The 126492-nt window shown below is 38.4% G+C and overlaps 1 protein-coding gene across 3 annotated transcripts; it reads right to left on the reverse strand.

Annotated features, from left to right (window-relative positions):
* Positions 1-58276: 58276 nt before the first annotated feature.
* Positions 58277-121389, reverse strand: DICER1 (dicer 1, ribonuclease III). 3 transcript variants are annotated; one of them, XM_048947836.1, is made up of 29 exons: positions 121168-121389; positions 103659-103724; positions 102713-102813; positions 98263-98455; positions 97268-97430; positions 96694-96824; positions 95993-96127; positions 95037-95197; positions 94239-94407; positions 91799-92271; positions 88396-88528; positions 86548-86790; positions 86296-86450; positions 84154-84286; positions 83654-83729; positions 82423-82562; positions 79686-79865; positions 77889-78102; positions 77337-77490; positions 76530-76712; positions 76105-76210; positions 75838-76013; positions 74773-75556; positions 72787-72942; positions 68420-69302; positions 66282-66550; positions 63495-63657; positions 63326-63401; positions 58277-63041 (listed from the first exon to the last, which is right to left on the reverse strand). In XM_048947836.1, the coding sequence occupies exons 4-29, from the start codon at positions 98404-98406 to the stop codon at positions 62876-62878; spliced, it is 5766 nt and encodes a 1921-aa protein (XP_048803793.1). In that variant the 5' UTR covers positions 98407-98455; positions 102713-102813; positions 103659-103724; positions 121168-121389; the 3' UTR covers positions 58277-62875. The 3 variants fall into 3 exon arrangements, with proteins under 3 accessions (XP_048803793.1, XP_048803794.1, XP_048803792.1); XM_048947837.1 differs by lacking the exon at positions 121168-121389 and adding an exon at positions 120947-121151 and having other exon boundaries at positions 98263-98452; XM_048947835.1 differs by lacking the exon at positions 121168-121389 and adding an exon at positions 120947-121151.
* Positions 121390-126492: the final 5103 nt, after the last annotated feature.

The following is a 126492-nucleotide window of genomic DNA, read 5'->3' on the forward strand; positions in this document are numbered from 1 at the left end:
GAGGACGTCACTATTCATCAGGGAAGGAGGCCTTGCGAATGTATTTGAAGAGAAAGGGCTGCTGCTGTATAATAATATATCCAGTGATGAACCCCAGCAGATTTAGCTTGTCAAACTTTTTTGAAAAACTTCCTCCAAGCAACACAGTCTGAAGGAACAGCTCCTAAATTCTGGATGCAGAGAGCTACAGAGATTATGTTGTCATGCATCGCCTTGGCACCTCCCATTCCTGTCCTGTGCCAGTCCCAGGAGGTTAATAGCTGTCACTCAACACCTCTCTGTGCCCCACAACACTCTTTGGCAAGGTCCTGATCTCTACCCAGGACCTAAGACTACTACCACTGCCGCAACGTTGCTCCAGGACCGTACAGATTTTGGCTCTGGAGTCAGTCCCTCCTGGCAGATGCTATCAGAAACACCAAGTGGAACTTCCCAACAGTGCTCAAAGCTGTTTCCTTATTTTCCATGATAAACAAAAGTCACATAATATGTTTATGTGTCTAGGGCACACTCATTTCTGCTGGGGAGATGTGAGACCAAGAAATACAAACATAACTGGGCACCTCTTTGGTTAGGATATGCCCCAACAAGGCTTGTTTTTGGTAGTTCCCTATTCCCTCTATTTCTTTTGATGGCATTACTATTTCTCCTCCTAACCAACATTTAAGGCCATAACAGCAGGGGAAAAAAATGAGAACTGCAGCCCTCAGATCTCAAGTAGTGATGAGGAAGTGAAGTGCAGGGTGAATGCTGTTTGCTATAATCCTTAGTTGCTCTAAACCCACAGAAGTTCAAAGATTCAGGTTGTGACCTGTTCTGCTCAGATTTTGACTTGGGATGTCATGCTGAAGAAGTGTGAAGGGCTTCAGTTTGACAGCAATGAAATTTCAGGAGCATTTCTTATGAAGCTTGTGATCAAGATGGAAAAAACCTCAATATTTTGGCCCTGTTCCCAAGAGGAACTGGATAAATTAAGGCCTGCTTCAGTTGTGGATATAACCCTTCACCAAAACCACAGGATTTGACTCAAAATCTGCCTGCTTGAAATTCAGGCAGCTAGAACTCAAAGCCTTTCAAAAGGAAGGTCCACGCACAACAAAGGAAATCCTAAATTAGTTGAACCCAGGCAAAAACACCTCAGCCACAAGCTCAGAGCCCATTCTGTGCTGTTAAAGGGCTCTATGCTGCTGACCTCCCTCCGAAAATGTGGAATTGTCCCATTATTGCACAGAACCTGGGTGGGGTGAAAGAAGTGATCATGGCAGGCTGCTTACTTTCCAGAGCCCAGGCTGTGGGCAGGTGGAAGGAGCAGTGCAGGGATAAGCCTACACATGTCCGGGCACAAGCAGTAAGCAGCCCTGTGGAGCTCAGAAGCTGACCCACTTCCCAAAGTGGGGTCCGTAGTACAGACAGGATATATCCTCATTACCCTGAACTCCATAAATCAGCTGTGAGTTTGACCTGGGTTGCTCAGTCTTGCTCATCAGGCGTGGCTGGGCTTTAAAAAAAAAAAAAAAAAAAAAAAAAAAAGCTTGCTGCAGCTTTGTTAAAATGTACTTTGGAAGCAGTTTAGGAGAGGGCATGCGGCTGCCCTTATGGCCCCCTCGGGATGCCACGCTTGTGGGAAGTGCAGCAATGCTGGAAGACGTCTGCAGAGCTCTAAATCTGCTGCAAACACCCTGCTGGGTCACGGCCAGGTGAGAGCTAGGACCAAGGTATGGAGTGGGAGGCCTCTCTGGCAGCTGGGCAAGGCATCCCCACATTTTACCTCAAACAGATAGCCCTTCCACCAAGCACATCCCACCCTCTAATGATAATGCCTAAACCAAGCAACTCTCCCCTGCAAGGCTGAAAGCGGGGATCTGTTGTGAGTTGTCATTTTGCCCTGTGGGGCCGTTGCTGGCTGCAATGACCAGACCTGGTGCCTGCACTTCAAGCACACCCCAGGCTCTCTTTTCAGAGCTGCAGATGCAAGAGGGATGAAAATGAAAGCTCAGCCTGCATGATTTCATTTGGATTCATTCTGCCTGTTTCCACTTGGAACCATGTCTAATTTTAACTGTATCCATAATAATGTTTAGGGTTTATTTTCTTTTTTAAAATAGCAGGGCTCCTAGCTCCAGCGTTGGCTGTGTTGGAGTTGATGTACAAGTACACCAATGTATTTATGTCTTTGCAGACACGGGTGAAAAGGCCAAATACAGCTGGCTGAAACTCTCACCTAAAGTGAATGCGATGTTTCAGTGACACAATGACTTTGGCAAAGGGAAATCTAACAGCCTGATGCATTTTTTAAAAACCTTTTTTAAAGGCTGTCATCCTACCAAAGTTTGATCAGAGAGGAATATGCAGAGCAACAGCAATTCTTTAAGGATACACAAAATTTGAGTATGCTGAGATCTCTGCGGCCAGCAGACAGCATCACTAAACAAACAAGCATGAGGGAACATCCCTTCTGGGGAAAGGATTATGATAGTCCACCCCCACAAAACCCATAAGGCTGCAGACTTGGACCTGCAGCGACTGGCTGGTTATAAAGCCCATCTCCTTGGATTGTGCTAAACACAAATCTGGAGGAGAAACTATTCTAATCCATGTGCACAAGAAAGTACAAAGAGCTCTGCATTCCTCTTAGTGACCTATGCAAAGACTTACAGAAACTTTGTTAGTACAACTTCCAGAAATTATATAAAGTGAGTCACAATCCCCAGTGAGAAACACTATCTGTTTCTTCACAAACCACAATTAGCTAAAGATGATTTACTAATATACTAAACCATCCACCACGCAAATATGGCCTATCTGATTTCCTAAATTTTGTCACATCTGTCACCTCTTGTCTTATAGGCTCGTGTCTCTAGGACAGGGGACGTGTGTCATCATTCTGTATTTTTGCAGCACTGCATAGTTTGTGTCTACACCTGGGATGCCTAAGCACTGCAGTATTGTTATTGCATAGTATTAAAAATATTGTTATTGAACAACATAAGCACAGAGATACTGTGCCATCTCCTCCCTGCAGCCACTGCTAAGACAATTTGAAGTCCTCATGCCTTAAACTTGTGTGTTATGATCCAGTGAATGGCTTATAATATTCTACACAAACCAAGAATGGTCTTGGGCTGATTTCTCATGCCCTTCCACACTTGGAAAATTCAGTCTTGAGATGTGATTCTTCCATATGTACGTGTTGTATAGTGTTTTCTCTTAAGTTTAAGACTTCAGCAACTTTTCTACATGCCATGGGTGCTCCTGCTAGTGTTCAACACACACTCCGTACTGATCCAGGTCTGAGCCAACAGGCATTATCTATCGTATGAATTGGCCTGTGCTTATCTATAGCTTATATTATCTGGACAAAAACCAAATGATATACATCATGTATATATAACAGTTTTTTTAAAGGAAATAGTAGGAAATCAGTATTTTTAATAGGACCTTCTTCTCTGTCATGCCTGCTGGAGAGCTAGTTATGAACATTGTTTTTCTTGTTTCATTAGAGGACAGCGTGAGGCCATGGTAAGTTATCCACGGCTGGACTGCATTAAGCAGTGGATTTAATCATGTTTCAGATTAAAGTTTTACTGGAAATATGGGCTGTGAGAAGTGCTGAGGATTGACAGTGATCTGCTGATCCAAATGTTTTGGAAATGAAATGGGGCAAAACCAATCTAATGTAAAGAATAGCTGTCCCTTAAGCTAGAACTGTATGCTCTGGTAGGACTGGGGCCACCTTTCCATTTTGTATCTCCATTGTGCCCAATCCACAAAGCTGATCTATGGCTGCTTCTTCAGTGCAATTAACAGGAGTAGCATCAAGCTGATCCAAGTGAATGCACTCAGCACAAAATATTCACAGAAGCATTTATCATGACATGATGTCCTCTTCATTCATATGCGGAATATATGACTGCATGAAACATGAAATTCCAAGCCACCCAATGCATTCAAGTCCTTTTCTGATCCAGACAAAATAAATGGCTTGGGCACAAAATTTGTAGCCAAGGAAAAAGACAAACATCCCTTTAAAAGGGAATTTCATTTCAACAAACCTGGACAAAGGAACTGCACCCTTCCTGCAGGGGAATTACAGAGCTTCTACAGTTCCTATGACACCACCGGCTGCATTTGTACCTACTGCTAATACAGGAGCCTGGAGGACCAGAGACCAGCCAGAACTGAATTTAAATTAGCTCTGCAAAATTTTTCCAAACTGATTTTGGAGGATAGGCTCTAACCTTGTTTACACAAGTATTAATTGAGAAACTCTGTATGCTACCTACTTTAGGAGATTGCTGAAAAGAAGAAATCAGCACAGGAAGGACACTACTCCTACATTGGAGTAGGTATGCACTGCTGATATGGACATGGTCTTGGAGGTATTCCAGGGTGGATGGATATTGCCTGTAGGCAGGAGCAGTGAGCAATGGTACTGAAGACCAAGCTGCAGAGCATGGAGCTGTGTCCCTATGAGCGGTATCAAATGGCCAAGCACACACCAGAGAGCCCCTCCTCATCTGGTAAGAGCCTCCCTTCAGAAGATGGATTATTGCAAATTATGGAAAGTTTTCCTAATATGGGCAAGTGGTCAGAAAGAGGATAAATCAGCCTCTCTTCTGCCAATGGCAGAGGCCCTGGTTCAGCACGGTCCCACGGTACTTGTTAAAGTTCATGGCTGAACAGGGACTGTAGGTAGGTTTTGGGCTAATCTTTGCTGCCCTGAGGCAGATGGCTAAAAACCTTTCTAAATTTCAAAAAATGAAAGATTAATACACGAAACCCTTCACCCTGCAGTTCTGCTCTACAGAAAACAAGAAAGTACCAGTACTTGCCCAAAGCAAGTTTTGCTGTCTGTAGCTGATTTTCTTAGGCACACAGAAGTACTCCTTGCCATTCTCCCCATTCGTTTCCTAGCTCCCCTTTGAAATCTGAAGAGAATTCACTCACTCCACTGTGCCAAGTTTTTACAGGAAACAGTACAACTAATAAAAAACAAATAATTTGCACTGTTCCTAACATTCCATTAGAGTAGGCTTCTCCCCTCTGCCTTCCTGGTCCAGTAGAGACATCAGAGCACATACCATGGTTAAAAAACAGACAAACAAACAAACAAAAAGAAAACCACAAAACAAAAAACTTAGCAGACTCACTTGGGTTGTTCCCATTTTCCAGAGGCAATACAGAATAAGTTATGATTTTTTTTCAGGTCGTGCTGTTTATCAGTGTGACAGTGGGGAGAAAAGCCAAAACTGTCACTTCACTGTTTTCTGTCCCACCACGGCAAACACCAAATCACCCAATAGTTTTTCTATTTTCACCAGTAACAGAGTCCTTTTTGAAGTATATTGAAAATACTTGCTAGATAAGCTGTTTCCATTAGAGGGTCATGGAATTTTGTAATATTCCATGCATCAGTTGGTATCCCTAACCCAAGGATTTTCTGGCTTTGGCATCACCAGCACTAACTTATTATTTCAGACCTTATTTCTTGATATTTGGAAAAGCTTATTTATGAGACTTGCCTTGAATGTATTGTCTTTATTCTCTACTTGGTTACAGTCCCAGTGAATAGCATTTTCCAGTGCCTACCAAAGCATGAAGGGGCCAAAATGACAGTTAATTCAATAAGCTCAAAAATCCCACATATATTCCACTGAAGAGTAAACTCACATAAATTGTATTTGAATTTTTGCTGTATTTTGAAATACATATATGTAGATATATTTATTTTATATTAAAAAGTTCTGAGTTGATCAAATTGTTACATATTTCTTTCTGGGTAAGTGGTAGTGAGTAGAGATTTCTGACAGTTGTATATTAGATGCAGGTGGCTCTGTGAATGCTATTCCTGTCTGATACACTACATTAACCATAACCTGCAATTTCTTCCAAAAGAACTGGAATGAATTAAATTGTTTAATAAAACGTTACTTACCTGGATAAACTCATTTCTAGTTTGCATTTAAGTTCCCTTAATGCATCTTTCCAGATTGTTACTCGTAACATAAAAACTACAAGTGCTTACTTAAAAAACCAAACATCAAGTGTAATCCTGGTAATTGTCCAAGATTTTTTTTTAACACTGGATGTTCATATATTTCTTGCCTTGTTGTATTCTGAATTCACATAGCATGAACTGATAACTTCATTCCCACTTTAATGCTCAAATCAAGGCTCAGACAAACAATCTTCTGCATAATTTACTGTTCAATGCCCCTCTTTTAAGCCTGCCTGTATATATGGGTTAAATTACTAAAGACATCAAGAGGCTTGAGGGTGGATGTATTCGGGTTTGAGTTTTTTTCTTGTTGGTGTTGCTCAGTTCAAAGCAAGTCCACAGGGCAAAGTAAAATGCAGCATCAAGAACCTATACCTTAACAAGACCAGCTCTCATTGAAAGAAAGGTTTTATCACAAAAGCAGTGCAAAGCAGTAAAATTTTATCAATACAAATAAAAAAAAAACGTTCTTTCACTTTGTATGTTTTTGAATACAATGAACTCAAAAAGCTTTTCTATTTCAAAACTCATTTTAAATGCCAGAATAAAGCACGCTGGGGAGAAGATAACAGCTTTATCTTGTTTTCACAGTTAAAGCAAACCATAAAGTTCTTTATAACTGAGAGGGGCTGCGATGCAAAATGCAGCCCCATGACTCTGAACATCATTTATATCCATAAGCAGATTAAACATTAAAATCTCTCACAGTACCACTGACCAGAGGAGCACTGTCATTGTTAGAAAACACACGCACTGGTTACCTTATAATCAAATTTTCACTGCCCTTTCTGACAGGTTTTTAAGTTACTTAAGGGATCTATTTATATGTGGAAGCATCAACATCATGCAGTAAATCCAACCACAACTCAGTCACATATTTTATTAAGTTTAAGTTCAGTGAAAGTGCAGAGTAAACTAGGGCCCTATGTCTCTCAGTTACATCTGATTTGCGGTTGCTATAAAAAGGCCCACATGCCGCTCTTTCAGATGTGTTTTGGATTGAAAATAGGATTAATGTGCTAAAGTGTGATTAGAATGGTTAAACACGATTAATTGGAACAGACTTGTATTGCCAAGGGAGCTCCGCTGTTACTGGCCAGCCTCCAGTTTACCAAGTGAACAAAGCAGGCCAACTGTCCAAGTTTTTCCATGTCTTTGCTTATGTGCCTTTTCCTTTGCATTTTCTCATAGCCAGCTTGTCTCAGAGCAGATTAAATACAGCTGAGAATGTTGGTCTAGGTCTGCAGCGAGCATCCTCGGGGAATAAGCAGGAACCTCAGGCCCAGACTTGGCTTCTCCAGTGCTGGTTGAAAACTGCCATGCACCTAGGGCAAGGGTCCAGGTGGATCGACTGGGGAGTGGGAGTAATTTGGGGTTTTTAAAATGATCTATTAAACCCCTGAACTTTAATCAAGCTGCTACTACACTGACAGCTGTGATTTACTCACACATGGCTGCAAGGGGTAAAGGGGGCAAGGACTAAGGAGCGTAGGCACTTGTCCTGAGCTTTCACATGTGTGTGTCCGCCACATTTGTGCGCCAATGTGTTTTTGCAGGAGGCAACTTTGTACGCATCTGTGCTGCAGAAAATCTATTCTTTTTGTTATTAGATATTTGACATTCTGCACTAGCTACCCTCCCCTGCTTCTTCCAAGTGCAGATTAAGGATTTAAAGCTTAGGTAATCAAAGCTTTAAACTGATCCTGCCTGGAGAAGTCAGAATGGTTTAGTATATTGTTCTAAAAACAGAAATACCTCAGTGGTTTGTTGCACGCAGATATTAAAGTATGCACAAATTAAACTCAGGAGTGCAGACATTTCGAGATAAATTCCTGGCTACAAGCAACTCAAACCTTCGTAGCAATTAAAACCATGTTTGATTTTTTTTTTTTTTTTTTTTTTTTTTAATAACACCAGGCGCAACTCAAATCACAATGGAATTGCCTTTCACAATAACTAAGTCACTGTTGGGCTTGGAGAGTAATGCTGTTCTCTCTGGAAACAGGCTTGGAAAATGCACAAGCAAACATAAGATCTCCAAGGCTGCATGCACATGCACACACAGCAATCTCAGTGTTTAGTAGCCTTCTTTAAAAGCTGCCTAACCACTGGGAACAAAAGGGAACCATAGATTTAGCTGCTGAAGCTTTATGTCCTGAGGCAGTTATTACTGCTAGAGAATAAATGGAAGATAAATTCGGGAATGTTTCTTGCTATACCGTAGCTCATTTATGTGACTGTACATAAATTATCCTTTCTCTGAACAATGGGAAGACAAACTGCACGCGCTACCCTTGCTTATAAGTCAAAGATTTGTCGTGGAACCAACAAAGCACCACCTCCCCTTCGGGATGCAGTGACAACCCTTTTACTTGCTTTCTACTAGCTTTGCCTTACCACCTTCTCTGTTCCACACACAACTTCTCAAAATAGTCTTATGAATCCTGTGTTTACGGACAAGGAACATCTCAGCTCAGACATACTAGCTTCCAGTCAGGCTTTGCTATGAAGCCCATTGTATTGGGTAGATTATAGTGCTTTGGGTGCCTAATGGGCATCCTGCTTTCCCTCATGAAAGGTGCTTGACACACCACAGTACACCAGAACAAAGGAGAAAGTACACAAGCCAGTCCACAAGCTCTCCAGCTACCCTTCAGGTAGATGCAGCAACCCTCCTGAGAGCTGTGAAGGAAGCATTGCTAACAGCAGCTTCTTGTACACATCTGATTTTAAGCATTTTCTGAACAAGTGAAAAATCTTAAGACTTTTGAATAGAAAGAAGCTCATTGCCATTACAAATTAACTCCTGTTCCAGAAGAAAACGATGGCAACTGCTTACATCTGACACCTTATAAACTCTGTAGTCATCTGGGTGCTCTTGAAAACAGTACCTTACCATCTCACCACTTACAAGGAATGACTCACCCATATGAGGATATTCTCAGTGTTTCCAGTAGTTAGTAGTGCTGAAACATTAAAGCCTTCTTGGCAAGCTAGGATACTACTCTTTACTTCTACCACAACATATCTCCATATCCCATCACAACTGCTACATATCTTGTGACCCATCTTTTAACATCCATTTTGCCAAATCAGAGCACAGGTGTAGTTGTTTTAGCTAATGAAGACACCATTCATCTAGCTCCTTTAGTCAACACAGGTTAGCCCAACATTTTTTGTAAAGAGAGCTCTGGAAGAAGACTTTTTCTAACTTGTTATCTGCATGCTTCCATTGAAGGGATGACTTAGCACACATAATGTCGTCAGAGTTGTCACACAGAGGGTCCCCCAATGATTGGAGTGGTATGAATGTGTGGATGCTCTACCTCAGTCAGAGTAAATATTTCATAGCAATACCTAGAGAGCTACTGTATTTTCACTCAACAGAAGACAGAATGGAATGCCAGTGGTTACATCTTTGATGTGGTGCAAAGCAGAAATATTAATTACTTTTTAAACTACTGTTGTACCTTGCTAAAATAAGTTTTAAGAGAGGAAATCCCATTGTCAGGTAGGTTGTATACAGTCCTTCATTGTGCTCAAATGTTGAATGTGGCATTTGCAAAGCCATTACACTATAGGAGTATCTATATTGGGTCCAAAGGTCCAGGTAGACCAGTGTTTGTCTTTAACAGCAGTTACATTTTTCATAGCTAAAAATATTAGAAAGTCCCCTTTTTAACTGAAAACTGATGTTTCAGTTTGTCGTGGAATACACAGTGAAAGCATGAGGTACAGCCCTACACCACCACCCCCTATTGGAAGTTGCCAGTGTTGAGAAGGAGAAAGCAGCAGCTGCATGTTCTGTAGTGCCAGGAGAGCACAGCACGACTGCCTGCACATTGTGTGCCTTAATTATGCACTGGGGATCTTGCCTTAGGGGAGGTTTTGATTTTGCTTTTTTGTCAGATATGATCAGTACTTAGTGGATATTCAGGTACACATGAGACCACTTCCAGGTCTGTGTAGAACACAACTGTAAATCTATGCGACAGGGCTGTTTACTTTGGTGCTTGTGTATGCCTTACTCAGCCCTCGCCATCCAATCTATCATCTCCTTATCAAATGTGAGGGATGGCAGCTGAGAACTTGAAGCTGAAGAGTCAGCTTTTCCTCAGGAGGCACAGAGCAGTGACAAGTAAATGGAATGGAGCTACAGGAGCATGGATGAGAGAAGAATGGGGCCCAGGCTATCTATAGCTCAGCAGCATGGTCATTGCATGAGTAGGGCACCTGAGTCTTTGCATGGCCATGGAGTTTTGTGTGAACAATGTTGTTGCTTAGATTCACTTAGCTGCATATCTGTAAAGCTGGGGGGTATCAGTGTGACTTTGTGTGGTGTGGTGAGAATAAATGCACTGAAAATGTTGAATTATTATTACTGTAGTGCAAGTAGACTGACTGTATCACATTTTTCCTACTAGCAGTTCCCCAAAATAATACTCTGACATTTATAATCCACTTTCCTGAGCTCTTCTTTTACATAAGTGCAGCCCCACAAAATCCTTGCAGCTGAGCTCCATTCCCTGCACTTTTACAAACAGCAAGGGAAAGTGAGAGTTGGAACAGACACATCAAGGCCTGGATCTGACAAGGCACTGAGTGTTCCAGCCCTCTCCCAGAAAAGCACAAGCACTGGCTGTGTTGAAGCCAGTGAGCCCTTCCTTTGATTTCCATACCATGTCTACGTGTTCCCTTGCGCACGGGCCAGAGCGCTCAGCACCTCATGGGGCAGTGCACTGCCTGTGCTGCCCAAACTGTGTGACTGGGCAGAGTTGTGGTACCATGGGAATATGTTCTCCTGATTACTAAACAGGATGGCTGAGAATTTAAAGGGTGAGAGTCTGCTCCAGGTTTTGCACAAAGCCCTGTGCATGCTGGCGGAAAAATTTGGAGAGCTCAGTGACTGCTGCCTAAATACATATTCAGAGCAAAATTTTTTTCTGCATGCACCTGGTTTGCATGAATGCCATGCTTGTGTGTGCAAGGGAGGCATGTGCATGGCTGAAAACAGGCATTTGAATAAAAGTGACCGTTAATTATATATGGCACGGCAGGGGAAAATGTCCAGCTTCACACGTACAGGTGTAGATAACCTTCTGCAGCTCCAAAGTCGGCCAGATGTAAGACAGTCATGTCTGAATTGGATATCTCCAGTTAACTGCAGCAAACATTTATGAGGCCTTTCAACTCGAGAGCAATGATCATACCCTTAAGCAACGCAGAAGAAATATATTATGCTGATCCTTTAATGTTCCTGCGTGGTCCTTCTCAATAGTCCCATTAAATCCTCCTTGTTTTAGCTGAACTGCACTCAGTGGGTCCTTGACATGTGCAGAGCGCAGAGCAGAGCTGAGGAGGAGAGCCAACCCCATACCGACATCGAGCAGGATTGGGCCCTTGAGCAGGGGCCGAGCACAACAAACAGCACTCAGCAGCTTTTTATACATCTTTATCTCCTCTGCCATGAGCTGCAGCACTGTGCACAGATTTATGGGAATTCTTTCCATGTTCACAACTTATAAGTATTAATAGCCAGTCCAAGTTGGAAAATAATACACCATTCCTAACTCTATTAACTGCAGAAAATCTGGCTTTGGTTAAAATAAGATCCCCTTTAGCAATGCCCAATATACAATAAAATATATAAAATAAGCCAGGCTGCATCTTATCTGAGATACAGTAACAGTAATGTTTTTGCCTGAGGCACTGCAAAATTCAGGCTTAAGAACTCAGAATGATAGTACATAGATATCATTGTAAAGTTATCATTTTCACCCTGAGTGTTTACTTTGAAGTCTTCTCTATCTAATACCGATTACAGACAGGCAAATTCGGCGTGCCCACAAATCTACATTGAGATATTAAAGTTACAGAGAACTTATTAAAAAAAAAAGGTTTTTTAGACTTCTGTTTTTGTCACTGGTCTGTAAGAAAAGAAACACCATTAAGATTTCTTCGACTGCTACAAAAGCTGCTCTGAATTTCCCAATCATGCAGCCTCATCCTGTTACCAGAGTTTTTAAAACTGCTTGCCTCTAAGGGAAGACTAAACCCTCCTCTCTTTCCTGTGACAGAACTTCTGTTATGTCCAGAGGAAGGTTTTTTGTTGAATTTAGGCTTCTGTGTTCAGACTAAAATCTTCTAATACATGTAAATTCCAGATGTACCACTTTTCAGCAGAAGTGTGGTACCTGAATACCTAGGTCTGGGCCATACAGATACACCAAAATATACACCAGGGTGTTAGGATATCCAGTATCTTTTAGGGTTAAATGAAGAAGGAAGTGTTCAGGGGTTAGTCAATGAATCTTTGGGTTGAAAATTCTTTGGATAAGCCCAGCCTCATTGGAGCTTTAACAGTGTGACTGTCATCCTGCCCTGTTCTGGCAGAAGAGGTTGTTGCATATCTGCCATAACATTGGTCATCTACAGTCAGCTGCCATATCTGTGCTGCTGCAGTCTGCTGGAGAATGCAAATCCCTCGCATTCGCCACTGAGAGCAGCCTCTGGCCCTAGTGTTCTGGTTAGCCTGATCTCCTGTTAACTGAGGGTTAGAACAGGCTGTCATCTCAAGTGTCACGTTGATCCCCTTCACCAATTCCTCTTCCTGTTAGCACACTTTAGTCCTTTTTCTTCCCTGAGATCCCTCAGCATGGCTCTTGAGAACAGTGCTGGGGCACTTGTCAGCCAGGAGGTGGATCACAGACCATGTGTAAAATCTTGCTCTTTAGAACAGCATTAGAGAAGATGCCCATAGAAGCAATGGTTACCCCATCCCTGGAGGCATTCAAGGCCAGGTTGGATGGGGTCCTGAGCCATGTTCTGGTGGGTTGCAGCCAGTTTGTGGGAGGGGGGTGGGAATTCAGTGGTCTTCGAGGTCCCTTCCAACCTAAGCTATTCTATGATTCTTTGATTAGCCCACTTAACTAAGCATCAAATCAGGGCTGAGAGGGGACATCCATTCCTTGACCCAACACAGGGTCCCAGAGCCAACTGTGGGAAGAGCTGAATGCAGTCAGTGCCCTGGGGTAACCGGGCAAGGGATACATCATGGACCCTGGGTGTTTTTTTTTGGTATTTTTTTTCAACTGATCATCATCCTGAGCATGAGACCTAGGTGTTTCCATCTCATCATCCGTAAAATGGAGACCACAAAAAGTAACTGTTTTTCTATGTTTTGTGAGATCTACAGATGAAAAAAGCTCTCTGGTTAGATTGTTTGCAGTGGTACCCAGTAGGAAAATCTGTGAATTAATTTTATTCCATCATTAACTATAATTACTGTTTTCTCAATTTTTACATCCTTGAAATTCATTCAGTCATTCAAATCTTCACTTTCTTGCATAACTTTTTGGCTTGGTTTACTCTGTAGACTACATGCCAGTTTAAGGAACTCAGAACTAAGGTTGTCCATAATTTTCTTTTATCTTAGGGTGTGGATGAAACCCTTCACAGAAGAAAACAAGGTAGTAATGATGGACAGCATCTTGTGGGTCCTTCTGCACCTACTAATGTTAGATTCGGTAATGTTAGTTTGGTTACATTTTTGTTAAAGACATTGCAATACTAGCTGGCTCAGTATTGCTATTTTTTTTCTTCAGTAGATTTGTTTGAGCAGAGAGTCTGAAAATTATCTATTTGGCAAGAAAACTCTTTTATTCGTTTATTTACTTATTTGTTTAACATCTCTGTCTGAGTTGCCAATCCTGCAAGCTTACACCAACTGAAAATTAAAGTCAGTGGAAATGTTTCACATGCATACCAGAAAGCAAACTCATGTTCAGAATGAGATTTGGACACAGTTATCTCACCCTGATCATGACCTCATGAATTTGGCAGCTCCTTTGGCTTCCACCCTTCAGAGTAGCTTGAACTCTTTGGTGGATCAGTGTCTTAATCGCTGATGTGCTCTTTATTGTAATAGAGGGGAAAATCTCAATAATTCTGTAGGATTTTGCAAGCAAGTGTCAAATCATATGCTCATTAAACTGATGAAGTATGCAACTGCTGTTGATTTTTTTTTTTTTTCAGCTAGGGTCTGCTCTTTATCTGGTGAGTTTCTGATTTTTGACACTGTAAGTGCAGTGAGTGAGGAATTGCTTAAGATCCCCATGGATTCTGTGAGAAGGACTTTTACCCCAAAAACAATTTCTTTGCCAGATTTAAGAGATCTGAAATGCACAGGATCCGCTCTTTTGGTTAAACTAAGTCCATATGAAACACCAGTCATGTCTCTGGCTCTGGAAGGAAGATGTCAGATTTGCACAAGTTTGCACAGGGAAGCAGGAGCTTGGAGTCCCTGCATTGTTCTTCCAGTGATGCTGGGCTTTTCTGCTGGCCCAAAACTTCCAGATGTAATCAGAAGCATGAGACATCCTGGAGTGTGCTCAGACACAGCTCACTTTTCTGATGTGAAGCCTGGAAGAGTGAAAGCCCTTGGGATGCTTGCTTCCTTTCCTATTTTTGTACTTAGTGTATGAGGGCAGATAAATAAACTTAAACTGAAGCTCAAGTTCTGATGGGGAAAATTCCCTTTACATGTTATATTGCTCCAGTTTCTTTGTCTGTCCTTCTTTCCAGGGCTCTTTTCTTTTCTATCCATTCCTTTCAGCCATGGGTGCCTCATACAAGAAGTGGCTTGGAAAACCGAGTGTTTTTCTGCAAGGCAAATGCTAACTTTCTGGTGAATGCAGTAAGATTTTGGTTGACATTGCCTCACAGACACTCATCAGTCAAAAAAGTCAGGAGAGCCTCTGCCAGTGCTTGCATTGCAAAGGGAGGTAAAATCCCTCTCACTGCCATGCCAGCCCCCAAGCCCTAACAGGGCTGCAGGTGTCACAGTTGCACAGCTCTACACCCAGGGATATAATTTAACCAAGCCAGTGAGAGAACCAGCAGAAAGATGGTTCCATTACAAATAATGATGTGTGGGGAAACAGGCTGATGCAGAGCTGCTGGCAGTGCTGGGTTTGGATCAGCCCCTTCTGCTCTTGAAGCATTTTGAGACAGAAACAAAAGGCTAAAAAAATGAGAATCCATTTGGGTGGGGGATGTTCTCAGTTTTATTTTCCATTATAGTTTTTGTCTATTAAAGAGGTTTGGCCAAGCTCACTGCTTTCTGAGCAGGAGCAGTCATGTTGAGGGGAAAGATATTGTGAGAAGTCTGAAAAAAAATGAAAAATACATTCTTTCATAACAAATTAAACTAAACTAAAGCCCTGAACTAAAGGGCTTGCCCAGGTTTCAAGCACAACTGACATAAATTTGTAAAATACATGAAAACCAGAAAAAGAAGGAACTTGATTTTATCATCTGCATGGGAGAAAAGAGCTCCTCAGAAGTTTGGATTTCTGAGTTATCTTAGGTTTTGAAAAGCTTAAAAGAATCTTTTCACAAAAAGTGCTTGGGTTGGCATTTCCTCCAAACAGCAACAGCCTTCCTTTCTCAACCAAATTAAGTTTTAAAGAGTGTCTTTAATTATGACTGTTTTGTCGTTATAGAGGCCTAACACATTTCCTATTAAAAATAGCTTTGGTCAATTTAGTTTGAGCCCGGTGACTGTATCTGCAGAGTGCCTGAGGGGCAGATCAGATTTGGGAATGCTCCAGCATAGATTATCCTGAGCTCTGTGCTGCAGGAACGCTGCATGTTCACAGGAAGATGTATTTTGTAGACAACATGTTTTAAAGTTGGTTCTTTCACCCTTGTTCAATCTGTTCTTATCTTTACAAGCGCAGATGTTTGCTGCCTTAATTTTAGGGTCCAAATAAACAGTACATAACCTGCATGCTAACATTGCTGAGGTGAACCAGAATTACTCACTTGCATAGGAATTAAATCTCTAGAGAAACTGTAAAAAAAAGTAGTACTAGAAATACCCAATCTCCTTAAGCATGGCTGGTTTTAGTTATTAATTTGCTCTAAATGTAGTTAGCTGATTTAGAGTAAGATTTATTCTGATTAAAGCATTTATTCCAGTATTGGCAGAAAGAAAATGTACTGCGTCAGGAAAATATAAATGTCAAACATGTACTTAGGTATACAAAATGCAGTGGATATAAAAAAGATGATGTTTTCACAGATCATGTGCTTAAAAATCAGGAAGGTTAAAGAGGACTTCGTTGTTATTTTAGAGCTGCCATACCTGGGGAAGAAGTGTGGCTGAGGTGGAAATGTGCTCCTGCGCCTGCAGGAAGAACACCAACCACTGAAAAGGAGCACAGGTATGTAAAAAATAGATGAATTTGGCCCAAGAACCATAAAGAAGAATTTTATATAATATTGCTCTAGTGCCAGAGTTACTGCTTATCTTTTTGGATGCACATTTGCAGTTTACTTAGACAAAGACTGTAACTATGGGCACTCTTCTCTTTGTAGCTTTGCATTAGACTCATTAGACTCACTTTAAAAGTTGCTATGTGTTGCAGGCCCCAATTCTTATCTGGGCTGAATTCCATCCTCCTTGAAGGTAAGGCAGAAGAAGCACTTTACCTGCACAAATGCAGTGGGGGCATTGAAGTGAAATTATAATAACATATAACCTACATCTTCCATCCACATATGCCGGAACTAAGAGAGTAATGCCAGTGTTTAGCCACAGGTATTTAGTTTCACTGGGACAACTGAGGGCACCTGGGACTTGAGCTCAAGGGCATCAGAAGGGACAGAGGTCCCCGTGTGCCATTACAGAGTGGCAGCTGGAAGCCACCTGCATTCAGGCACCTGAGTGTATCCTGTGAAAACAGGAGATTTAAGCAGAAATTCATTTACAAGCCCATGAAGCTCAGGCTTCAGAACAGAAACATGAGGGGCCCTATGACCCCTGGAGTTATATATTCTGAAGACCAGATCCCATACTGTGTGCGCCCAGCAATTTCAGGCCTCGTCCTCAAACAGCCTTAGCCTCTTTGGCTGCGGTCAGCATTGGGGCTGGTCACTCAGCACCTGAAGAAGTGTTGCAGGATGAGGCCATTAGCCTGTATTTACATTACCTGGTAATGCCATCAAATGTTCTACTTGTAGCCATTAGCAATCCATCTGTCCTGCTTTTCCTCTCCCTGAGGAAGCGCTCTACGAAACCCGTCTTAAGAATTTCTGTTTTTTCATTACTGTCATAGTCTCCCCAGTTTATCTTGGTCTTTCATTAAAACGGCAAACCACAGATACAATTTCAGTCCAGCAGTCTGTTTGCAAGAAACTGACCATTCAGGAACAGGAACACATCCCCTTCATGCTCTTTAAAAATTCATTTAACATGAGTCATTGCGTTATTCTTTGCTTAAAGCGTGTTTCACCTACACTAATAATTTAACTTTCAGTTATAAATTCAAACACAAAAGTGGTTCAGCTCTCCAAATGCTAATATTCATAAAATATTACATTATCGCTTTCCAAAGGTCAGATTTTCTTCTCCCCCTTAATTAGGATTCAAGACTTCCAACAATAACTTGTTGCAACAGATGCATAGCTCTTTTATGTTTACTAATTCACATACCTGGTTTTTCACTTTGCAAAGAGGAAAAAGGAAATGGTTTTAAGTGGGATAAGTACATTTCTTTCTAAACAAAATAAAAAAAGGAAGTTCTAACTATGAAGGAAGGAGAAGTAATTGGTGACCTGATTCAGTAAAAATTTATACACAACTGTAAGTCCATTACTTTAAGAAAGCTTATGAGTCAGTTCCTAGACGAGCCCCATTGGAGCGAAAGGATATCAGCACCCATCTTACATGCCTGGACATGCAGGTAAGAGTTGCTCATTAATAGAGCTCCACTCTCACAGGGGATTTACTCACACCTAAAATGACACTACAGTGTCAATATCATGACCTTCAAGTTATTTTTCATGTTCTAGCAACAGTCACTGTCATTGTGCAACTGAATAAAATAAAGAGCAAGACATTATTATGAAAACGCACCCTACCTGAAAGGAAATAACCATGTCTGGAATAAGAGAAGTGTGTTAAATCAGCCAACCTATCTGAAGGAGCAAAGATAAATACAGTGGGTGGCATTGCCTCCTGTATTTTGCTGCATCCATATACAAAATTCTCGTGTCAGAGAAGCACTATCCTTTGGGTTCCTCAACAAGAACCATTCAAAGAAGGACATGAGCAAAGTTTATAATTATGTTGTTGTGAAAAAATGGTTGTTGAAAAAAAGAATGCTGTAGTATGCAAACAAGGATAAGAGCAAGCAATCCAAAAACAAGGTGATGTCTTACCACGAGGAATTTTCCTTGATGCTATTCCCATTTTTCTGATTTGATGTGTGGGTGTTTCTGGAATTCCCTCTCACCTGCCTGTACAGCATTTTGGTGTGATTACATCCCTGTGGAGCTTGGGGGGGTCTGGGTTGGTCCCCCAGCTCTGTCAGAAGCTGCCAGTGTAACCATGAGCACATGGCATCATTCCTCTTGCATCTCACTGAACCATTCAGAGGACAGATGTATTCTCTTGGTGCTGCCTCACTGGAGTCAGGGGTGAAACACTGCCTGTGAAGCTGTATCAAAACCAGGGCACTTTACAGCCCTGTGTAAACCAACCCTGGCCTCAATTTACTTTCATACATCAGCCAAAAATGGGGCCAGTGCTGATGCAAGTCGGAGCTGAGTCACCTCTTCATAAATTCTTAGATATGTGGTTTAGGTGCTTTAATCCTTCCTCATAACTCAGTTCTCCTGGATTACCCATCACTTTGACATCTCCTCCTTGAAGCCATTCCAGTTTATCTAGATACTTTTTGGTAATTGAGAGCCCAGCAATGAATGTAATTTTGTTTCTCAATATATTTTCTAAATCCTAATTCAAAGCATTATGGTTTTATGCGTGCATATATAGTCTATTATGTATTACAATATATCATACTATATATAATGCGAAGAATTTGCCTTCATGTCAGTGATACCAATTTTATTGGGAGAGAAATATTAGCAGGATTTGATTTTGAGTCACCAGCTGTTTTTTCTTTAAGGATATTTCATTCTTATTAGTGTCCCAGTGAACTTAGTTTACATTTTAGCCGTTAAGACTTAACAAAACACTAGGATGATTCATACAAGCATAAAAATATATTAGTCTCTATTTTTCTGAAGTCTTTCCAGAATGGTTTGAATTTACTGGACAGATTTCAAGCTGCTATCACAAAAATCCAAAACTGAACAAAACGTTCTCATAGCTCAGATTTCTCAAAGCTGTCAATGCCCATTTCTCCTATCAAAACCCACTTGCTGCTGAATTTGGGCAGAGGATGAACACCAATAACAGGCACAGAGCAACCTGAAATATCTAATGCCCATGCAAATACTTCCACTTCAGATCCCAGGCAAAGGCAGCCAGTGATATTAACAAGAGATTTTCAATTGATTTCAGTGGGCATTGGCTCTTCTACATACAAGAGTAGTCACACTCAGTCTACTAGTCTGTCCCAAAGTTATTCACCATGCTGAATATCTTCCTCACTTCTTCCAAAAGAGAGAGCCACAGGATCTCATCTTTACCTGTTGCAGTGATCCTGATTATGGTTAATGGCATAAATCGACTTCAGTGACTTAGTTTCTGGGATTATTTTTTAGCATTTTATTTGTGATCATTCAAATGGTACAGGGACTGTACTGTCTTTTACCAGGTGAGATGTCAGCAAGTTCCATTCTCTCATAGTCCATCCTCAGCTGTAGAGCAGGGGCTCTGCACCTCTTAAGATGGGCAAAAAACAGGGGCAAAACCCTGGAGGGCGTTTTGGTCACTGAAGCTGAAAGGCAGATACAGTCTCTGGGCTCTGGAGAAAGGGTCAAGAGCCAGAATAGGTCTGGGACCATCTCACCAGAGGGAGCATGCAGCTGGTGACCTGGAGTTGGTACCTGCTGTGCTTTGAGGGTACAGTGTTAGCAAGGAACGAATTGAAACTGTTCACTGCTAAGCAGACCCACAGTTTGGCTGTGTTGTCCAACACAACAAAAACAAGAACAACTGGTTATACAAACCTGGAAAATGACTTCGGAAAGTTAACGATGTGTTTTATTTTATTTTCCAATTAGCTGGGAAAAAAAATATCTCTGTTGTCCTGTGCTTTGTGAAACAGCCCACCTAGAGGCTGGAAGGTAACGCTAGACACTGATTTTGCACTGGTGTAAATGGCTACAGAGAGTAGTAGAAAATCACTGTGTACCAGAAAAACATAATAGACTTCACTATGCCATTAAATAACCATGGTTGTGGGAGGGGAGTCATAGCACTTCAGAACCCCATGCAGCACTGGATCGGATTAAGTACAATTATCAAGGATGAAAACCTTTATCTCTACCAGAGATAACAGATGCTGCTGATAACCTCCAGGAGATGAATCACTGCTGGACATATATTTTGAATGGAGGTTCTAAAAATTCAAGTGATCACATTAAAAAAATGTATTTTTCCTTTGTAAACTACACAGCTAAATACTGTTGCAGCCCACTCTGAGATTATTATGCTAAAGGCATGAAATAGGAAAACATGAGGGCTTTTGAACAGTGAGAATTTGCACAGGGAATCAAAGAGGTTTCAAGTTCACTTAGTGCAGATGTTTCTATAATTGAGACACACTAGAAAAATGCAGTAATGCACAAATCAGTCTTGCCTACAGTTATCTGAACCATAAAAAAATGTCCATAGTCAGGATATAATTCCCTACTAAATCCTACAGGATAGTTTTTTTAAAAGGAAAAAAGAAAAATAACAGGCTCTTTTTTCCTACTAAACTCCCTAGGACTTTTTCAGTAGGGAAATCCACAGGGAGCACAAACAAACGTCAAATCTGCTGACCAATTCACCCCATCACCCCCTTTCATACACTCACCCACAGATATTAAGGACCTGATTTTTAATGAGGCCAGCTAAGTGCAGCTGGTGACCTGAAAGATTTATTTGGGTCCTGATCTTACTCCCATTTAAACCAGTAAGACTTCCTTTGGAATGGCTCAATCTCCCTTTATTGCATGTGCCCACTCAACCACTCACCCCAAGCACAAATTCCTGCATGCAAGGGTAGGAATTGCACCTACGCATACGGTGCTGATCCAAAACGTGCAGCCATTTCACAGGTGGAAGTAAAACAAGAGGTGTATCTGGCTTTTCACTTCTCAAAACTGTAACACTTGAAGCTCGGATACCATTCAAAGGAAAGAAAACGTCTAGGGTAAGTCTGAAGCAATATGAAAATAATAATTAAATCCTCACCTTTATAAACATAATTCGCCACTTTTACATACCCACAATATATATAAAGAGAACTGATGTTAACTCCCTATCCAAAATGGACAGGGACCAGCTGTGCCCTGCTGTAACATCCTCCAGGACAGATGCCTTTCCCTGAAGCACCCAGCCAGCCAGCCTTCCACTGCAGGCTGCTGCAGCCTGTTTGCTCCCCAGGAACCCTACAGGCATACAGCATCTTACTGCTGCATGGAATTTTAACAAGGATCTCCCGACCCCAAATCTAGAGTTTAATTAAGATTATCAGATGTCGGCTCCCAGATGTATCCATTTACTGTGCGTTGCTCATCTAAAAAAACAACAAATACTTTTTTTTTTTTTTTAAAGCCTTAAATCTATGATTGCCTTGATGGGTCAAAATAATTATACAAACAAACAAGAAGGAAATTGTGTCGCTCTGTACCTTTATCTCAGCCCAGCGGGAGGAGGATGGATAAGCATGAATAACAAATTATCTAGCACTGGATTCCACTAACCAACCCCAGGTCTGGGCTGGGTTAGCATGAAGCAATTCTAAGCTTTTCACAGTGCTGGTTTAGGGCCCGGACAGAGGACCCTACCCCCTAATTAAGAACCTGAAACAAATTGAAAACAGCTGTGAATAATTAGACAATTTAAGTGCTGTTAAGAAGGAATAATTTTTGTAGCTATTGTAATAAATCTTACGCTGTCTGAACCCATACATTTTATGTGAACTTTTTTCTGCTAGTAGGTTAGTGCATTACTCATAAAAGAAACAGTATCCCTTTTGTTTTGATTGGGTCTGTTTAATAACAAAAGAGCATATCACTATAAGTGGAAGTGTGATGACAAAGAGAATAGCCTTTACTTTCCTTAATTTTCAGTCGTTGTGGTTCAGATCCCATGTCAAATTCCTGGCTCGTGGGCTTGGTGAAAAAAAAAGAATTCTTGATTTTCACTGTAAATAATACCTGCGTCCAAGCTACTTAACATTTTTCAGATTTCTCTGGAAAAATACATGTCAGGAAAATACTTAAAAATTTAACAAGTGACCCTTTAGCCTTATGGTAACAGATAAGTTCTTGATGTATTAACTAAAACTTCAGGAAATCTATTTTTCCCTGAAATTTTTCACTTTTTTTTTTTAATCTTTCAACTTGTCTGGAGCTCAGTTAGAGTGTTTCACAGAGAATAATTTACAAAAGAAAAACTTTCATTAAGCACTGCTAGACTATTCATGGCTTTTTTCAGTAACCCATATCCGGTTCTATTAGAAATTAGCTCCAAAAAACACCTAAATACGTATTTAATTTTCACATTACATATTGGTTTTTTTTTGTTTGTTTTTCTGAAGACAGTGTATCTGCTCACACACTTACTGATAACACCATTCTCAAGTCCTTGTAGGATAAGCCCTTTTCTTGGGTAATGGCATTACCTGCAAACAGGATATGGAAAGAAGTCAATTGTTTATAAGCATGCTTTGGCTTCTCTATGCTCTTTTAAATAAAACTACACTCCCTTGTCATTTTGCTGAGGTTAAACCACAGATTCTGACCACCCAACTTTTAGAGAATTTATAAGATGATATTCTGCAATGTTTGCAGCTCAGCTGCAGAAATGCAGCTGCAAGGAAATACCTGCAGATGCACAGTACCTGGTTCTGTGCTAGAGTGGTCTAGATTTAAGTTCAAAAAAAGAAAAAACAAACATTGCACAAAATGGGCCTTATGAAAAGGTCTCAGAGGGGTGAGTTTTTCAGTCTTTCTTTCCTCTAGCTCATAAAGCTGCAACTCAGCCTCAGCTGTAGGCCCTATGACACCTCTTGCTGTTCTGCATCCATGCCAGTTGCTCCTGTATCTGCAGCTCTCCTGTCCTTGACAATATTTAGCCAAGACCTCATGGTCCATTTCAAGTCTGAATACCCTTTATAAACCTTATCTCCCAGGTACCTAATGTATATGACCACATCAAGACACTGCTATGTTTCAAGAAAGGAAAAGGAAAAAAAAGAAGAGGAAAAAAAATGTTTAGTTCCTAATTATGCTTTAAAGATTGGTGGCATAAATGCACGATCCATGTTTTCCACCCTTCATTCATTCATCTTCATATGCATGCCTAAAGTTCTTTTTCTGAGAACATAGGCTCAGTGTCCTCCTTAGGAAAGAAATGCACAGCAATTATATAGAATTTATGAGCAATTCTACCAGAGCACACTGGTGGACATGTTCAGCAGAGAAACTAATTACAGTTCCCAAAAGTTTTAGTATCAATACAAGGGCAAGGTGACAGGAGAGAGATTGTGGATAGTATAGAAATGTTTCTACGGCTTCCTTTAAAAGAAATAGAAATGAAAGCGATCCAATACTTACTGAGGCTTGGTGAGAATATCTCCATTACACAGAAGCCTAGTAGACAAGTGTAGGGACAAGCCGCAGCAGTGATTTGGGACACTGACAGCCAGGAGGCAATTAATATATTGTTCCTCACCAGAAAGAAGCACAAGCGACGTCAGTGGAGGCCCATCTATCTACTCACACGTAGTTCTCACTTATCCATCAGACTGTTGTCCTCTCTGGAGGACTTGTGCCTAATGAAAAGTCCCATTTTGGCCTAGAATACAGCTGGAAGATACATTGACCAGAATTGTTCAATACTTCAACCTCTCATCCTTTAGCAATCAATTTAGACAGAAGCTGTGCCTTTTGGTTGCAACCATGCCCACAAGTTGCTGTTATCCTCAGGGACAAGTTCTGAGCAGGTCAATGCAAATCCTTAGGGGCCTATGGATAGGTAGGGTTGGAGGCAGATCCAAACCAGCCACTTTGGTTCTCGTTGGTCTTGATGGAGTTGTGTCAGGGGAAAGAGCAGGTTTGTCCACCAAAGGAAATGCCTGTGTGACTGTTCACCAGCAGCCATCACTGCTTCTCAGCTTCTCTTGCCATAACACAAGTGAACGATTCCGCTTTCTCTATTTGGCTGCAAGTCTCAGTTGGTGAAGTCTTGTAAGACTTCTAAGACACCTTACCAGCTTTGATTGCAAGCTGCTACAGACTTTGCTAACTACTTTGTTTCAAAATAAAATAAACACATTTTATACAATTGAAAGCCCCCCTCAAAAGAAATAAACAAAAACAAACAAAAAAAAACAACCCGAAAACAAACAAACAAAAACAAAAAAAAAGCCTCACTCTCTCCTCCTCCCCTTGAAGTCAATTTCTCAGTGCTTCTCCTGCATGCATTACGCTGTGCTCCGCGCACAAGGGTTTTTTTTTTTTTTTTTTTTTTAAACTCTGGTGTTTATAATTCCAATTGGTGTAAAATTTCCTGATGGTTAACACATCCCGCTACAGACACTCTTGAATGAATGACTCATTCCCAAATAATTGACTAGCTTTGTAATTTGGGAAGTAAAAATCACATTTATGAGTCCCTGTGGGAAGGGCCTATAATATTGTGCATAAAAAGTAGATAAATCATAAAACCTGTGTTGTTGGTTGTTTTTTTTTTTCTTTTGTAAAAGCTTCCATTAGCCTTTGTGAGCACATTAAAGCAATGCCCTCTAAACGTGTGCAGCTGCTTTAAATCACTGGCGCACTTTAAAATCAAGTCTTTTTATATCTTGATGTTAAAATTACATGTTGGTTACTGTAACTCTGTCTTGTTTTTTGTGGGACATCCTTGGATCAGATCTGCTTCTGGAGAGACCTCTCCCTATACGCAAAGCTTTCTAATCCATGGAAGAACCAGCAGCGGAGATGTTTTTGATACCAGGCTCAGTGCTGTTTATTATGCCAACAAGGCAGGCAAACAAAAAGGACCAGTCACTGCCAGCACAATTAGGACCCCATCCTCACTTAGCAAATGGGTGCATTTTAGACTGAGGTTTCAAACAAGTGTGCAATGTGATTCTAATGGGATTTGACAAGGGTATTTGATGGCTGCAAGGCAAATCTATTATTATCCACAAAACATCTAGTTACAAATCTAACAATCCCCCCCCCCGCAAAGGTGGCACTGAAACTGTGCAATATTGAAACTCCCGAATGAAACTCTCTTGTCACCTGCCTTGTCTTTGCCATATGAAAGTCCCATGTACCTTCATGCCAGCAAGGCCTTTTCCCACAATTTCAGAGTGCTGTAAATTAGTTTAGTATGCTTGAAAGAACCTGTAATTGTAACTGCTCTTGTTGACACATCATCTTGATGCCACACAGAGCACGACTGGGACCATATCCTTTCGTTTTGCAGCTATAGTGCATTTCAAGTGCTTGACAGGTCCAGTGCTAAGATGTTCTGAATTAGATTTGAATTACAACCGCTAAATGCCCTTGTCAAAGCTTGTTATGCCTGAAACTAGCCATATACATTTAACTGACTATTCCTATGGAAGGTATACTGCTTAAACAAAGACATACTCCAAAGTTTCATACAGAATTGTCAAAATATAATTGAGTTAAAAAAACAACTAAAAGCATAAGAAGAGCAATCTTTACTGCCTTTTTCTCCCTTCTCCTTCTTTGAAATAAATCCAAAGAACAATTTAGTGGAATCTTAGCATAAAATAAAAAGAGTACATGCAGTTCCCACAGAGACATTGAAATGTATACGAATGCCAGATTCAGCTACGTGAGTTGATCCTAGTGTCAGGAAAGGGCATAGCAAATCTTCATGGATCTTGCCCTCTGAAAAAGGTTTAGTATCACATTGCTTGCATTGGAGAGTATCCGATGCTGCAAGGAATACAGTGAACTAAAGCTAAAGTATCTAAGAGTCATGATCAGGCCCAGAGCCCAAATTTGTGCTTCATCAACAAAGGGAATCATAACACTGATACACACGTGTGTATGCAGATACCTCTATTCCCACTTGCAATATATAGTGCATATATGCAATGATTATACAGTTTAGGCACACAAAACAGAAACTTCTTCCTATCTTGCTAACTTCTTTGAAGAAGCAAGGGATATTTCCGTAATGTGAACCTACAAAAGACTGCACAGTACAGGAGGAGGAGCAAGATAACACATCCCTTGAAGAAAAGACAAATATGGGTATATTTTCATATGTGACACTGCACCATGGACTTCTCTTCCCCCAAATGCTTTTGCATGAGTGAAACAAAACATCTTAGGCAAATACCTGCTGCTTAACTACAAATTTCCCAATCAAATTTGAATAGTAACATAATGTTGGAAGTTGTCCAGACTGGAGGGCCAGTATACGCTATAGTAAGCCCCTGGGTTTGCATTCCTCATCCAAACATAGAAAACATGGCCCTTGGTGCCTTTCTTCCCTTATGATGGGAATGGTGAGCGCAGGAGATTATAAGAGAGTGTTATGGACCTTCTCTGGTGGGGACGCAAACTTGGCAGAGGCATATATTCAGAAGGATGCCGTATCTACCCATGTAGCCTCAACATCGGTCCTCAGTTTCCAAAATAAGAATAATGGTGCTTCCTCTGTTTGCCTTGGCTTGTATGCATAGGTGGTAATTTCTCTGGGGGAAGAGACAGTTCCTCCCCGGGAAGGGCACGCAGCACCCAGCATGACAGCTGTTTCATCTGGAGCCTCTAAAATGTACTGTAAGACAAACAGAGAATAATCCTGCCCTACAGATGGACAAACACTAGACAAAGACCAGGGCAGCTGCAGTAGGGCAGTGTTCCCATCTTCAGTGGTGTAGCCATATAAACAGATTGGGAGTGTGCAAGAAAGAGTTCTCCCATCTGAAGCTGCCCTAGGCATTACCTCAAAAGATGAATTCTCCAACAACAACAACAAAAAAACATTTCTAACCTCATTCCAAGAGCAAAATGTGGCCTGAACCGGTCAAAACCTGCTGACAGCCTTAAACAGCATGAGAAACCTGTTTCATGATGGCAGTTGGTTATTTTAAAACTGAGCTGAAAGATTAATGGTGAGATTTTCAAAAAATGTAGGCTCCCAATGACAGGAACCGACAATTTGCTCATGCAATTTCCCATCGCTATGCGTGCAATAGGGAGAAATGGGTGGGCAAAATGACACATGGCTATTCTGTACCGATGCTTTTTCTGGAAACCTTAGCCCCTAAAAGTCAATAAGCAAATAAGCAGAACATTTAAATGAAAGGCAGAAAGGCTTAGGCTGAAAGATACATTGATATTCTTTGTTAATTTTTTATTCAATTAAGAGGCACACGATGATTATTTTTAGCAGTGTCCCCCTGATACAATTCAGATGTAAATCACATTTCTGTAGTCAGCTGCTGCTGTTTAAGCAGAAATATTTTGACACAATAATTACAGGCTTGAAACTATGCTTTACATTAGTGTATAAAACACTCATTAAATTAAAATTCTTCCATGAAATCATGAAAATAAACAGTCTGTCTGAACTAGCATCAACAAATTCACAGGATGCTTCTGCGTTTTCTCAGGGCTGGCCTTCAAGTGAATGCATTACAAGGCCCTTATTTAACTGTGAAGTGTTAAAGGTTCACATTCTTTTGAAGGTCCTATTCTGCTTATTTTTAAAATTATTGCTTTAATTGTTTTTACAACTTGTAAGATTTTAAAGCTATTAAGCCTCAAAGTTGTGGGAAAAATTTAAATGCTGATTATTACAACTTGCATAAGTTCATGAGATGGTGGTGGCAATGCATTTTTTTTTTCCAGAAGTGGGTTAAATAAAAGAGTTCCATTGCACCATATGTGGCACGTCACATTGTTCTGTTATGGCTGAGAAGGGTACACAAAGCATACATGTCGCCTTTTGGGACAGAAAAGGAACTCAGGATGGCAATGGTGTTGGAGACCGTTCTTGCCTTTCCCTTGTTCCCCACCCTTTTGCTGCTTTTCCAGCCTGCTCCCATTCATCACAGCACTGACAGTCATGCAGACGACTGTCTATGCCTGGTGCTGGCAGAAGTTTTCAGCAGGAGAAAAAGACCATCCCGATGAGGTCCACCCATGCCACAAAAGAGGGAGAAAGAACTCTTGCCCTAGTCTTGTCCTGCTAACACAAAGATTCATTTCTCAGGTCTCTTACTGCATCCACCAGGGATAAGAAATTCCTCCTGGCTAATATTTCAGGTGCCCCACGCCAATATCTCCACCATCCACAGCCCTACTGGGGGCTTCAACCCTTCCCATTCATACAAGATGCTGTTGCCTCCAGCCATACATTCTCATTAGAGGGACGCAGTGATGTGCAGCAGCAACAACCTTCGTCTCCCACCATCCACCTGAACAAATCCTGCTGCCTGGGACCGTGGCTAAGACTCCTGAGTCTTGCCCTGCATACCCCAGGCTCACAAGTAAATCCATTGGCATACTAATTCCTATAAGCTCTCATTGGGTTTTGTTTGTTTTCTTTTCATCTGTACAGTATCACTGATCTTTACAGGATATCAAGAGAGCATGGCTGTGCCAGACTTGGGAGTGAACGGCATGGGATTGTCAATATGCAGATGATGTAATCACAGTGGTCTGAAACATTTTTGCTACATCTCTATTCCACTGAAATCCACAATTATGGTTGACTTTTCTTAGACTGAAGACATTCCAGAAAGATAGACTGCAATGGTAATTGCACCGTTTTATCTCAGTACGAATCTTCGGTCTTATGAAATTACAGTCAACATGTTATTTTCTCCATTTGTGCACGAAGCATATATACAACGGCGGTCGCAGCAATGTATACTTAGTCTTAACTTGTCAGAACCATCAGCTAAAAAAAAATATTCAAATCTTCCAACCGTTTTATTAACCAGGATTATGCACAAGAAAGCCTGCTTCAGAGTGTAAGCTTTCATACACATTGTAATTTAATAGTAAAGATTTAATGCTACAGTTGTCTTTCTTCAGCAGCCACATGGATGTTTTTTTGTCCAGTATTACTGGTATTATGGTTCTCTCTCCCACAGGATGAGATTTTCCACATTAGATAGCAATACCCTTCTTTTCAGAGCCTAGGTACTATAGTCCAGAGAATTCAATTACAGTTCCCCTTGAGGTCAAAGGGAAGAAAAACTTCAATTTTTTATTAATTCACATTAGCATGAAAGCTGTGGGGAATGCTGAATGCAGTTTGTGAAATCCCACTAATAACTGAGTAGATGCTATTCTTTTATTTTTGTTCCAGATCATTCCACAAAGTATTTTTAGTTCTGAAATCAGATAATTGGTAGATAAAGTTCTTACTTAACATGCTTATTCAGACAATTTATTTTGATTCTTTATCAATAGCTTTCATGAGAATTCACTCAGATTTTGAGAAATTTAAGTACTGAAAAATTTATTGCTGAAACAGGGAAGAAAAGCCAGAAAAAAGAACCATCTATTTTAGTTAATGTAGGCTTCTATGGGAGGAGAAAGAATTAAAAACAAACAAAAAGAACAAAAAGCCCACAAAATGCCTTTTCTCTAGGAAAAACATTTTTTTTTCCCGCACAAAAATATTTCTAATGAGCAATTACAAATACCCAATACTAATTTTATGGAACATATTATATATCAAAGCCTCTGTTTAGATTAACATCAGGTAGGTGCACACTCCTAAGAAGTTATAGTTTACTTTCCACTCATATTCTTTAGTATCTGCTTGGCAGTCACTTTTCCTGGAAATATCACTGTTAGCAAAGCTGCTCTCTGCAGCATTCACAGAAGACAAACACAGCTGAAGTGAACTCAGGACTTGGCTCAGTAAAAATATTTTGCTAGAAGTTATTTTCTGGGTCCATCACTTATTAAAGAGGTTACACATATAATATGTAATTTTGGGACAGGCAAACTGTGACACTTCAGCATAAGGGCAAATGTGAATTCCAAGGGCAGAATGACATAAAACCTTACAGCTAAACCCCATGATGGCAACATACGCAGACTTAGAAAACACTTTCTGTGACCAAAGCCCAAATAAATCAGACGGCTCTGAAGTATGTGTGTTTATACAAATGGATGTTTTGGTGAATTTTAGGCACTTCAGATATGAACCTTACATTTCAGAGCTGCGTGACCTCCCATCTTTGGGAGAGGATTTAAATAGCTGATCCTACCTCTTCAGGCAGAGGTTCTAAAATAGTTTTGAGTAACAGAAGGCCACAAGGAGACTCTGTACTCTTCATTTTCCACTAGCTGCTCTGCCTTCCATTTTTCTCCCCCATGCCTGCAGCAGGTCTTGGGATACTCAGGAAACAAAGAGCTACTTGTGGTTGAAAACAAGTCACTGATCACCAGAAGCTAACATACAGCCCCATCTCTTTCAAGAAAGGCAGCTTAACACTCATTCTGCATTCAGATTCAGCTACCCTGAGTACCTTCTTCTCACCTAGAAACAACACCATTTCTTGTATCCTACAGTAGGCTGATCTTTTTTGTCCTCTTACCTGATTAACAGTAATGGAAACAACTGAATTCCTCAATGTCCAGAGCCAACAGGTGACCACCACCACCATAGACTTCATGTCCTTGCCCATAAATACCTCACTTGTAGAAGTGTAAGCACTTGTGGCTTCCCTATGGACAAATAGCCCTTCAGGCAGTGTGAAAGCCTCCCCTACCTCCTGCACATCCTTCCACCACCAGAGCATTTACAGGAAGATTTATCTCTGTTATCTTCTCACACAGTAGTTAAAAGAAAGAACAGGACTATTTCTTCCTCATTATAAACATCCTAAATTACTACAGCTGCTACAGAGAGGCAGGTGGGTCATCACTGATAGCTGGTTCTGCTTTGCACCCATCCAGGCAGCCAGTTCAAGAGGCCTATAGCCAAGGTAGACAAAATAGGGAAGTATTACCATTCTTTCAGCAAAACGGTTTTCTGTAGTGAATGGATTATATGTTTTTGAACTTGAGGAAGTTGCACTTCCTGAACTTCTTGAGGAACTTACTCTGAACTTCAGCACTATGGTCTCCAGCCCTGGAGCTGGTAGAAGCCACAAACAGAAGCAATCAAGCAGACCACCAGTCTCACCACCAAGGCAAAGACTGAAAATACACGACCTGCTCACTGGTTATTACTTACACAACTTGTATCAGACTTAAGTGTCTTAAATTCCAATATTTTTCCTGAAAACAAGAGGTGCATCTCTGGGAAGCCCCCAGGTCCCCCTCCCACAGAAATGGGATCTGCTGCATGGGTCTCTCAGCAGCTACCTAAAGTTCTTCTCTTCACCATCTCCCACTCGCACATCCCTCGGCATACTTGAAGCCTCTGATCATGTTATTGTTTCCAGGAGAAAAATGTTACTTAGTCTTTGCACAGCTCTCTGTGCTTTCCCTTACATCTCTTCACATTCTCAACTTCTCAATATGTTAGGAGAACTATATAAGCAGCACTTCAAATGGTTTTGAAGCTTCCTCTAGCAAAACCATAAAATCTGTACAGGCAAAATATGTGTCTATGTCTGCCCCAGATTCCCAATCTGTTTCCTTTAAATCCAATAAAATTTGTATCATAGAGCTTAAGGGCAGAGGGCTTCATACAATTGAAACTGATTCAGTAAATGCAAAACATAAAAATAAAGTATTGGTATTTGATATTCCTATATTTCAATATTGCTTTGATATTCCACTATGAAACTTAAACTGTTGGGGTTTTATGCATTCTTTTTCCCTCACCTCTTTGATTTCTCCCACTTTTTCCTTTGAATTTGGTCTCTTTAATCACTGGACCGTGGATCAGAAATACTTGCAACTTGTTTGTGGAAGGCCAGAGCCTAAAGCAGCAGCTTATTTAGAGAGTTATTTCACCATCTGTTCTCTCTTTTTCTATTACATGACCAGTTTTACAAGAAGATTCATTTTATGAAGCACTCATTCTATCTGCAATGCATCATCTTGTTTTATTCCCGTGCTCATACAAATACTCATCTATTTTTCCCTTTGTGCACCATACCTATTTGTGCTACAATACAAGGAGAGAACACGTTCCCCAACAGGCAACATTCTCCATTGAATTTTACTCATACCATATGTAATTCACTGCAGCCAGATCAGGATTTTCCAAAATTGTATGGTAGATCCAAAGATCTGATGAATGAAAGGAGCTGGTATGATCATCTAGCCTGACTTCTGACAAAATAAAGGCCATAATTTAACAAAGAACATGAAATTATTCCCGAACCAAACCAGTATCTTCTGAGTGGAGAAATTAACATAGATCTCCAGGTTGGACAGTCCTCTACAGCCTCGGAGAAGGTGTTCCAACAGTCAGATGACTGACTTCTTTTTGTGAAAGAAGATTCCATTTTCACCACTGATTTTTATACCCTTTGCAGTGAGAAAACTGAGAACTATCTGATATTAAAAAGCTCCTCACTGTGATTGATACTGAATACGAAATGGGCCATCCCTTTTTGCAGCATTAAGCTGTTGGAGTGGTTCCTCTGTCACCTGGAACCATGGCCACAGTTTCCATGTGATAAAATACATGGGTTTTATTTCTTTTACTTTTTTACTATAAAACAGGTTTTGAACCTCTTAAACACCCGCACAATGTTTCAGAACACAATCTAGCCATGCTCTTCTATTAGAGTGATAAGAAGTGATGCTGCACTCTCCACACTGTGTTGAGGAGGCTCGTTTAGCTTCAAGGTGAGTCACTTAATTTCAGCCTGTATCACAGTAACATGAGTTCTGTTGTCTGAATATGAGCATAGATGGCAACCTGAATAGATCTCTCACTTCTGATCACAATAAACACCTCCCCTGGCAAAGAGGATGTAGTGTAGATTACATACAAAAAATAAAATAGATCCCACATAATTGGAGACAGTTGGAATAGTTTATGAGTCTCTTTCCAGCCCTATTTTCCAGAGTTTAAATACATAAAATTCACATGGTTAGATAATTAATGCTGATTTACCTGCCATCACCTACATTCAGTGAGTGAGGCACTCTCCTACTGCTTCCTCAGTCTCTTACTAAAACAGGCATTTTGAGAAAGATCCTTTCTTTTCTGTTCTTCAAAATCTGAGGTTGTATTTATTACCATCTTATTTCAAGTCAAACCCCTCACATCCCTCATTTATTTAATGTTACCAATTATTGTCAGTGCTGCTAAGAGTACCACCTTGACTATCACTTCCTCTTCTTCGAAGGTGAGAGGATGTATCTCCTTCTTTATCCTGTTTGGTGGCTGTCAGAATTTTTCAGAGTTTCACCTGATACACAGTTAATCTCAGAAATTTACTTTTCATGTAAATACAGACATTGTACAACGGAGGTTTGAAAGGGAAAGAATCTGTCCAGAGCATCATCAATGCTGTAGCGTCCTTCTAACAGCCCAATAGCTGACATTTGATTATTTGGAAGATGCTCTGGATAATTCAGCCCATTCTGTGGCCCTACTGTCATTTTTAAGTCATATCATGCCTGTTTCTTAGCACAAATTGCTTAATACATCCACCCATTTTAAGACAGCAAAAAAAAAAAAAACACATCAGTCTGACAAGCATTCATTATTCTGAAATCACATATTAAACAGAGCAACATTTGTAAAAGTACCGCAACTATTAAGGGAGAAGAAGAACTTACAGGAGGTATAACCTTACTGTGCAGTGGGTAACAGAAGCATTAATAGGCAAAACCTAAGTGGAAACAGTTGACAAAATAAATTAAAGCACAGCTCTCCCCTGAAAAGTGACTAAAAATGGCATCCTGGGGTCCCATGTTTATTATGTGTTACCGACTCCAGATCAGATTTGTTCAGTATACAAATAAGGGGTGAAACTCTAGCTGGGCTGAATTCAACTGGAGTTTTACAGAGAACTTCAGTGGGGCCAGGATTTCATTTTAACAGACTCTTTCTTCCTTTCTGAGCAGCACTGGGGATTTTACTTGGAGGATCACAAGACTGGTTGAAATGTAAAACAGAAAAATCCTAAAAAATTTCAAAATTGCTTCCATTTTGTGGAGTTGAAAATACGCCAGTATTTTACTTCTGCTTTGTATCACTAAGGATTTTGCATACAACGTTTTCAATCAATGTTCTTATCAGGGATATCACTGACATGTTTATTAGTGTTCTTTTCTGCCATTGGAAACATGCAAAATAGAAATGGTCTTGTTGGCATTGAATTTGATAATTCTCATCATTAAAAATGTCGACAGAAAATAAGAAGACAAATCAGGGAGTGTGAAGAAGTCCAGTTTTCTCCAACAATCTTCAACCTAAGAAGAAGCAAATGATCCACAGAGAGGAAGGGAGAAACTTTCCGTAACAGGGAAGCTGGGCTCTTCTATGGGTGCTCAGGTGACTCCTTGCCCATAGCGTGTGGCTGCAGCTCGGAGTATCCCTAAGGGAAGGACAATGCGCTGTGCTTCCCCCCTCCTTGTGCAGATGGGTTGCAGAGCGAGGCTGGGGAAGGAAGTTTGTTTTGCCATTTCCCATGCTGTACTCTTGCAGTTAAAAAGAGACCCCAGACTCCAGAGCTGTCAATCTGGCACTTTTCACTAGCACTTTAAAACAATTTCAAAATCTATTAAAAAAATTAGATCCCAATCCTGCTATATGGGAGCAGGCAACAGCAAGAGCTGTATCAGGGGCTTTGATGGAGGCAAGGCTGGCTGCAGAGAGCCAGCACGCTGCGGATATTGCATTTTATTTTTGATAGCACAGGACCTCTGTGCTTCTGTCATGTCTAAGCTGTCTGTTTCCATCAGGGAAAGGCCTTATGAGTACAAAACACATGGGCAGCCTTTCGGCCCTGTTTCAAATTTCTGCAGCACAATAAATCCGTTTGTTTTTATTTCTTCTTTCTGTAAACATTTCTCCGTCTAACATAGTAACTGCTGTTTATACAGCGCAGTAAAAACACAGGTCAGAGCACAATAAGATTATGGTCTTACTTCAATATGTCCAATCCATAATAAAATAAAACCTTACAAAATATCTAGAGGAACGGTTTGGGGTCCTCTTCATATTAATGTACGACGTATGGGAGGGTTGTATTGGGGTATAATATTTTCCACAGCTGTCAGGACTTATTTAAAAGGCAATATCCTTTTTCTGGGATTTTATTTAGGTTCTGTTTATACCATGTGTAGGATTGTTAATCCCATGATGTATGACTCAGTGGTGTATGATTACTTGAAGGCAATATGCACAAAATGAGCTAAATATTTTGGGACAGATCCTGGAGATCTGACATACTGGGCTCACTGTAGCAGAGAGGGTCTGACAAGGAGGAAACAGAAAGTTAGCTGCAAACTACTTTGCTTTCCCAAGGGAGCACATCCTCTCCAGCACATTTCCCACTCCTTGGCTTCAATAGTCTCTCCTGTAGGGACAGAATGGACAGAGGGTTGGATGCTTTGGTCTTGAATTCTCTTTCACGCTTCACCTTGTTACATCTTCCCTTATGGGGCAAGAAAGAACATTTAGCCTTCCACATGGGCTCTGCTCCACTGGGGCATGCCTGGAGAGGCATTTAAAAGATATGAAACATGGGTTCATTTCATGAATCTCATGAATGTGCTGAGATCTGCTTCCATCAGCTGTGAGTCCTCTCATATGGAAAACAGAGGCATACCTAAACTGCAAGAGATGAACTTGTCTCACATGCAACTTCGTCAGGGATGTATTTGGCCCAATATATGTATTCATTTTTGCCAAATATAGGGTTCTTTCCAAGTGAATGGAAATGGAAGAAAACCATGAAAATGTTGTTAAAAAAAAGACATCATTCTGTTGTTAAGTCACTATGTTTGGCAACTAGATTCTTCAGTTAGAGAATCTGCAGGGACACTATCAACTTCTGTGCCTACAAACTCTGGGTACTTCTGGAAACAAATCAGGTATGGAAAGATGCAACTTGTTTGGGAAACAACAGGCCAGAGTTCCATATGTATTTAAATACCTGGAGAAGCAGAGAGGCTCCTACAGGTATTTTGAAATGTGCTCCCACATCATGGCAGTGTAAGTGGGAGGGGATGGAAGAGGTCAGTCATAGAAGTAAGCTGCCAATATATAACAGCTGAGATCTGTTTAATGAGATGTCATTTTAAGGAACAGTATACCAAGTTCTTGAAGGATATGAAGGAGAGCAAGTTCTTCTTGAAGCACAAGACCTTGAATGCTGAGTGCATCACCAGGAAGCACCAACGTGAAACCATGAAACCTCTGAAACCTCGGCTTATCCAGTCCCACAGTTAACTTGAACCACATTTTTCAGCCAAGACAAAGAAACAACAGCAAAGGAGGGAGAGAATGAGAAAGAGAGCAGATGCGAAGGACTCATGAACCTTGAGAAATATCAGAGAAGTGTCTTTTTGGGATGGTGTGGGACCAGGATGCTCAGCTGTGTTACCTCAGAGTGGAAAAGTTGGGATGAATGTGTCCTGTTTCAGAGAAGATAGATGGCATGGAGACACCTTTAAATCACATAGATTCAGAGATATTTATGCATTTCTAGATAGAGATAGGAAACCTGACTAGGAGGGAAGATTTGGAAGACATCTGATTCTGCGTGGTGGGGGTAGTTTGTAATTTGCACACAGAATGAAAATCAGTGTTCAAATTTTGCTCTTATCTACACCAGCCAACTCTGCTCAAGGCTGTAGCAGCCAATGTGCAGCTTTGGCAACATATAACATAGCTGAGGACAGGAACTGTACAAAGCCAGGGGGTGATGATAACTCACCAGACTGCAGGGCACTAGTCAGTGGCAACTTGGAGGGCATGTGCTGCCTGCAGACATAGGATATCTTCCTCCTTTATTCCTAGGCATTATGCTGTATTAAAATAAATGTTTTTTAAATGAAACATTACTTTTCCCAGGTCAAAGAATTTGCTGGAAAATCACAGAAAGGCAACGTGCTTCCAAAGTGGGGGCAAAAGGTAATTGGATTCATCTTCCCTGTGAAACAGCAGCACTGTGGCCTCTTTAAATCAAGAGAATGACTTAAAAATTTCCTGCAAGATTGATTTACTTAAAAATGCAGGGCAACTACTGCCTTCTCTCCTGTTCTTCAGTTCTCAATGATTAGCTTACTTCCACTTCTTTCAAGATTTCTTTGTCACTGTGACAGCTAAAACTGTACATTTCTTAATTCAGAGAGGAAGGAACATTTTTTGTTTAGTTTAGGTTTTTTTTGTTGTTGTTGTTTTTTTTCCTGCCCACAAAGTGGGGTATTATGCAATGTACTGAACATCATGATACTTGGTAGTTTCTGGCATAGTGTCTCCATTAATGTACAGCCACAGTTAGGAAAAAATTGAGAAATCTTAGGTTCACCTCATAATCTGACAGACCTATCCCATTTATCATTTCTATGGGCCAAATCTTGGATATTTATTAGCTATGGATACAATCCTTGTTTATTTTTCAGTGCAGATAAAAGACCTTGTCACGGAGCAAGACCTTCTGCTGCGTGCTGTACAAACCTTCCTTTAAATTCAGGGAAAAGAACATTTACTTAGTGTTCTCTAAGAAAACCCCAGCTCACTCTGCTCATGCTTAGAGTAAGCTAAAACCAATAGCTTGTAGTAGCACAGTATTTTCTCTATGCTAATCTACTTTTGTAATAACTTTTAGAGCTGCACTAATTTCTGGTCAGTACAAGCCAAAGTAAAGAAACGTTGCATTTGTTCAGAGCAAAGTTAAAGTTATTCAGAGAAGCAGCAGCCCAGGAGCATATGAAGGCAAGCTCCACAACAGGCTGCAGAAACTGCTAATGTAGGTGCAGGGTGCAGGACATTGTGCTGCAGCTTAATCCTTTATGCTTAAAAGAGGCTGAAGCCAGAGAGGTCTCTGGTGAAATTCACAGAAATCAATAGGTGTTTTGTTTAATCTTTCTGTAAGCACTATTTGATGGAGGGAAAGTCACAGTACTGTGTAGTGTTTTTTACCGTGAGCACCCACAACACTTGGGAGTTCATCCTGCCTCCTGCAAATCCCATGGCTTCTGCAAAGAAACACTTCTGCTCCACAACGCCCTTCCCACTCTTCTCTGGAACTGATTTACCTCTGAAGAAGAACTTTCCTGGAGAGCTGGTGGTTGGACACAGCACACAACCACATTTTAGGCCTAAACAGAAGAGATAGTTTTTGATTTTCTTCAATGTGCCTCAAAGAAAAATAATTAAATTCTCATGTTTGCATTTTTTGAGGAAAAGAGGATCTATGGCAAGTGTGGCATGCAAGGCTATGAGCTTTCCTCTAATTCTCATTGTTTGTGACAAGCTCTGGTTGCATGTAAATAACTCCTGTATACCATAACCCTATTATCCAGTAGTGTCTTTTTCTTGCCTTTCTATATCACTGTCAAGTTTAGTTACATGCTCTCTTGCTCTTCAGTTAACACCCTTCCAGACATACTATCTTCCTTCTCTGTAATTATCAAGCCATTGTAAAGCTAAATTGGCAGACACTGTATTGTAATTCTGGCACTTTTAGTCTAATTGGGGATAACCACATCGAGGAAGATGGTCAGTGACAAATGTACATTTTTTTTCCTCTGAAAGATAATAGGTAGCTACTTCAATCACTTTTTTGACAGTTCAACATTTGTCTATATTTTTGAATATACATTTCTATAAGAAAATGCTATCACCAATACACCACACAAGCATCTCCTGTCCATAAATTTATTTCTTTACTATGAGTAAGCTTTACTGTTCAAGACAGTGCAGATAACTTTCTGCATTAATATCAGTAGCGCACCCAGCAGGAAATGTGAAGGAGGAATAAGCCCTGCTATATGGCCTGTGGCTGCCTAGGGACTCACCAAAGAGTGTAAGGGACAAACCAGAAAAACCACGGACAATTCCTGGGATCCGGAGGAACATGCGATATGAACTGTATAAAAAAATCCAGGGCTGCTGCCCTGAGTTTAAAGGGCTTTTTCGAAATATTCGAAAAATATTTCTTCTCACTCATAACATGCTAGTCCTGGAAGCCATATCTTTACATGTGTGTCCATGCCCCCCGGTAGAACCTGGGCAGTACCACCAGGGCAGGCTGCTCCACACAGCCTGCCCACACCACCAGCAGTGAGGCTGCCTTCTCGCTACTTCCTAATTAATTCCCTTAACCAACAATAAAAGCTTTGGGAAGCTTTCATTGGAATCATGGATTCTTTTCTACTGTTTTGGAGTTTCCATGCAAGCCCAGTACTGGGGGTTGCCAGTGCGGAAATCCAAACTGACCTACTCAGAGACAAGCCACCAGAGATCTCAGTGGGTCTGTCAGAAGAGATTTCATATCTTCCAGACACTGGCTCTGACAATGAAGGCTAACAGCAAGCAAAGGATCTTCTGCACCTCCCAAGGCTCTCTTTTCTTCAGGACAGCTTAGAAACTCTTCTGTACTGTGGGAAGTTTCTACAGGAACCCAAAGTGCTCTTGATGAGCTACTCTTTCATTTCATTGTTGTGTTCATATCTAGGCATGAATAAAAAGACACAAATCTTCTAAGCCAAGGGTTTCATCCACACATTTGTACCTATCTTAAAAACGCTGCTTACTCCACCTCCAAATTTCTGTATAATCCATCCATCCATTACACCCAATAGCAAATATTTTGCCTTGTCAACTCCTTGTAAATAGAGGGTGTCAAATACGAGGCTAGCTCATTGGACACAGCTAGGGAAATAGTTTAATCTTCCCAGTGGACTAATTAAAGAAATCATCCCAACTAGCTGGTTGACTCCAGCCAGACACCTAATCAGCATGCCTGGAAGCGGGACGTTTGCGATGCACATGCACAGGGAAGGGAAGGGAATGGAAAGGAAGGGAAGGAGAAGGACAAGCAGGACGTGTAGTCATATGTAGAGAATTCATGTCTCTGGCAACTGTGTTCCCAAGGACCCAACTGTGGGACTTGGTCTGCAAAAAGTGGTCCTAAATGCCGGAACGATTTTTAGAAGTTTATAATGGACTCTCCTGGTAAGTGCCTCAGGAAAGGCAAATCCTTCAGTTCAAGTGGGATTAGTGGGACTGCATTCATTTTGTGCTCGACTGACAGAATAGCAAATATGTTTGGGGTAGTAAGCTTACAGCTACTGTGTAAAGCTGGGAACCTTGCCTACTCAAATGAGAAAAAAAATGTTATCCATGAAGGCAAGGACTACATTTTGGAAGTATTTTTCTGGTATTGTTCAAGAAGTATTTTACTGCATTGTATCCCATGTGCCTGTTACAAACTGAGCAAAAGGGGTCTAACAACCCAGAGACTGGAGATTCTTCTTTTACCGATTTTACTGAATTTTTTTTCCCTAGTAAGTTTTTCTCACTTTAATCCTCCCTAAAGTAAAATATCTCCAAAGCCAAACCATGTGTTGTGACAATATTTTAATGAGATAACAAGCATGGAATTTAATTAAAAAGTTTGGTTTAGTCCTTCAATGCACAAGCTTGCAGTCCTTGAACATTTCATGAACTAAAAGGCTCTTTAGAAAACCCTGGTAGAGGAAAGAATGAAGATCAGTAAAGCTGAGAAGTACAATGGTACTGCAATTCTTTTTGCTTTCCGCAGTCCTTTAAATGGAGACAGAAGGACTTTAAACAACAGTGAGAGATAATATAATTATTTATAATATAATTATTTCTTGTGTCTCTGATAACAAAGCAGATATTGTTTCTTTTCATTTTATTTTTAATCATAGGATTTTATTGGCCTTCTCTAATTTTCTTCTTCCAACAGGGAGTTTTCCTTCCCCTTACCTTTTCATTTCTGCTTGCCTCACAAAAGCAATCCTCCTTAGAAGAGGAAACTACAAAAAAAAAAACAAACTGTTATTTCTAATGTGCTCTCTTGTAGAGGTTAAGACTTTACAGTGTTTCTGTTATGTGCTTTAATTAAGCCAAAGTAAAAGTCCCAGCATATCCAATATAAACTTTTGGTCTGGAAAAATTATGGCAGCCATCGAAGGAAACAAGAAATTCAGTGCAATGAAGCACTTGTGCACTAATTAGTGTCCAGCAGCTCAAGAAACTGCATCAGAGATCCAACAAGGGTATTGAGCCTACAACTAAAAGGACACAAGAAGTTCTTTTCCTTATGTTCAGCTTCTTGGACATGTGTTCATGGTGAGACTTGAGAGGCTGAGGTCAATTGGATCAGGGAGTTGGTCTAGCTGAGAACTAATCCTAAGAGAAGGGACAGGAAAGTCCAACACAAGGAGCATGTCTCTGGGATAAGGAGGAGAGGCTGGCTGGTTGTGAAACGACACCTAGGTATATGGAAAATAACATTTTAAACATCTGATCTATGATTATTTAATGCTGTGCACCAGCAGAATATCCTGTTAGCGGAGAATAAATTCACTCCAAAGTTCTCCAGTCTCAGTCCACCAGAAAATTTGTGTTTTTAAGTTCCCAAAGACCTAAACATAAGCATGTTTCTTCACAGGGTGAAGTCTGCTTGGAATTTATAATATGTGTTCTTGTATTCTGGGTTCTGATATTTATTTTAACTTTCTGGAGAACCAGAAGAAAAAGGTTCATTTATCAAATGATTTGGTGCATTTCAGCAGGAGAAAGCTGCTTCCATAGGGGTGTCTGTCTGCTGCTGTTAGAAGGAGAAGGGCAGCAGGTCTCAAAACCCAGGGAGTTTTGTGTTTATACTAGAGGTCTCAATTAGGTCAGTGTACCTCGTTTACTGAAACAGGCTGCAATGAGATTTCCAAGCCGACATTACAAAAACGTTGTAGCAGAAAGAAAAATTATCTGACTTGCGAATTGAAATGAGGCTTTTGATGGCTGCAGAACTAGAATACATCCTATTCATCAGTGACATTCAGATGGGCCACTGTGTAAAACACATGTCAACATCACTGCTTAGACATCTGCCAGAGGAAGGCCAGCAAGCCTCACAGGAGAGGACATTCTTCAATCAGCAGGGCTCATAGCGTTCCCCATGGAAGCTGCTCCATTACAAACAGCTCTGTTTCCTCTACAAAAAGTGTGGTGGAAACATCTCATTTCTATTTAGCTAATCGGATGACCATTTGTATGCAAACTGGAGTGTGGGATAAAATGCTCAGAACAAGGTCTCTAAGAAGTTGTAAGTTTTCTTGGACAGATTTTAATTTTAGACCTTTGAGACTTGTTACTGTCCAGCCAGAGCTTACTAGCACTTTGGGAGTGCCAGTTTCCTTAGTGTTTGAAGTGACAGCTACATGAACTGTGACATTTTAAAAGCATGATGTCTGCTAGCCGTGTCTCAAAAGTTGTGTGTGTTTGTTAAGTCCATAAATCCTACATGCTCACTTGTTGTGTTACCATTTTAAATTCAGATTCCAACTTTCGCTTCTTCTTGCCAAAAAAGTAAGTATATGTCAGTGTTTAATATTTCACTGTAAATTTATTATAACTGGAAGAACTCGTGTAGTGTAACACTCTGAGACAGAGGGGGTGTCTATACTACACCCAAATGTGTGACTGAAACTTAAGCAGACAGCTGAGCTAGCTTTCATCTGGCTCGCTCGGTGCTGATAACAGAGCAGTCATGGCAACAGAAGGCTGAACAAGCTCAGCAAGAGCTGTGCACCTTGCCATGGTCTCCAGGTGCTGAGGTAGCTGATTTGGAGTTAGGTTGAAGGGCTTTCATGAACTGCAGATGTAAGTTTCTGTCCAAAATATTTCCAAGCCACAGGTTGGCATAATGTGGGAAGTACATACAGAAAATAAAACAGTGTACAACCTCAGTAGCCAAGACAAGCCAGTCAGAGAGACAGAAAAGTAAGCAAGATGCACTTCTGGTCTGATTCAATGTGGCCATAGTTTCATTCTTGTGAAAAATGTGGAAACATTTTTTATTTTTCCAGTGGAAAGAAAGAACCCATGAGGAGTTCTCCTTGGAGCTGTTCTCCTTAAGCAGTCTCAAAATTATTAAGGAAAGAGATCCCAGGTTCATTGCAGTTTGTCCTCTGAAAGTACCAGTTTTGTGTTTCACAGTGGTACAACAGACAGATGTGATCTTCAAGTTACAACACACTACAGTGCTTGCTGATCCGCTGTGTAAATGTGCGGTGCATCCCTGTTTGCAAATACCCAGTGCTGTTCTGGTTGTCCAGTCTCTACTAGGATATGGTAGATCTGCAAAAGGGAAAGGTAATAAGCATAGTGGAGCACAGTCAAAGCCAAGGATGCATTGAACTTTCGTAGGTGGGGGCACTTAGTGGGAAAGTTGCCTTGATTGGAAAGAAAAGAAAATGGATGAAAAGTGTGCTAGAGGTAGAGACAGCAAGGAAATATGGTAGAAGTGTTTAAATTTACAGGCGCTACAGATAAAAAGCTCAGATCTGTAGCAAAGACAAGGAGAAAAGGAAGCCAAACTTACTGCTTTGAGGACAGTGCAAAACAGAGATAATATTCCCCAGCATCAGTGTTTCTTGCTGAGCCCATAGAGGAAGAGGTGTTTTAAGGTCTTCTTTGGAAGAGGGAAGTAAGGGAGCACCCAGAGGCTTGGAGATGACTTGGGATCTTCTAAGAAGCTGGGAGGAGATCAAAGATTTGAGATGCCCCTTGAGCCATACAACTGGTGGGGAATGGCTGCTCACTCTTGCCCACTTCATTGGAGCTGAGGGAGCAGGTAAATGAAGCTCAGAATAACCAAAAGGAGACATCTTCCCACCCAAGGTGTAATTACGATACTGGAAATCACTGTTACAGCATATAATGAAGGCTACAATCTAAAGAGGGTTCCAAAACAAACACTTTAGTAGCTATTAAGCCCTGTGGTTGGATGCAGGACTAGGAGTCTACAAGGCAGCAAGTACCAGAATCAGATGGTCTGCAAGGAAAGATGACTATGCTTACTCTATTGCTTATATTCCTCCCTCAGGCACCTACAGACCATGGCAAATCTTGGCCTTTCAGCCAGACCTGTTCTAACAGCTTAATGTCACAACCCTTTATGGTTCACTCCCTGAGCAGTCTGGATTCCCTCATATGTATTTTTTCATTTCTAGCAAAAAACTTGCCAGTGAGATGAAGTGACAGTGAACTACTCAAACGATGACAATCTATGAGACTCACAGACCTGGGATGAAACAAGATGTTTTTAAACCAGTTGACCCTGGAACACAGTAGTAACCAAATTAAGTGCGGCTCCATTGGCTCTAGAATACATCTGCAATACTGACTATTTAATAGGAAACATCTTTGCCAGGGTGGATCAGACCAGTGCTCTATCCCTGCCTAGAATCCTCAGTATCCTAGTATCATCAGCAGCTATTCTTAAAGGCTTCAGTGGAAGGCACAATATATCCTGTGACAGACCACTAGGAAATAATTTATCCAGAAGAAAACTGTCTCCTTAACTCATTTTGGTTAATGATGTCCACCCTACTTTGAAGGCTGATACCTTTTCCACTTTGGACCACTAATTCATATAAATTCCAAACCCTGCAGAGTGGTTGGCCTCAGTAATTCTTCCTGGCAGAAAGTTCCACAGGTTAATTATGTGTTAATTATTTCCCAAGTTCCTTTAAAAAAAAAAACAACTGCATTCAACTGAAAGAAAATCCTCACCTCCCATTGGTTTCAGTAGACTCAGGGGCTCTCAAACCTTGGCAGTTGGGGGTGGCATTGACAAGGTGGTAAAGAATCCAGCTACGCATGTAGTTTGTGTTAAATGGAGCATACGCCAGCTGCCCCCATGTTTGATAGTGATCTGAGAGCTGCAGAGGTTTAAGGCTCCCCACAGTGATCCATCACAACTCGAGACACAAACAGAGCTGGGATGTGCAGCTCCCCATGGAGCATTCTTCCACAGCAACAAAGAAGCCATTGTTTGGGTGGGTGGGTGAGTATAATGGATGGGGAGAGGGAGAATGGGAGCAAGCCGCAGCACAGAGCCATATCCGTCAGGAGTATTAAGTAAGCTTCTGTCTCACTACCAAAGTAAATTTCTAAATGCTTGCTGTATCTGATGTGAATGTGCTGAGGCCATGTTTTGCTCTGTGCCCATGCATTGGCTGGGTTTCACTCCATTTCTTTTAACCCAACTATCCTCTCGAGAGCAGCAGCTCTCCATCCACCATCATCCCTTTCTGCTGCATCCTTCGTGCTAGGGCCATATGGCTGCAAAGAGACATCGGCTCAGAGTAATCTGATGCTGGGAGAGGAGCTGCCCTCTGCCATGCTCCCACATGATGGGAGGAACAGGGTGGAAGCACATGGCTGGTTGTCCCACAGCAGCTTACAGTCAGGGGAAGCATAGGCTGGGGTCAGCTGTTACCCCACCTTCAAAGGTCTTGTCTTCACCCACACGCTGATGCTGGTACTCCTTATGCAGTAGGTCAGATGAGGGAACTGATCCAGTGGAAAGCTAATGTGAATGAAAATCAGAAAAATACTCAAATAAATGTTGTGGTGGGAATAGTTCTCCCATCTGTTTCAACAGTCTGTAAACACTGCTGCTGGTACCAGGGAAAATGCAGGAACATGGTAATAGGGAGCAAAGGGAATAGCAGAAAAACAAGGTTTGGTGTCAATCTACACGGAAGTTATCTTGTAGGAACTGAAAAGTCAAAACTTCTTCTACCTTTTGGTCCATATATTTGGAAAACAAAACATTCTTCCAGCGCTGCCTGGGTTTGCACAGGATGTTGAGCACAGATGCCAGTCATTTGATGAGGCTGAGTGCTCCCCCAGCACACTCTGCCTTGCTCCCACACATAATTTCTGGCTGAAGGACAGGATGCAAGGGGGAACATAAGCCCCAATACTGATAAAGGGAGACTTGCAAAGAAAAGGAAAACAAACAGCACGAGAGTGTTCAGGTACATGAAAGGGTGAGATGAACTAGAAGCAGACCTGTCTTCCAGTGCACACAAGCTTTATCTCCAAAGCTCTGAAACATCATCCATTCACTATGTTTCTTCCTCAGAGTCAGTAGCCAAAACACATGGTGGGAGGCAGCACTTTATGGACAAGAGTCACTCACTCTGGTCAGAGCAGCCAGACAGACGCATTGTCCCTGCCAGACAGGATGGACGTTTTTTTGCAGTCTGGAACACCAAAGCTATTAGCAGTGCTTAATGTCACTAGCATTTCAGTCTTATCTTAATGGATAGGAGGGCCCTACTTTTAGAATGAATCAAGAATCTCAGAAGATCAGCTCACACGACAGTTTCCTTGAGCATTCAGATTACACTGCTTTGTTTTTAAATTCAGAGAGCACAATTTCAAAATGAAACCAACGAACAGGTCATTTAGGACGTAATTTTCACAGGTCACAGAATGCTTGATGGATGTGACTGAACTGGTGCTAGCATCCAAACTCTTGGCTTCTGACCCAGTAGCCATTTCCTTCCATATTTCCAGATGTAGAGTATTTTTTCCATAGTCTTAGTGCTATGTTAAGAAGGGCAGTTCAAGGGCAAGGATATCTGCCTGTACACTTAACAGTTCTACTTTCCTATGGAAAGAAGCAAGGACAAATTGACTCATTCCAACTTCAAAGACAAGGAGACAAAATCTGAAAATCTCTGTACATATGTAAATGTTTTTGGTTGGTTTGGGTTTTTTTTAGAAAACTGAAAAATGGCATCTAAATACTTGGGAGAAACCAGTCATTAAGGACATTATAAGTAAGCACTCCTGTTGCACCTTGGCATTAGTAGTGATATTTTTTCTTTGTATGCTTTTTCTTTAGAATCTTCTGAGTGGTAGAAAAATGGATATAAATAAAGAAATAGAAATTGTACAACATTCAAGCAGACTGTAATAATGTTAAATACCATTTTAAAGTCCCTAAACTACTTTAAAAACAACACAAAATAGGCTGATTTATAACCTATTCTGCAGTTGAAGGGTGGAGTCCAGTAGGAGTATTTGCCTTTGGATATGCTAGTAAAATAACAAACCTGTATTAATTCAACCTTTAACATAACTTCCAACATTTTGAGTGTATCTGTCTGTTAACAGCATAGCAAAACAGTCAAAAGAGACTTTGTTTTAAAAAGGAATCAAAAGATGAAGGCACTGCTAGGACAGAAGTCAGTTATTCATTATAACGCTTTTTGCAGCAGGTGTTTCATGTCAGTAGCTGTGGAGCTGGTTGTTTGCTTTGCTTTGTCATCAGATGCCATGATATGCAACCCACAGAAGAGGATCCATGCTCAAGATTAAATCAGTAAATCTTTTTACTCCGGGGAAGCGGAATGAAGTATAAATACCCCAGTGATGCAAAAAAAGTATGCTTTGGTCTAGATTTGTTGGCACACTGGCAGATCAGCATCATCAACTACATACCTACTCTGACTTGCTTACCCCATTGTCATCAACTAATGAGGATTAAGCAGGAAAGAAACTATCTTCAAAGCCATTAAAATTAATAAGCATGTTTGCATTGAAAAAAACGCATTGCAAGGAAAAAAATGCATTGCAAGGAACAGTCACCACTGGGACAAGGGTGAGGACTTACCTCATGTCAGCAGCTCATGGGTTTTGCTGCCCCTCAGGAAGATGTGGCTTTGGGCTATAGAATGGCCTAGTGAAGTCCCTGCCAAACTCAGCTGATGGAATCATGGTGTAACAGGCTGGCTCAAAATTGCTAACAGCTTGGTGGACTGTTCACAGCCAGCAGACCATTACAAGGGCTGAGCTGAGATGTCTCTTATGGAAAGCATTATAGAGTAAATCACTGGGCCCCATCTTCTCTGTGAACAGAGAATGTTAAATGAACAGAGGTTCCCTTTTTTACAAGAGTGAAGAATGTAGCCCCCCTGCTTTGAACACACAAAATGTGCCAAAACTGTCACCTCTGAGGGCTGAATGATCAAGGCTTGGTCTTTGCATCCAAAACGATTCTTTCTGCAAGTTCTTGAACACAGGTAAAGTAAAATAAAGTAGTTGAAGCATTCCAATCCATACTTAAAGGAAAATTAAATGATAATAACATAAAAAGACACACTTACATCAAGGAAAAGGATTGTGCTTCATTCTTGGTGCCAAAATCTTCCTCACTGAGAAGTTTGGCTTTTGCCTGTTTGGTATGAAGTTGCAAAGGTATGATGGGACTTCAATCCATGGGGTGGGGGCAGCACCAACACATGCCAGCTTGCACAAGACGTGGAATAGGAGGGAAACACTGCCCTGTGGTGTTCCAGAATCGTGCAGAGCCATAATGCTTGTGGACCCACTGTTTCTACTCACTCGTGGGTAGATAACAGCATCCACAGATGTCAATGGGGGCTTTTTATTCTGCATCTTGTTTTACAAACGTAAGCGATGGAACCCTCCACTACGTAACTTCAAACACAACAGTCCAAGGGCATACATACATATAAATAAAAAATGAAATTTCATGTCATAGCAAAAGGGCTGACTTACATGCCTGTTAACTTGTTAAACATTCTTCATTGTCCATGGGCAGAATATTTACATTTAGGGTTGAAAAAGGCTGCTACCATCATGCTTTTGCTTTGCATCATAGTACATAGAAGCAGCTCTCCATGTCACCACCATTCTTTCAGTCAGCTTTCTGCTATTACATCCACATTAAAATCAGGCACCCTAGCTAACTAGCTTGGACATTAGTGACAAAAGTTTCAGACTGAGGACTTCAAGGAAGTCCATGAACTGTATGCTGTTTTTCCATCCATGGTTCCATAGTTTTTGGAGATTCAGCATTACTCCTGTCCTGGCCCTTCCTTGGGAAGGAGGTGTTTTTTTTCAGTGTGCCCCATGTACACAAAGCTCAGATATAAACCCTAGAAGTGTTATTTTTTCCCATTTGTCATGCTTTTTAATACTATCTTTGGTTTCTTGAAGTGTGACAAGATTTCATACTGCAAAGTCTCTCCTCCCTCCTTCTGAATGGTTAGAAAGGGACTCACGCAGTTGAGCAACGACATCACACTCCAGCCCAGCTGTAGAATCAGATGAGATAGGTAGGCATTCACAATGCCTACCAAAGCTCTGAACTTTCCTGAGAAAAAGTGTACTTTAATAAATGCTTATATCATTTTCTGAATGAAGTGTTGGACAAACTCCAAAATTCTCTCCTTTTAATGAGGAAAGCTGCTAATTATGTGGTAACTCATCTTTGATTTAGGATAACAGTCAGAGCTTTATAAAACTTAACTAGGAAGTTTCAAAGGTACTTTGAGATCTTGAGATAATAGCACACAGAATGTGCATGGATTAATTATTTTAAATTCTTCAGGCCAGTGATTCCTCACCTGGGCACTTCAAAACAGTAGTTTAGGGAGATGGATTGCAAGTCAAGAGGAAGTGAAACTGCCAAATTAGTGCTCTCAAGAAGAAACCATGATACAAACCCAGAAGTTACATTGGAAGTTAGGTCAAGAACGTGGTAGGGAAACTAGAACACGGGTCCATCATTTTTTCTAGTTCCAGAATGGCTTGAAAAGCACACTTAGTACTGATAAATATGTTTCCACTCATGGCTAAAAATGCACTCCCCCAGACCTGCTTTTCTTTTGAGCTCTCCCTCAAGAACAACAACAGAAAGTTCTGTCTGGGCCAGCAATCTACTCACTTAGATTTTACCTCAAGGTGTGTGAAAAGATTGGAACAAGGTTTTAAACAAACGTTTAGCCCCCAAAAGCCTTAACAGACTCAAACCTACATTCACCATGGGTATACATAATCAGAATAATAATAATAAACCTTTGGGACATACTGTGAACATCAGATTGGTTACAAACTTTACTGAGGGGAAAACTTCTCAGCAGGTGGTTGCAATCCTTCTAGAAGGGACTGGGGCTGGATCAGCATCACCTTGTGGGTTTGTGCCCATCTCTTATTGTATTTGCACTGTGATAACCTAAGCACAAAACCTTTGTTTCTTGGTTACTCCATTAAAAAGCCAGAATTCATGTTTAAGATGCCATGCCTAATCAAAGGGCTTTTCCTGTAGTTCATGTTTTCTACTTTTATCAATGGCAAAAGACTGTTGAATTCAAATTTCAATGAAATACTTCCTAGTTCTTCCTGGATGCGGGACTTTTTTCTTTGCCCTAAGAAGTGCGTTCGATTTCTCAGTTATATGTTCTGGAAAAAGTTTTTCATGGGGCAGATTAAAAAATAAAATATCAACTGCCCCCCTTCCCCAAAGGGTTTTAATTTGTCAAATATAATTTATGCCCACATAAGATTCATTCCTAAAAATAAATACTGAAACCTCAGAGAAAGCCCTTGTGCAGGATTCATAAAGGAAAAAAGTGCTGTGTGAATGGGAGCAGCGGCTTGCTCCAGGTCTGGCCCCGCCAGTATCCTCAGCAAGCAGAGGAACAGAGCAGGGTTTTTATGGGCCTCTATTGTGTCTGTTGAACTGTTGCTCTGTCTTTAGCAAAATCTCAAGCAACAGAAATCTTCTATTAAAACCACCTGCGTGGCTTTGTCAGCTGAGTGCCGTGCTGTCAAGCAACTGAGCTTCTTAAGCCAATACAAGTCATTAAGGAGAAGGTGAATTAGAGATTTAGACGTTGCCGATAGTAACTATCCATGATCAATTGATATCTTCCTCTGATAAGGCGGTGCTCGGCGGCCGCCCCCTCCTCGGCCTCGTCCTCAGCCCGCGACCACTGGATCTAATTATGGGTGAGGAACACCAGGCCCTCGTCAGCGCTGAAAGGCCATCAGTAGGCCTATCCATTAATAACTCTCCTGTGCGCTGTACATTGTAATTGTCAGACTGCAATTTACAGTAATCCTCCAATGCAAAAACTTAAATAGCTGCAGCTGATTTGAAATTCATACAACCAGTTGAAAGAGAGAAAAACAAGATGCACGGGTTAAAAGGCCAAATTGTGCAAGTGTGTGCGCTGAGTGACAGACATTTTAGTACTAGCCTGGGACCATATTTTAAAAGGTCACTGAAAACTTTTGGCTTGGGCCCTCTGACAAACAATGAACTTTCCATATATTTATTTGCCATCTCTTTGTTTTTACAGCAAGCAGAATAAATGAGTTAAATGACGTTGTGCGGGTCTGCACATTGTCAGCACAGGTTATAAGTCATTATTAAACTCCATCAAATCAGACCAAACCCGGTCTAGGCAATGAGACTAAAAGTTATTTGCATTCCTTCTGTCATAAAAAATCATATCCCCTTACCCAAGACTTTCGTTTCTTTATTAAATGCAGCCACAAGAGTATTTCAGGTCTGGCAATGTGAGCTCAGGAAAACCTACTCTGTATAACTCAGTGTAACAGCTTAGAACCGATTCCACTAAAATGTCCCAGCTGAGTGTATCTGGGCACTCAATCAAGACACACATATTACTTTTAAATAAGATTAGCTTTTATATTTTGCTGCTTAAGTTAAAACTTTTCATGTCATTCTCTCATTTTATGTAAACTCCAACATAATTCTGTTTTAGAGAATACTTCAAATTAAAACGCTCGACTTGAACGTGTCTAGCAAAACCTGCCTAATGGCACAGCAAGCTGCTTGGTGACACTAAAACACTTTTAAACAAGATGAATTTTCCCTGCGTTGCCCTGGCTTTGTAATTACTGCCGCCGAGCAGCATACGCCTTCGGTTACAATGGCAAAAGCAGCGGCTCGCGCTCTGAAACTTATTTGACAAATAACTTACAAGTGACCTGCAACATCTGTTTAAAAAATTGTCCTTCGGTATCTGCCTCAAGTTGAGTTGAGCATTAATTATGAAATGCAAATATATCATCTGGGGCCGAGGGCGGCTTATGCACACACACGAGTCACGACGCGGGGTGTTGGGACCATACTTCTGGCACAAGACAAGTGGGGATGAGATGTGCTGGCCAGTCTCACCTCCTGCTGCTGGGTCAGCACGGATGGGCAGTGATGCCCAATGCCTTCAGCCGCCCCAGGTACATCAGCACCATGCATTCAGAGGGTGCCACAGCAGCCCGCAGGGAGTTGTGCAACTCACTGCAAACACCTATGCTAGTGTGTGAGGGGCTCTGCACCCCATGGAGCTCAGTGATAGGCATTAATAAAACTAGTGACAACTGAGTTTACACTCATAAAATCCTACAGTGATTGAGAAGTTGTGTTCTTCACCCTTGAGGCTTTAAAACTTCCACCTGGCCGCATCTCTTCAGTGCTTGGTGTAAAGTCAGCTTGGGATGAAGTTCAACTCGTAGCACAAAAGCAGATGGAGCAGTGAAATGGAGTGCTTTGCTCTTCCCCAGAAAAGGGGAATGTTTTTTCAAGGTCTTATAAGTCTTTTACGTGCAGGTCGGTAAAAAACAAATAAGAAATTCCAACCCAATGTAATCCCGAATTACATTATTTTGGATCTGATTAAAAAACTATCCAGAAAGGTTTGATTCAAATAGCATGTGCAGTACAGGTCTCCCTTCACATCCATAAATATTAATAGCGTAACTATGGAGTATAAAGTTTTAGAGAACAATTTCATGATTGCAATCAAAATAAACTGCTTTAAGCCTGTATGGAAGCATATGTAAAATATAGTCAGACAATATCAAAACTATTGATTTCTGCTGCTCTAAAAGATATTTGCTTCTAGGAGATCAAAGCCAGATCCAAAAGCTTACTTCTGCATATCTCCTTTCTCTGCACTGCTTTTTCATTTACCTTGTTATGTATGAAAGCAAGCAGCAACTGGACTCAGCCTCTCAGTGATAGCATTTCTACAGCTAATTGTAGCATACTGGAGTTCAGCAAGGAATATTATTAAACTATCCTATAACTCACATTTAGTGTGAAAACCTGGGACTTGAAAAACACCTGCCCAAACAATTCATAAACACACTGCACAGCAAATACCTATGGTAATTCACTGGATTTACAACCGTCATATTATATTAAACATACAGTATCAAAATTTATCACCCATTACGTGGATTCCTGTTTTAATAATATCTCATACTCGTACCGTAGCACCTCTCCCCCAGGATCCTGAAGCACTTTAAAATTGTGCGTACAGGAATTGCTTCATGCGCCGTGGAAGTACAGCTGCCTCTGGAGTAGAGGGGGGGTTAGCAGAAGAGGAATCCTGTGCACACCACTTATAAACACTGACAGCCTAGAGGGATGCTTGGGGATGGGGAGTGGAGAAAATTACACTGGGGCCTCTGGAGCCCAGTATAAAGTCCCAGCAGGTGAGAGAGGAGTGCAGGCAATTGGGCCAGGATGTGTGCTGGTGCAGGGCATACTTGTAGTCAGTTACCAGTCCTGAATGCAAGCCCAGCTCTAGCCTGCAGCTCAAAGGAGGCCCCAGCCCTCATCTCGCCTGTACCCTAGGTCTCTGTGATCCACTCTACCCCACCAACTTCCCACTTCTAGTATTGCCATGCTGAATCCCCCTGAGACAACATCAGGTGCACTTCCAGGAAAGCAAGGAGACCTCTGTGGTGGGCAGATAAGTGAAACTGTCCCAAAATAATACATTTTTAGAGAAAAATTAGGTAGATTCATGGATTTCTAGCTAGGCTATTGACCCAATTAGCACATGACCATTGAAGACTGCTGTTATCTACTGTGCTGAAAGATGCTGATGTTCTTCAGTTGATTTTAATCACAGCTTCACACTTGTCATCATTACCAAAGCAATCTCCTGTGATCTGGTCTTACTACAGCTTTTCAGAACCTCTCTTATGATAGCAAGGAACCAACTTCTGAGTATTAGGTTAGACAAGATGTTCAGTCATCCATTAAAAAACTTAAAGCTGGCACCTGAGCCATCAATATCAGATGTTGTCCTGCCTGTGGACTTCAGCAATACAAGTGAAAACACTGAGCTCCAATAGCTTCTCCATGGTTTGAGATGCACTGTCTCAGTGAGGGCTCAGGGTAGGGAAGTTGTTTCAAAAGAGACAGGTCATGCTGCCGTAGGGGATGAGGAAATGCAGCTTGTGAGGTGAGCAGCAATAAGGTGAAGAACATCAGGGTGGTGAGCCACTGGTACAGGCTGTCCAGAGAAGCTATAGGTGCCCTCTCCCTGGGGAAGTTCCAGGTCAGGCTGGATGGGACCCTGGGTAATCTGATCTGGTGGCTAGTAACCCTGCCTATAGCAGGGGGTTGGAACTGGGTGGGCTTTATGGTCCCTTCCAACCTAAGCCATTCTCTGATTTTAAGGTTATATGTCTGGCACTAGAAGATAGCAACTAGACTACCTCTAACAGCAAAAGCAGTTTCCCACACATCAAACATGGCATCCTCTTTGCCTGCTGATGAGTCCCGGCTGGCATTTTAACTATAACTGCTACTCAAACTGTACCTTTTCTGGTAGTACTGCAGACAGACCATAGCTCTCCTCACCAAAGAGCTGATTTGGCTGCAGGGTGGTTTTCACTGCTGTAGGTATGATGCATAGTCTGCACAGGGCTAATGCGTAAACCATCACAAGCTCTGAAATGCCCTGAGTGTTTCCTCCTCCTGAATAGAACTTGTTTGGAACCCCAGTGGACTAACTTCAGGGATAGTGGAAGCTTAAGGCATCTTAGTAGTGGCCAAGTCTAATCAACTTCTGTGTTGTCTGGTGGCTAAGCTCAACCTCTGCTTCTTGGAAGGCTCTATTTCAGCTGGCCTCCACTTCCCAGTCCCTTCTGTATGTCCCGCTCATGCCTTTAAAATGGATGCTAGAACAAGCAAATATTTGCTCTGCCCATTTCCACTACTGTTCAGCCCTCCTCCACCCCTTCCTGGGAAGCTGATTTATGAGCCAAGCTGCCTAGCTCAGTTCCCTTCCCTCTCTGTATCTAACCTGTTTCTGAACTGTGGCATTTCTCCCCTATTGTCTCCAGCCTACAGCTGTCTCTATTTCTTGATACGTCTTGGGCTTTGCTGCAGGTCCACACCCCTCCTTGTCTCAGTCAGCGCAGTTCCTGGGATCCCCTGACATGCACAAACGTGTCATATCCTATGCAAAAATCAACTGCTTATGCATCTAGTCCAGATTATGTACTGTTTAGTTTAGTTCCTGCAGCTGATGTGCCATGTTGTAATGTGTTTAACTGCTGCACTAAATAAACCTTCACCTTAGCGAAACTGCCCAAAAACCAGCATTTCTTGATAATAAACTGTCTACAGAGATTGCTGTATCACTATTCTACACTAATTTGGTGACTTGCAACTAAATGTTAAGTAAAGTGAGGGGTACTCTTGTAATGCTTCACTCAGCTCTGCGAGGTGGGCCAGTAAGGTCTGGATTCCCCTTCTCTGCTTTTCTGTACCTGCTAAGGCCTCAGTCCCTTATGAGCACCAAGGATGCCATACAGAAACATTTTTGGCTGATAAATCCCATAGAAACATTTAAAGCCCGGCAAAGGCATTTGGTTCAGGAAAGAACGGTTAAATACTCTGCCTTCCAAGTGCAGATACCGTCTCCACTACCACAACCTTGAATACTGCTGTTGGAGGCAGAGTCCAGGGAACTTCTGTCCTTGATTTAGGGGAGCTTTTTGCTGGCCCAGCCCCACAGAGCAGCCAGTTGCCCAGACAATGAGTACAGCTGTCCGTGCCACACTCATTTGTATAACGAGGGCTCTTTTTGCCTAGAGCTAAGAGAAAGGTGTTGAGAGTTACTGGCAGGAATGTAATTCCCTGCTATTCCAGCTAGATTCGCCTTGAAAACGGTAATTTCTAAACCAGTGACTCACCGGGTCATGCTACAGCGAGAACAAAGGAGCAGTTGCCATCATATATGGCTGCATTTCTCAATTTTCACTTGAAATTCAGTGTTTCTATTTCTTATACCTGAAGGACTTTTGTGTAAAGTTCAAATACACACAAATTACAGAGCCCAAGTGGATGTCTTCCCCGTGACTTCAGTTGAAGTTGGACAGGAACCCAAAACTACAGGAAATTTTCAAGTTAACAGAAGAAAATTACTTCAATTTAAGAGTTAGCATGGGGCTTCCAATAAAATATATAAAAAAGTAAAGTAATATTGAAAGAAGACTATAAGCCAGGTAAGTGGAAGATGGTTAAGCTGCAAAGTAAATGATACTGTTTTCATAACATATGGAAGCCCCTTGGTTATTTTACTTACCAAAATGAAAGTTATTCACATCCTACGATAAGGAAAGACATAATAATAGTTATGAGAAAAATAAAGCACACTTACATGTCATTACTACCTCTGTCTGCTGACAGAGAGATTTCCTCTATGGAACAGATTCTGCACCTGGACTCCAGCAGAAGGGCTAAGGGAAGCACAGCCAGGCCCCAGAGCTCCTCCTCAGTACTTCTGCGCTCAAAGTTATGATTAGCTTTGTTACTCTCTCTTCTTAGGGCAAGCATATTCATAATGTGATTCAGTTTTCAAATTCCCTTTCCTGAATAGCTTTACTTAGGAAAAGTAGCAGTTAACAAAACATATATCTTAGCTCTAATTATGTAATTATGGAACAGTTATTCCTGTAAGGAGTATGAGAAACCAGTATTTGTAAATTCTTCTTCAGGTAATATAGAGGCATTCTCTTTTCCCTTCCTATGGACTAGCCACTGAGTTTTGTCAGGATAAAAAGGGGGTAACTATCCTGAAAATGTATACCTGAATCTTAACGCTACTAAAGAAGTTATTCCTTTTATTCATGGCTTTTATATTGCTTTGCAGATCAAGAAAACAGATTTATCACTAAGTCAAGCCTGATGTTCCACCAGGTGGACAGTATAGAAGAAGTGGTCCTGGGAGTGTTGGTTGGCGCTTGGCTAAACATGAGGCAGCAGTGTGCTCGGGTGGACAAGAAGGCCAATAGCACTCTGGCTGGATCAGAAATAGTGCTGCCAGCAGGAGCAGGGAAGCGATAACCCCTCTGTACTTAGCAGTGGTGAGATCACACCTTGAGTACTGTGTTCAGTTTTGGACCTCTCACTACAAGAAAGACATTACGGCCCTGGAGCGTGTCCACAGAAGGGCAATGAAGCTGGTGAGGGGTCTGGAGCACAAACTTTATGAGGAGCAGATAAGAGAACTGGGATTGCTTAGTCTGGAAGGAACTCAGGGGAGACCTTATGGCTCTCTACAACTCCCTGAAAGGAGGTTGTGATGAGGTGGGGGTCAGCCTTTTCTCCCACATAACTAGTGACAGGACTAGGGGGAATGGCCTCAAGTTGTGGCAGGGGAAATTCAAGTTGGATTTTATGAAAAATTTATTTTCTGAAAATAACTACTCAGTCAGGCACTGGAGCAGGCTGCCCAGGGAGGTAGCTGAGTAACTGTACCTGGATGTGTTCAAGAAATGTTTAGATGTTGTACTTAGGGAAACGGTTTGGTGTGGAAATATTGATAGTAGGTGGACAGGGGACTGCTCTTGAAGCTCTTTTCCAACCTTGGTACTTCCATGATGAGCATCGCCCTTGGCACCAGTCCTCACAGTCATTCTGCATTGATGGATCACTTTCATTGAGACGAGTGTAGATGGTCCCTCCAGCCTTCCTCTCCCACAATGAACAGGAAGACAATGCCATCAGCATTAAAAAAAGAAAAAATAAGGCCCATTTTTCTGTCAGATACCTTGGGAAAGTTTTGCAGTTTGACCCAGTTACTGGCACTTAAGAGGTGAGGGCCTACACAACTTACTGGAACTTGAAGGGCCTTACCTATCAATGCTGGGGAATGGGAAAATAGCTGGAAAGCCCTAAGAGGTCCACAGGGTTCCTTAGGATCCTTAGCTGAGAACTGCTTGCTTCATTACAGCTAAGCAAAAGGTTACCCACTGCCAAACAACACTGGTGCACCTGTCAGAACATTCCAGATTTTTTCCATATACAGGATAAGTGGAATACTTAAAGCAAAAGAAGAAAACAATTTAAACAACTTTAATTAATTTTGAGACTATTAGCACAAATGATCACTCCACTCTTAAAACATGCTGAATTGTACAAGCTTGCATTCTGAAGCCCTATGCTTTGGAGCCTCCTAGCTCCAGCAGCAGTTTTGCAGATATAATCATCAACACAGAGACCAAACAGTAGCACATACACCATCATTTTTAACCTGAGCATTCCTGAAGGGTCTTCACACAGATATGAAGACAGTTTGTTCATCAGAGGAAGATGACAGACTTGTATTTAAACAAGGTCAAGAAATAATGCTTTCAGTTTTTTTAATTTTAGCTTGAGACAAAAAAAAGTTCTTTTAACTCTAGAAGATTCATGAAAAGATTAAAGGAACTAAAAACAAAAAGAAAAGACAATACAAGGTGAACAGACCATAACTTTATTGGAGATATACTCAGCTACAATTATTACAAAAAACTATTAAAGGTAATTGTGATCCATAAGGTGCAGATTGCAAATTTCTGCAGCAAGATTACAGTATGAATGAATTACATTTTATGTCCCTTAAAGACAGCTGCAGCATGTGATGGTAAATATTTTATTGTCCATCAAATTATATTTGTTATTCATTCTACTTGATTTTAACCATCTTTTCAGTCAAACTATTTACAATAAAAATGCCTGCAATTCCCAATTATTGTCCACAAACATTTTTCTCTCTAACTTGCTGCTGCAGTATATTCTGAGTGCATCTACAAAGCAATTAAAGTAGTCTGTGGTTGCCATTCAAATAAAAGAGGGAAAAAACCCAAGGAGTTTATTGGATAAAATTTATTTTTAAGAAATGTAGTTAGCTTTGATAAAAGTTAATTTTAACTGCTAGTGGAGTATACTACAATGACCTCTAGATATTTGCTAACATAATTCAGATTGAGTTACAAAGTTACAGCTGATATTTAGATTACATTTCATGGTCACAAACTGTAGTGTTTTTAGTTTTAAACCTAGTAGGAAGGTAAAGAAATCAGCTTCTTGAAAATCAGAGCATTTGGAAAAGGATCAATGTCAGTAAGTACCAAAAATCAAAATCCTTCTCACTTTACTCATATAAAAAATACAGAGGTTTCCAAAAGAATGTTTTTGCAGAGAATCCCACCTAAAGCATATAAACCCAGAATACTGTCAGACAGAAGCAAGTGTAGCATCACAGCAGATCTCAACACTATTTATCACTTTCAGATTATGGATGCTGCTGTGACTTGGGATACAAAGATTTCATTTTCTATACAGATAAATGCATGTAGCATAGTTATCTCATATGCAGTAACATAACCCCCCCATTTTCCAGTTTATAGTTCTGTATTTACTTACAAGGAGAAGAATCCAAACTCTACTATATATATATATATCATACATCATCCCTGGGCCAACACTGTATTTCTCCCCAGCACTGCAACCAGTCTGAATTCTTCCCTAAGTTCTGTACTCTGCAGTCACAACACATTCTATAACGAGACTAAAAATTAACAGGCTTTTTCTGTACGGACTTTAGCAGCATCAAGCTGAACAAACACTTCAGAAGTCGCTACTGGACACTCGATATTCAGACAGAGCAGAGATTTAATTGAGGTTGACCAAATTCTAAGGACCGTCTTCTTGCAGAAACTACGCTATATGCATAATATGTTGGTTTGTTCAGAGATAATTACTGGAGTGTCAGAGGTCATTCTAATTTTAATTACTTCACATAACAGTAAAATGATGTAGTAAAAAAAAACAATAGCTTTAAAATACAACCAAGAGTTGTCACACTCCTTCGTCGTATTTACCCACATACAGTAAAAATGCCACAGACATTGCAAATGACCTATTTAAGTTGTGCAAGTAAATGACACATTGCAGGCATATAATTATCTTTTTCAAATTCAGTAAATCAGAACAGCAGCAAGGCCAAACCACATTTTTCCTCTCTGTTAAGCATTTTTTCCTTGAAATGAGGTAAAGCATGGTACCAAGTGCAATGCTTATTTGTGCTACATGAACAGAACAGCGCAAAAAAAAAAAGCCATAAAAATAAAAACGCAGCATAGTTAGGAGGACTGTTTAAAGTACAGTATAACAGGACTTAGATAAAAAACAAAACAAAACAAAAAAACAAGGTTCATGCCAACTAACCCCCACACTATTTTTAAGATGAGCCTGTGTGGCCGTGTGGTTGCTTTTGAAGATGGGTTGCAACAGTCTGCGTACACTTGTGCTTACAGCATGTCAAGTGATCTCCATCCCAACCTTCAAATGATCAGATTTAGGTCTTTAATAGCATACACTGTCCGTTATCAAAATCATATCAACTGAAGGGTAAAACACACAGATGTATAACATGGAAACGACTATGATTTTTCTATCTCAAAGGATATAAAATATTTTAATGAGGTCACACTGGAAAACATTACGGCATTTAAAACTCATTTAAAAACGCATCAGCAGCAGAAACTACTTTATAGTCAGCCACTACACATTTCAGATTTCCAATTCATAGGCTTTGTCTAGTAACAAAGTGATCATTAAACTGTTCTGAAATACAGAGCAAACTTGGTTCAGTTTCTTTGCAGAGACACTCTGTACCACATTACTGCTAACAATCACCTGAAACCCCTGAGAATCTATAACCTTGAAACAGTCAGTAAGAAATCGTAAGCATTCAAAGCCTAGCCTTAATTCTTTTGTAACGCAGTTAAAACTACTTAACGCTTCATAGATGGTCTGATCAATCTGATGAGAAATGCAGAATTGCCAACTTCCACGATCATGTATTTTCTCTGAGAAAATTTACTCCTAGCCTAAAGGAAGAGCTATAACTTAAATTGGTAATCCATTTTCTTCTATAAAAAGGCTACCTCAAAGCAATTTACCTTTGAAAATTTAGACTGCTCCATCTCATTTACATCTTTTTTTTCATACACACCAAGACTTGCGGGTCTTGTAATTTCATGTTACGTTTTCATTACTGAAGTAACAAAGAAATGCAAGAACTGTTTTGCAAGCTACTATTTTAATTCTCATTCTGCTTACTATAATAATGTTCTTTTCAAATATAAGAATATTCCTTCTTGCAGAATTCAGAAAAAAAGACTGAGATAGAAAATACATGAACTTTTGAAAACTGTATTTCAGAAAAGCTTAATGCCTACCCCTTGCCACTAAGGCTTTTTTCTTCTGTTGTTAAGAAAGCAAGAGCTGACAGCTTTTTTTTGTTTTAGTGTGCATTTTGTGAGGAAAGGAATAGGGTTTAAAAGCAGGAAATACAGTATTTATCTGTAATTTAATACATAAGACACAGCATCAAGTTCAAACTATTGTGCTGGAAAATGTTAAAACACCTTGCTCTGCTTTCTCAAACTTCAAGCATAATTAACAGGGCAAAATTGCAGCAAACCTCTACTGATATTGGTGGGAATACGAGACCCACAGCTTTTTAAAAAGGTAAATTAAGAGGTATTATAGTTACAGTGCAAAAATTAAATTTTCAAGCATAATATATAAACATAGCACCAAAACAGAAAAAACAATGCATGCAAAAAAAGAAGAAAAAAAGAAAAGAAAAAAAGAACTGAGGTATTTAAGTGAAGAGTGCCTACATAAATCTAATTAAAGAAGTATAGGCAAAGCCTAAAAAATAAATGTATGATTTTCCCCCCTCCCCCAGTAGATCAAAACATCAATGAGCTAGTTTCTCTAAATTAAGGACCTAAATCACAGATGTATCAAAAGTACGGCAGTTATCTCAAACATCAACTTTCACGTTATTTAACAGCACAGCTTTGGTAGGTGAAATATGCATGCAACTCTGAAAAGTACAGTAAGAAATTTACGTGGAAACATTTCTAAGTGTAAAGGTGCTCTGTTTGTTAAATACGTAACCAATTGACTATAAAATCTGCAGCATATTTTAGGTGTGATATGTCTAAGGTTATTTTGTTAGAATGACAGCTTGCACTGTACAATTATTCATTACTGTTTCCAGTACTGGAACTATCTAGCTTGCAGGTTTGTGTAAAACTGGAATTTTAGCCAAAGACCATATTTTGCTTATGGTATAAAAAAATCTGTAGACTAACCACCTCCTCAGAATTGTTAAAAATAACCTAATTACATATATATGAATACGATTTCTATTATTATCCTGTAATAACTCACAGCTATAGTAATGAGTTGTACTGTAAATATAGAGCTGTATCATTGTAAAATGCATAATAAAATGACGGGAATGTAAAATAGTTTGTTCCAAAAAAGATCAGAAATTAAAGGTTATTAATGAGGGTTTATTTATTTTTAAGGCAAGAACCTTTTTTTTTTTTTCTTTTTTTTTTTTTTTAAATGCAAGACTATGTGGCATAAGGAAATTGAAGTCTCATTCTACCAGTATGCCAGCCATTTCAATTAAAATCTGTCCCTAACAAATAAGTGCAATAATGATTGGGAATGCCATCTTAATGTAAAAAGATGACATGTAGGAGGAAAAAAAAAAACAAACGAGAATACTGGCACACTTATTCTTTCTTATACCCAATCATCCAGTACAGTTTATCAACTGCTTTATGACTGGCACTAGTGCACAGATTGAAGAATTTCAAGATTACTATATATACATCTAGCAACTGCAATAGGCATAAGCTCCCTGGCCTTCTAACACTAAGCAAAGCTGTACTGACAATAAAAGTAAACCAAAAAGACCTGACAACAATTATTCTGAACACTTGCTAAATGTCATCATTAAAGCACTCTTGTGATTAAACAAAGCAGAAGTGAGGAAAGAAGACAAGATTGTGTTTGCGCAAAAAACTATAACTACAATTAGTTCCAAAATTTTATACATGTTAAATGTTTTGTTATCTATTCTGTTATCAAACAAACTTTAAATTCTGTCTTCCAATTTGTTCCTCTCAACATCAACATTTTAAAAAATTTGCTTTATTCATATGCGTTTTTCCCCATTTTATTTATTTTAAGAGGAGTCTCAGCTGTTTGGGACCTGAGGTTGATTTGCTTTGAGGCTTCGTAGTGCTCTTCTTGCAGCTGCAGATTTGGCAATCCTGTAGCTTCTGCCAACACCTTTAAACTTTCCCTTTCCTACAACTTCCACAGTTACTCTGACCTTTCCATCGTAAGTTCTTTCTGCAGGACTGCAAAAATATACACAGTAATTACTTACTTACTGTCTAGGCACGTTAATGTGAAATACAAGATTGATATTCTCTTTTCTACAGCCGTAAAAGCAGTGCAGTTAAACAGAAATCACTACTTTTTTCAGACAACTATACAAAAACGAATACAAAAATAACCTTAACTTTTTGGTGCAAAAGGAATTAAAAACCATTCATGACTTTTAAAAAAAATTCTCTGTAGTTCGTAAGTACATCTTAAGAATATTTTAGGATGGTGTGTTCTGAAGAAAGTGTTGTCTTACCTAAATTTGGCCGTCTCTGGCTCCATCTCAAGCAGCTCTCGCACTGGGGAACGGGGCACATTAGCAGAAAATTTTTCTATTAAAAAGTAAAAAATAAAAATAAAAATTGACCTTTGTTCTCTTCAAAGCAGATGGCACTTTATTATTTATTTCAGAAAGCTGACTATACCTATTAATGGCCTCATCATTGGATAGTACACTTGCCAAACCATTTCCAAAGACATTCCACTATCCATATAAATGGCACCAGCAAGGGACTCAAATATATCCCCCATGGCCTTTGGTACTTCAATGTCTTCCTCCTTTTCTTCATCTTCTTCAGATCTTCTGAGCTGTTTGCAATTAAAAAAAGAAAAAAAAAAAAAAAAATACCAAGGTGGGGGAAAAGAGAGAGGCAGAGGGTGAGAAAAGAGAGACATTTGCTTCTTTTAAAATAAAACAATGATAATCAGAAATGTAAGTCCTCTTATATCCTACCCCGAGCTGTTTCCTTTATGCTTATTTTCATTGACAGCTTTCCGCAGTGAAATTATTCTTTTATCCCCCAATGAAACCAAGTTGCTGGATATATCATTTTTCAAATGTGGAAAAAAAAAAGTCCCCAAACACCATTGCTTAGAGGACTTAACATGCTTTGTGCATTCCTCCTGTAATAATTCTGTAGCATGTCACCATGGGTCTGTTTTTTCCAATAAGAAACAGACTCGGTTCTATCAATCAATAGTCGAAAGCTACTCATAACAAAGGAAGACTTCATACATTAAAGACCTCCTAGAAGGAGGCTTTAAAATCTCTAAGTCAAGCCTGTGGATGAAAGTCAGATGCACCATTTCTTACTTCGTTTACCCAGAAGACCATGCATAAAAGCAGCATTAGTAAAGTAATCTGCCATTAACTGATAACCATCAACATTAGACTGAGCTAACAGGTACGCTTAGGTATTTTTTAAACATAGCAGGCAGTGGTTTTTTTGCTACTGCACTAATTTAAGTCCAAATTAAATTATTATTAAAACTAAACTTATGGTGTCTATCTTGCAGATCTTGAGTTAACCCACTCCTTAATTACAAATATTTCAAATATATATAATTTGTATTCACTGTAGTGCAAATAAAGTAATACAAGACAAAGAAATGTTTTGGAATATTACTGTCCTAATGAGAAATATATTTTCGTCTTTTCCTCAGCAGGCAGCCCCTATTTCAGGTTTAAGATGCAATTCAGATCTCTTAACAGTCACTACAATGCTTCATAAGCTAGTCCCTTCTAAAACATTTCTCCCTAAAGTAAATCAAACAGTAAGTCAAACCTGATGCGTACATCCTCTGAAATGGAACTATGATGATTAAAAAAAATAATCAACTGTGTTCTGAAGAGTGTATTTCTTATCAAGTTCAAACTAAAACACTTTAGAATTATACAGTACTTAAATAGCAGAAGGAGAGAGAAATTAAGATCAATAAGGCAAGGAGCAACAGATGTTTCAGGAGTGAGAATTTAAAAAAGCAAAGCAGATGATGTGGAGACACACATGGAAACCAGTATAGCTGGCATGGACTGCAGAAACAAAGACTCTGTGCATTAACTGTGATGAAATAAGAGTTTCAGTAATTCAGTGCCAGACCAAGATAGGGAGCAGGCATGGGGAGAGTGAAACAAGAATTTTATTTGAAACAGCTATCTCACAATTTGGTTGCAACTTGGATCGAAGTTTCTAGACCATCTTTTTGCACACCAGCAAAAACTGAACAAAGCTAAAAATCACTATTATGAACTCTTGATATTCTAACCTCTTTACTCGTATTGTGAAGAACGTAGATAATTGTTTCTCAATAGAAAGCTAAACTCTTATCTGAATTTCAATAAAAATTTTCTTATTCTTCCCTTAGTTTTCTCAGCCTTCCCATAAAACACATGGATTTCGCTCTCTAGCAGATGCAAGGGCTGTAAACACATAAGTAACTGAAGGCTTTTGATTCCTGAGCTTTTGTCTATCAAAAAGAAATTACTTAAGTCAAGGACAACATGTTTATTTAGAGCTAGAATATTCTCAGAAGTTAGTAATTGTTTTTCAGAAGACAAACTAATAGGAAAATCTAGTAGTTATTATTTTTTAAAAAGGATTACAAGAAAGTCTATCTCTTGAAGGACCCCGGTTAAAATTTCACCCAGCAGGCCCTTGTGCTCATATGTTTTCTGAGATGCTTATCTAAATGAGACAGGTTTAGTCCATTCTTCAGTAAAGAATGTTCATTTACATTTATTTCAAGTATTTATATTTAATTCAAATATTTCATTTACATTCATTACATATCTCAGATACGATTAGTTTGCAAGTCTTCAGTTAAACTCTTTTTCAAGTGGTTTATTTAAATGATGCCTATGTTTCCTTGTCTAGCAGCTTTAAAGCTTCTAGGAGCATTTCAAATGTTCTTGTGCAGAGTGCAGTGATACCTGCTCCAGCAAAAGTCATCCAGAAAAAAAACAGTGAACATTTTTTACAGTGTGCTACATTAAATAATCCCAATATTTTGCCAAGCTAGTACTGTTTTTGGTGTCGTGTGGATAGACTATCTTGAGTCAGCACTGTGTGACTTAATGCTTATTCAGTACAGTAAGCTTCCAATCAGAGAAGCAAGTTAGGAAAAGCACAGGGAAAAAAAAAAACTGTGAACAACACAAAGGTGAAATACTGAGAGAAATCAACTGTCACTGAAAAAATCTATAGGCAAAACTGGTCTCAATTTATTTTTCTGATGTTTTTACTCACTCTACACTTCCTGAATATTGTATTTTGCTTCCACATATTGCATGCTTTACTACTGAGAGCCACCTGCTTCTTTGGCTGCTTTGTGCTTAAGACTAAACCATTACAAAAATGTGCAAAAATAAGAAATCTAACATGCTACAAATCAGATACTGAAAACATTTTCTTTTTTTTCCTACCACCACTAACCTCAGAATCCATTCCTTGCATTTCATTCTTTTCCATTTGAAACTGCACAAAGTCATCAATAACATGAAACAGTTCAGGAGAGACAGCTTTGAAGTACTTGTGGTAGTCATACTTTACAGCTAGCGATGCAAAAATGGTGTTATTGACTAGAGCAGATCGCAGGTCAGTAAGAACTCCTGGTGAGTGTTGCCGTGGGTCTTCATAAAGGTGCTTGGTTATGAGGTAGTCCAAAATTGCATCTCCCAGGAATTCTAAGCGCTGGTAACAATCTTAAAGCATTGGAAATAAAAAGAAGGTACAACAACACAATTAAGTTTAACACACACATTCTTTCCAGGCCTTTCTGGAAAGGAGATCTGGTACACTGCCATATAAATTCCACAAAGTAACCAATGTTCAGAGGGAAGAGCAAGCATGTTTTAAAACAGGTATCTTTGTCCTTAAAAAGATTGCTGGTAAATTATAATAAGAAAAAAACAGTTTTATCTAATAACACACTCTTGAGCCAAATGTTAATTTGTCAAGGCTAGCAAAACACTTGTATACAATCAATTAATGCTTATGTTCAAAGTCACCCTATTCTGCTGAGAAAAGTGTACAGATCTGAAAGGGATGACAACTAATGCTGTAAAGATGAATTTAAAAAGCCAATTTGTTAAAAGTGAGGTGAGATACGATGAGCTTTTTTTTTTTTCTTCTTTTTTTTTTTTTAATGTAACTTGCCACACAATTCTTGAAACACATTGAACTAAGATTCCCATTCAGAATGAGTTCACTTACACTGAGAAATGACATCAGCATATCTTTGTTGTTTGGATAACTGACAAGGCAGATGGGAAAGGAGAGCTATGGAGATCTATTTTTACAATATAAATAAAACCACCACCACCACAAAAATAATCTTGAAAAGCAAACAGGAACAGGTGGGAAGAGTAGGAAGACAAAACTGCTTCAACAGTAACTTGACAGTGAAATGGCTAGAGGGAAGATTGACCTTGCTACCTAAAATAGCAAGATCCCAACTAATGCCCCTGAAGAAAAATCCAAACACTTAGCTGTTACAGCAACTCTAAATTATCTTATATGGTAAAGAGAAGGGAATCAAAAGTTCCTGCTACAAGCAAAGTAATTTCATCTACTTGCTATGCCTCAACGTTTCTCCTTGATAGTATATAAAAAAGAATAATCTACATTTTATAAGCTTTGTGAAATTTCATAGAATCATAGAATCACCAAGGTTGGAAAAGACCTTCAAGATCATCCAGTCCAACCGTTCACCTATTCCCAATAGCTCCCACATTTCTATCAAAAGTAAGAATGTACTATCTCAAACAGAAAACTAAAGGAACATTTCAGTGTTTCTTCAGTGTTTCACACTATTTCTCAATGTACTAGCTTTTCAAAATGACTGATTTCTTTAATTAAAAAAATGATTTCTTATTTCTTGGACTAAGGAACCAATTCGCTATGGGGGAAAAATTTAGACAAAGCAAAAGTAATTGAAGAATACTACAGATTTAGTCTGCTGTTAGACCATGTACAGGAACAGTAAGCAACTGACCTGAAATTAATATTTAGTTGGATTTAGTAAACTACTTCAAACTTTTACATTAAACATTTACTCAATAAAATATCTGAACTTAAATTAAGACTTCAAAATTCCAACTTAAAACTGAAGTCTCTATAAATGTTGTATAATCTACTTTTAGTCTTAGATATACACTCAAAGAATAACATGTTTAGGATTAAATTACGTGACAATTTGCTAAAATATTTGCAAAACACGATCAGCACTTTCAGATTTTCTGTAATTACATATGAATTTAACACAGCTAACTGAAAACCTAACATTAGTCATGTGCATTAACAACAGAGTCTCAAATATGCATCCTGAATCTCCATCAATTAAAAAACTATGAAAAGTCATTAAGATATAGCTTCAACAAGTATCTCCCTTCTAAATCAGGGCAAGATACTGTTTTATAACAACTTTTATCTAGAGACTACTGACTTCTTAAAATAGTACATCAGTTGTAAAAAAAAAAAAAAAAAAAAAGGAATACAATATATGGGAATACAAAAAACTCTCTCTCATATTTATTATACAAGAAAAAACACTTTTCTTTAAGATAACTTACCAGTAATGGTATTATAATGGTATGAGGCATGAGTAAATGCCTGAAGAAGATACGCCTTGTTCTTAAAACTGTAATTAATTTTCTTCTCAAAGTTTTCAAAACCAGAAATGAGGTGATTCAGGGTTTTTTCAGCATCTGGGTGATCAAACATACACCTTGGTGGGATCTTCAAACAACCATACTCCAGGTCTTTATAAAGAGAAGGCTCTGAATTAAGTATACAAGCAGAAACAGAGTTTGGTGAAAGATTCTTCTGCTCACTGTTACAGTTCTCTCCGGTCGCACACAGAGTGCTTTCCCAATCAGTCTTTTTAATTACAGGGAGCACCTTCAGCCCCAGTGAACACAGGAAAAGCTGAGCAGCTCTTTCACCACAGCTGGTTAGATAGCAGCCCAACAGGGCTTCCACACAGTCTGCAATGCTTTTGTCAGCAATACACTGCTCTGTATGCAAATCATATGAGATAGACTGTTTTCCTGCATCGACACCACAGTTTTCTTCTGATGGATTCCAGAAGCCGACTACAAAATCATCCTCTTCAACAGCCTTGCTAGGATCCAGATAGCACATAGCATCCCAAGAACTATAGTCAAAATCATCAAGATCTGATGAAAACGGAACGTTACCCAGGGATGACTTTTTGGGTGCCTTCCATTCATAATTTGAATCAGTGGTTGAAAAGTGAGAGAGAGAAATTTTCTTCACAAAAGCCCCCGATCCCATTAACATACTATCTATGAATTTGATATGCTCTTGATCGTACTCCAAAAAATCATCTTCAAAGTCTGTTTCTTCCTTGGGCAATCTCCACATTAGGTCTTCGTCCTCTTCATCGTCATCATCATAGTCAAGTTTACCATTAGCCAACAAATTCTCCTTTGTCTGTGAAAGAACACAAAAAAACTCAACATGCTACTGAAGAGGAAACTATGATTTTATTCCAGAATTGTCATAAGAATTGGATATGAGTAGTATCTGCTAATAAGCCTGACTTTTTTAGTTAATAGCATATTGTCTACTCAGGTACACAATACAACCTCAATTAACACCAGCATTCTAAGTCTAGAATAATTATCTTGGAATACAGTGCTAAAGGTTAAGTAATAAAGGTTTTGTATGTTTTACACATACTATGTTTCACATGCTATGTTTCACAAGAACTCATGCTGATATGTTTATTCATTGCACATGAAACTGATTTAAAAAAACAACACTAAGTGCATTATTTGTATGTTGAAGAAAACTAAAGAACCACTTAGACTTTAGCACTTCAATAGTCATTGCGTGAATCAGCAAAATATATTTATTTGTGCTCACAAATACAGTTAAGTTGCAAATAATGTGCAGTCTACTCAGCAAGCTAATTAAAAGTTTAGTCAATCAGCATAGTTGATTCTTACAGACCAAAAGAGGAGTCTAATAGAAATTGGCAAGAATTAAATGAATGTGTGGGAGACTGCCCTGACTGTCTGAGTTAGGGATTCAGTAAGTGATCTGCTTAGAAGCAGAAGAAAACCAAATTAATAACATGTAATTTTAACACATATGAAACCTCCCCAGCTTCTCAAATGTTTTGCATCACCAAGATTTCAACAGAGAATGTTTAAGAATGGAAAAGCACATGAATGACAGTTATGCAATATAGATTTTTTTTTTTGATACTGAACAGCAACCTATACATTAAATCATGATGTAGGACAATGATACAATGCAAAGGCAACCAGTATTAATCCTATCCTTTCGATAGGTACTTTTTTTTTTTTTTCAGACTATACCCATAACCTTGTCTAATTAAAAGTTGCATTTGTCACCATTTTTAATACATAATTACATATCCACAACAATAAAAGTAATGATGCCTCATATCTTTCCCCTCCTCACATGGAACAAATCGGTGTACACTGAAATAAATTGTAAATTGAACACAGATACGTCCAAGCGATACGATGCTGTACAATTTGCTGTGGCCCCAGTCCAGGAAAGCACTTTAACATATTAACTAAATGCATAAGTAGCCGTCCTTATATCAAAAGGACTATTCACAGGCTCAACCCAACATCACTGATGTCAATGGGAATTCTGCCACTGAATTTGATCGGAGCAAGATCAGATTCAAAGTGCTTTTCTGGATTGGGTCTTGAAAGCCAACACTATTTTGAATCAAGTAAAACAGCCTAAATCTGCCCTCAATCTACGCATGGTATGCTGTAGTCTCAGCTATCTAATCTTGCAAATCTGTGAACCAGATGCTAAAACTGGGGACCCCTCTATTTGGGCCAAATGTACAAGTTCTTAGAGCTGTGGATGTGCAGCTGTAGGGTGACCAGAAAGCCCCTGAAACCATCCACTGACCAATTGGATCATGACCTTCTTCCTCAACACAATGTGGCAGCCCCAGGTCTAGGAAAGGTGAAGGAAGGGCGAGGGAATGGCTATAGAAATTCATGGCCCAGCTATATTCTATCAAAAAAATTCTGCTGTTATAATTACCCATTTCACATGCCCAAATCAGGGATTTCACTAACTTTAATTATTCCATGAAAATTGCAGAAATTTGTTAAGTACGTATTCTAGAAACTAGTAGCAGCGTAAGTTTTCTAACCACCTAGAACTGAGCTGATTTTTTTTCTTATCAAATATCACTTGTCCCACCTGCCACCAAAATAAAAATGAGAAGCATTCGTTTTTAAGAGTTCAGTGACAGTCCTTGTAAATATTTTAAAAATGATACATTGCATTTTTGCTGTAATTTCATTCACAAATTAAATAACTTGAAGAAACAGGACAGCTAAGTAACCTACCCTAACACTGCCTGTGTATTGCCTCTCACATTACAAAAACAGAAAATGAAAAATTAAGTGATGAGTATACTCAGTACCTAAACGAGTCAGGATATAATTCTGATAGTTATGCTTTTTCATTATTAAAAAGCCTTTCAAAAATAATAAAAAATTAACCCCAGAAGAGAATTTTTTTTCTTAAAGAACATAAAATTAACTTTGAATAAGTCAAGGCCACAAGCTAAATAAAACTACATATTTTTTTTCTTGCTGTTTGGAAATCGGCTATTTGATAAAATAACAGATCATTCTGCTACAGGAAAGATCTTAATGCTTGCCAACACAATAATACCAACATTTGATTAGGACGTTTCAACAATAACTTGTCATAATGAAATGAGATTTCTAGATCCATAGATAAACAATGAAATTTAAATCTAAGATAACAGAAAATCTAATTCACCACTTGGCATAAAAAAATCTCCTTATTTCAGTCTGAAATTGATAATTTTATTTAAACAAATAGTGAAAGAGGAAGAGGCCACTGAAAAGCTATGGAGAACTGAGAGCTTTTTAAAAGTAATGATTATTACCTATCCCAACTGTACTATTTTATTTTTAAAAAGGTAAAACAGTAAGTCTCTTTGAAATGAAATCTTGGCACAATACAGAACCACAATAATCAAGTTGTTTTATTCTGCAATAAATATTTATTTGCACAGTACATCTACCTAACAGCCCTCTCATATGCCCTCTGGTGGTTCTTCAATCTGAGTGTGGTCTTCGAATTGGAAAAAAAAAAAAAAAATCCCTACACTCCCTCATAGCCTGAAATTATTTTCAAGCACCTAAAAATTAAACCACTGTCTGCTGTAATCAGTGGTGTTTCCTAAACATCCACTTCTACTCTTGACATAAAATGAGTTAAATCAGAAAATAATTTACTTCTTCATTAAGATTTGCCATTCTGAAGCTTTTAGCAATAGGCACTAAGAAGTGTCTGCATTTTATTTTTGGATGAAGAGCAATTCTCAGCCATCCTTACTTTCTAGCTAACAGCAAGCAGTATTTTCTCAAGCCAGCTGTAAACTTCATTCTCCAAACCACTATGAAAAATAACAACACCTCATATATTCTATAAAGGGAAAAACATTTATTAAAAAGCAGACAAAATTTCTTCTGCATACAAATGTTACAGCAAAACCAATAATGATAATTCAGTTTAAAATTTCCAGGAGAAACTTCAGACCAGGTAAACTCAGGAGAGTACCTTAACTAAAGCAAAAAAGCTTTTCTTTCCTGCTTTTCTATTAGTACATATTGGATGATGTTCAACAAATTTCCTTAGTTTGGGAAGGAAATTCGGGATCAGCTTGCTCATTTTCCTTAAATTATGGTTAAGTTTTAGATAGAAATGAGAAAAATAAATGGATTTTTTTTTTTTTTTTTTTTTTTTTTTTTCCAAAATGTAGCAAAATATGTAAGGGACAGGAGAAGGAAGGAGTTAGAGGATACAGATCGCAGTCATTAAAGTATTCTGACAGATGCAGATAATTATTCATCAACATTGTTAAATGAATTCTTACCGTTTCATCTTTCTCCCATTTATCAGTGTTGCTCTTGTCCTGGTTTACTATGTAACCGGGAGGAAGCCAGTTGACAGGGGGATCAAAAATCGATACCACCATTCGACTAGGCAGTCCTTTCTTTTTTCCAAGGCGATACAAGTTACAGTTGCTGACCTTCAGGAAAGATACTTTGATAAATCTCTGGACATGCATTTATAGAAGAAAAGGTTAATACATGAAGGACCAAAACGATTTTATGAGGTCAAGTCTGATTTTCTACCATCGTGCATTTCCTTTAGATCTCTAAAGGGTGTTCGGATTTCTTAACATAGTGCAACCAATTCACAGCATAGCAGAGATTTATTTATTTAAGTTAAAGATATTAGGTGTGACAATTTCAGCTCAATCTCTTAGATTAAGTTCTCTTTGCAAAGTAAAATTACTACTAATTTTGGAATAACAGTAAATATAGCCTGGACAAGTGTCATTAATTACCAGTATTAACAATCAACATTCAAGCTAGATTTGGAATGAAAAATGATTACTATTATGGGTAGATTGACCTAAGCTTTAGCAATAGAAAATGTTAAAACACTTCCACATAAAAAATCTTAAGTTATAATCCAGATGTTATTCTGATAGACTTGAAAGCTTTTAAAATATTTTAAAACGAAAGGAAAAACACACACAAGCATTAAGAGTTTCTTTTACTTTAGAACTACCAACTTCTGACCTTCATTTCTTATTTTAAACACAATTTCCACGTTTCAAGTCTTGAAATCTGAGCTCAAATACCAATTGCATTCACAGAATAGCCTGGGTTGAAAAGGACCACAATGATCATCAAGTTTCAACCCCCCTGCTATGTGCAGGGTCGCCAATCACCAGACCAGGCTGCCCAGAGCCACATCCAGCCTGGCCTTGAATGCCTCCAGGGACAGGGCATCCACAACTTCCTTGGGCAACCTGTTCCAATGTGTCGCCACCCTCCAAGTGAAAAACTTCCTCCTATTATCTAACCTAAACCTTCCCTGTCTCAGTTTAAAACCATTCCCCCTTGTTCTATCAGTATCAACCCATGTAAACAGTTGTTCCCCCTCCTGGTTATGCATTCGCTTCAAGTACTGGAAGGCCACAATGAGGTCTCCCCAGAGCCTTCTCTTTTCCAAGCTAAACAAGCCCAGTTCCCTCACTCTTTCTTAATAGGAGAGGTGCTCCAGCCCTCTGATCATTTTAGTAGCCCTCCTCTGGACCCACTCCAAGAGCTCCACATCTTTTATTTGAAGCAAGTTATTTAGCCTTCCTCGTTTTCCAAGACTAGACTACTCAGTCATTTAATCCTCAGTGATGCATTTTATTAGAAGTAGTCAATCAAATTCTCAACATTAAATTTAAGTTATGTTACGTGGAAAAAACAATTATGACTCTAGAATTCTAGAACTGTAACAGCAGAAGTGAAGACTTTGCTCGCTAACATTTACATTAACATACTTTCATAGATTTTTATTTAACAATTATATACAATTTGTTATTTCATTTTTAGTATTCCTGTAAGATCATGCAAAAAGCTTTCTTTTTGTGGAAGGCAACGCATTGTGGAAACAAATAAAAGGCCAGTGAAGCTACAGTCTAATGCTCCGTGCTGCAAACTCTTGAATCAAGTGCTCCCATTAAGAGTTTCTACTCTAAACAACTAAAAAGTTTGGTCCACCAAATATGTTCTCATTAACCCAGAACTTTCAGTTCAGTTTAGCCCAGTCATTAGCTGCTTTAGATTTAGAAACAAACTGTAAAAAAACAATTTCAATTACAGCTATAGTAGCATCAATTGCCTCATCTTGTGTTTATATATATATATATACACACACACACATACATGCATATATATGTATATATACATACACACACGCAATACAACATATGTAACTACATATACATACATGTAATCCATATTTATATAATATGCAATATTATATGTGATAGCATTGGATCGTTACTACTTACTTTTTTACTTCTCATGTATGACAGCCGTCCCTCGTGTGCATCAGGATAAGTGCAAAACAAGTACGTAGTGATGGCATGCTTTAAAAATGAATCACCAAGCATTTCTAGTCGCTCCAGATTAAATCCATCACTAGCATTTGAAAGAGTCAAAGCCTGAAGAATGAGACCAGGATTAGGACCAAGAGTTTTTGAGGAGTACCCACTGGAAGTGTTCTTTTCAGAATCCATTTTGTCTTTTGAAAGATTAAGAGCTGTCGAAGTACTGGTGGTCACTGTCATTTTGGGGCATCCATCTGAGGTAGATCTGTTAGCATTTCCATCAAGGTATTTATTACTCAGTAGAGTACATTCATTGCTGGGCTTGGGCTGGTTCTCACTGCTGTATAAATTCTGAATGGGATATGAGGTAGTTGGTTGTACAGGTATTTCCTGCCTGCAGTAATTCAGCTGATTTCCTTGGCAAAAGTCTCTGTTAACTAAATCACAATTGCCATTGGCAAGATTTTTATTATAAGAAACACCATTAATTGCTGCAAGTTCTGCTGAGACATCAATTTGGAGTTTACTGGGTGACTCATCAAGCAGTGTTCTGTAACTCACAGACATTTGGTCATGTTTTTCTGCAGAAGAGGTTCTATTAGCACCTTGATGTGCAGCATTTTCAGGGACTACAATTGTGCTGTGCTTACAGTAATTTTCATTCTCTACCAAAGAGGAGCTAGGTATAGAGATGAAAGATTTGCTGTCAATAGATTTTTTCCATCCGAAGTCCAGGTTAGGATATCTGTGAAGAGAACATGCTGGCTTTGTTAAGAAGAAAAAAATATGATAGATAACTACATGCACATACTTGTTAAAAAAAAAAGTAATATTTTTCTGAAAAAAGTGAATTTAGATGCTGTGCTCACTATTTCTGATCAAGTCTTTAATTATCAGTTTCACTGAAAACATTGATTAGCCTGCGTTAAACACAGACTATCAATCTCCAATTCTCACAACAACAGTAAGTTTTTCCCTTGTTTTCAATGAAGTCAGATTTTAAACATATTTGAAAAAAATACGTACCTGAAATCTGCAGGTAGTGATTTAACCCCTACACCAGCATCAGTGGCTGTTTGAGCTCTTAGTTCCTCTGCTGTCAAAAGGCAGTGCAGACGATACAGTATGCTGGGGAGGCAAACTGCTTTTCTCCACAAAGATGCTGGAATAGGATGTATAGCACATAGCTCAGGAACCAGTATCTGAGATGGGAAGAATACAATTTTATTTCTAAGGGTAGTCTCCAGGCTACTGTTAATGCAGACGCAACTTGAATTAATACTTGTATTTTACCTGCTTATTCTGCAGGCTTTCCCATTTTGCTTTCCTCTTCTCAGCACTGCTTAGTGGAAGTGCTTTCCCCTTCTGATTCAAATGGCGAGGAGTCAAAAGATTAAGTCTAAAATACATGTGAAAATAGTTTAATATAAGTACATAATGAATAAAACTTATTAGCTTACACTTTCTGAAGCGATGACTTGTTCACAGAATTCACCTGTAATGCATTATGAAGTGAAGCAAAGCTACTTCTAGAAAAAAGAAAGAATACAAGGAACAGACTCAAGTTACAGTTGTATAACGTATGCAAGGTATCACTCAAGAAAAAAAAAAACAGTGCTTTGGAAAGCACAAACCTTCAACTTTATCACACAGAGGAAAAAAAATGACATTTTGTTGTCATATTTCAGGTATCATACAGAAACATGATTGTTGTTTACCTTGAAGATGTGTGGTCCACATCCAGCAGTGGCTGGTTGAGATTGGTCAGATCAAGATTATATTTTGTTTTATAATATTCAGCAAAAGTTTCATATTCAGGGGAAGGGAATTTACTGAGTGGAGTAAGATCAGTGTATACGTCAGCTACATAGAATCGATGAGGCTGATCAAAATTTCGATACCTAAAAAAAAAGTTTAGCATGTTTTATCCTTAGAGTAAAGCCTGTGATGATTTCTTAATGCTTGAATGTGATTACGTGATAAACCATTAAATAACTCACTTTGGGGCTTTTCTTTTATTTTCAAACACTTGTTAAGTAAATGAGTGATCTACAACTTCAAAATCAAATATATTGATTAGGCTCAAGACTAATTCTGTGAATGCTGATTTCTTAATTCCAAACACCAATTAAACTTGATAACTTAGTCTTTTTTAATCTGGTTTCCTTTTTGTGCTAGAGTTAGTAAAATTCAGAGAATCAGAATTCTCATACAAAAAAATGTATTTTTTCCACACTGGTAAATAAGATTAAAATACAAAAATTCAAATACCTCATGTAGTAAATTCACCATAGCTTTCCAAAGGCAACATAATTACTTTAATAAAGGTACAATATTGGAAAACTGAAGTCAGGATTGTGAAACACCTTTTTGTGATGCTCACTGGATACTATGTGAAAATCTGAAATTCTTCACTGAAGAATATGTTGTGTAATTAAGCTTTCACAAAATTCCTTTTTCTTATTTTATTCAAAGCCATGCTTATTTTGTAGAATGTCCAAATAATAGAAATAATTGCTACTCACCGTGGAATGATAACTGCATCCTGGTAGTCTTCTAACTTGAAAATAAAAGGCATTTCTTTTGTATACTGTGTACTGGGAATGCCTGTACGTGCTTCAGACTTTTCAATGTCTTCCATAAATTTAAAGTCAATGTCCAAAGTGCTGGAGTCATCAACTTCGAAAAGAAAAACATATAACAGTTATTCACAGGAGAGTTTTTCAGGAAGAGATTTTCTGACAAGTTGCAAATTACATTTTTTTTTTTCATATTCAGTGTGCTTTCTTATTCTGTATTTCTATTGCACTTGTGATACATACATATACACACATAATATGTGTGTGATTATATACCCTAGTTGAGTCAACTGAAATTTGCTGTAAATCAACTCATCACTAAGTTAAAACTTAGAATTGTGAATAAGAAATCAAAACAAAACTGACATAAGATTTCATACTACCACATATGGCATTATTTCAGCAGTTAATCTCTGAAATTTAAAATAAATACTAAAAAATGTTTTGCTTAATTAAAAGAACTAAAAGTGAATATTAAAAAAACACCTCTGTTCTTACCAATGTTAAGAGGTAGAACACAGTAGGCTGAATCAGCTTCCGTGGGTTTGAACTCTAGTGCAGGTTTCTCAAGACGAAGAATATGTGAGAAAATGTACTGGTGGAGTCGTGTTATCAGCTCAAGCATTTGCAAAGACAGAGTAAAACCAGATTTCTTAAGCTCAATAGATATTGTAACCTCTCCAGAGCGAGTATACACAGGAAAGTGAGGAATCTAAATATGGGAAGAGAAACAAACATAATCAAAAGGGAAAGATTCAAAACAGGATTCCTCTAAAGAGCACTAGTTGTGTAGTTCAGACATTTCTATGCAAAGACCCCTGCTAACACTTTGCTACCACAGTGCTAATGACAGAAGGTCTGCCAGCTGTTTGAAACAACACTCATGTCTTTTCCAAGGCTGGGGGCAGACCATACACCAATTGTCTAATATCCCAGCCTCTTTAAAGAGTAAGAAATAACTCCAAAGGTACCCTTCCTACAACAGCCTAAATTGCTTAAGCTGGCATTCTCCAGCGGCACATTACTACTTTAGCATTTGCATCAGAGATACTGCCTGTCTCACCTAACAGCAAACCAGATCAAGTGCTATTTATCATCTTTGTAGGCAACAAGTACAGTAGGATTGAGTGCACCCTCAGCAAATCTGCAGATGACAACAAGCTGAGTGGTGCAGTTGACATGCTAGAGAGAAGGGATGCTATTCAGAGAGACCTGGACAGGCTTGAGAGAGGGGCCATGCCAACCTCATGAAGTTCAACAAGGCCAAGTGCAAGGTCCTGCATCTGGATCAGGGCAATTCCAAGCACAAATGCAGGCTGGGCAGGAACGGAGTGTGCTGTTTTAAGCAGTGGTAGTTATCTTCAGTAATCACTTTTCTATACTTCCTCTAAAAATTCTCATATTTAATAATAGGAATCCCATCCATGTGCTTCCATTAAAAGTGCTATGGATGGATCTACAATGTGGTTTCACTGTCACTTATTTACCATGAGTTTGGTATTTTTGTCACAAAAGATATTTTTAAGCCAGAATGGAATTTGAGAGTACTCACTTCAGGTGAGAGTGCAGTAACTAAATCATCTCATCTGCACTCTCACCACACAGAACTCCTCTCACATGTAACTACAATTCACAGCTTTGTGTCAATTTCTTTTAGCACAGCATACTTCTGCTGCTGCAGCAATACTCAGAGGAGTACTGAAAGGGCTTGTTACTGTAGCTTTCCTAAAGATGAGGCAATACTTCAGGCCATCTCCCTAGCTGAAACTCCATTTTTATCATACCTTTGACAAAAAAAAAAAAAAAAAAAAAAAAAAAAGAACATTTGGAGACACTGCAAAATAATAAAAATGAAAATTTTTAATTTCAAAGCTTGTTTACAAGAGAACAGCTTGTTCTGTCACTAATGACAGAAAATAAAGTGATGACTGGATTGGATATAATATCACTTATTTTCCAAAGGTAGCTTGATATAAGCGTACTTATGCAGTACGTACCAGTTGGAAGGGACACAGAAAAGATCACAGATCACAGAATCGCAAGGTTGGAAACAACCTGCAAGATCATCTAGTCCAACCACCCTCCCGTTCCTATTACTAAATTCCTATTCCTATTACACTCCCATTCCTATTACACACATCAAGTCTAACCATCTTTGAGGTCTAACTAAAAGTTAAAACATATTAAAGCTGTTATTCAAATGTCTCTTGCCTTTTATAGTCATTTCCAACTCTTCAGCCTGGAAAATGAGATTGTGAAGCATGTTAGATGAAAGAAAGTAGCTAAATTCATTACCTGAGGTATAGGTTTGGCTGTCAATATGCCAAAACATCTTGTTGTATCCTCAGGAGGATATAGCTTTCGTCTCCTAAAGTTGAGCTCATCAGGCAATGGAGTAGTTAACACCATTCCTATTACATACAGGTAACAGGGCTGATCAGGTTTGGGATAACTATCCCTCAAACATTCTGGAATCTAAAAATCATAAAATGGAAAAACATTAGCACAATTAAATCAGCAAAACTATTCTTTGAACAAGCCTCCCTGTGCTTATTTGGTAAGGTACTGCTAAAAACAAGGAATAAGAAAATTTAGACTTAGGTAAGCTCTTTCTTACACAAAAACATCTCATCAGCAACCTGGCCTGGAACTTAGGAACTCATGTCAAAGGAGAACAATGCAGCCAGATCTACCTGTTTGCTAAGGGAAATTAGCTCTACGTTACACAACTAACCTTCCACTGCATCCACTGTGTTAGAAACGGAAGTCTAACTGTACAATGCAGACATAACTTCACTATTAACACAACTAAACTTTTGATGCCGATTTCTAAATTTAGAAAGTAAATCTGGAGCACTCTATGTCCAGCATCTTTCACTCTTAATACTAGAAGGAAAATAAATAAAGGAAGGAGGGAAGGAGACAGAAGCAACATAAAAACCCCCTTACAATCTAGTAATTCAGCTTTCCTATAAGCTTGGCTGAATTTACATCTTTATTAACACAAATTCTTTTCCCTAGATAAGCAGTTTTAAAACATCACTTTCTTTAAATACAATTTGAATTAAAAAAAAAAAAACAACAAAGTTTTATACACGGCCTGTGTTGCCCAGCATTACATTGTAAAAGTCTTCTATTAAAAGTATTCTGTTATTACAGCTTGTAAATTTGAATGTTCTCAACAGCTAGGAGCATTTTTAACTCTGCTGCTCATATTTATCATAGAGCATCCCTAACTTTTGGTAGGAGTTCATTACTTTTTGGATCTCAGAAAGTTATCCTTCTGCTTATCTAGAAATAAACTGCAATACATGTACGCATGGATTTTAAAGTTAGACTGTACCAAAACGGCCTTGGCTTATTGGAAAATTACACATAAGTTTAATAACCATATTAAACCCAAGAGGATCTTGTAGACCTTAAACATTTGCCAAAGCTTTTTTTCCAGATGTGAAAAGTTGGGACTGAAGTGAGGGAAAATATTCTCAGATTCTGTATTAAAAAACATAGCTGTGAAAGAATGATGCGTTACTTGACAAATCAGCCTCTCTGAATGAGACAGAATTTCGTCATGCATTTTACAAGTAGCCTTAATTCAGAAAAATCACTAGAGGGAAGGTGACTGAAAAATGCCTTCGTGGTGACAAGAAACACCTTGCAAAGTTTCAAGTGAATAAGTCTTGCAGGAAAAAAAAAAGGTTTCCTAATCTTGTAATTCGCTCTATAATATTCTTTATGATGATGCAGTCTCCTTTACTGACCTTTCATAATAACCAATTATTTAAGCTACTATTGAAATTAGAGTACGTGGAGGAAACCAAGAATGGAGTTCTTGCACATAAACTACTACTCTGAGACTACATGCTGACGTTCTCGGATGTGACCAAGGACTATAGGTTTCTTCATGAAATGCAAAGATTGTCAGAAGCGACTACCAGATAATACTGTTTGTTACCAATCCTATTCAAAGGACCATAAGGCAAAAATCAACAACTACAGGGGAAGGAGGCAGGTTCCTGTGTAGTCATAAGGTACTCTGACAAAACTACTTTCCTCCATTTTCCTCACAAATACCATAATAGTAATTTCAATCATACAATCTTAAGTAGCTGAAACCTGGTGTAACAAATTTATGCATGAGCTACTTAATGACACAGAACTATCAACTATCTCATGTGTACCTTTTAGTATTTTAGGAGTAATATTTAAAAGTAAAAATATTATATTTGATACTCTAAGGGTTAAACAAAAAAATATGAAAATCTTTGTTAGAGCAATACAGTTAATGAATTAAACCAAATATCTAAAAAACATTAAAAATAGGTAAAGGAGCAATTTCTGCACTTGGTTAGTGGCTTGCACATAATTTTGACCTCCAAACATCTCCATCAATTTTCAATTATTTTCTAGAAAATCCGTAATTCTTCTATTGCTCTACTACATTTACCAGACAACTTAAGTATTTACAGATTATCAACAACACATAATTCTTCCTTCCAGTTATGACAGTTTGTATGGGAACTGTTAGGTCATGGCCTGAACCAGATATTGAGTACCTGGTGAGGGGGTGTATCCAGCCCTGGGAGCACAAGTGGAAGCAACTGACCTATGTGACCAGGAGCGGACCCAAGGTCTCATCTAATCTCATTCAAGGGCTGGCACATGCAAGGGAAGAATTTCTACTTGGAGATCATATTCTCTGGGGTGTTTGGCAAGCCCTGGTCTTCAGAAAGGAGTAAGCAACTACTTCTTTATGACCAGATTGTGACTGCTGCCTTTCTTGGGTTTAAAACAACTATATCTGCTGCCATCCTTACACCGTACTAGGAAAAACAGTTACCAGGTTTTGAAGAAACTGTACATTCTTTGAACTACAGGCAAGTTTCTATAACACATGCTCCCATAAGCTAATTTAGATAATAATGCAAGTTTCCATACAATCAGAACTATAAAAGTACAATTGTTCCAAATTGAATTGTCCCAAAACATTCTTATCAGATAAGAATAAACATTAGCACTAAGCAATACTAACAGCTTTAGGGTAGCACTGCCGTCTTTTTGTAGAGCCTGGTCTTCCTGGCACACTGGTTTCTTCTTCATCATGTAAATCAAGCTCTTCCTCATATTTAACCGTTTCTTTTCCAACTGGCATCAAATGATCATCCAGTTCACCTAGGTATTGTGAAAGATTACAAATAAACAGCAATTAAAACAATCACACTCTCGCCTTGTCAAGGTCCATCCACATATGCTCAGGAAAACACCTGACCTGAGTTTTTAAAATTCACTTACTATTTCAAGGCTTCAAAAGTGAAATTTGGGAAAAGAATGATAAAGGTTATTTTTCTTAAGTATTTATTTTAAAATATAAAATATTACAACGAATGTTTTAATATAAAGTTAATAGCAAATGAAAAATTGAATTCTGTTATGAAAATACCCAAGAAAATTCAACTGTCTGACCACAAAAAGCAAGCGGTAACTGAAATACTTGTCTAAAAAACACTCACATTAAGTTATAGCAACAAAGAAGGAACAGATATTCATGTATCATTCTAAAATAGGAAATAATAGTGTTAACTATGCACTCAACATGGAGCTGGGCCACAGAAATATTATTCTGGATAAATTCACTGGTATGGATTCAGTCATCAAAAGGTGTAACTCATCAAAGTTTTTATTTAAAAGAAATGTAAATATTTTCGTATTGCATCAGAGCACTGATGGCATTCTCTAAAATATTTTGTAGTTAAGAATATGCTCCATTATGCCTATTAGAGACAAGACAGTTGAAATAATCCTGCAACATTATTTCTGGATCATGACTTAAGATGCAGTAAAAAGTACAGTCTGGGACTCTGGATTTTTAATACTTTGTTCAAACTCAATTTTAAAAAACAACAATTTGTTTTCTGCCTGCAGCATCTAAATCCTGATCTACAACCAACACCTTCTAGAGAATGAAATTCTTTTTCCTTCTACACTGAATATATTCAATATTGAAATCTCTTTGGCTTTCATTAAAGTTGCATTTGCTGCTTAAGACAAAATTAAGTTAAATAATAGTATTCTTCTGGAAAATGACTAGCTCACATGGTGTAAGCTAAACTATAAACTACATGATATAAAAAACAAACTGAAAGGAAGTAAGAATAGACAGCTTCAGTAGAAATTCATGTATATACATAACATCTAGATCATCTTCAATATTTAATTGTAAAAAAAACTATTTACCAAAGAAATACTGCTTTTCAAATCCTTACCAATTTTGTGCAGTTTTTCACAGCAAATAAGAGCTACAACTCTCTCAGCCAATCTTGCACAACTCATTGGAGGACCCTACAAACATTTAAATATTTCTTGAAGTCTTTAGTTGATTAACAAACAAAAATAAACAAACAGTTTAACAAAAACACTAAGCAAACAAAACTTAATAAAATATTATACTGATGACAGTGTTGTGTAGATATGCTAGTTTACATTGTTTTTCTACAGAAATCAAAGTTACAAGCTTCTGAATTCGAAATACCACTGGTGAAAAACAATTAAGCACATTTGTAAAAAAAAAAAAAAAAAAAAGCACTAAGATTTAGATTTAAATATTTTAAATAGATTTAAATGCAGTTACAGAGCACAATGTAGGAAGAGAAAGTCATATGACTTTCATTAATATTGAAAAACATCAATTTAAAAAATGGGGCATGCATACATCTATACCAACAAATTCACTTATTCTTATGTTCCTCTGTCCCCAAATACCTACAACAATTGATGCTCGAAGAGGTGAGTTGATTGGCAGGTAGAGAGTAGAGTAGAATGTATGATCAGGTAGTTCTCTGGTTTTACACTTGGGAGCTAGGTGTGTAAATGGATCACTTGGTAATCTAGCACAGTACCTAAATTGACAAGAGATTTTTCAAATAATCAAAACTTGCAAAGTGAAATTTAAAGACATTTTCTATGAACCTTACTGGCACAAACACTACAGGCGACCACTTCACACTACATTTTGCACTGCAAGAGTACATTGTTGACTTATGTTCTACTATTTGCCAATTAGGAGACCTCCAAGTCCTTTTTCACAAACGTAGTTTTTAAGGAGGTAGTTCCAAGGCTGCAATGATGACTACTGTAAAAATGACTATATGTCATGGGTTTATGATTTTTGTTATTGGTATTGCACATCATAACATCATGTAAAGTACTGGAGTCAAAAAGCTAATGCTTCAGTTCCATGGACTGCTGATTTTCCAAGTACCCAGTTCTCAGAGAGAAGAACTACATGCCCCAGAGATTTTGCATTTTCCATTCAGAGGGAAACCTAAAACTGCTCACAAGTCACGAGACTGCCCCTTTTTTTGCTTCTTGTCTTGGCAGTGTGTGCTCCCTTGCCATCTCTCTTTCAGCTTTAAGTAAGGCCTTCAGTTTTGGACACTTTCTCACTAATTTTATTTTATTTATAAGCCTCAATTCCAATTATATAGCGTTATCTTGCATCTCGATATTGTATTTAGTAAATCAGCTTTCCTCTTCAGATTGTTGCCGCTATTTTGTTTTTAGGCCCATCACCCATCTATCTACCCTTCCACTTTTTCTCGCTTTCCCTGGGTTCAAGTTTGTGGGTCCTCTTTCCCCATTAGTCACAGAACTGAGCTGAACCAGCCCCGTAAACCTTTGACACTTCCTCCCATGCCTCCCTCTCTTTTTCAGGCTGTCCCCATCATGGACACAGACAGATCCAGAGATAACTCTATGACACTATTCCATCCTATGTACCAGAGTTTCCATTCATCTTTTTCTCTATCTCCAAACCTTTCCTCCATTGTAATCACATTCTCTGCTTCTCAAATACACGTCAAGATCAAACGTGTCAAGTAACTTGTTATGCAACCATGACAGTGACATGCACTGGACCTTCTCATGGCTCAAGAACAATACCACACATAACCACATGCCAGATACACTTTGAGTAGTCTACCACTACACTCCATCTCAATCTGACTGCTTTGCTGAATTTCATTTGCCAGGCAACCCATTCAAATGATCTGTATCTATGTAAATTTGTCTGCTGATGTCCTATGGCAATTACATCAAAAGCTTTAGTTAATAGAAGGATTTTACATGATCTACTTTCCCCTTGTTCACAGAGTCAAGCACATCATCACACATGAAACAACAGGTTCAGACAGGCAAAAGCTGCTCTTGACGAAACTGTTGGCTGTTGCCAATCACCACTTTTTTGCACTTATGGAAACGTGTTCCAAAAGGATTCATACTAAACAGCTGAGCAGTCTTGTACTTCTCTGGCTCCTTCTGTTTGCCTTTTTGGAAGAGGGTCATAACATTCACCTTACGCTGTCGCTAAAGGCTTTTTCTAACTGCCATAACTTTACTAATATACTATTGGCTAGTTCCCTTGGAAACACACTCTCCAGTCTAGCAGAATGGTACTATGTTCAGCTTAAAGCATTGTTGTCTCTTTTTTTTTTTTTTTTCCAACACAACAACCCATAGACTTTGTAGGAGTGAATTTTACAATTGGAACATTTTACTACAGTTTTAGTAAGCCACTTATTGGTTTTCAAAGTTACCTTATTAAGAGAAAAAACAATCTTGCTACCTGTTTCAAAACTAAATGTTTTCAGGGCAGCTTTTATCTACAGGATGATTTTAATTAAGCAGGAATCTATTATTATGTTCGTTACCAGAGTTAGAATTTCTGTAGAATAAATAGAAAAAAATGCAAACCATACTTTCGAACTTCCACAACAATTTTCTTTTGAACACCCTGTTCAGATTTCCAAGATGAAATGTGCACAATGCCCAAGTCTATACTCTTCTGTTGCAAAATAGAGTAATGAACTTCTATTCATAGAAAAGTAGTAAAAGTGAACATCCCCCATACCTATTTATGTGTCCAATAGCTGTGTTGATAGTAACTCTTGGACTGTTCTCATCTGTCCTCAGCACATAGGGTGGAAACACATCATCATCATCAACAATGGGTTCAGTTTCCATTTCGTTGGTATCAACAGATTTCGAGCATTTATTTCTCAGGATCTTAACATTTCAAGAACAGAACACGGTAAAAGATTTTTCCTTTAAAACACATTACAATTAATTTAATAAAAGCAGGCATAATCCTTTGACCACATACCTTCTCAATTGCTTTATATGTCTTAAGATCTTCTTCAAAACTTTTAATTTTGTCTGTATCTGCTAACATTATGTAATTGGAAATTGGTGCTCTAGCTCTTCCTTTTGACTGCACATAGGAACGGTATTCTGTGGGCAAATCAAAACGCACCACCAAATTGCATTTTGGTATGTCAACACCCTCTTCTACAATACTGGTAGCAATAAGAAGATTGGTCTCATGTGCTCGAAATTTTCTAAGAACCTGTAAAAGTAAGGAAGACAAATTTGAGACAACAACAAATCGAGAGACTGATCTGTCAATCACCATTTGCATTACTCAGTTCATCAATAAACTATTAGAGCTAAGAGGAATTGATCAGACATTCAAAAAACTTGATTAAGTATGCTGATATAAAGTTACTAGTATTTACAAGACACAGCAAGGCTATTTTATCAGAGTAGTCAGATTTTTAGGAATTACATCTGATACATGGAATTAAGCAACTCTAAGGATCTACTGTCAGGCAACAAAAGCATCACACCTATTTATTTAGATTTTTAAAATACAATATAATAAAGTACTGCCTTCAGGAGAGTGTTTTTTCTTCCTAAAAATTATTTCTGTGGCTGAAACATACTCTTTTGGGATGGAAATAAAAGGTCAACACATTCTAGAGTTGGTATTTCTATTTTTAATATTTCTAACCAATAAGGATTTTTTTTTTTTTTTTTTTTTTCCCCTGGAGAATAGGGAAGAAAAAAGGTCAGAAGAAGCATAAAGAATATTTTCAGGAATATTAGGAGCTGTGACAAGTTAGATCTGAAATTCAAGAAAAGAAGTAAACGTCTTAAGAAACCTAAAAAGTTTCTACAGACTACCCCATGATAATACATACAGAGAGGCTCCCATAATACTAAAGACTGTATGTTTTAAATTTGTTAAATAATTGATGCCATCAACATTCACGGATTTTAAGTTTTAATACAAGCAGTGTATGATCACTGTAGCTATCCTACATTAGAGGATTCAGCCCATGATAGTTTGAAAAGACTTTATATTCTGGATGACAGAAGTGTCTTTTTTGCATCCTTATATTGAAAAAAAGGTGTGATTTTATTAGATATTTATTAGGCTTGATTAACTTAATTACTTTTATAAGACATAACATTTTTTCCTTTAAGTACATTCACTATTAAACTCCTGACCTACTACATTTCAGGAGCTTTATTAGGTTAAAATTTTGGTGTTGCTGCATTACTGTGCATTTTTTTGAAGTCTGACTTCAGCATTACTCTCTCCTCACCATGTAAAAGGCCAAATTGATAAAAAGCATACAATGATTTCAAAAAAAGATACTAGATAACAATATCATCACAAAAGTCAGAAAGTTGACAACCCAGCCCAGACAGGAGAAAAATGCATTTGATCTCCAAAAACCTTACATGCTCGAACCATGGAGTTTTACATTGATATAGTTTAGAGATTTAACAAATGCTCTTTTAGCAAAAATAAACGAAAGAAACCTAATGACTGTTAAAAATGCTAGGAACTTTAATTTGCTGTATAGTATTACTATACTATCAATGCAATGAAAAAAAAAAAAAAAAAAAAAAAGATGGCTAATGACCAACAAGAAATGAGCATCACTTTAAATAAAGCTTTTACATGAAGTTTTGTTTGTGCAATGTGACATACAATTTATCTAAACATCTGTTATTTTTTATGAAGAACATCTGTACCTCAAATTAGCAATCATATCTATAAAACCACAGGCATTCCCCAAAATTCTAAGGACTGTTTCCAGATTCTGTGTGTAAGAAGAGTACTGAAGTTACTGCTAGTTTCAGTTATTTTTCTTGAAGTTACCTCTTCCTGTTTTCTGAATTCTACTTCCATCTGCTTGTTACGAGGCTGATTCTTGCCAATGCCATGTCCAGTTATGAAATTGCTACTGATGTAAGCCAGTTCTGGATCTTGTTTGCCAGCTTCTTTTATCAACCTAAAAATATCATGTGCTTTTTAGAAGTCACACAAGCCAGACAATGGAAGACAATCTTTTGTTTGCAATAGCTTCATTTAAAAATGCATAAAAATGTGGAAGTGCAAAAATTAAACATTGTGCTAAAATATAAGCTAGCCTTAGTTTTCCCTTAAAACACACTAGATTTACTGAAAGCCTTTGCAAGGATAATAAAAGACAGACCATACACAGCATACAAATGTATGTATCATATACATTCTAGAACCATCATGGTAAAATACATGGCTAAAAACCAGGCTACTACTCTAAAGCTTCCTGCTAACAAACTCTCTACTCATGTCATTTTAGTTCACTTTCTGTAAGGGACAGACTCTAGCAGAAATACCTTTAATTGCTCCCTCAAAAAAGTATGTTTCCTGAATACACAGTGTTCATTCAGTGTTCTTCTTCTTCATCTTTAGCTTATAGAAAGAAGTAAAAAAGGCTGCGCTTGGCAATGCTTTGGTTTCACAGATGAGAGAAAATTGCTTGCATAAATAAAGCACTGAATCTAGAATAATGTATTTGTGGATTTAAAAGCATGATTAGCTTGCTCAATCAAAGTAATTGTTAATGCTGTAGCACCCTTAGTTGACCTGTTTTCAGCATGGAGAGAGTATGGAATTTCTCAGCCACACAGCTTTATGACAACAGAACCAATAAAACCAAGGGTTCTTAACAAAATTATATCTCTTGCATATCTCAGTATAGCCATCCCAGTACCAGTTCTTTCAGTACATCCCTCATTTTCATTAAGAGGTTTCCCTCCTGTCCAAGGAAAGCCTGCCTCCATATACCTCCAACAGTAATTCCAACCCCTCCCTGTTGCACCTTGACTGAATAGCCAGCTAGCTGCTGCCAATCAAATGGAAAACGGCTATGTTCTCCTTCCTCTCTCTCCCACTGGGGTACGTACTACTCAAGTCACTGATTTTAATAGTTTATGTGCACCTAGAAAACTTCCTGCCTTTGTATTGTGTTGAAATTGTAATGGACAGGGAAAATAAGATAATGGAAAACTCATAAATAGCTTGGTATCCTTACAGAAAAAAAACAAGAAGGTTCCTCCTGTACTGAAATTTGCTCTTAATAGCTTGAGGCTGAACAGATTCACTTTTTGTATGCAGCCTAGGCTCTTGCAACAGACATTCTAAGGCAGTAGGAGTTACAACTGTAACACTTTTTTTATTTTTAATTTTTCTGTGTGGCATTTCTACCAAGCTGTGTAGCTTCAAGAGCAACTACTACTGAACTGAAACGTTGTGTCCCACTCATTACAGAAATTGAGAGAAATGAAAAGCAACTGAATAAACATGCCACTGCGTAGATATTTGGAAAGCTCGAGAAATGTTTAAGACTTCAACCTCGTGGTTTAATAGAAAACACAAGTAGTGATAGCTAACAGGCACCATTTTCCAAAGAGATAAAAGAAATTCTACTTTCAGATCCTCCTCTAGGAAAGCTGTGAGGCACTTCAATAAAAAATGGATACTGAGCTTTAGGAAGTGATTTCTAGTTCCTCTAAGCTCCTTTTCAGAACAGGACTCAATTATACAGACAAAACAAAAGAGCTTCATCAGCTGTGTCTACTAATAAAAATGTTGGTTTCTGAGGGGAGATTTGTTGCTTTTGTTTCTGTTTGTTAGCCTGTTGTAGTACTTACAACAGTGGCTGTTGCTGTTCTCCAAAGTTCTCCAAAGAAAGATCAGCTCTAATTACTGCTTCAGGGGGCGAGGGCGGGAAACAAAACAACCTACTTCTATAAAGCCCAATGCTTTCCACAAGAGTTGCCCTTCCTTAGATCATGAACTACTACATGACTATAATACTATTTTATGAAGTTTGCTTTACCATAATATAGATTTTTGTTTAAATTGACAGTATTTCAAGTTGGTTCTGATCCATATTGGATCCACTGGAAGCTTGAGAGGTTTTGATACATGAATTCAAACTCTCATGGCTTCCTCATTCAGAAAACAGTACCTCTTCCTGTACATACAGCATCCATACAGCTGCAGTCAGCAGAGGCCCTTGAACTTAAGTATCTCCATAGAAGGCCTACAGGCTTCTGTCAACCAGCTCAAGTCTGCTTATCTTCCAGGAATTCTGAAACTCAGTGTAGGTGTCTGCACTCAATATATACTAATAGCACATAAGTCTGTCTACGAGAACACCTGATGAAAAAAGCTGGAAATTAAAGGATTTGTAGTTTAACAGATAGCTGAAATTTAACAATTCTGTTCACTTCTTGTCCAGTAGTGAAACACCCATCTCAACTTCGCAAAAAATTTGTCATAATCTTTCAAAGTTATTTCTTCAGGAGCATTAATTCCACTGAAGTGCATGATTTGCATTATATCGCATATTTATACAAACATATTTAATGTAGAAAGGTTAACAAAAAAGGGCACAAAAAACACATAGGCAAGTCTGTAGATCAAAGACTATATTACGCAACTCAAACTACTCAGTCAGGTAAAAGATAACAGAAGCATCAGATTCAGAGTTATCCAGAACTCAATAAGCAGACTGCAAAGTACATTTAGCACACTACCAAAAAAGAAAAACCCCTACACCTTCCCTTCCCCCCAAAATATAAATCAGTTTGTGTCAAATGGTGTTTAAGAATTAAGAATGTTAATTATATCTATCATTGATCATACTCAGGAATTGAACTGATAAGGAATGAGATTACTCCAAAGTATATCTAGGCAAAAATTCCAGGATTCCTAGTTTTCTTGGTGAATACTGCAGGAAAGTGCTTAGTGTAGTACTGGTAAACTTTCAGAGGAATTATGGCAAGCATAAATTTGCTTTTCTGCAGGCCTGTATCATGTAATAACATGATTTAGTAAGCTAAAAGTAACATTTGCAGAAGTATAGCACTCAGTAAGTTAGAGAAATTTCCAGCATCCATTCCAAATATATAAAGACCAATTAATACAAATAAGTTTACTCTTATTTTACAGTTAAGGTACAATATTTCATCTTCTACACAAATCAAATTGCAAACTCAGGTCCAGAGTGAACCCTTGAGTACAATTTTCAAATACATTTGCTCTCCCCATCCACACACAACCTATTTTTTTTGTTGTTGCTATTCTTTCTTGACACAGCTCTAGTATAATTTCCTAATGCAACTTTAAATAGAGTTCTGAAAAGAAAAGACAATTCCTTCCATATTCACAATACAAACATCCACGTGCTGGCAGCTGAACATGCCTTTTTTTGTTTTTAAAGAAGATTTACCTATTTAGAACAACTGCTGTGTATCTTCTTTCCACAAAAATAATTCCACATAAAATATTCGTAAAAGGAGATGGGAAATTAGTCTCTGGCTTCTCTTTCTCCTCAATTTCTTCATCCTCATCATCATCTTCAGAATCACTCCACGATACGTAATTATCCTGATTTCTGTTGTTATACCATTCAACACTTTCAAACTGCTGCCGTTCGTATGGTTTGTATTTGCGCAAAATTTCAAGCAGCTTTATTACTTTTGGAGTTACAAATTTCAGGTCAAGTGAGGCAGGTGAGAAATGCTCTTCACAGAGTGCATGTATTTTCCTTAAGAAAGTGTCTGTAAACAATAAAAATTTCCTGTGCAGCTCCTCTTGCTCATGTTTGATATACTTCTGTAGCTCTCTCACCATCATCCCAGCTACCTTATCTGCACACCAGGGTCCCAGAACAACCAACACAGCTCGACAGTCTGACAATATCTACAACAGATGAATTCAAGTATCAGTTCAAAAGAATACAGTCAGAAGTTATTCACATAAGACAGCTCTCTTCCTCACATCATAGTGCTTATGAATATTGTGATACGTTCTATATTAAATATCTATTCGATATTTAAGGTTGGCTTTTGTCATTAAGGCAACTTTGGGAATATTGGTATTTAATGGAGCCATTTTTCCCCCTCCTAAAATTGCAAAACCTCAACTTTGAGCTCTGCACATTTCTGAGCCTCAAAAGAGTTTAAGTAGTATTTTGCAATTTGATGAAATTACTATTTGAAATTAGCTTCAGATAATTGTACTAAGAAGGGGAATACTTCTTGAGGCAGCTCAATAAGCAAAGCAAAAGTATTACCTGTTATGTTTAACACAAAACTAATAAGATAAATGCTTTACGAGGTACTTCGTACTTCATTTATTAGCGATAATTGTCAAGCTTCCAAAAATACCTAAACATGAAATTGCATAGTTCTGTTAAGTTAAGCCTTTCAAAGGAAAAAGGGTATGTGTGGGCGGAACAGAAAAAAACGGGACTATTTACTACTTGGAAAAAATAACAAAGACACTTGAGTACAAACAGCATTATAGCTGATGACAAGTTTTTTCTTCCCACAGAATCAAGCGGTCCAGTATTAAACAACTAATGAAAAACACAAATAACATACAAGTATACTCATGAACTACACATTAATTACAATGGAAGTATCTCAAAACAATCAGAATATCAGTTTCCAGTTGCTGTTCTAGTTTTCCTTCCTTCTTCCATTCTTACAAGAAAACACAGAACAAGTTGCCTTCTTTATACTATATTCCCTGAAGTTTATTATCTGTGAGACTTAAGAGTAAAAATTTCCTAAACAAATTCTAATTAATAGACAGAGGGTTGATTCTACCCACATCAAATGGAAAATGGATTTATTTTTCTTAATATAGGTGCCTCCATCTTCTTGTAGAGCTGCTGGATCAGGAAAGAAGCACAGAGGGCAATGTACATTAGAAGCACAGCAGTTAATTCGCTATTCTGGATTGTGCAAATACTTGGGATTGGGATTTCAACATTCCTTATGCATTTTTGCCCTACTGCATTTTAAGTCCAGAACAAAAGTCACAGGCAGTTGTGATAAACTACAGAGAAGTAGAAAGATAGACTGAATTACTTACTATCCCCCTCTCTGGCCAAAGTAGTCTTTAACGGCCAGAATATTGAGTTTCTAGAAACATTAAACTAAAGTACTTTCAGATGAAAAGAGAAACACATTCTCCAACTTCATCACAGATGGTTATAGAAATAATTTACTTTTAACTTAATACCTGCACAATTGTACCTGAGGATGCAATTCCAAATCTCAATGGAAAAAAAAAGGTTTCTGGACTCCACACCCCATGTGCAACAAGTCTCTGTTCAAACCATGCCACCTATATTCTACTCTGCCATCCTGCACAAAAACTCAGGGGCAAGCTTGAGGCTAAAGTTTCATTCCACTAGTCACATATTGTTCTCACTAGAATAAACTGTGGAAATTGTAGAGCTAGTTGGATTTTATACCTCAATTCCCACTCAGCATTCTGTAATACAACTGTGCACTGCTTCTCCTAATAAGTCCTGTGGCATAATTTCTCTTTTCCTACCGACTTATTCAAAGATGTTAAGACTCTTGCCCTCAGAAATCATGGTGCAGGATGTTTTGTGCCTTAAGCAAATCTGAATACAGGATTCTCAAACCAGATGAAGTTTTGATCTACGTTTGAACACTACGTATGAATAGTTGACATTCAAGCCCCATTAATTTATGAAAAGATCTGCAGTGTTAGTAGAACATGAAAATTAGAAGTCTTTTTGCTCAGATATACCAGGCTAACTCAGAAAGTTTCTGTAACATAACATATGCTGCAAAGAAAAATAGTAAGACTTCAATTCCACAGGGTTTTCATACAGCTTACAACCTTACCTGTTTAGAAATTAACGTAGAATCTCTTTCCTTTGAATGTACAGATATGTTGCAGTCATTTAGAAAATGAAGTGCCTCATCCAATTCCCTTAATAGTCTTTCATACAATCCACTTTTGTCAATATATGGTCCACAGTCTACAACAATCTCACATGGCTGAGAAGTATATCTTAATTGAGGGCAAAGATCAGGTTATTTCAGCCTGTTAAAGTTATATGGCAAATAGCAAGGGCAGTATGAAGCATAGTCAAATACATTTCTATCCCCACCATGAACGATTACAAAGTTAAATATATATTTAATAAAAAAAACAACAAAAATTCTCCATATATACCACATTGATTCATTATAAAAATATTGATCTGTCTAATGTATTTCCTAAAAAATGAGGTTAGTATCACTACCTACACTTCAAATATTGGAATATCCAAGCCAAAGCACACTGAATCCATTTGACCACAACTTTCACTTTAGCTTTTCCTCTTTTTATATGCCAAACAAGTGAAACAGTTGAGATGTAAATTCTATTTATTTCTTCAACAACATAAAATCTGAATATTAGAGTCAAGTAGACTTTCTACTTAACTTTAAGATGTACTTTAACACTGGTTACCCAAAAAGCAATTTTATATGTTCAACTTTCTGTCCTCACCTCACATAGAGCTAATGGTATCACACACACACACACACACACACACCCTTTGCTAAGATTTAAAATAGCAGATGTTTGTAACAGTTTGTTCCTTACTAAACAAAAAAGGCAGTCAATTAAATAGCCATAACTGCATAACAACATACCTATCTAAGACCACCAAATCAGTTGCAGTTTCAGCACTGCTCTTTAATATTTTCTCCAGTTTCTTTATCTTCTCTTCTAACTCAGCAGGATCACACTTCCCATTTAAAATAGAAGCAGTTAATCCCAAGATTCGAGGGCAAGATGAGTAATCCTCACAGATCTGTGAAGCAAATCAGAATGAAGTACCTTCAAACAGTTGTTCCCACCATTCTGAAAGCCTACTATCAGACCAGCAGACAAAGTTTCTATGCTTAGTTGAAAACTGGTATTGAATAGCGTGTACTGGAAAGGGAATCAAATGTTCAGTAAATACTTTCTTCTATTGCCTGGAAGTAAACCTACAGAACTGAAGAACATTTAACAGCAACCACGTTTCAAGATAAATATTTCCATCTAGTAAATATTTAAAGAAATAAACAATTAGTAACACACAAGATAGCTTTGTCATGCTTACAATAAAACACATATCATAATGCTTATACACCATGAAAAAACTAAAGTCATACCAAAAAAATAAAAGCACGCATGATTTGGTTAAACCTAATGACAGATCTGGAAAGACATCTAACAAATACCTCATGAAGCTAACAATATGCCTTCAAAAGCCCTATAAACATTTTTAAAAATCAGTATTTTAAGAAATACAGAAACCAGTTAATACATCTCATTCCCTAACATTTTTAACAATAATTTTGAGAATTCCCTCAATTTGCAAAGTCCAGGTTAACACCAGATTTTTCTTTAATCACTACAAAGTAAATTACATTGCTTTTCTATAATATCTCATTATGAGTTAAGTATTAATTCATTACAGTAAATCCAGCCCAAAGGCATGCTAAACCATGATTCCATTGATGTTATTCTTCAAAAACTGACTCGTTTCCTCATTTCAACCCTTCGGCTTCACCCATGCTCTGCAACCAAGTATTGAAACGTTCACACAGTACAAACTAACCTTCATAATTTCACGGTATGGATGGTCCTGGATTGCAAGATGGCACTCATCAAACACCAGTAGATTAATATTTGACAGGGATAAATACTCATTTCTCAAAACAGTCAAAGCAACATGACATGTCATAACCAGAACCTAAGTTAAAAAAAAAAAAAAAAAGCATCAATATAAAAAGAGTACAAATTGTCTTAGGCCACAGTAAAATGAAAAAGCTCTTCTGTACATCACACTTGACAGTATTGACAATATTAGCAAATATTAACTCCATCTACTTATCTGTTTAAGTTCTCTAGATATACTTCATTGGCCATCACTAAATGTTTCACTAAAGGTAAAATAAATACAGAAAAAATGGTTCAAGGACAACAGAACTAAAGCTTACTCAAAAAGGCAGAAATAAAAAGCATGTCAAGGAATGACATTTTTAGTGATGTTTGAAGTACAATATGTACACTAAAAATTTCTTATGCAGTTATCATCTTTGACCACAAGACAGGGAGACTTGGAAAAAAAAAAAAGGATTAAAAGGACAGCTTTTTACAACAACCTGAGTACCTCTTACACATGTTTTGCCTCAAAATTAATATAAACACATTACTAGCATGCTGAATTTGTTAGAAGAGTTTAGGTATAACTGAAAATTAGCAGTTCTCATCTGGTCTAACTGTAGACTCTGTTTGCATTTATACTTAATACATTACCTGATGCTTAGAGAATTCCTGACTCCATTTCTCTTTTGTCCATGATTCAGTCACCTCTAAACTTGAATACTCTCCCACTTTAAGATCTGAATGTGTCCTGACGGCTGATACTTGCTGAGCAACTTGATTTGCTTAAAAATAAAAACGGACAAAAATCCTCAATCTCATGAAGGTGTTTTCATACATTAACTTTCAAGATGTTTGCCCTATTACTAGCACAATGCTTTATATTACACTCTTCAGATTAGGCTAATCTTAAACTGGGGTACACGGCAACCTACCTCCATATAAAACTACAGTTAGGAGATAAACTGCTAACTGCACAGCAATTCTGATTTAATGCTTTTATTTTAAATCAGGAAATAAAAGATACCAGAGATAAAGAGGTTGTATTGAGTGTACAATCAGCAAAATGTGAAAGGTGTCACATTCTTTGATCAGTTTATTATCCCTGCTGTTAAGGGCTTCAGCCAAAATTTTCTCCCAAATTTGTTTTCACACAACTTCTATAAAGGAGTTGTCCCATGACAACAGAACTAGCATATTCAGCAACTTAGTATATTTTTCTTCTTACCTGAGTTGACCAAGAACACAGTTCTTTTTCCATTTTTGTTGAAATCCCCCCTGATCTGATAGGACAGCTCTTTAGTGAGTAGTACTGCAATAAAAGTCTTCCCTGAGCCAGTGTTTAAACAGACTATTGTATTATGATCCAAAGCTGCTTCAAGCAGTTCAACCTAGGTTTAAAAACAACAACGCTCTTATTTGCAGCAAAGTGGATAAAATTTGACAAAAAATAATACAGGCAGTAAACAAACTACAGACAGGTCAACATGACTTGCAGAACTCTTTCCAATGCCAAAAAACCAACGCTATTCTTTCATAACAAAGGTACAGTCACTCACCCAAAAAATATGAATGCACACTGTACAGTTTATCTTCTAAAACCAAATTTCTCCTCAAAACTATTTGAAGCTACATGCTAGAGCTTTTCAGTCTAATTCTATGTATTAGTTCAGCCAAACACGCAAGTACATTACTCAAGGTGATACAACCCCTCTTCAGTAATATTAACCAAATTCTAGCTTTCAGGCATCTCTGCAGGGCACACAGAGAACTGAAATTCCAGAATTCAGGAATAGCTTCTGTAACAAAATGAAAATCAGAGTACCCTGACAGAGTTTCTGACATTACTAAGCTACTTTCACCAGTGTGCATATCAAAATCAAGTCTGGAGATGTGACTGTAAGCATATGATCAAGTTGCACAACGCCAAGATTAGGGTATTTATCCCTAATAACACCTTGCAAAGAGCAAGAGAATATTCAGCTTAAAATTTTGATTCATAAAAGCAAATTGAGAAGGGACAATAGGAATTATCACAAAAGCAGAACACATCCTAGCTAGTAAAAAAAGGGACAACTAGGTCCCAACAGGTGGAGCTGAAAGAAACACATGCCTGGACTATGTACAACTGTAGACTTTTCCCATCTGCTCCGCTTTTTTTTCCTATTATTTTCACTAATATAGGAATGTTATAAAAAAAAAAAAAAGTATTATCACTAGTACCTGATATTTTCTTGGCGTGTAAATGTTATCATGAATTGCTTCTTGTTGCCACGGTAGTCCAAAAAATGGACCCATTGGGGAGGAAGCAGGGGTCATGAGCTGCAGTCCCGCCATGCTGAGGGATTGCAAAGCAGGGCTTTTCATTCATTCATCCAGTGTTTCTGTCATTGCGTTTTTGTTCCAGCACAGCCTACTATGGAAGAAAGCAAAACGGTATTAGATACAGTTATAATATGAAGGAAAAAATAAAACAGAAGAATCTAAGGATACATAATTCTACTTTATTTTTACTTCCAGTAAGAGCTACAATCTCATTACTTTCAGCAGAACACTTCAATTTTGCACTTAAAGAACTTTCCCACTTCAAGAAGTGTATTTAACAAAGTAACAACAACAACAACAACAACAACAACAACAACAAAAAAAAAAAGCTGCTTTATGGGCAAAGCTGACTTTAGGCACTTGGACACTTCAGGATAAAGTTCTCCTTGCATTCTAACAAATCTCCTTTTAAAGTTTATTGAATAACAAATTGAAAATATAAAGCTGCTTTAACTTCAGGAAAGAAAAAACGATTTTCAAGATCAGAGGTAACAAGCAAATCTACCACGTTTTGCATTTTCAAGTAAGTCTTATAACCAAAGATTTGCATACGCATAAACGCACAGAACAGGGACTTCATTCTAACCAAAAGCAAAAAGAAGAGGAGCTTCGTAACAACATGTTGTCAATGAAACAGATAACTTTATCAGAATTGGTAGAAGAATAAGCAGAAATTTAATGAATAATTACAGATGATGATGATAAGAGCTAATGGAAAATGGGTCCCTTGCCAGATAAACCACCAGTTTCCAGAAAGATACTCTAAGTCACAGTTTGATGACAATTATGTACTAGGAAACAGCTTCCTATTGGAGGTCTACGAAGTTCTCATCACTGGCTATTTTAGAAATGCTTCATATTTTTCAGGAATTATCAAGGTATAATCAATTTTTTTCCTATAGAACTGAATGAATTATAACCTTATTGTACAGAAATGTTCCTACTGTTCTATACTATAGGAAAATTAACTTTTGCAATTGTGCACTGGGAAAGAATTTTGAGACCACTATAAGAAGCTATCACTGTTTTGAAGACAAACATTCAGAAAAATGCTAAGTGAAAGAGGGTAAACTTCACCTTTGGCTCAGCAATCATCACTCTTCCTTCTCTATTAAAAAAAAATTCTTCACCAAAAGGAGTGCATTAATATTGCAGGAATATAGTCTTATATTTTAATTTCAGCTACAGAGAAACTGTCAGGGTGAGAAGATACCAGAAAGAAGAAATATATTCAAAAGTTTAAGAAAAAGCATGTAGTTTCTAAAGGATGTACTAAAGAACGCTTTTGAGATTCTAGCCAATTTCTCCAGTTACTTTTGGATGAACCTCCAAACATGCAAAATTTACAAGTACTTCTCATTTACTTTCTCAATTCTGGAATTTAAGTTATTGCTTCAGCCTGAGTTCCTTTAGATTCTTTAAATCAAAAGAAAAAAAAAAAAGACAGATATTGCTTTGTTTAGTTGCAAATACAAAACAACATAGGCTATCACATCATAAAATCAGAAATACATCATTTTTCATTTCAGATGTAATATAAGAGTCCTGGAGATTCTAAAATTGCTTTTATACATTTCAAACTGCATACAAGAACACACAGGTTCTGTTCTAACAATCAAACTAGTAACTCTACACGCTGTCTAAATCCAGTCAGACCAGAAAATGTTTTGGTTGATTCCTCATTTGGAACAACCAGTCCTATGGCTGTTCTTTCACTGAAGTTTCCATAGCACTATGTCAAGTAAAACAAGTAGTAAAAAAAAAAAAAAAAGTGCATGTGCTATGCACAGTTGTGTGTAGTAAAGGTGGTAATTCTTGACATTCTGATCTAAGTGTTTGCACATCATATGTACTCACGTTAATCATTATGCAATTAATACAATTATATCAGTCCCACATGAGGACTGCATTGGGATATAATCATTTTCAGCCACTGACAGAAAGCACCTGGGCGCTATCAAAGCTTTTTTTTTTTTTTTTTTTTTTTTTTTTTTTTTTTTTTTTTTTTTTTTTTAAGAGTGGTGAGCTGCTGGAACAGGCTGCCCAGAGAGGTTGTGGATGCCCCGTCCATGGAGGTGTTCAAGGCCAGGTTGGATGGGGCCCTGGGCAGCCTGGTCTGGTATTAAATGGGGAGGTTGGTGGCCCTGCCAGTGGCAGGGGAGTTGGAGATTCATGATCCTTGAGGTCCTTTCCAACCCTGTGATTCTGTGAACAGGCAGCTTAAGTGCATGACAGTCAGAGAGACTATTGAAAGTTTCTCTCCCTCACACAAGGTAACAGACAAGGCTCTGCTCTAATATCTCTAGCTTCCTTATAATCAAATCAGTGCCATGCTATTTGGAAACACACAGATTCCTTTGTAGAACATAGAAGTCTTCCACATGACGACAACATTTCACTGAAATTGCCTCGGCACTTTTCCTACTTATATACAGCAATTCATGTGGAAGGATAGTTTTTGTTATTGTTTTTTTTTTTTTTTTTTTTTTTCCCTATTTGACTGTTTTTAAAGGAAACCTGGTCACAGCCATTATAGTTGCTCAAGGCTGGGATGGACCACGTAAAGTATAATACATATTATGTTTCTAAGGGTAACCACCCAATCATTCTTATATTTATGCCCAGTCACTTCAATTTTATAGAGCATTTTGGATCAGCAGTGCCTTCTCTATTATTCCACTTAAGTTTTTCTTTTCCACACCATAAACATAACTTCGTGAACAAACACAAGCTTATTCTGAGACTATTTCCCTCACAAGCAAGTAAAGTTCATTCATGAAAGTAGGAATCAAAAGCTGCTGCTTGAATATTCTCCCACACGAACACCTGAAGAGTCATGTCAACTACAACATGTAATATTAATCTGTTCAAAGAACTAACACAAAATTATTTCCTGGGTAACGGATATATAAATAAAAATAAAATTATAAAATATTACAAGAACAAATACAGAGTAGAAGATCAATATAAACGTTATTTAAAGAAAATGGAAAATATTAACTGAGTGTTTCACAGATACTGAAAACTTTCGCAGTAAAGTGACTTCTACATACATTTTAATCATTCAGTGCCAGGAGTTGTATTTTCACCTTCATTCGAGCAAAAAAAAAAAAACAAAAAAAACAAAAAAAACCCAATTCCCATATTTTCTGGTTTGTAAAACAGCATTAGGAGAATATTTTCCTAAGTTTCTGAAGAATATAATTTGGCTCAGAGGTTTAAACTAAGAAAATACCATCAAACTATAGTATTAAAGAGGATGAATCAACTTATTTTTACATCATGCTACCTTTAACATATTTTAATGTACACAGTGCAGCTGCACAGAACTCTGTTATCCTTCAAATACCTCCAGCAGATGCACTGTCTAACAAGTTGTGTTGTCCTACAACAGTCTTTGAAAAGAAATAAATTCAGATCCATTTCTTTCATGTTTTCTAGCACATCTGTACTCACATCAGTACACAAGGCATTCAGAATAAACAAATGGAAAGAAGATGCTTATTCTTTGTCAAATACAAACATACAGATAGTGGAACAAACTATTTAATCTTTTACAAAGACATGTATAAAGCCCAGTACAGCAGGTCTAACTATGCAGGTGCTGAACTGCTGAAATGCTGATTCCCTCACTTTCAGCCCCTTAACACAGAGTGCAACAGAAAAAAACATGATAAGTTTAACATGATTTAAGTACATGATATCTAAAACGCAAGGGAAGGAGAGGACCAATGAAACTAGATACATGTCTGCCCTCTCTTTGACAAAGCTCTCAATTTTTACTGTACGCAATTTTATCAGGCAGTCCCTTTCCTGTTTTGCTTGACTCATAATTCAAACTGAAGTATATTACTGAGAGCAAGACCGCAACAACTCACCTGCCATTCACTTCAAGACAATAACTTTTTATCTCCTTCTATCTAAAACAAATTCAATTCTAATTCTAACACTACACATCTTCCTACTTCCCACTTCTTAAAAATTTATTTTATTTCATCTATAAAACCACATTTCATTGCAAAATCCACAATAAATATTTAAACACTACATTCACTTTCTAAAAATGTCAAAAAAATGATATTCAGTTTCACAAGAAATATCAAGGCTTGCATTTCACAGCAAATACCTTTTTTCTTCATGCCACTGCTTTATCTGACCATCTACAGATAAAATAAATTAGCTATTTTCATTATTCTTATTCTTTCCAAAGAAATTAGGGGTAAAACTCTGCAGTCTCACTTACTTTATGGTGACTTGGTGGTCCAAAAGGAGTTTTATGTATTAGATAGAATATAGCAAAATGATACATAAAAATCTGTTTCTCCCATACTACAAAGCACGCACTTACCGTTTTAATCTCTGCAGCCTCTGTGCTTATGCTTTCCAAACTGCATTTTGACATCATGATATCAGCTTGTAGGTTAATCACATAATTTGCAAGCTTCGGCTCTGAAAAGCGAGAAGAAAAAAGACCTCTGAACTATAAAAATTATTTTAAAAGGAAACTACAACATCAAGGTTAATTGTGGAAATTCACTTGATTATAAACATTTTATGGCATGTCAATATCACACTATAACTGGCTGGGAGAAAACGAAATATAAATCCTCTCTGAACCCATATTATTTTAATTTAGTAGTAGAAACAAAACTACAAGCAATTTAAAAGCTAATTTTTGATAGATTAAATATGCAAGGAATTAATGCATCCCTAATCCTATTCATATTAGTAATTATATGAAATACACCAGTAATGCGTTATGATATTTTTCAAATAAACAATGATTTTTCCATGCACAATTCATTTAAGAGCTAGACTTAATGCTTTTAATGTTTTCTAATGTATCACACTTTCAAATCATAATACAGTAAACTGATCACAAAGAGAAAACATTATTTTCTAAGCACATCAGCATATGTATATTTTATTAGTAGTACCATTACCATGCAATTCACATTAATTCCTATAAAAACACATTTAACTATTCACATAAATCTAGCAGTCATTCAAGACAATTTCATACGTTAACAGAACTACAACAAAAACACAAATGTTGTAGATCTACAAAACATCTACAGTATTCTCAAAGCTTGAAAGAATAAAATTAACATGATACATTTATCTCAAGTATTAGTTTTGCTATATCTAAAAAGATTTGAAGTCATTTTTTCTTTTAAATCAATACTGAAAACTTAAATGCAAAATTAATCTTGACAAAAATTTCTTCTCCAATCAATTCCATAAAGTTAATAAGAAGGACACTCCCAAGATTACTTCAGTATGTTCATTTTTACCTCAAATACTGATGCTGAGCTTTTCCAGAGTTTCCAAGCCTGTAATTTTGTTTCACCCTAGGTAACCTAGAAGGCAATATAAAAAGAGAGCATTTTAACATGAACTGCCATAAAAATCAATTGTGCCATGTGGTAGTCTGCTTTCTTGCATTTTAATATTTAGCTCTGTAGCAACAGCACATGGTCCTTCAAAATCTAATTATCATCTGTCCTTTTTTGGCTGGAGATACAGACAGTCAGCATCTGAAAGCCATAAGTGCTCCAGAGATATTTGCATATTTTCTGTTTTATCTGCTAAAGTAATTGCCAACTGAGTACAACTAGATTTACAATTTTCCTCCCCTGTGCTCCCTCCACACAGCTTTCACCTAATGCTATGATGAAGTCTTAAAGAAACTTACCATCCAATACAAAGCCAGAAGAATGGACTTAGTTTGCAAGAGTAAAATAAACTGTTTTTGCTTTAATTTACAACAAAAATGTGTGAGAACTGCATGCAGAAAAATCTGGTGAGTACTGTGCTAATGTACAAAATAGACCTACTCAAATCTTACTCCCAGAGCTACTTTTCAAATTCATGTTTGCAATGCACACACGCACCCTTTTTCCGCACAAAACACAGAAAATTACCAGTAAGGTGCAGTGAGTTGAACGAATTTGTAACAGTGGAATCCTGTTATGTACAGGTTAATAGTTTATCTATTGGCCCTACATCATCAACCAGAAGAAAGCAGCCTAGCAAATGAAAGTCTTCCCTTTTGAAGCAGAGGTGCAGAAATATACCACACTCTGTATTATCTCTTTCAGCTTCTCTTGCTATTACAGCATTTAGGCACCCTACCACGTAAAAGACGCAAACAGGAAAAAAAAGGCTCAATTACTTGTCAAAAAAGCTCGTCATCCCCTATTGCTTCACACAGCAAATACACTTTATTCCATAATCGTAAGCAGAAAATGGTAAGCAGAAAGCAAACAAATCGGTAGGTTCAGATTTGGGAGAACCAAAAGGAAAACGTAATTCCCCACCAACCCCAACAATTTCCTCTGGCACATCAAAGCTGTAACACAGAAGTCGGCAGCCTCAATCGATCCGCAGACATGAATTACAGTAGCCCTTTTAATGCCGAAGCTAACATATAACCAGACAGGCCACATTCCTGAGATGCAGTCAAGTTCTCCTACAAAACAGCAGCTCCCTCCATTAGCATCTCAATGGCGCTGATGCCCGCACCCAGACAAAGCCCGGTGCGCCGAGGCAGCAGCCCTGTCTGCTGCTGCAGGGCTCCCAGCCTCACTGAGGAAACGCTTTGGGCTTAACAGAGAATTTTAATAAACATCAGGGTCTGATCTGGTAATACTTTACAACAAAAAAAAATAAAGTTACATAAATGCTTTATATGCAGATAGACAAACATAAAGAGGTGTCAATCATAAAACTGACAAGAGGTATAATATTTTACTCTACAGTGACTAAAGATCCTGTTTAAAAAAGCAGAGTGACTTTTTTAAAATGACTCTGACATCACTAAGCACACTCCAGAAGTGAAAATCAACAGAACAAATCTTTTTCTTTAAAAAAAAGCTTCCTATTAAGAGCTTAATGTTCACATATTTTATATAATGATGGAAGAGGAGAGTTCCAAGCGTAGTATTTGGATTGTCCAACTAGCCACACTGCAAAAGCCTTAAACACTCAATGAACAAAGCAGCACTGTTCAAACAAACAAATAAAAAACCCAACAGTCAAGTCCTATAAGGACCTCAAGAAAAGCATGCAAGGACAATGTGACTCTGCAGATCTCAGTGCCCCGGCAATCTGCCAGTAACTAACAGGCACCCCTGCAGACCTCAGACAACATCTTTGAATACCATGGCTGTTTGCTACTTTGACTTTTGAAAACACCAAAAAATAAGTCTACGAATACATCAGAAAGTATACGAAAGAATACATCAACAGTTTTGATTTTTATTTTCTTCTCACCATCATTTCATAATTTGGTGTTAGGAAATAATCAGGTTAATGCAATAGCTAACCATTGATATTAATGAAAACAACATGACTGCTGGGAACAAGTGGGAATGAAGTTGACAGCAGTAGCACATGCACAACCTGTTACTTGGCTTCAGATCACCAAAGTTTTCTCCACCATTTATATTTTAAAATTAAACTGTGACTATTCTCCCCATTCTAAAAATGATGTTAATACTTAATTAAACTATTACTCATGAATTGCTAGAAGACTGAAAATGAACTCCTATTTTGCAAGAAGATCTATGCAATTGGACTTTGAACCCACAAGAGTGATGGAGCGAATAATCTTCAAGCAAACAGAATAAATTTTAGTGCAAATCGAAGTCCTGCAGCATCAGAGGATATAAAGTAGAAATAGCCTTCGTGGTGGTGGTTAGGAGAAAGTCCTGGCCCACCATCCTGCCTCTCCCTAATTACAGCTGCTTCAGGATTTTCAAAAGGGCAATTACAAAATGAGACTCACTCTTCCCTTCCATGTGTTATTCCAGCAAGCTTATTCCTAATATTTTTCTTTGGTTATCCTGCGCTACGAACAATAAAACAAGTTTGTACTGTGATTCCTAACTTCATACTACCTCAAGCTCACTCCAAAACAGAATACTCTCAACTTGACAAACTGAAGTCTTCTCCATGGAAGTCAGAGGAAAAAAAAATATTAAGGACATGTCTTTAAATGAAGTCAACTAAAAGCCACAAACATTTAATAGATTTAGCAATTAAAATGAAATTATTCCATGTGATACTCAATTTGTTTTTTTTTGTTGTTTTTGTTTTTGTTTTTTTTGTTTTTGTTTTTTTCCAAGCTACTATTTGAAAATAAACCCACAGTTAAGCTTATAGATCCTAATTTATGTAGTTACCTGCATTATTACTACATCTGTACTAACAGAAAGGGTAGCTGAACATATTGATGATATTTTTTTTTAATCACTTGATCCTTTGATTGGGAAACAAATTGTTTTCTTGTAATTATTTAGTTTATCTAAAGGCTAACTTGAAGAAAGGAAGGCAATTAAGCAGACATTAGGGCAGGGATTTCTCCTTTCCCCCATCCAGAGGGGAACTGTGAGCTAAGTACAGTTCCAAAGTACCAATTATTCTTGCTTATGGTAAATAAAAGCAGCAGCTGCCCTCTGAATATAACCCCATGTGGGGCTTTCAAGCTCGTTATTTGCATCAACACAAACCCTTCCTCTCCATGTGGCAAGCCAAGCTCCCACAGACAGAGGTGTTTGACAGTCCTCTGTTCTCCCTGTCACAGAATCCAAAGCCACAGTCCTATGATACAAGAGGTCTTCTCTAAAGGCATTAGTTTTATAACGTAGCACCTATTGGTACCTATGGACATCTGGGTTTTACATTATCCTCTAGAATTGTTACCAGTCTAAAATGAGAGTTCAAGTCTCCTAACTTTGGTCACACTATTAATTCATCTATCACTCAGCGCACGCAGCAGGATTAATTAAAAAAATATGTATTATTAGTATTTGTAGCACAAATCAACTCATTCTAATACCTAATGTAACACTTGAAATATATAAGTATCATATATTGATTAGCACATTATTTAATTACATTGTGGACTTTGCAGTATTTAGTCTGTTTTCCTAAAAATAAAGGCTTCTCTCTGATCACTTGCATGTCTGTAAGTACTCCTTCCTGGCCACAGACTTGCAGCCACAGTGCTGGAATTTTCTTTTATGTGGAGGTGGGAGAGAAGCAATATTTTAAGTCCATAAATATATGTAATATATAGAGCACCTAATAATGCTCCCAAATTCAAAAGACATTCAAAACTTCAGATGTCAGGGAACCCAAGCCCCAGTCAGACATCTGTATGCCCAATTTCTTTATTTGTTTGGATTAAACAGCCTATGTAATAACATTTAAAGGGGTAGATGAAAATTCTCCATGGAATCTTAGCAGGGTTTCAATGGCCCTCACAAAAAGAACAGACTTTTTCATGTTATAAGTCATGTCTGTTCATAAAAACAATCTGAATTAATTCCAAAATGGAAAAAAAAAATCATTTGAAAAGGAAATACTTCATATTTTAACCTACACAGCTGGCTGACTGACTTACTGTGCACAGCATCAGAAAATAAAGGCCTTTATATTGAGCCATTTCTTGCCTGAAGAGCTGAGAATCATCTGGGTTAGCAATACTAATCTGATTAGTAAGAATCAAATCAAGTGCAGTGTGTTTGGCAGCGTTAATGGAATTAACACAAGAAAACTTGGCACAGTATGAAGCACTTCTCAAAGAAAATTCAAAATATCTGGAATCTATAAGAATTAAGATAACTTAGCTTAATAACAGTTACTAAAAGCTTTCTGTCTGAGTCAGGTTGAAAAGAACCACAACTCTTTTGAAGGCCAGACTTTAATACCCCTCTTAAGTACCAGGCACTGCCTAGAAACAGCCACTTAGATGACATATACCTAGATGGGTACAATGAACATCTCATTAAAAGATGCAGCATATTATAAGCACTGCTATTCCTTCTATATAAACACATGCATTTAAAAGTAGAACTTCAGCATTCTTTTACATTACTTAAACTAAGGTTGTAAGACTTAAGCAAGTTACAATGAATTAGTGATTAGCTATTTTAATGCATCAATCTTCTCTTTTCAATGCTGTTCAGTAAAGTAGAAAAATTTGTATAGTGCCTAGTGTCCAGAGCTAGTCAGAATTTAAAGTTACATTTTATCATTTTAAAGGTGAAAGTTTCAAACAGTGTTTTCACAACACAGGTTCTTTGTTGCACTGCTGGCTTTCAAATAACTGGCACCAAGATAATGAAAGCGATTCAGATATCTGAAAGAATTTGGGGGAAAAGGTGGCAGCATGAGAGCTAACATCCATATTGAAGTTAAAGTGACAAGATACATACAAGAGCAAGTGACATTTGTCTTGCATATTTTTAGTCCTGAACCAGAGGTAATGAAAATCAGAATGGTTTGCAAATATTTGAGGAGCTAACCTTATGTTCTATAACTTCAGATTTCCAACGTAGGAAACAAACACCTTTGCCTTTAGCAGATGTCTCCAATGAAGTCTCAGAAGTTTAAGCACTGCCTTATGATTGACCAAGAAATGAAAAATATTTAAGACCCACAAAATACAACTGGAACACATTCTCCACAACATGTGGGATCACAAGTGTCTAATAAGCTTTTTTTAAAACTTAAAGCTCACACCCCCGCCTCCCCTCTCTCCCCCCTCTTTAAATGCCTTTCACTTTTTCCATCAACTATGAAAGACAGTAGAAGGTCAAATAGATAAAGAGCCAGCAGACTTGAGAAATGTCCCGTTCATCATAAAGGTCCCTCATCTCCACTGCTGATGCTGTTAAGCAGCAGTAACACTTTCAGTACAGCAAACAAATCAAAAACCAGACCCATCCCAGAGTCAACCATCTGTGAATCTTCCACAGTAGCAGAACACATACAAGGAGACTGCAAATACAACAGGTATTCTTGAGATATTTGTGTGTCTACTAGGAAGTGTTCTGTCTAATGTAAACCTATGCCTTACAGACAAGTATCTTTATAATCCAGTGCAACATTAGCCTAATTTTTCACATTAGCTCAGCATGTAACATATACAGTAACAAACACGCAGTTTATTAAAAAAGTAATAAAAGTTGATTATCCTACTTAAATAATAAAGAAAACACAAACTGAAATAAGCTGCTTTGCTGTTAACCGTATCCCACATTAAAAAAGAAAAATGGGAAAGATGAGCAGTCACCGTTTTATTTCTCAAAACTGGAATGGAAGCTATTTCTGCATATAAGAAAAAGCATTATCCTGTTACAGAAATAGAAGAATGGTTTCAGACATCAGAACTATGATGGTTTACTGAAAATTGCATCAACTTGTTTAATGATTATTAAGGCAAGTTATAAGGAAAAACAAAAAAAACAGAATTTTGCTAAACAATTCCAGTTTTTTCTATATTCTCATCAAAAGCCATCAGGGCTAAGAAATAATATTCTGAAGTAGCTGAATCTCTGTAAATGAGTTAGTTTCGGTTCTGGAAGCAATATAAATTAATATAGTACTCCAACTGCCAAGCCTGACTCAGAATGCATTCACACAGTTCCTTCTGTTCCAGTTCTACTCTGAATAGCCTGGCACTGGAAAGACAGGCATACCCACAGGATCCTGGTCCACATTCATCAGTTGAAGGGAATTCCTCTCTTTTGTAATGCTAAAGTGCAGTCCCACAACTAAATCAGTTGAGAACTGGAGAATTCTGTTTTCAGAACAGAATATAAAGATACTGGCTTCAGTAGAGCTTTGCTGCTAAAAGAATATCATTGTAGATTTTGCTCTATCCAGAATTCCAGCTCCAGAGCACCAGTTATCAAATAAAAGCAGTTTTGAAAAATAAAACAAGTTGAAGTAAAAGAAAAATATCTGTACTGTTATTACCATATCAGCTGTGGCTTGAATTGAAGTTAACGAATCACTTATAATTATGTTTAGTATCATCTAATTTGCCAGCAGCAAATTAGCAAGCACCTCAAAGGTTGTGTGATCCCAGCAACATGGAGCAGCCAGCAGCAGGCAGTTGTCAACACACAGTTCAGATTTTTTGTGATTTTGTCAGTTCTGAGTTCTCAGAAAGAAGAGTCAAGTTCTGTAATGTCTACCTGGCAGCTCTATCAGCAAAGCCTGTACCACCTCCCTTCTCTACTTATGTCCTAAGCTTCTACTGCAGATACACAAGGACCTACAAAAAAAAAAAAAAAAAGTGGTATTTTAGCAGGTACATCCACTACAGAAATCTTGGTGATTTATATGAAAAAGAGAGGAGGGAAATTCAAGAGATTCAGGTAAGAACTGGAACACAACTTCACCATTTTGAATCTGGAGGGAAAAAAAAAACAACAGATTTGCACATGATCTTTCGCAGATATCACCACACGATTCCTCCAACCCGGATTAGATTCCTCCAACCCGGATTAACTTGAGAAAATTCCACATTTTATGACTCATTCGAGGGCAGACACACTGTGGAAACATTCCTTGACACCTTTTTGTTATCTGACCCTTGGGTGGTTCTGCAAATAGTTCAATACTTTCACTGACAATGAACACAATGGGTTAGGAATATTTCCTTGCTTTCGTTTATTCTCACAATGCCCTGCAGATGACCGATTCCAATAGATCAGATTGATGAGTATGTAATTCTCCAGGGGACAATTAAATCCAGACTCTCTAAGAAGATCCATGATGCAGCACGAAGGGGATGGAAGGAACAGCTGTAATGAATACATAACACTATCAGAAGAAACGCTGCCAGCATTTAAATGACAAAGAACAATGAAAACTCAGTCTAGGTAAGAATGAATAAACAGAAATAAACAGGTTTCTAGAAGCAAAAAAAGAAAAATAGGAATGCAAACAGAGCTCTGAAGAGATACTGCTGCTCAAATAAAAATAGATACCGAAAGTCAAAAGATACAAAATAAGTTGGTTAAAGAGCAGGGGAAAGGAACAGCATTTTAAAGGTGAAGTGATTACTCCACTACAACTTCCCAGTACAGCATATCTGATTAAATGCAAGGCATTAACACCCCTTAACTCAATATTGATTTCTATTGGGAAACTTTAAATTATCAATTAAGGAAACTCATTATGGTTGTTTAGTTTTAATTTTAAGCAATTACTTGATATTAATTACCTGATCTGCAAGTTATGAATATGAGCCTCTGGCATATTAGCAAGGTACTGTTACAACTACTATCGGTTACTTCATTTAGCTTATTAATTAGCATTACTGATAACCATTATATAGAACATCCTGCTTGTCTGACTGTCATGTGTGTTATGGTGTATTTAAGAGGAATTTATAACTCGATTAAATGCAAATTAATATTTTATTTTTATTTATTAAAATTGATATTATGTAAAACAAATATTTAAATACAATTGTTTTTAGCTTCACTGAGTAATCAATTAATTTTGTTAGCTAAAGCTAACAAGCTAACTTGAGGGATAATTGAGTGCAATGACTTTCAGAAGGATTAACACAGATTAACTGCCTAACTTCTACTGGAGATTTGAAATATTTTCCACTTCTTCCTCAGAACTGCTTCTCAACTATGAAGGAGTAGATAAGTTTTCAACTTCTCTTTAGTTAACAGATTAATTATAATTCCTTTCCTGCATTACACAAATCAAAGGTAATATTATTCAGAAAAAAAATGCATGTATTACTTTAAAAGCCTTTAACACTTAATGAGAAAGGCACCGTGGAAGTTAAAATTAAATACTGACTCTGATTCTCTCCTAGCTACATATAACTTATACAATAGATGGTCATTTTCATAGTTTACACTTCAAGCATCTTTCAAACATAAAGTAAAACTGATCAGGAAAAAGAACAGAGTCAAGGCCTTTAGCACACATAACGAAGTATTTTGAAACGAAAATGTAAAGTTACAGTCATCAAATTGAGGAGAGCTTAGAGAAACTGAGACTAATCAAGTAAGGCAATGAAAAGTGAATTAAACTCATATGGGCAAGCTGTCACTGCAAAGAGTGGCCTTGCTACTTGTCTTCTACTAGAATTAAACACAGAGCAAATACAGAAGTTTAACATATCTTAATGTCACAAGAGGTATTTCATTATAGCTCTCAAACATTCTCATAAAGATCTGTATCTATTTGAACAGTCAAAGCGTTCCAGAATAAACACAGAAGAAACGTGATAGCCCTGTACAGACAAAATACAGAAAAGTCACTTAGAATTTTATCACTCCTCTTCCATTTTCACTCAGCAGTTACATAAAATGTTGACTCGTCTTTTAAAGGTCCCCAGATGACAGCGTAAGATGCATTTCATAGGGCACTGCCAAACATATGAGCATCACTCTTAGATTCTTCTCTTCAACCCACATGCCACCTGCCACTGTGTCTTATGCTGGCACAACTGCTTCTAGGTAATTTGTGGCCAGGTAGGAAGACTAGCCATAACAGTAATAAAAGATGTCACACAGAAGAAAGCTGTTTCTTAGATGAAACAGCTTCCCCAATCCACCACATAACTTCCCAGATTCTTGCACTTGAAGCTTCAAGCAAGTACCACTAAGTCAGGGGATGTACAGGTACTTTCTTTCTAGGCAGAAACGTCAGCTAAAATGTACAAATTACCTACAGCCAGAGACAGACCTATGCACCTCAGGTGCCCAACAGGAAAAAGGATTTAACGTTTTGGATATAATATTATCTCTGTGATCGTGTAACTCCTAGTTAGAATGCAAACTTTTAAAGAACAGGAGTATTTTTTACATAAAGGCTTTCTTTTTTATTTATTTTAATTAACATTCTACATGATATCCTAACACCTACTGCAAGTATTGGATAATATTTCATAAGCAAATTATACATACACTAAGTGATATTTTGAGTCGTATGTCTGCTACTGAAACCGATAAATATTGTTTATCTCAAATCCAGTGGGACAGAAATGTTAAGACAACACCTTACGAATGGGACATACATTAGAAGTCAGACTGCTCACACTTTTTTTGGATACTGATGTATCTGAATGATACACCATTCAATTACTTGAAAGAACATAAAAAAAACCCTGCAGTCATTATTCATCACAAAACCAAGCACAGGAGTGTTAAAATTGTCAAGCAAAGTCTCCAATTCCTGCCCAGATTTACTCTAAAAGTAAAAGCACAGGGTAGGAAGAAACAGTTCTTTAATCAAATGAGGGAAGAAAAAAAAAAAAAAAAAAAAACAACAAACAAATTATGAAGGTGACTTGCCTCTTCCAGCTACTTTAACCTGTTCCTCTTGAACTTCCCACATAATGATTCAAAGACTTATGCTATGGGTAGTGTGAGTTCCTAAAGATTTGATTTCAAATTAAGGATTGCAAGTCTTTATCATGTTGGTGGTAAACATCTGGATTAGATTTTATTATTATTTTAAACAATCAGGACAATGCTTTCCCTTCCCTTACTGAAACCTAACTACTTTGCTTCAAGAAGGTCTTAAGGCTAACCACAGAGATTACAAAAAAAAGGGAAAGTAGTAAAACTAGATAAGGGGGAAAAAAAATAGGCTTTGATTTGTATTTAGTGACACTGCTATCATGGAACACATCAATACATTTGACGAAGAAACAAGATGCTGTGAGAGTAAAACATTTTCATGAATACCTCCCAAACTACAAAGTCAGGATTACAAATTACCACTAAATAAAAATGGGAGGCTTTAAACTGGGCATAAGAGGAGATCTGAATTTTCCCAATCTAGCAGCTAGAGCATAAGTACTCTGTCTTGGTTACTGCCCTTACTGACTGTTATTATCTTTGTTTCAAAGTTACTGAATCCCAGCTTATCTTGATACTCAAAACCCGTAAGATTACTACAATAATAAACCTCCTTATAACAACTGCTTAGTAATAAATGAGAAAGTGCAAGGTTGAGAAAAACATGAAACAGTTATTTTAATTAACAAGTGAGAAGAGACATCAGTGTTCACTTTGTACAGAAGACAATCAAGTAGAAAGTACCCACAGTATTTTGGAATTAGGTTTCATGAGACGGCCAACCTAGTCCCATGGCAAGTTAGTGCTAGATGAAGCAACTCCACTCGTTCTCACTGCTCCTTCCTGTTTCTAAATAGCTTTGACACTTGGATGACAAGCTGGAAAAAAAAAAAATTCAGCTCCCATACGCTTTTCTCCTTTGCCTGAGCAAGCTTCCTGCTGGATCAGCAAGCTGCATCAAGTATGGGAGGTGGAGGGTGCCAGACGGGTAGTAGAGCTGGTGTGAGGAGATGGTTGTCATCCATTTTGACAGCCATTAGGTGGCTTACCTTACAGGAAACAAGCAAATTGGGTTCAAGAGGCTTCTTACTGTCACTCAAAATCAGACAGCAATTTCTCTGTTGCCAGCTATGGCTGATCTTTGTTACACTGTGACAAGAAACTTTAAGTTTCAGAAACAAAACTTGATACGTAGTACAAAAACAATTAAATGAAAGCTACAAAAGAAAACATTTATTAGCACCAGTATGGGAATGAACCACAAAAGGCTTTAAAAACAGTTAACAGCTGGCAGTCAATATATATATTAATAGCATTATTGGCATGTTGCTCAAAATACTGCCAGAAATCAGCACCTGCTTCATCATTTTGCAAGTCACCACATGCTCTAAAACCATCCAGCAACTCTTTGCAGGCCCTTATTCACTGATGTAAGTGCCAGCCAGCGAACAGCTTTAACAAATCATGGTTTGCTTTATTGAAAATTCATCTTCTATTCGATTTAAGTAACACAGAGACTTAAGAAAACCGTTTTCCAGAAAGTTCAGTATTAATCAAGGCAGGTTTTATGTCTCAATCTCTACACAGCAGAACATTAACTATGCAAAGATTACCACAGGGAAAATTACTCATCTCCTGTAGGTTGATTGTATGTCTTTGAAAGACCCAGGGAGCTCATAAATGTTTCTGGCACTCTCCCAGTCCTTTTGCATTGAAGTACTTCAAGGTAAAAATGCAGGCCCATGTTGTGCATTACCTTCATAAAACCTACACCTCCTCCTCCAGAGTTCTGTCATGTGTCATATAGCTCAAACTCTTTCCTCTCAAATCCCAGGACAGATATTCTTCACCACACATTCATGGTTACACTTCTTCAGAAGATATCACTAAATTGTAGTCTGATTAGAGTACAACACTAAAATCAACTGATGCATTCAGCAAATAAACAAACCTGTGAACTTCAGCACCTAGGTATACATTTCTTAATTACAAATAATACAATAAGCTTGGTTTTGAAGTACCAGTTACAGCTTCCTTTGTTTCTTCAACTGAGGAGGCTGATGTTTACTGAGAAAAATTTTCTCTAGACAAACTAAGAAAAGAAAAACTTTTCTTTATAAGTAGTAAAGTATTAAAATGAGGTCCATGGGATCGTCTTCAGCTAAGAGGAAATGCAGGCCTTGTTTAGAATAACTGCAGAAAAAAAAAAGAGAGAAGAAAAAAAAAAAAAGAATAATCACTAGGCTCAGTAACACAACTGTGTCACTTCTCTCTTGCAATATCCACCATTCAGGCTGACACCGGCTACTTAAGTGCTAGAAACCATTCACTTCCTTGGGTCAATATTCTCCATGTTTAGCCTCACAGAAACAGGAAAGCATGAGTACATCATAATAATTAATAAGTTAAATAAATAAATAAACACATATCCCACAGACTCACAGAACATATGCCAGAAACAGGGCTTCAAATAAAGTCCTATTTTCAAAGCAGTGTACCTTTTCATGCCCATTATCCACCTTCAGTAGCAATTCAGTTTCTGAAGTCTGAGAGATCAATTTGGCAGTATCACGCCAGACAGCAATAGTAACTAAAAATGACCTTCAGTGTTGGGGGAGGGGAGGGGTAGGGAGGAGCATGGAGAAGCAAGCATGCCTTTCCCCACCTCGAGCCTCTCATAGAGATCATATCACTTTTTGATTAATAACTTCACATAGATTGGCAACATGGGCATTTAACTTCAGCACAAAGATGTTAAAAGGTCATGGATAAAAAAAAAAAAAAATAGAGGGATAGAGAAAGAGAGAGAGAGAGAGAGAGAGAAGTCAAAACACTGTTACATTGTATTCCTCTTATTTTACTTTATGTCCTCTTCCAAAAAAGAAAACCTATTACCACTTAGCATGAAGTTATCAAGGCAGATGCGTTTGCCTATTTGGAAATACAAAACTTAAATGAGGAAGCAGAAGTCTCACTTGAGATGGGTTACACTTGGTCATCTTTAATGGTAACAATATTAGTGCCAGAGGTCAATGAACGTTCCATAAAGCCACAGTTAGTAAATCAGCTTAGATTATCTACCTGTACAAACACCTAGAAACAGTCCCAGTTCTCAGCAGAGGTGTGAAAAGAGAGATACCTGAATGAACTTGCCAGAACTCAGAGAAGGGCTTTTTGAACCCGGATATCTAGAGATCAATTCTACCTGTTTTTAAACATTAACTACAAAGTAACTTCACTTTGTTCATTTTCTCAGGAGCAAGAATACAGTCAAAGAGATAGCAACAGTTGCAAGAAAGCTGCAAGAACCTTCATCTAAACCACAGACTAGGCAAGACTGATGCAAATAAGGGAGAAACTTGAATTGTGAAGTTAGCCATAGAGCTAAGCAAATTACTCGAGAGAACAAACTACATTTGCTCCCTATAGAAAGGAAGGTTGTGCTATCAGCAAGCAGGCAGTCCTTCAGACCAGCTGTCACAAAGAAGAAACTATTTTTTAAAATAAATCCTACATTTCTGTATTTCCAAGAAAACTGAAATTTACTGCTACCCAGCTGCTTCTTGGAATCTGCTGAGGAAGCTCTACATGAGCTGACATTCTATCAGGAATCAGACTCTGAAAGAAGAGACAGGCCCTGGGAACCAAGTGCTTTAACTGTTAACAGTAAGGACTGTGGGCCTTGGGGATTTCCTATGTTTTTTTGCATACAAGTGGAAGAGTGAAAAAAAAAACAGTGGCAGCTCAAAGTCTCAACCTGATGCCCTGTTCACAGCAGCCATCCCACTGCAACTCAGACAAACACACACACCTGGTGAACCTATTAAGGAATTGATTGTTCACAGAGATTAATAGAAGATAGAAAACACGAGCAGAAACTGTTTATTGCATATCACATGGCAGCAGCATAAGCATTAAGCCATGGGCACATAGAAGGGGTGGAGAAGGGGAAAGCATGGGAGAATAGGTTTTCTACAAGACTTGTATATTAGCAAGTACTAAGAGAGATTTTGCATTTAAGAGAGACTATTGCATTTCCTTGGTCAGAAGGGACCCACAGTGCCACACTAAAAAACACAACCACAAACCAGCAGATTCACAACTACGTACAAACTTACATAAAGGAGGTACAAAAGTCCCTGGCTCTACGATGCAAGAATTTGGAGCACTGCTCTTCTTTCTTTCCTCACCAAAGAAGGACATTTCACCATTCCTGCATAAAAGATGTGCAACCTTGCAAGTAAATTCCTTGATACAGCTTCACTTTTGAATCTGAGAAGTAGAGAACTTGCAGCAATTTAAAAATAAAAACATATCAGAAAAATTTTCCTTAACCAATACAAAGCAGAAATCAGCTGCTTAGCATTCAAACTCTTAACATCAGTAGGCAAAACAAGGCAAAGCAACTACCAAGACCAAGCTTTCAGAAAATAACAAAGCATACTTTAAAATAGTAGGCACTGCTTTGTCCTGTGGATTAAATCTTTCAGAATGGCTCCTTAATGACAATCCTGCATCTGCCCACTCCCTCATACAACTAACAAAGTTTGAACAACCAAACCTTCAAATCCCAACCAAAGAATGCAGTAACTCCAGCTAAAAAATGAACCTTTAGTTATTACTACCTATTAGGTCTCTTCTGATCTATCACAACCCATATGGAAGTCAGGGAAGGCTAAAGATTGAAGAAAAATCTTGATGGAGTGCAGAAAGTACAATTTTGTCTTTAAACATTCTTAGCCTTCAGAGTGGAATGCTCTAAAAGCACATTTCACATAATTACGCAGAGGTTACTGTCCTATACAGTACTAAAACTGTACTTCTACTTTCTTTTTAAATAAAGCCACTTCCTGGGGAAAACAATAAACCAAGTTTGTGTGCTATGAATAGGAAGAAATGAGTACTGAACACATGAAGGTGATGGGACACAGACGGTCAGAGCTTACCCAGCTATACATTACAACATGAGGAAAGAGAACACTGTAACCACATCTCTGCTCTGCCAACTATATCTATCAAGCTCAGTATCCACAGTTTGTACCAACTATATGAGAGAAAAAGAAAACTGGATTTTCTCACTGAGAATTATGGAATTGTGGCATACCCCACTATAACTGAAGAATCTTTTAATGAGACTAGATCATGCCCTGAAATAAAACTTGTCAGTAATCCCAGCACTTACTATAATGTATTCCTAAAGTATCTTCAATCTTTTCCAAATTCTTCTGCAGACTGTAAATGAGAGTTCAAGCTTATACAGAATATGACAACTCCAAGCTTGCTATCCATTTTACTAAGCATCTCCTTGCTCTTCTAAAAAGAGTCTTTTTCACTGTTTTTTCTTGCCAGCAATTTGCATTCAGTTACAGATCAATTCACATTTGGTCCATTCTCAGTGAAAGAGAACACAGATTAACCAGAGATGCTCTGACTCATAAGGTGTGCTAGAGCATCTTTGCATCAAGGAAAAAGAATCTTACAGATTTCTGAAATGGGACACATCATATCTTGTGTACACTGTGTAATAGTTTTTTTGAACTACTGTTCTGCTTATTTTCTTCCCATAATCTACAGACCATCAAGACAACCGTAACTTTCATAAAATATTTGTACAATCTTACGTCAGACAAACTTCCCCCTCCCCAGCTTGTTGGCTTCCCTCTAGCAGTATCCAATGGAGGACAACTATGAAGGAGTATAACAGCAAGGCCTCCCACTGACCAGTCAACTTGATGTTTACTGAGTTTGCGATACTTTGGCATTCCTAAGATGCTGCTGCACCAGGAATTGTAGTTACACATGATATATAGTTCTATTGCTTTTTTTTCTTTAATTTGTAAACTACAGGAACCTTTCACGAACAGGTGAAAAAAAGCTATTGCTTCCTATCTACTTTGCTCATGACTTAAACCTTCAGTCTCTTTTCCTACCCCTTGCAACTCTTCCCCTGTGTAAGAAGTCCTAATGAACTTTCTCCCTACCTGTGTTCTTAATCTAATACTATCTTTTTGAGGCAGAAGAGAAAGCATAAATATCCAAACTGCATTTAGTATTACATATGTTGGCCCAGCAAGGAGCTACATGCTGGCATACTGATACCCTTTTATTTCCACTTATTGTCAGTCCTAATGCTTTTTACTTTTTGACTGCTGAGTACTGAGCTGCCACTTTCACAGAAACGTTACCACTAAGACGATTCTGTACCTAATTTAGAGCTCAGCACTTCTGAACAAGCATATTTATTTCAATCCTACCAATAAATACATTAAAAAGTAACAATCCTCTGATCATACACCTTTTAGCACCTTCCAGTTGAAAGCGTCTAATAATATCTCCAAACCTTGTAGTATAATCTCCACAACTACAAGTCTTGTAGACACAGACAGTGGGAAAGTTCCTCTCCAGAAGAAAATTTAGGAGAATAGTTATGGCATATAGGGAGTAAATCTCAGTTTGTCTCTGTACCAAATTGTGGGGGGGGAAAAAAACACAACTTACCAAAGCAATACATGCTCTATGCCTTTCAATACAGCATCAGAAATACTTTATTTTAAAAAGCATAAACAAAAAGTATAAAGCATAACATACCATAATGTTAACCGAGTGCCTGCAGTTAATTCTTTTAATTTTCCAGTTTGGTCTTGTTTCTTTAAAAATGGTTATCACTTTCAAAACCACAGCTTCCACAGCCACAGCACACTGGATAACTTGGGGTTCAACATCTCATCATTAAGAATACTCATAAGATATCATCTGAAGTGCCAAACCCCTTCCACGTGAAGTCAATAGGAAACTATTTCTGGAAATAATCATTTCCGGGGAACGACAATAAGCAAAAACAAAACAACCTTTTTTTTTTTTTCTTTTTTCTCCTAGATGTCAATATCGCAGCCCACGTTTTTATTATGATTTTCCCTAACACCTCGGTGTACTGACGTGCCTTTTAACCTTGCGTTCCTTCACAAAGCACCAGGTGTGCCTCAACCACTCCGCTACTTCACTCGCCTGTACTGGAACAGGACGGAGCACAGCGAAGAGCTGAGAGTTTCCTACGCCGTCTTTAGCGGTGGGCTCCCAGCAGCGAGAGCTCTCGCCACGCTCCGCTCCTCGCCCTGAGCCCGTCGGGACGGCTAGGCGGGCTCCGATCCCCGCAGCTCACACCGGGCCTTCCCCGCGGGCCCAGAGCAGACAAAGCCGAGCGCGGCCCTCACGCCGCCGGGAGCTGCCGAGGCCGACGGCGGGGCTCCGAGCTCAGCCCCGAGACGGGCGAGGCCCCGTAGGGACGGGGACGGCCGCTGGGACAGAGGCGGGGCGCAGCTCACCGGGACCCGGCGGCGAGAGGCGGGGAGGGAGCGGCCGCCGCCATCCCACCCACCGCGGCGGGCGCAGAGCGGGCTCCGCCACGCAGATCCCGGGGCGAGCGGCGGGCGCGCCCGGCCGCCATCTCATACCTGCTCGGACGGAGCCGGCCCGGCGCTGCGCCCCGCTACAGGCCGCGTCTCATTGTGCCGCCGCCGCCACCGCCATTTCCTCGCTGCCGCCGCCTCGCTCCCCCCAACTGTCAGGTTCCTCCATTCACCTGGGTCCGCGACGGCCTCCTCCTCCTTCTCCTCCCCCCACCTTTCCCCCTGCGCTGCCGGCCCTACGCAAACGGAGCGCCTCCCACCCGTACCGACGGAGGCCGCCCAGCGCTTGCGACGCAAGACCGCTCCGAGAATTCCACCCTGCGCAGCTTACGCTCCGCGTCCCCGCGACATGAAAGGAACCGAACGATTGGCGGCGAGACCCAGATGAAAGGTGAAGGTTCACAAATCAGCCAATGCGGCAAGGCGACACGGCAAGTGCTCGGAAGCTGCCGGGTGGTCCAAGAGCTCACGTGTGTGCGCCTCCCCCTCCAAAGCATGGCGAACCTCGCGGCCTCCAGTTCTCCTCCGCTCCTTCCTCGCGCACGCGCCCGGGCGGCAGCGCTGAAGGAAGGGCAGCGACCGCCATCTTGGCGGGGCAGTGGGCAGAAGGGTGAGCGCTGCGGAGCGCTGCTTTTCCCGCTGAGTCGGGAGTGCACCTGCGGAGACAGTAGTATCCAAACGGAAAGAGGATCATTTTGGAGGCAAACGAGAATGCTTGGTGACTCTGGTTTGAACATGGTAGTGCTTGATCTTCCGTGTTTCTGCCTGGGTTGTTCCACTTGTCCATAGTCATGGTCATAGGGTTCATTCTACCAAGAGCAAAGTGCTGCTCCTCTGCCTAAGAATGGCATCCACAGCCGAAAAGTGGTGTTGGGCCAGAGTAGAGAGGATGGGAAGACTGCCAGAGGTGGCTGTGCTCCCACACCAGCACAGCACCCTTTTGCTGTTGCTTGAGGCTGGGCTGTTGGTCTCACTGGGTTTCTTGCCAGCCCTCACTTCAGTGACGTTATGAGATACAACAAAATTTTAACAAAAAGTGTCCAAAAATTTCCTGGATGTAACTTTTCAGCTGATGTAACTTTTCCACCATCAAAATCCTTCAGGTGAAGCATTTAGGAGAGGCAAATGGGTTGTGCATAAACACAGGAGCACAGTTTGTCTTGTACGTCACATGCTACTGTTTTCCAGCTTTTATTTCTATGACACAATTGCAATAAATATTTAAAAATCCTTGGAAAAACTGGGGGAAAACTGCAAAATAGCAAAAAGCCTTGAGTTTACCTAAACTGGGCTGCAGTGCCACTTGACTACTGAATAGCACATGACATTGGATAATGTCTGATTGTAAGCACAAGGTCACCAAGGTAGGGCATGGGATTGAAATGAATCAGTTGAGCAGAACGAACACGTTAGGAGCTTACAGTTTATTTTAATTTCAAACACAGGTAGTTTAAAGCCCCCAGTTCCCACCTTCCATGGCATCATCTGCCAAAACCATTCTCTTTGTGACTGGTGAGAAGACTGAAGCCTCCTCAGAGAGATGAAGCTAATAAGCAAATTTCCAGTCTTGATTACTGCATGACTTAGAGCCATAGATGCAGCCTGAACCAGAGAGATGCCCAGGGCAAATAAGGAGAAGGATAACTCTGGTAGATTCATATTTTGAGTTTAAAAATCTCTCAAGGCTAATGTCAGCTGGGATGGATCATCAAGAAGTTGAAGTGTAGTAATCACATCCTGTTTGTGTCTGGTTCCATCCCCATGTGCGTGGCAGTTTGGTGGAGCTATTAATGTCCAGTTATCAATTACAGCAGTGTTGGAGCACAGAATTCCAGCTTTGGTCTTGAACAGCTGTGTCTGGAAGCAACCATGAAAAGTTGCATCTGCCTCAATTCACAAGGCCTTATCTGTTCTTCAACACATTGTGCTCACCTTTTGCTGACTTGGTCCATGTTCATCAATGTCCACATCAGCTGTTTAGATTGCCCTGTTATTCTCCATGGATTTAACAGCTCATCCTTTTTATCTTGGTGCCGACTTCATTTATACTCTGAACAAATTAAATTGTTGACCAACAAGAGAAATTCTGGTGGCTGTTGGTGATGTTTTTTCTCCTGAGTGTGTTGAAAGGAATTGTACTAAAAATGAAAGCAAGCAACAGAAGTCTTACTGTTGGGGCAATGGTTTTGTGTTTTTTGTTTTTTGTCTCATTTTGCCTGCTAACTGCAAAGTTTAATTTTTCTGCTTAACTTTCCTTCATCCTTCATTCACATATGTCCAAAAGCTTTTAATTTTCCCTAGTTTTCTCACTCTTTGTGAAAGAACAAGATGCATATTTTACCATACTTCACAACAGTGGTGGGATATTCACACTTAAAGTTCAGAACAAGCTTAATCTATGGTGCTAGGGAGTGGTCAGATGTGTGTACTGCCCATGTAAATCAGCATACAAATACTGTAAAGATCTATCCACACATGGGCCAAATAATTAAATATGTGCACCTGGCTTCATTCTGTCTTCTCCTGACTTCTGCTTTCCACAGTGGATGCATTTAGTTGCATGCTGCATTTTGCTGATCCTGTTGCCTTGCTGCAAAGAGCACTGCAAGGTATTGGCATGCAGGTATGGCACTAGTCATACTTTTGCTAGTCCGGGTAGGCAAGTTAGGACCATCCTAAGATCACTGTTACTTTCAAAGGGACTGGAGATCGTCCTTGTTGCCTAATAAAGAAGAAAATTGTAAATGTAATATAAAGCCACTTCTTGCCAGCTGCTGCCCTTTTAAGTTGTGCTGAATGTGATGCATATGCAGCTGCAGATCTGTCACTGGAGATCCAGCTTTCTTCATTTCATCTGCATTCCACCTTCCTTCCTAGGACAGTTTGTACCTACAAAAACCTGTATGAAGAAATAAGGGTAACCAGAGCACCCTGAGGTTAATTTAAACCTGGGTAAAATGATTTCAGATTAAAAGTGATAGGGAAGTCTAGGATGTTACCAAATTAAGTGTTTTCTTTACTTAGCTCAACCTTAGTTGCTATTTAGAGCACATTTCTTTTGTAATGCCCATATTATTAAATATTACCGTATTAGGTATTTTTATAGCATTGAAGGGACACCCTTCTGTTTTTTTATGGTTGGAAGAATAATTATATCCCGTGACAAAACCTTAGGAAGAGGAGCAGCTGCTCAGTCTTATCCAGTGGGAGCTGTCAGAACATATGGGTCTATTTTTTCAATTTAACTGAAGTACTGAAGGAAATTGGCATTCTTGATTATTTCTAACATAAAGTAAAGCAGAAAAAAACCCTCCTTAATCATCTGCAGGCCAGGATTAAATAATGAATTTTATCCAATTCAAGTAGGTTCAAAGAGAAGACAAGCAGAATACTTAAAACATAAAAAACAAAACACACTAATGCCAGAAGAATTCTGGAAGTTATTTTCATATAAAGAAAAGGGTGTCTTTCTCCACAGCTACTTCCTTCTTGAGCCTGCTAGCTGACAGGAGGTTTTGATTTAAACACACAGTTGGGATAAAACTTGTACTGTACTGTATTGGCTACCCACTCCTTTGTAAACTATGAATATTTCTTGTCACTAGCTTACATTATAACAGCTAATCTTCAGATTTTTAAGCCCAAATCAAAAATTAAACTCTAAGTTAATTTCTCAGATTTCTTACAAAATTTTTTAAAGTAAAAGGAAGTCATCAATACAAAGCTCTAAAAATTCCATATACTTCACAGTCCTTGGAATTCAATGTTTGTTAAGAAAAAAAAACAAATCAACTCATAACTATTACAACAACAACAACAACATGAACAGGACTTTGGGTGAAAGGAATAGAATAACCCAACTAATTAAAATCCAGATCAGAAAAAGTGGTCCTGCACCAAATCACAGCTTTCACAATATCTTTGGTGCTGGAAACACTGGTGCTTTATTCTATGCAATAATTGCAGCAAGACTACAGCAGACCCAACAACAAACAGAGATATTTATCTCCCCCTTTCTATAAAATCATATCAATAAATGATACTAGTTTCTAGATATTCCTGCTGGGTAGTAGTGAAAAAAATGGGTGTGAGTTGGAATGGAGAGAAAATGCAGTTTTAAAAAAGTCATAGACAAGTAATTGTCTTTGTTCATGCTACAGAACTCTGAAATTAAGCCACCAGAAACCAGGCTTTGCTTTTGGCTCTACATAACTAATCGGGTTCCAAAATGGATTCTGAAGATATTCCTTCCTGTGAGTCAATGGTGACCTCTGTTGTTCCCTGCTGCTGATACCAGCCACAATGCTGTTTTGTCTTTGCATCACATTATTTCAGTAGTGCACTTTGAAACAAACTGGCACTGAGAAAATATAGGCCAGCATGTTGTAAGCAAGTTTCTGTAAAGAGTGTGCCTGCTCTTCACCTCACTTCAGAAAACTTGAGACTTCTCTCTCAAACAGCTCCTATTCTGGCTACAGTTTTTTCTGTTCATTGCTGTGAATCACTGCAGAAAAAAAAAAAAGCAGTTACAAACACTTCAAGCCATGGCGCTAATTAACAACATCTGCAACATATTATGAGAAAAAGCTGCAGGTATGAATATGAAGGAGGAAGCTGGAAGAAAGGAAGAACCTCTATTGAGCAGAGCCCATCCTTAAAACTGGAGCTGAGAGGTGTCAGGTTGTGCAAACTTTTGGTTTCCCCTCTAGGATACAGGTTTAAAAAAATCTTACAGTGCTTTCAGACTTCATAACTCTAAATAAGGACGTTTCCCCCAGTGCAAGTGGAATTTAAATATTTTTAACTGTTGTAGTGTATTTTCTCCTCCCATTTATTGCTGACTTGAAGTTACTTAAAGCAAGTCATATAATTCCTGCATTTCACATGCAGTTCCTGCACAGAAGATCTATCATTCCATAATTAACAATGGTTCTTACTAACCTTGAAATATACATTTTTATGCTCTTTTGCCTGAGAATCAAGAAATAATACTTTGTAAAATATAAACATACCTAGCGACTACAGTTATGATGATTCTTGCTAACATGCAGAAAATACATATCAACAAAATGATAAATCAGTTCCCCAGGGTACAGATCAGCCATAAAAGTATCGCAAAAAGACAATCAGTTCAAAGTATTTGCAGCAGAGGGTGCTATACATTTTGCTTTGATCATATGTTACATCCCATTCCAATGTAAAGCGTACAGTTTGGGGAGCACAGAGAACTGCCAGTGGTACCATCTTACCATGGAACAGACACTCACCAGAAAGCACTTCATAAAACACTGAAATTAACTCTAGTGGAAACAATCCTTGTAAATCAGTACAAACAGCAATTCAGTAAAATACTATTGTTATTTCTATCCTGGCTACGTGTTATTATTGTTTAAGAGAATTCACAGCTCAAGTCTAAGATTTTGTTATATCTACCCAGCAGTTTGAAGGTACCCATGCCTCTGCTAGCTCTTACCTACCAGTCAGGTCAAGTAAGCATTGCAGAGAGAGCAACCAGAATCCATACCCTGTGACCACACATTTCCCTTAGTAGGACTGGGCTGCAACAAAAGCACGATGTGCAGACTGGTTCC

The sequence above is a fragment of the Lagopus muta genome, chromosome 6 (genome assembly GCF_023343835.1).
Source record: "Lagopus muta isolate bLagMut1 chromosome 6, bLagMut1 primary, whole genome shotgun sequence".
Taxonomy (NCBI): domain Eukaryota; kingdom Metazoa; phylum Chordata; class Aves; order Galliformes; family Phasianidae; genus Lagopus; species Lagopus muta.

What these genes read in the sequence shown, in the direction of transcription:
- DICER1 (XM_048947836.1), bottom strand. Translation starts at nt 98,406, where the DNA reads ATGAAAAGCCCTGCTTTGCAATCCCTCAGCATGGCGGGACTGCAGCTC. An exon ending in GATTTGGTGGTCTTAGATAG is followed by an intron (nt 94,408 to 95,036) that starts GTATGTTGTTAT and finishes CCCTCAATTAAG; the next exon opens with ATATACTTCTCAGCCATGTG. An exon ending in CATACATGAGAAGTAAAAAA is followed by an intron (nt 72,943 to 74,772) that starts GTAAGTAGTAAC and finishes TCTTTCCTGAAG; the next exon opens with GTCAGCAACTGTAACTTGTA.